The sequence below is a fragment of the Echiichthys vipera genome, assembly GCF_963691815.1.
Source record: "Echiichthys vipera genome assembly, chromosome: 6".
Taxonomy (NCBI): domain Eukaryota; kingdom Metazoa; phylum Chordata; class Actinopteri; order Perciformes; family Trachinidae; genus Echiichthys; species Echiichthys vipera.
Genome location: NC_139831.1, coordinates 18,905,183 through 19,049,361, shown reverse-complemented (window position 1 = coordinate 19,049,361; position 144,179 = coordinate 18,905,183). Strand labels below are relative to the sequence as shown.

General features: G+C 40.9%; 11 protein-coding genes across 12 annotated transcripts; 7 read left to right on the top strand and 4 right to left on the bottom strand.

The window, feature by feature from the left end:
- The first annotated feature begins 46,518 nt into the window (after window positions 1–46,518).
- LOC310947821 (uncharacterized protein) lies at window positions 46,519–53,698 on the top strand. Of its 2 annotated transcripts, none has more exons than XM_083914781.1 (7): window positions 46,519–46,736; window positions 50,436–50,586; window positions 51,045–51,188; window positions 51,827–51,955; window positions 52,036–52,284; window positions 52,528–52,653; window positions 53,148–53,698. In XM_083914781.1, exons 1-7 carry the CDS (start codon window positions 46,594–46,596, stop codon window positions 53,373–53,375), a joined length of 1,170 nt encoding a protein of 389 aa, XP_083770907.1. In that variant the 5' UTR covers window positions 46,519–46,593; the 3' UTR covers window positions 53,376–53,698. The 2 variants fall into 2 exon arrangements, with proteins under 2 accessions (XP_083770907.1, XP_083770906.1); XM_083914780.1 differs by having other exon boundaries at window positions 46,519–46,748.
- A 2,265-nt stretch (window positions 53,699–55,963) lies between these two features.
- LOC310948335 (phytanoyl-CoA dioxygenase domain-containing protein 1-like) lies at window positions 55,964–57,324 on the top strand (the record flags this gene model as incomplete). The annotated part of the gene is made up of 6 exons (XM_083915428.1): window positions 55,964–56,093; window positions 56,257–56,494; window positions 56,582–56,673; window positions 56,805–56,944; window positions 57,037–57,141; window positions 57,238–57,324. 6 exons carry the CDS (start codon window positions 55,964–55,966, stop codon window positions 57,322–57,324), a joined length of 792 nt encoding a protein of 263 aa, XP_083771554.1.
- Window positions 57,325–59,664: 2,340 nt separating this feature from the next.
- On the top strand, window positions 59,665–61,297 carry LOC310948479 (putative alpha-ketoglutarate-dependent hypophosphite dioxygenase; the record flags this gene model as incomplete). The annotated part of the gene is made up of 7 exons (XM_083915623.1): window positions 59,665–59,698; window positions 59,875–60,066; window positions 60,230–60,467; window positions 60,555–60,646; window positions 60,778–60,917; window positions 61,010–61,114; window positions 61,211–61,297. Exons 2-7 carry the CDS (start codon window positions 59,937–59,939, stop codon window positions 61,295–61,297), a joined length of 792 nt encoding a protein of 263 aa, XP_083771749.1. The 5' UTR covers window positions 59,665–59,698; window positions 59,875–59,936.
- Window positions 61,298–63,385: 2,088 nt separating this feature from the next.
- LOC310948334 (phytanoyl-CoA dioxygenase domain-containing protein 1-like) lies at window positions 63,386–64,747 on the top strand (the record flags this gene model as incomplete). The annotated part of the gene is made up of 6 exons (XM_083915427.1): window positions 63,386–63,515; window positions 63,679–63,916; window positions 64,004–64,095; window positions 64,228–64,367; window positions 64,460–64,564; window positions 64,661–64,747. The coding sequence occupies 6 exons, from the start codon at window positions 63,386–63,388 to the stop codon at window positions 64,745–64,747; spliced, it is 792 nt and encodes a 263-aa protein (XP_083771553.1).
- A 2,630-nt stretch (window positions 64,748–67,377) lies between these two features.
- On the top strand, window positions 67,378–68,738 carry LOC310948332 (phytanoyl-CoA dioxygenase domain-containing protein 1-like; the record flags this gene model as incomplete). The annotated part of the gene is made up of 6 exons (XM_083915425.1): window positions 67,378–67,507; window positions 67,671–67,908; window positions 67,996–68,087; window positions 68,219–68,358; window positions 68,451–68,555; window positions 68,652–68,738. The coding sequence occupies 6 exons, from the start codon at window positions 67,378–67,380 to the stop codon at window positions 68,736–68,738; spliced, it is 792 nt and encodes a 263-aa protein (XP_083771551.1).
- A 1,617-nt stretch (window positions 68,739–70,355) lies between these two features.
- On the bottom strand, window positions 70,356–72,145 carry LOC310948093 (glutamine amidotransferase-like class 1 domain-containing protein 3, mitochondrial; the record flags this gene model as incomplete). The annotated part of the gene is made up of 5 exons (XM_083915102.1): window positions 72,120–72,145; window positions 71,336–71,448; window positions 70,951–71,122; window positions 70,648–70,849; window positions 70,356–70,548 (listed from the first exon to the last, which is right to left on the bottom strand). Exons 2-5 carry the CDS (start codon window positions 71,441–71,443, stop codon window positions 70,356–70,358), a joined length of 675 nt encoding a protein of 224 aa, XP_083771228.1. The 5' UTR covers window positions 71,444–71,448; window positions 72,120–72,145.
- Window positions 72,146–72,942: 797 nt separating this feature from the next.
- Window positions 72,943–80,978, top strand: LOC310948331 (uncharacterized protein; the record flags this gene model as incomplete). Its single annotated transcript, XM_083915424.1, has 10 exons — window positions 72,943–72,997; window positions 73,793–73,906; window positions 74,026–75,702; window positions 75,797–75,896; window positions 75,986–76,134; window positions 76,242–76,354; window positions 76,461–76,550; window positions 76,645–76,767; window positions 76,870–76,986; window positions 80,961–80,978. 10 exons carry the CDS (start codon window positions 72,943–72,945, stop codon window positions 80,976–80,978), a joined length of 2,556 nt encoding a protein of 851 aa, XP_083771550.1.
- Window positions 80,979–88,420: 7,442 nt separating this feature from the next.
- irg1l (immunoresponsive gene 1, like) lies at window positions 88,421–91,352 on the top strand (the record flags this gene model as incomplete). The annotated part of the gene is made up of 5 exons (XM_083915189.1): window positions 88,421–88,475; window positions 88,630–88,817; window positions 89,172–89,264; window positions 89,568–89,773; window positions 90,425–91,352. Exons 1-5 carry the CDS (start codon window positions 88,454–88,456, stop codon window positions 91,350–91,352), a joined length of 1,437 nt encoding a protein of 478 aa, XP_083771315.1. The 5' UTR covers window positions 88,421–88,453.
- A 3,528-nt stretch (window positions 91,353–94,880) lies between these two features.
- On the bottom strand, window positions 94,881–96,733 carry glod5 (glyoxalase domain containing 5). The gene is made up of 4 exons (XM_083915699.1): window positions 96,613–96,733; window positions 96,067–96,222; window positions 95,484–95,639; window positions 94,881–95,300 (listed from the first exon to the last, which is right to left on the bottom strand). The coding sequence occupies exons 1-4, from the start codon at window positions 96,667–96,669 to the stop codon at window positions 95,157–95,159; spliced, it is 513 nt and encodes a 170-aa protein (XP_083771825.1). The 5' UTR covers window positions 96,670–96,733; the 3' UTR covers window positions 94,881–95,156.
- A 676-nt stretch (window positions 96,734–97,409) lies between these two features.
- rlim (ring finger protein, LIM domain interacting) lies at window positions 97,410–107,282 on the bottom strand. The gene is made up of 4 exons (XM_083915887.1): window positions 107,164–107,282; window positions 102,448–102,674; window positions 101,592–101,705; window positions 97,410–101,506 (listed from the first exon to the last, which is right to left on the bottom strand). The coding sequence occupies exons 2-4, from the start codon at window positions 102,614–102,616 to the stop codon at window positions 99,213–99,215; spliced, it is 2,577 nt and encodes an 858-aa protein (XP_083772013.1). The 5' UTR covers window positions 102,617–102,674; window positions 107,164–107,282; the 3' UTR covers window positions 97,410–99,212.
- Window positions 107,283–113,033: 5,751 nt separating this feature from the next.
- Window positions 113,034–125,044, bottom strand: nexmifb (neurite extension and migration factor b; the record flags this gene model as incomplete). The annotated part of the gene is made up of 3 exons (XM_083914818.1): window positions 113,034–113,100; window positions 115,349–119,567; window positions 124,963–125,044. The coding sequence occupies 3 exons, from the start codon at window positions 125,042–125,044 to the stop codon at window positions 113,034–113,036; spliced, it is 4,368 nt and encodes a 1,455-aa protein (XP_083770944.1).
- Window positions 125,045–144,179: the final 19,135 nt, after the last annotated feature.

Here is a 144,179-nt window from a genome sequence, read left to right as displayed (position 1 = left end):
AGATATACGTGTTTGTGACACAACAAGAGCTTTATCTCTGGCAAATAAAAGCTGAGAAGTGGCATAATGACATCATAAAGTTTCCTCCCAACGCATCCAATTGCTGCTTTGACCTTTGATGTTTTTGACCTTCCTCATAAGTAAGATAAAAGCTTTTGATTTAATAGTTTTGGGAATGTGTTGACAGGTGACTGTGTGTGTGCATTGTGGGAGTGGGATGTAGAAAAGCAAGTTACAGAGTCTGACACCCCCTCCATCAGTTATATGAATTGTGGAAATGCATTGATCGTTATTGTGTCTTGCCGGGCCCAGCTGGGGAGGAAGATAACAGAGATAACATAGCTCGTTCCTCATGAGAGCATGCTTTGTCTGTTTTTTCCTGCCTCTGCCCTAGGCTGTGCATCTGAACAGCTGTGTGTGTATGGACGTGCTCTGTTTATGTCGGTTGGATGTACTGTAATAGGCGGTGTCTCAGAGGAAATTCTAAAGATAACACTGCTTCAGCTGGTGTGTGCTTGAGAGATTTCCTCTGTTAAATGTTTTTTTTCTTACGCTGCAAACAAGCTGGTAGCAGAGTGAGGCATTACATGTACAGTCGGGTAGGATTTGAAATTTGAGGTAATCACATGTAAATGCACACACAGGCACACGCCACATCCTAGCATTTGTTTCATCTTTTATTGTGCTGCAGTGTGAGGACATAATGTGCAATATGTTAACCAAAGACGGCTCCAAGGTTAAACGTTTGCATTCCTGTGTGCGACGCCCCATCACAATTTTACTGATGAGAGTAGAAGATTTCAGACACTATTAGTCTACTGTGTAGCCCTTTGGATGATGATGAAGTCGCACTGAACATGTGCAAGCTGCAGGGGAGTAAGAGATTAGAGGAGGTCTTAGGCTGCAGAGTACCTGAAGCTGGAGCTTGGAGCCGACAATGCGCACAAACGAGGCGTAAACCTTTACACTTGAAGATAAATGAGAAAAGTAGATAATGAATGAGCACAGACATATTTATCTCCCGGCAATACTGTAAATACCCAAACCCCTCCTTCCTGCTCCTCCCTCTTCTTATTCATCTATTTTTCTCTAGATTGTATCTCTCAACTTTCTCCTTGCTTCTATTTTCCTTACCCTTCCTTTCAAACAGAAACCCTCATCTTCAGGGCTATTTTCTTCCCCTCCCTTCTGCTCTGCCCCACTCCTCCTCCTACTCCTGTGTGCCTCTGTCCCTCTTCTTGTCTCCCTGCTACTCTTCATCTTCACCCTTCCCTCCTGAGCTCAGAATGAGTCTAATTTCTTTGCCGAATCATTGTCAAAGAAGAGAAATGAGAACATGAGACAGTCAGGGGCACAAAGCAGGCTTTTGACAGTAATGGGATTAGGGGGTGGTGGATTGAATATTAAAAAAATGGAGGGAAAATGTGAAATGTCAAATGGACATCTGAACAGAATGCAAGCAGTACCTAGGCGTGCTCACACTTGATCCAGGTGATCCGTGTCGTGCTTAAGTCTGATTATCCCCCCTCCCTCTTCCCACGCGGCCCATGATCTGAGCCTCGGCTCGGTTGCTTCTTGCTTATACGTCATTACCCCTCGGACATTTAGTTTTGCCTGAATGCTTTTAAATATTTTTATCTGGCCAAATCTGCTGTAAACACTCCACTTCTGCATCAGACCACGCAAACGGTTCTGCTGCATCTTTTTAAATGTCCGTCGCGGGAAACAGTCGTATATAAACAGACATCAGGACCACCCTCAATGCTCGTGCTCATGCTTGTACACATGTGCATGCTAGTGCATCCCTGCTTTACAAAAGCCGCCTCTCAGCTGGGCTGTGGTTGTCAAGCGTGCCATGCCGTGCCTAGGCGAAGAAAAGCTGTACTCAGACTGGTCGGACGAACTAGATTTTTTCCGTGAAACATGCAGGGGGACGGTACAAATGGACAGTGTGAGTAGCCCTTTAGAGCTTACAAAGGGCTCGAAGTCTTGCCTGCACTGTGCAGTGTCTGGCAGTGGACGCGTGAGAGGTGACAGGGAGAATAATAAAGACGCTTGGTCTGTAAAGTATTCCATTATGTGTCATTTCGTGCTGCCTGAATACTGTAAGGAAAGAAAGAAAAGTGGAAGGTGCTGAGACAGAAAGAAATTCCATGGAGGCATCATCCAAGGACAGCTCGCTAATGGAGTTGTTTTCATGCAAGCAGCAACGACCTTCCTTCTCCTCTCACACACAAACACAGGTCTGCAGCATGCATACATACCATTTGCATGCTTCTCCGTCTTGACTGTGATGAAGATTGTCACCAATGGAACTTCTGCACATGCTGAAATGAATCAAAATCAAGCTTTTTGCATGTACATAAACAGTATGCCATACTACCGTGTCAGCCATTTTTGCCTGTGCTTGTGTGTGTGTTTGTGTTTTTAGTCAGCAAGGCTTGATCTGGGGCAAGCCGGCCTGTTAGTTTAACCTTGTGCCCTACGTGCATGCCCAGCAGATAATGGGCAATGTCTGCAGGAGCCAGTTAGCATCCTCTGACTTTACATCTGCCATGTGGTCTGTCCAAGCAGGATGCCAGTTTTCTGAAGAAGCAGGCTGAAGAACGACTGATTTTATTTACACTTCCACATCTCTTTTTTAATACATTACAAGTCGACATGTTTGTACATTGATGTTATTTCGATTGTGGTCGCTTCAACTTCGTTGCAGTTTTTGCAGGATCACACTGTACAGCAGGGTGGCAGCAGGAGCAGCAGAGACTAGTTTAATTAAAGGGCCTGGGCTCGGGCTGCTGGCCGTTGCTTGAGGGAGGCACTGAATCCCTAATCCCTGAGGGGAATGTCTCTGGCTGACTTTTTGGTTTCTGTGGCTGACCAGTTGGAAAATGACATCTCTGTTGACAATATCTCCCATCGAAATGATCATTTCAGTTCTTGTTTTGTGCTGTGTGTTACATAAAGGGCGGGAACAGGATCTGTCTTGAGAAGGAAATTGTCAGGAACAGATACCGGGGAAACTGGGACCCAAATGCAGACACAAACACAGAGTCAAGTTTAAAGGATTTAATAGGGAAATACTATATAAAAAGTGCACGGTGCATGAGGGGAAAAGGAGTGAGGGCTTAGTGAGGGGTGTAGTGCTCTCCTGAGCGTGTCCAGTGTCGGTGAAAGTGTCATTATCAACTTTCAATGATATCTGATAATGATTACAGAGTTGCAAAGTAGGCAGAGCTATTTTGGTCCCTCTGTCCCATTGCTCACAGCTGGAGCTCTGCGGTTGGATAACCTTGAAATTCTCCTGGTTAAATCATCAATACAAAAGATTAAGAACTCTATTAGAAAATATCCGGTTCTCTGATGGTTAAAGTGAAATCATCCCAGGCTTTTTTTAGGCAAATTGGATCATCAAATAAGCCATTGAGTCAATTTTCTTTGTGTATGAACTTTTAAAGTAGATTTTCACGCGGATAAGCTTGGGGCGGCGAGTTGATCGCATGTTGTTCACATACTACATTGTTGATGCTTCAGTTACTGTGTAGGGACTCTTATCATGCTACTGCAGAGATTGGGTGTTTTTTGGAGTAGTATTAGTGGTTAAAAAAGACGTTTTAATGCGTTAAACTCGCAACCCCGAGCTAATCAGTGTTAGCTGCGACAGGCTGTTAGCGACTCTCTGGAAAATCTACATCAAAAGTTCATACACAAAAAAAGTTTACTCAATGGCTTATTTGATGACCCAATTTGCCTAAAAAGACCCTGGGATGATTTTACACCGGAATTTTACTTTAAGGAATTTTACTTTAAGGGTATGAGCCTGTGTACATAGAAAGTTTGAGAGAGAAGTAAACTACGATTCCCAGTTTGCATTTCTGTGACATGTACAATTAAAGGTGGGTAAAAGCCAAAAATTGCAGTATTGACTGATGGCATAATCTATAATTAATAATTAATTCAGCAACTGCAGCGTTGTCTTTTATGCACAAAATCAACAACAAAACTTTGTGAATTTGCAACTGCTACAATGTTCCTCTGACTTGCTTTTTTCCATAGCTATGCTGGTCGATGCTCATGGGTATTAAACTGCCGGTCATTATAGAAACCTGCATGATCATTTCCTTAACCTGGGAGAGTCTTGCGTTTCTAAGGTATATGAAATAACACTGAGGATAATTTTCAAAGAAAAAATTGAAATGGCAATATATAGTGAGGGAAAACAGAAGCCCCACCCACCTTGCAACCCTATTGTCTTGTTGTTTTGACCCATGAAGCTACAAAACTATAAGAGCGTAACTGTGTTTATTGCATTGAACATGATTTTGATTGTTTTACTGATGATTTTTTTCCATGACGGTGGCAAGTTGCAGAAAAAAAAGTAAAGTGTCTTAGTAAGGTGTTTGTCACTAAACTTTAATACAATACCTCCATGGATTCAGCAGGAATGTGAGCTGGTAAACATGACTTATCAGAAAGACTGAGAGCAAGTTAAATGTAAACCAGAAAAAATTAACAACTTTGAGGTCCATGATTACTACAAAGTATGTGTGTGTTTTGTATGCCTGAGTGAGACAGAGGCGGCACAGGTGACAAATGGAGTGAAAGACTCACCACACGCTCGCTGAGGAGGCTTACATAGCTTTGTATTAAGACTCATAAACACACACCTAAACACACACAAATACTCTTCAGTTAGCCAGAGGCTCACTTCATGGCTCTGTGGTGCAAAAAAATAAAAAAACAGTTTCAGTGATTAATACACTTCTCTTTCAGCCTGTGGAAAACTGACATCTATACTCAATCATGTTCTGAATCTATTAGAAATTATTGATTTTGTAGGAAAGACAGTGAGAGAGAGAAAAGAGAGAAAAAGGTAGAGAGATATACAGACGTGAGAGAATTACCTCTCATCAGTAATTAGAAAATATCACACAAGCAAACATGCTGGCTTTTTTTTCATAACTATTATTAATCACACTGACAAGTTTGGGAAGAAGTTTGAGGAATGCAGTGAGTCTTGGCCCCCGGAGCACAACGCCTCTGATGTGACCCCTTATCTTTGATGTCGACTGTGTCCCCTCTGCTGTGGCAGTGACTGATGTGGGAAGACAAGAGTGGAGTGGGCAGTGTCACTTTCAAGGCAAAGCCATTCAGTGAACTCAACAACAGAAGAATGACAACAGAGTGCTCAAAGATTGGCAGTTCTCTTCTTGAATCATAGAAATCAAAGTCAGACCGTGTCGTCAATCCACTTTGTCAGGGAGGCTTAACTGAAAAATATATATAATATACTGCAAGAGTAGCGGGTAGAGTTTTGTGTGTGTGTGTGTGTGTGCGTGCGTGCGTGGGTGTGGTTTGGGAATCAATGTTTGGTTTTAATTCCTATAGACGAGTATGACATTTCATGGTGAACTGATGTAGTTATTAAAGGACAGCATTGCTCTGCTGTGCCAAGTCTGTTTTTCTTGCCCCTGACTGTTGTTACCTTACCGAATACCATCTGCAGATTAATTAGTGATAAGTAAGAGTAAGCCACAAAAACATCTACTGTAAAGGCCCAGTGGGGGTCTGGTCCTCCATGCCAGAGAGTAGAAAGACATAAGCTGGACCTCCTCTGATTTAAGCCCTGTGTGAATGTTCGTAGAGAAGCAATACACGCCATTTACATGACTCACCTGCTGTTGTGGAGAGTGTTGACTGTAATTACAAGCACCGTTAATTGTCCCAGGTAAAGCCCCTGGTAAATAAGGGAGAGAACAGCTCGCTAATCCCTAATGATGTGAACAGAGGAGGGTTCCAACACAGTACACTCTGTAGCATGTGAGGGGCTCACAAATACAACTTTCCCACGTCACATGCAGCTATGTTAAGAGAGCATAGATGGACAGCTGTGATGTACTGTGACAGTCCCAGAGGCTTGTATCAATAAGTTATAAGATAGTAAGGGCATATGTCAGCTTGTAGTGCATATAAGGGCCAATATGTCACGTGTGTCCAGAGTTGACAGCTGATCGTCAAGCACGTTCAAAACATGGTTAGTCAGAGTCTCCTTAATGCACAAACAGCTGTTGTGTTGTACCAGAGGCTCCCTGTGCACTTCACATAAGACACGATGCACGCACTGGGCAGAGTTGATGTAATGATTCCTATCTCTTTTTTTCATGAGGAGGAAGAGAGGCAAACCCGATCTGGATCTCAATTAATAAGAGCTAGTTTTGATTTTGGGCATGAATGTTAGCATTCAACAGCAAAATTGCTGGACTCCCATTTTATACGGTAATAAAACAAGACAGGGAGATGGATAAATCACGTATGAAGACATAAATCACTCACCCCTCTTAGCTAGGAGTAGGACAATTGCCGACTTCAAGACAATAAGTTGAGAGAGATTTGTGACAGTGGCTCAAACGAGTGTCCCTACTAGAGTGTGTAAAACCCAGGGAAAACCACGCTGCAGAGCAACCAACGGGTGCACAAAACGTGCAAAAGTCTTTCCTCATAGCACTCATGAAAGGACAAAAAGGCTGCAGCATATGTTTCATCTGTAGATGGAGCTAAATTTATATCTACATATCTATCTATACACTTCCAAAAACCATTGTCTGTCAGCACAGTTCGTCAAGGCATCCACAAATGCAAGTTAAAACTCTACCATGGAAAGGGGAAACACCACTGCCTTCTCTGAGCCAGAGCTAATTTAAAATGGACTGAGGTGAAGTAGAAAACTGTCCTGTGGTCGAACGAGTCAAAATGTTTTATTTTTTTTAAAATCATGGATGCCGTGTAATCATGGATTACAATGATTTTCAAATCATTGCATCCTGTTTTTATGTGTATGCTACCCAGTGTACCAACTCGTATGGAACGGGCAGTATCTGACTATCCTCATTCATATTTTAAGATGCGAAAAATTGTACCCAGCATACATCAAAAGCCTGAAAAGTCTGAAATTAGAACGATAAGTACAGAGAGTTGTTGTTATGGAAACGATACACCGCCTCGCCACGTCTCATCTCATTGCATTAGTGTACACTGGCAGATTTTCAGAATCTTCCAGACCTGTGCATTGCAAGTATTTGTAGGTTTCAACTCGTCTCCTTGCAACTCTTTGGTCCGAATGTAACACTTTCTGAAGACACATTCCACTGTCCATCGTCACCGTAAACACGCTTAGAAATCACAGAAAAAAATATGCACTTTATAATACATCTGAGGATCATCAGGTTTTTAAGTTGGTGCATTTAAACCTGAGAGTGTTGGGGGTGTCTTGATTTCGTCCGGGGGAGAGCTTTTGGGGCTTTGAAAACCCTACCTTATTGCAATGTAGTCGAGTGCACATTCTGATATTCATCATGCATTCAAGCACAGCCAGGTAGCAGATGGCTGGAGACTTCCCAATGTGTATTCAGAGTTCTCCTAAATATTTATGAGACTTTGAACACAATGACACTGTGCAACAGAATACATGGATGATGACGAGTCATTATTAACTCTCAGCTGGTCACCCAGTTCACCATGACAGCAACTAATAGAGAAATAATAGGGTAGATTGGACTCTATTTTTTCCTATATTGGCTTAATTCTACCCTCAGTGTGGCTGTTATGAGTTTCTAGTTCGAGGCATTAACTTTGATTAACAGCAGTTGGTCATCAACACAGCTGCTGCACTGCATCTCCTCTATTGTTAGTTGAATGTCACCTCCTACAATTAGCCCCCAGGTTGAGAATCAGCCATCTATTTTGTGGCCAGACTCGCTTTCTATCCTGCTGTCCAAGAGGGAGAACAGATGTTTTTCACAATATGATTTACCCTTGTATGGTATTCGGATCAAATTAACCCGTTTCAAGTTTTTACAAGAAAAAGAAATGGTACGTAAGTAAACATTTTTTCTATCTGAAACTCTTATTATACTTAAATATAAACTTATTATATGTGATAAACATGTACAAACGTAAAAAATAATTTAGCACACATGGTGGCTAAGTGTAGTGGTCAGCACTGTTGTCTCACAGCAAGAGGGTTCCTGGTTCAAATCCAGACTGGGGAATGCTTGTCTGTCTATATGTGCCCTGCAATAGACTGACATCCTGTCCAGGGTGTACCCCGCCTCACACCCAATGTCAGCTGGGATAGGCTCCAGCCCCCCGCGAACCCCTTAGGGAAAAGCGGTTGAAGATGATTGATGGATGAGCACACACGCTACTATACCCACACACTTACGTCCTTCATATGGTCTTTGGGTTAGTTTGACCCGCATACACAGAGACACACAGACACATGCCTACACACACACACATACACAAACACACACAGTGATAATGTTAGATTATCTTAATGTAAGCACAGAGAAGCTGTTTGCGGTCACTGTTCCCCACTCTTTACCCCTTAATTGTGTTCTAGTAAAGACTGATTGCATTCATTAAACATTTATGTTCAATCTGTTGTTTAAAATTGAGATAAAGACAATATATGTTAATGGTTTATGAGGTAAAATTTTATTTCAGACTTAAAAAAAACTTTAAAAAAGAGCAAATATGTCGTGGCTCAATTTGATCTGAGGGATACCAGAGGGTCCCAAAAGTGAAGACCATACAAGGGTTAAATAATGAGACAACAGATGGAGTGACCTATGACTTTTCATTGTTACATTTTGTCTTACCAAGATGCTAAAACTAGTTGCAAGTAACTTTGCTAAGGTATGTTCTACTATAACTGAAAAGGGGTATATCAAAAACAACTGTTAACGCCCAATTGATCACTACCACATTGAAGTTGGCAGAGCAAAGAGTGATGAGATGTTATTCGATTACTGTAACAGTATTGTATTATATTATATACATTATTATTATTGTATATATATTAACAGTATCTCTGCAGAATATGTGCAATTGAACAAGTCCACAGTAGTTATTTGATCGGAAAGGGCGTCATTCTCTCAATCGGATTTTTTAAAATAAGTTAAAATAGATCGGCAAATATACTTTCACAATATAATGATGCTGCTTCTATTTGACAGTAACATCTTTATGGAAACTTCTTTTTTTTCAATAACTTCCATTAAATGTGACTCAACTTTAATATCAAAACGTATTCTTACACAGGACATAGAGGACAAACATCTTTATAAGGAATTTTAGTGCTTTTTTATGAATATTTTAATGAAAAACCATGGTTTATTTTGCAGTGTCACGTTAGGTTTCATTCATATTTCCAAACAATGTTGAAAGCTGTTGTGATCTGCTGTTGGTAATTTGAATGTGCCAACTTCAATATTCAGTCTGTAATATTTATTTATTCAGGCTTATTTATCTATTCATATATTTATACAAATACATATTCATAGTAGTAAAAAACTAAAGAAATTGGTGCAGTTAAAAAAATGGTGCATGTCATTTTAGCGTACATAGTAGGAAAAGTGTTAGCCCTTGGGGCACACACATGCACACACAGTAACACAACCACACTGACATTTGTTCATTGACATTTAAATAAATTTGGCCTCAGGGTCTCTGGGAACATTTGGATCCATAAAGAAAAAACCCAAATGGCAGCTGTCATTTGCTTACAAAGGTAAAATTGTCAAACAGCTCTGACAATATAAAGGAGATCGTAGCATATATTTCTACCACACACAAATACATCTGTTATCATCAGTAATTGACCATCTGTGTCAAAAGAAATCTTATCTATTGAGTGATGTGCTTAACAGTGACGTAACACTTTTATGAGCAGTGTGAGGAGCACTGCACTTCATGTTATATTATATTATAATAGAATAGTACTCTTAGATGCTCTTGTTACTTAACCCGCCCTCCCCCTCCTCTCTCAGCTCTCCTGGTGTGTAAATACCAGTCTGGTGATTAATGGTAGGATGTAAGTCCTGTTGTGTATCTGTCAGATAATCTATCATACAGTCCAGGATGATTAATACCCATGACAAGATGAATGGGCCTGATAAACCGGGTCTGTAGGGTTGTTAATAAGCTAGCTAGCATGGTTCATCTTTTTGTTATAAGTTATGCCTTTTCAGATGGACACTGATTACTGTAGAACCATAGAAATAGAATGAGTGGAAAGGACACTCCCATTCAAATCAACGTAGCAGGATGGTTAGAGCATTCTTATACGCACTGTAACCAACTAACTCCTGTATTAACCAAGTGGCGGCATGTTTTGAACTCACTGCAGTGAGTTTTTGCAGTAACCACCAAATGAGCAGTAGAGTTACGTTACGAAGTGAGCCAGCCACTAAATTAGTAAAATTAAACAACTAAATGCTTCATCCACACACTATCGGTAGGAAAGCACATTTCTATGGATAGATGAGACGTCTTTGTTTGCTTAATTTGCTGTAACCACTGTAGCATGAAAGCATGGTGGAATTAGCAAGGTAGCTAACTAGCCTGTCAGCCGCTATTTGGTTAGTTAGCTAACTAGCTAATTTGCTACTAATTAAAGGTTGAATATGAAGAATAAGCAGAAAACTACCATCTAGTGTCTCAAGATTGTAGTCGCAACAACAAAAAACTATTTCAGCACTCGGGTTTCCAGGTTGGTAAGACCCGGCCCGGTAGCCTACAGGAGAACGGAGTTTGAGCCTGTTTGAACCCATTCCCTCCGGCAAATTGCACCATAAAAACTAGTATTGCAGAAGAGTTTGACTGACGGTTACCGTTTGCTGTTACAGCTAAGTAAACACGAAAGTTAGCTTACCAATCAAGGAGAAACGTAGCTATTTGGGCGTGCGTTTTGATGCAGTTGAACTCCTTTATCTCAGTCCATCGAGTGAATGCTTGGGCTATATTGACTCTGGTTTTTGCCGTCTCTCGTCACTCAGCTGCTGGGACAAATAACACCCCCTGCACTGAGGCTCCGAAGAAGCTGCAGGATTGGCAAACTCCATTTCATCCAATACCAGCCTACAGTAGCTGCGCGGAACAACAGACAACCCTGGCAACCCGCGATGCCGGCCACTATTGGTTGGTATAATATAAACAGAACATGACAGAAAGTCATTGACAAACCCGTCAATTTAAAAAATTATATGAATTCAGACTAAATATATTTTTATATGAAAGAGCAATACTTTCATTCTGTACCCCTCAAAACACCCCTTGGGTGTATTATATAAGATTCTACATATTCAACCTTTAGTACTACTTACTTATTCCAGCATGCTGCATAGGTTACAGAAATTGAGCCCAACTGCGTGTCTGTTCTATCCCATTATACATTACATATTATCTATGTGCACAACTCTTGTTTTCTGGTTGACTCTGACTTTACTTCTTGTCACTGTAGATGAAAAATTGTTTTGTTGTACTATTGATAATGTATTATGCCATGGATTCTAAGGACAAAGAAATAGATGAGCCAAGAATATCCTCTATCCATTAATACCAAAAAAAAAAAAAAAAAATACGCTCAAATGGCATTGTTTTTAGACTAGAAATAAATGCTCTACAGTGTGATTGAACTGCTGCAGATGTGACCAGTGTGAACAAACCCTCAGGACACTACAAGGAAGAACAGCGTAATCAGAAAGCCAACACCTGGAGCTGAATCCATATACTTCAAGGGTATGCCCTGCCCTTTCTAAAAGGCTTTGCTTTTTGCTTCAGTGGGGCACTTCGCTCCCACCTTCACAGGCCCAGACTGGTCATCATACGGACTCTTCTCAATCCTGGTCTCCAGTGGTGAGCTGACCTTCTCGCTATTCAAAAGAGTAGTCAAACCCTTTTTTTTTATTGTAGGCTGAAAGGTCAGAGGTAATACACCCTAATGTTCACCTATGCTAGCTAACTGTCTCGTACATGAGCAAAGAACCATAATTAATTTTACCTTTATAACTCATAAATCACACAATGTTCATCTGTATCAAAGAGGACTGTGTGTTATAAGAGTGTGGAAGAATTTCCTGTTCAAAGGTGCAGTGAACATCGTCCCACTGCTTAATTATTTCAAGTAGCCTGTTTGCATTGAGCTATCACCCGGTGTGCCTCTGTGATTTGTGTTAATTGGTGATCTAACCCCATGTTAACCTGTGTGAGTTTAAAAACTGCAAACATTGTAAATATTTCCCCAAACACAGAGGTCATGAAAAATATGAAGGATGCAGTGAAGGTTATTATTGAGAGCAATCAGAATCTGAATTTTAGGTCCAGATATCCCCAAGCAACTATAGTCCAATGTGAACAAGGCCATAGTCCAGTGATTCAGAGCGCCTCTCCTTGGGTTTAAAGGTTAGGTAAGTCTGCTGATGTTCCCAGGGGTCATCTGTGCAGAGCTGGCTAAGCTGGCGGATCCTGGCCGCAATGCTTGACCTCTCTGCGGTCTGAGGTAATTGGCAGTCAGAAATCTCACCTCACATCTAAGATAGGATGAGTCTGTGTTCAGCATAAAAATAACATCTCCTCCATTGACACTTCAGAACACCAGCTCTTGCTGTCATTAAGAGAAAAGGAGAGAAAGAGAGCGAAGGATAAAGAGTGTCACACATTTTCTCTATGAGGATTGATTGTGAAAGATACATTTTTTTAATGGGCCTCACATCTGGAGGTGCAAGTGTGAAGAACTTGACTTACTGCTCTATTTTGAGATGTTGTGGGAGGTGACCTGAGGTGACCCATACAAAAGTTTTATTCAGTCATAATCATTTTTTCTTTACCAGTATTCTTGTAGCCTTTAGTTAAAAGGGATGGATAAAATACAAATAAAAATCATCTCTCTTTCATGATAGTCCTGTATTTATGAGAGGTCTCAATCTACTTCAAATTCTAGCTCTGGCTAATTGGCTTTTCATCTACTGCAGCTTTACTGTACATTTGAGCTTGACAGGAATTTGGTCATTAACGTTAAAGGTATCCTGGCATGAGTTTAGGATATTGACAAGTGAAAAATTTGACATGCTGGTGGTTCAGCCAGTCAAGATGTCATTAGGATTTATTGCAAATTGAATGGGGATTTATCCTACAGTTGTTGAGATATTTCACTCTGGACTGACAGACTGACTGACTGACATTACCCTCGTTAGAACCACATGAGCGCAGCGAAGCAGCTTCAGTGGTTTCAGAAAATGCCCAATAATGACACGTATTAACATCAGCCTGGTCTCCGGAAAAATGACACGCCCATACAACTAGACTGCAACATTTTAGTTGACAACAGTGGTTGTAATCGCGCTGCACAGTGTAATTATAAACTAGTGTAACAAATGAGTAAATATTTTTGAAAACCGTTCTAAATGACATTTTAGAGCTCAAAATTATAAATCTCATCTTGTAACACATTAAAGGAAAAGCTCAGCATTTCGTAAAATGTGTGAGGACTTGGAGCCCTGTGGTGTTTTCATATTAGGTCAATGGATTTGGGTTTTCAACGCATGAAGAGTTTTTATAAATTTAGTAAGAAATTATTGGTGTGTTTCATCACAGTGCTGTCATATCATTTAGTTTAGAGCTCAAAAAACATGTTGAAGCGTGCTGGACCTCGATCTTTGCTTTGGCTAGTATGAGTGCACACCTGCAGAACATGTTATTAAGATAGGCCGCCTGTCCACACACACCTTTACATATGACTGAACAGCACAGCTCTCATTGCTGTTTATTTATTCAGTAAAGTCGTCTCTCTCAAAGTGATCTTGTTGCTTTCACATCTGTCTCATTTCATGATCATCAAATCTTTGGTACTCGAAAGAACCACTGAACTATTAATTCACCCAACACACACACACACACACACACACACACACACACACACACACACACACACACACACACACACACACACACACACACACACACACACACACACACACACACACACACTCACACACACTCACACACACACACACACACACACACACACACACACACACACACACACACACACACACACACACACACACACACACACACACACACACACACACACACACACACACACAGGGAGTATAACCTCATTCCCATCAACACATCACAGTTTGCAGTATGCGTGACCAACCTTGCCATTATCTCAATGCAAAAATAATTTGAGTTTCAGATGATGTTTCATTCGACTTATAGTTGTACGGATCAGCTTTTTAAAATGTCATGTGTTATCCCTGTGATAAGATAGTTACAGCACAGTCCTATTATCTCTGCTAATGACCTCATCATTCAAAGTGAACAAGCTTTATTCTCTTCCCTTCAGATTCACAGAAGAAAGTGCCAGACTGGCGTGGTAGGGGGCAGCTGAATGTTTTTTTTTTTTTAAATGAGCCCACAGGAAATCATTGACCACTCACTGCTACTTCTCAAGTGATATTGAGTGGGAAGTTCACCGCACAGATATACAATCTTTTCAGCTTGTCTACACTGGAGTGACGGAGTAGAAAAGCTGTTTCATCAATTGTAAAAAAATGACCACTTTGGGACAAACTCCCTCCAGTCAAAAATCTCTTGGCAGGAAACATCAATGCAGACAATTGCCTAGATAGTTTGCTAGATGAACAGCATTTTTGGGCCAGTTGGGTTCCTTGAATCATGTGATCAATCACATGAAATAGTAGATTTTAAACATTGGTATCCAGTAGCTATGGGAGGGCATCCCACTTGGGACTGAGGCCCACCCACCAGAAGACTAGAAAAAAGATCTGGGAAATTTGTGTAATGAACAGCAACCAATGAATACATTTTAAGTTGTTCGAGTATTCGACCAATACAAAAATATAACCAGTGTTGCTTCTTTACAAATTAAGATATCATCGTCAGATTGTTTTGAATGAACGTGCATTTGGCCCATCACAGATTGCGAGCGGGCCTAATTTTCCTTTCAGCATAGAGCCTGCATGCGCATTACATTTATGTCCAGAAAGTTTTCTCCAGCCTTGAGTAAAATAATGGTGAAAAAAAGTTCTTTATCATATTTCATCAGAAAACAATGCCGTATTGTAACGGAGGATGAAACACAGCCATCATTAAGAACACAGACAGTTTACAGCTGCTAACTCCATCACAGACATCTACTCTTGAGTTTTCCACCCATCGATGCCAAGGCACAGATAAGCTGTGTGTGCGTGTGTGTGTGTGTGTGTGCGGGCGTGCTTGCGTGCTTGCGTGCTTGCGTGCTTGCGTGCGTGCGTGCGTGCGTGCGTGCGTGCGTGCGTGCGTGCGTGCGTGCGTGCGTGCGTGCGTGTGTGCCTGCTGCACCGATGTGTGTGTGTGTGTTTGTTTTACATGGTCGCGTTGCCGGTTCGTTCAAATGTTGTTGCTGATCATATCCATAGGCTTTGATATTGATGCTCTCTGTTTAGGCCTATGCAGCCACCATGCTTTGGTATGCTGTTAATGTTTTGTGACTGTAACATTACCTCTGAAAGGCCTATGTAGCCTATACGGCTCGTCTGAATAAACTTGAGTGCATTGAGTAAAGTATAGTTGTATGGTCTTTTAGTTAACATACACGCTCTAGGACATATTAAGTATGAATGGTCTGACGAGCTATAGGCCCACCCATTTTTGTCTGGGCCCACCTACAGTTTGATTTCTGCCTACACTACTGGTATCCAGAAAACTGTGCTGTGAAATATAAAGGTGCCTCTCTAGACACAGGTTAAAGGCTGATAAAATTCAAAGTAAACTAGACAGCTTGATTTTCACTTGTGTGCGCCTACAGGTTTTGTGACTGACAAGTGCATTAAACCCTCAGCAATCAAACAACAGGCTCCATCAGCTGTTGGCTCAGCATGATGGAGAACTAAAAGGCTGTTGCGTCTGATTAGACTGACTGACAATGCAACACAGGTTAGCCGACACACTGGGGACAGCCTGTTTACAATGCTCCGGCCGAAACAGTGTAACCTGACTATACAATCAGCCAAATAATGGTCTGAGACTGCGGAGGGCATCAATATTTAACCAAGCAAGCGGGCAGACAAAACACGTGTCCTGGTTAATCTTTCCCAAGGGGGGATCAGGCACTCCAGCAGACTAACTGCTTTACATTACTATGCAGAGATGTAATTTACACCATATTTCTTTGACAGCCTTCGAGGAGGAAAGAGTGCATGTGCCCAGACGTGCCTTTGAATCCTCTGGGGCAAAAAGAAAAGAACTCTCTACTTACTGTAGCTCAGGACAAACTCACAGTTGTTCCCAGTATTATACATTTTTTAAAAATGAATATGAATATAGTTGAAGCAGGGCGAAATGTAGCTCAGCCCATGGGGGCTTGGGAACAACAAGGTCGCTGGTTCAACTCCCTGTAATCGGACTGGCAGCTGAAGATTCTGCAGAGAATGGACTCACTATAGAAATGAAATTGGATAGAAAGGACATTTCCATTTAATTCAACATAAAAGAATGGTCAGAGTGACAGCCATTTCTATGTGTACCGTTGCAAAGCTGGTTGTCTGCTGGCTAGCTAGTTTGGCCATGTTTTCACAATGCATTGGTTACAGAAAATGAGCCGAACAGTGGGCTGGATTGGTCCAAGGACACACTGCTGCAGACGGTCCCTTCTCCTCACTCCTAGCATCTCTGGAAATTGTCTCCCAAACTGCTTCAGTTCACTCTCCTCCAGCTGCGACACACTTTATGGCCCCACTGATGTTTTTCTGTCATGATGACAATAACATTCACCATTTTGTTTTGCAGGTAACAGTGTGAGAGCCTTGTGGAGGCAACATGTTTTTTGAGTATTTCGAGTACAGCTTCTTTAAGCACAGTGGATTAACACTGTATGAATTGAACAGCTGGGGATCGTTAAAGCAGTACTATAATGCTTTTTTTTTTATTTTATTTTTTAGTTTTACAACATTTTTGCTATACAGTGGTAAAAGACCTTGAAATCCAGAGACATATTGTAATATGCACGAATTGCCTCTGTAATATTTTTTGATCAATAGCCTTAGGGTGTCTTGTCTAAATGAAATATTTACTTTTTAAATTGAATCCGAAATGCAGAGTAGTTCAATATGCAAACATGCTGACACTTGGTGTTTTTTAGATAAACTCCCTACATCTTTTGTAAACGTCAGTGAGGAAGCTTTGTAGAAAATGGGTTCTGTACTGTCACAATAGTAAGTGTTTTCTGTTTGCAGCATAGAGATGCTAAGATCACAGTTCACTGACTGTGTGACAGTTTTACAGTTTTATGCATATACTGTACCCTTTTCTGTACTTCTCTATAATTGTACTTCTCTATGATTGAATTTCCTTCCCCAATGCCTAAATGGAATAATTATGTATAAATGTATGTGAGGCACATTCAGTGTTCAGGAGCACCCTGGCAGATTTAAGTGTGCTGATGGATTTAAGGTCCTGTTTAATTGGATGGAGATAATTGATGGTCTTTTCTCAGTCAGTCAGTCAGTGAGTGGGCAATGCTAAACAACCCCCCCCCCCCCCTCTCTCTCTCTCTCTCTCACTCTCACTCTCTTTCTCTCTGACATTTTAATGCAATTCATGTTCATTCAAAATGTGGTACATTTCTACCAAAAGCTTTAATTGTGCACTTCAACCTGCCCTCTGTCTTTCAAAGTCAGGAAGAAAATGCCACAGACCACTAGCTGCATGTCATGTTACCATGAAAGAACCTCTGTGGGTGGGTAAACATTTTGCATATTTAGTTCTCAGCAAGAAATGGCGGTCTCCTTTGTCTATATAAATCCAACATGAATGTTTGATTTCGTCTCCAGTTAAAGCCTCTATGCATGGTATGCCTATTAAATTGAGCTTATAAAAGCAGTGTGTCCTCCAGAATGTGGAGAAGAAAGAGCAGACTGACATTGAGTGCAGAGTACCTGTACAGAGATGGAAGTAACAGAACACAAATCTTGTGAAATGCAATGTTTTATTTCAGCTTGAGTTGGCATAGAATGAGGCAGAGGAGTTTTCAGACAGATGACACAGACAAACAGAGAAAGAGACCATTAATCAATAAGACAAACTGTGACCAAAAGCCCAAATAACCATGCACTTTGTGTTTCACCTCATTCAGTATGTAGTCATGGTTTCAAGATATCCGTGTTTATATGCAGAAGACGTATGCAGGGAGCAGGGAGGAAACAGATTTAGATTGTGCAGAACCAATCTCTGAGAGATGTAAACAGGGCAAGTAGGGCCACAGAGATGTACCTGCTTGAGCTGATTGAGTCAAGAACACACCGAGGCACGTGTTCCGCCTATAACCAGAGTTTTTAATAGTCTTGCTATGCCTTATGCAATGGAGTATCATGATTGACACCCTGCAGCCATGACATCAGGGCCACAATATCTAATTAAACACCAGCCGGATATATGATCCTCACGGATAAACTCAGCCCCAGAGGAATTGGCCTTATTATTGGTCATTGAGGATGGATGGACAAAAAATAGATGATAGACTTGATTGGGGGAAAAGGAAACAAGAAGCTTTCCAGTTCTATGGAACAGGCCCGAAATGAACATTCACCATTGGTTTCAGGGATTGGGTCAGGATGTCAAGACACACGGTGGCATTAAAAAATATGAAGCATACTGTTCTACCAATAATAATACATGTTTTACAACGTCTTACCTGGCTGTGACCACAGTTCATATACCTTTGGGCCATGTTCAGACTTAATATTAGCCTGGGAACCAGACGAACCTGCAAGCTCATGTTTTATTTTAATTACTTTTTTTTTTTTTAGTTGCACTGGCAGATGCATCTCTGTTTTTGAGCAGGTTTTTACAGAGCCCTCCATCTTGTCACGATCATGAGCGCTAGGTGTGTTGACGTTTTTTTTGTTTTGCTCTTTTGTAAAATGTATTGACACAATTCACCTTTCTACTTCTGGTCCACCCCCTATGTTACCCTCTTAAACCCATACACACACACACACACACACACACACACACACACACACACACACACACACACACACACACGTGTTCCTGGTATTCTTCTATCCTTACTATAACCCTGACTCAGAAGTTGGAAGTTCCCGATTTCTGAGTACAAGTGAACGCAGCATAACCGACAGTGACCAGCTCCACTTGGCAGACCAACGGCTGGCAGCAGCGTCACTAACATGGCGGCGCATTTGCATTTGTATAGGGAAAGTTGCCACAGACACTCAGATTGGAATACTCTGCAAAGAGGCAAGCAGAAGCGCTTTCATTAGTGGGTCGTATGATCACTCCCCATTGTAGTGATCACTCGTAGATAGTAACTTAAAGACAATAAACTCGATGAAAAGTTTAAGGATTATATTTTTAACCTGTGCATGCTACATGGTGAACCAGCCATTTGAGTGGAAGTCAAACTGCATCACCATGTAAGGGATGTACCAATCTGAGAATCCACACGGGGAAACTGATCTTGGGACTGCATTTCTGTCTCACTTCTGTCTGGTGCCTATGGTTGTGTTTTTTCAGACAGCTCCAACACAGGGACCAAATCTCTCCCACACGGAGAGAGACGTAACTAAAAAGAGGACATTCAAACTATTGTCTTATTTCAACATTCTCAGCATCTGTCATCTTTTTGCCAAAGGCCTCGAGCATTTCCTGGAGAAAGGGTACAATCTACACACACACACACACACACAGACAAACACACACACACACTCACACACACACACACAGACACACACACGCACACACACACACAGACACACAAACACACACACACACACACACACACACACACACACACACACACACACACACACACACATTCACGCACAAACTCATATTCACATTCACCCCAGTTCTGTACCTTTCAACTTAATATAATAATAATAAATAATACAAATAAATCCAGTATGAAATTGCCTCTAAATAACACAGTATTCGGTATTGGCCATTTTAGAGACTGCAGTTTTTCGGCACTTCCATGTTGGCTGAGTTTTCCAGTAGCAGAGGTTTGTCACTTGGTTACGCACAATACAACAATGCAAGATATTGCACATGATAAGCTAATACAGTAACGTTTGTTGTTTTTTGGCAGCTTAGAGCACCTTAGTGGCAAAATTTGTGGGTTACTGTCATTTTTTAACAGCTCTCTGTCACCTCTCATTATGAAGGTACATTGTTTTTTGCAGTATTGTAATGAACCTCAAGGTTATCTAATGGTAAAACAAAGCACTTTGCATATGTTTGTCACAAAACAACAACATAAAAAGCAGGATGAAGAGAGTCCAAGTTCTGCCAGAACTATTTTCCCCTCGGCTGCTAATTCGGCCCTAATACAGTCTGTCAGCAGCACTTTTCCATCACTGTAGCGGGCATTTCATACAGTGTTTGTACAGCAATTTAAGAGAAAGGTCACTCAGTGGAGGGCTTTTCCATCACTTGTTGAAGCACTGAGCCCCAATGAGATAGTTGTTAGGATGATTGGTCACCTATGGCTCTCATCTCCCCACCTGTGACAAGTTGCAACTGTCAGTCGTATATAAACTGTCACTAGTCTGTCAGCGCAAAGACACAGAGGCTGAAAACTGTCCAGACTTAGTTAACAACTGACTAATTGGACTATAAAGAAATAACATCAGTATTCTTAGCATTCTTTATCCTCTGCATTGCCCATCATTGTTGATTGGGCATATTTTGTGGATGTAATCAGATTTTATGATCCTATTTCTGCGACCCTGGAAGGATAAGCAGGTATAAACACGGAAGGATAGATGTTTCTGCATCTGCCAGGTGTGTGTGTGTGTGTGTGTGTGTGTGTGTGTGTGTGTGTGTGTGTGTGTGTGTGTGTGTGTGTGTGTGTGTGTGTGTGCGTGTGTGTGTGTATTTTTTGCCACTGTGCCAGGTTTTTGTATCCGGTTGGCTCATTAATTTAGTTTTAACTGCTTGTCCTTTGGTTCTTGTCTATCTTTAATTATACCCTGTGTGTGTGTGTGTGTGTGTGTGTGTGTGTGTGTGTGTGTGTGTGTGTGTGTGGTGTGTGTGTGTGTGTGTGTGTGTGTGTGTGTGTGTGTGTGTGTGTGTGTGTGTGTGTGTGTGTGTGTGTGTGTGTGTGTGTGTGTGTGTGTGTGTGTGTGTGTGTGTGTGTGTGTGTGTGTCTGAGTATGTGCGGTTACTGGTGTGTGCCAGGCTGACTATTACAGTATACCATTGTTTGTTTTTCTATTTTTGAGGTCATGATAACATGTTGGTCTCTTGGATCCCATAAAGCAATTCTTACCTTTCTGGCATTTTTACACTCTTATTTTCTAATCTTAAAATGCTCCTGTTAAGCGTATGGCACAAAAAAATGTAAAAGAAATCCCACCAGGTGTTGAAACTCAAAAATATTAAATTCTCATATATTTCTGATAAAGGTCTGACCATCCTAGTTGGAGGTCCGAAACTTCGGACTTTCCATTGCACTGGAACACAGCATTTGTTTCTCACTGCACGTGTCGGGGGAGGAGGGAGCGTCAGAGGTCAGGCAGGGGAAGAGGGTGGGACTTTGAGGGAAGCACTGTGAGACATGCAAGAAATGTAAGAAATCCTGACCAAATACGAGCTTGATATCGTATGGTTGGTTGAGATTTTTGATAAATAATCGTCATTAATGTAATGTGGGTTATAATGACTAAGTCGGTAAAGGAAAATAATAGAGCAGCTCGAACAATCGTCAGAAAATTACATCACTTTGCTGAAGTGCAACCTTTTAAACTAAGAATAGATATATAGATTACGATATCCAAAATATATCTATGATATCTCCATATTTCCCATTATATTAGCATTTAAATAAAAGTATTTGAAATATAAGTATTTAAAAAATCCCATCGGTGCTCTCTGGTGGACAAACTGTGTAATGTAGCAATCAGAAGTTGATGGATGTTTTTTTTTTTTTAGTGGTCTGTTGTTTATCACATTTCATCACTAATAAAAATTGCTGTTGGTCCATTTTTTTTGATCAGCTAATGACTAATGAACAACTAATGATTAACTGAATAATCACCAACGTTTTGAACAGTGTCATTTTCTGTGAACCCACCCAGCACATAACCTCTGGCTGCACTGTTGACCCTCACAACAACATGGTGTTTGAAAAAAGGTTGTGATAAATCTCTTACAGGCCTGAGGCAAAAGTATGCTCTGTGATCGTCTTGATTTGTGCAATTTAATTTGCAGTTTAATGATTCAGATGTAGCAGAAAGCCGGCAGCATATATCATTATTCAAAACACTGATGGCAGCCTAAAACGTTGATTTTGCCTCTAACTGCTACCATAAATCAGTGAAAAGCTTTTACATTTCATTATGGGATGGAGGCATTATCTGTTTTTTCACTCAGTTCAGGTTTGTTGTCTGGTCTCTGCAAAAGGAAAATGGTGAGGTCGTTTATCAATGCTAGAAATGTTTAAAGTGATTTCTTCCTTCAAATGATGTTAAGTAACGCTATGGAAATATTGCATTTTTTAATCTTTCCTTCAGGTTTAGTTAAAACATTTTTTCTGGTTAAAAAATATATTTGTATTGGGTTCATTTTAGTTCACCCTGCTTGCTAGCAAACAAGCTGCTACAGTCACTTAGTAAGAACAGAAGAGCATTAAGTCCCTTTCTATATGGACCTTTTCAATGGAATTCCATTGCTAGGCAACAGCTTTGGTCCTTGTTGTCTTCCTGTCAGCTGATGTCATTCACATTTACTGCAAAAGGAATGAAACTTGGACAGATTTAGAAAGTTTATGTTTACAACTTTGAAAAGGTCTTTATGACAATACATAGATCACTGTGCTTATGTTACAACCATCCCAGCACGATCACTTCTCATCTATGTCAGGTTGATCTTTATCTCCCCAGGTACAAAACAGTGTGTTCAGAATCCAGTTCCCCCGCAGAGTGTAAAAGTCCCTCTTGTCAGATATCAAAGGCAGCAGAAAATGCCGTCAATCATTTGCTTAAACCCTTAATTATCCAAGCCTACTGTATACGAGGCCATTAAGGCTAAATTATTCCTCAACTACACTGATAATGTAGATCGTACAAGCAATTGCAGCATGCTTAAGTCCTTCGATACTTTTTAGTCCAATGATGCAAACTGTCATATAGGGATTTTATTTTACCCAAAACATTTTCAGATTTCTTAATAATCACCTTTTGAGCTGAAGCTTTTGTTTTTCTTTATTTTCCATTTTGTAATTAGCTTTCTCAGCAATAATTACACTATTCTAATGGAAAGCTTCTGTCAATTAACTCCGATTGCAAGAGCGAAAATAATGACCTTTAATCATTACACAATGTGCTGTAACTATTGAAAGTCATGTGTTAATGTTTGTAATGCAGATAGAAAGTCTGTTTTGGTGTACAAGGTTGCTGCTTTTGTTTGGGTTGTTTGGTTAAAAGTCTGCCATTTTATCAGCATGGGTTTTCTGTAATTATTTTTTTGCCATAAAAAGCAAGTGTGAATTCTGACTCAAGTAAGCTCAGTGTCAAAACATCTTCAACAGGTGCACTGGTGCATTATGAGCATAACATAATGCATGAAAACATTTTTTTTCTATGAGTTTTACACATGGCTGCATTTCAGTTTTCCTGTTGTGCTCTGATAATGCACTTTCCCATAAATCAGCCAATGGTGCTTACAAAAAAAGCTTTTAGAAGATAAATTATAACGAGTTTAACAAAAGATGTCTGCCAAACTTTGCGCAATTGCTTTATTGATCCCAAATTCATCATGTTAAAGAGATAGTATAGTTTGTCCACTAGAGAGAGTAATTTTACCTCAAAGAACCCAGCAGTTGCTAGTCTATCACTGCCTTTATTGGTTAATTTATTTGTGTTTTTGTGTGTCTTTAAGGGTTACGAACTTTTAGTTAATATTCGTTAGCTGCTGCCCCTGTCGACAGCAGTACATTGCTTAGCTTTGGTGCCTGTCGTCCTCCTTGCTTCTCCAAACTGGAGGCATGTCAATCATTGTCTACTGTAGGTAATTCACTGACTCTGGATAAGTACCTCATGCAACCCCACTTCAGACAAAGAACTTCCTCTTTAATCTTAGTTTTTGCAGTATTTGGATCCTATTGTCGTAACTGTAAGCAACATATGCCATACTGTTCTCTGTCCTTCCAACCCATATGAACTAGTAATGATGCTCCTTTAAATGGAGGTGACAGTCAGACAGTGAGCACCATTATCAGGGACACAGGTTTATTTCTGTGGCCAGCTAAAATGAGCACAAAAGACAGTGTGCCGAGAGAAGATAAGGTGCATTCTCACCATCTTCAATTTACAGGCCTTGAGAATCGAGTGGAGACTTGTGGCTCTTATATTAAAGGTTTAAAAATGGAGTGACATTTTTTCTTTCTTCCGCCTAGACCTCGTTTTATCTGCTCTGATCCCGACGGTGCAATTGCTTTCAAGTACAAAAGTGTCTCTCAAGCCCTTGCCTTGCTTTTGTGTGATTGTGTGATTGTGTGATTGTTTGATTGTGTGTGTGTGTGTGTGTGTGTGTGTGTGTGTGTGTGTGTGTGTGTGTGTGTGTGTGTGTATGTGTGTGTGTGTGTGTGTGTGTGTGTGTGTGTGTGTGTGTGTGTGTGTTTGTGCAGTGCATAATAAGATCATAGTGTTACTAAACTGTTTGTTAGTTGTTGGTAGGGTAGAATAGCCCTTCCTCTGATTTGATAGGACACTCATTACTGTAAGAATACAGGGTCAACTGGGACATTTTCCTCTGCAAAAGCACTGAAGTGTAAAGAATAGAAAGAGGATGAGAACATTGCTTTGAAACCGCTAATACCTTCAGGGTAAGGAAAGTTATAGAGTGTGAGAGAGGGCACGTGTGATAAATACGCCTGAGCTGAAGACAGGCTTTCTTCAGTATTAGTATGAGAGACCATGCTTCTGGTGATGAGTGACATTTTATTGATCTGCAGCCACACTGGAGCTAAGCAGGACACAAGTGAGGTAGTGTTACGTGATTAGACACTTAAATTATAACAGTGATAGATTTTTTCTCACTGGATCTTCATCTCCTTCTCAATGTATCGCCCGTTTTTCTTTACTTTGCTGTCTTGCCCTTTCACAATGATTTAAAGGAATACTTCACCCTCAAAAGTATCATGATCATCAATCACTCTGTACTATAACTCTCAATAACCCTGTGTGACCTTGAAGTCTTGAAGAAATAATAGTTTTTCTTGCAAAAACCAAGAAAATTCTTGATGTACCAATGAAACAGTTTACTGTGTTTAATGACAGCAAAACTATCTAAACATTTGCACACAAACTCTAACGCAACTCATGCTGAACGATGCAAGTCACACAATCCAACACATGCATTTTCACTAAAAATCTGTTTAAAACACTTGCATAAACAGTCTCTTCAGCAGGTACTCTACTCGTTTTGCTGTTGTTATATGATAATTTTGTGGGTGAGATAATCCTTTAAAAAAATGTCTCCAAACCTAAAAAAAAGTTTAAGAGACAAAAGTAAGCTGGGGAACCACAGTGTGCTTTAATAGAAACCGTGGATACGCGGCATCCTTCCTGTGCCCAAGGGTTCACCATGTTTATTTCAGTCGGTACATGCCGCCTGGTCTCACATGCATACACAGAAAGCTAAAAAAAGAAAAAAAGGTGTCCTCTTCTCCCTGAGAGGCAGGGACCTTGAGGCAGCAGCTTTGAATGGCAGAAAAAGAATAGAGCACTTTTCATCTTCCAGTGAAGAGACGTTGCCAGGCAGCAGGAGCATGACGTTGTTACCCGCCAGTAGTAGCTGGGAGGGGTGAGACGGACGGAGAACGTAAGCTTGACTGCAGAACCACACACATATATAAGCCTTTATGTCTGTGCGTGAGTGCGTGATTTTCTTCCAACTATTGAGGCTAAAATGCAGGATCTGCCCCAGAGTCTGGCGTCATTTGCTTTTATTGAGCACTTCAATCCCCCTGTATTCCATTTTGAGAAATGGATATCGATTTCAGGGTGGAGAAAGAAAGTGATAGAGTAGTGGAGAGAAACAGCAAGTAATGTACTGCTCTTATTTAAGGACATATTCAATGTAAGTTAGGTAAAATTATTCAATAGAGGGCTGGGTATGGAGCTGTCATACTTTTTTAGTACTGAATGAAATATGTCCATAGCTAGGGAAGTAGCTCCTAAAACACTGAGGTCATGTCGTCTGTGTCTTTTCTGGGAATTTGGGGATTTTAAATTATAGAAAATGTATAATATTTATATTCTGACTATTCTTGTCAGTCTGCAGAAGGCTTTGAAATTTATTGATTTATGTCCATATTTTTGGTGGCAAGGTGATGTGGTGGTTAGCACTGTCCTCTCACAGCAAGAGGGTTCCTGGTTTCGAATCCCAGCTGGGGCCCTTCTGTGTGGAGTTTGCATGTTCTCCCCGTGTCTGCGTGGTTTTTCTCCGGGTTCTCCTGCTTCTTCCCACGATCTAAAGACATGCACGTGTTAGGTTCATTGATGACTCTAAATTGTCCGTAGGTGTGAATGGTTGTCTGTCTCTGTGCGTCTCTATGTGCCCTGTGATAGACTGGCGTCCTGTACAGGGTGTACCCCGCCTCACGCCCGATGTCAGGTGGGTTCGGCTCCAGCCCCCCCACGACCCCGATAGGGACAAGCAGTTGAAGATGCTTGTCCCCATCGAAAAACGGTTGAAGATGGATGGATGTCCAAATTTTGCCATTTTAAAAAAGTTCTTGTCCAAGTGCTTGTGTGCGTGAGTCCACACCATGCTGTTGTCTCTGCAAGGTCACTAGCATGACTCAGTGCTTTGAGCACTAAGTTTATCATATTGTCCACATTAGTATAGTCTGTTAACATGCTGTCATTTTCTAACCCTAACCCTATCTAGCACTAAACACAAAGTAGAGCTAAGACTAGCTAATACAAATTCTGGATTCTGGAAGGGAGTTATTTTTAATCATCCTGAAAAGGACATAAATGTCTGTGCCAAATTTCATGGTGGATCCATTATATATATTCATATATTCTCAAAACCACAAATGTAAACCTCAGGGTTTTGTACAACTCTGGATCATCAAAGTCAACAGGATTCATCCTCTTGGGACCATGTTTTTAAATAAAATGTCATGGCCCTTCCTCTGACAGTTGTTGAGATATTTCAGTCTGGTGGTGGAGCGACATCCTTAGAGCATGCCACAAACATGCCTTAAAAGTATTAGCAGCAGTGTTAGCACTAATATTTAAAGTGTTAAAGTGATACCTAGCCTTACTTAAATGTAATGACATATTGCAGGAATCACATCTCTTCATCAGGAATCCAATCTTGTCTCAGGTATTCAGTATTCATCAGTGCAGTTTATGACTGTATTGCAGCTGTCAGTTACTCAATAAGTGTCTCTGACTCACCCCAGAGCTGAGCAACACCCTCAGCTACTTCTATAATCCTCCAACTCCTCTCTGGCTTATTCTTTTGTATGTATATATTACACATCGTTATTATCTCTCAAATCACTAATTCCATATAGCTGTTATCAGCCTGAGCAGCAAAACTGATTCAGCAGATTTAGATTTTTAGCTGTAGTTCACCGCGGAAGCAAAGACTCCCAATGACACTGGTTTGGAGTGATAAGGAGACTAAATAAGGAATGAGAGAAGCCCAGACCGAATGACATGAAAATTGAAGAAAGGAAAAGGATTATGATAATAAGTGCTAATTTTGTGTTAATTCTCATTTTGAAGGCTGCAGTTCTCCAGTGTCACAGCATCAACTCAAAGCTGATTTGTCAAGCTATATCTCCCTCGGTCCTATTGCCTCACCACACTCCTACCTTGCCCCCCCCCCCCCCCCCCCCCCCCCTTTTCATCTGTCTGCAACGTGCTGCAACTTCACATAAATTCAAACTCAACAAGATAGAGGGATTGAATTTTTAGGTTAACACCACACACTGTGATGTAAAAATAAAGTATATGAGGTTGATCAACCTTCACCCTCAGAATCTATACTTTGTCGTGAAACGGTGTTATGATGCAATCAGGCCAAGGATGGAAGTCAAGCTGAGTAAACACAAACAGTCTGAAACCATTTCTACTCCCTTTGAGACAAAATCCTATCTAGCTGTATATAGATGCTGCTAAATATATAATTTGTTTTCAGTGTCACACACATGCCCTCTTTTCACAGCATAATTAAGAGACTATATCAGTGTTTAAGACATATATTGTACATACATTTGATAATAACTTTGTATATATTATTTTGATATGGTATACAAGTGCCACCAAAAAGCATTGAAAGAAAATGTTCAATATCCCAACAGGGGAAAAAAAATGTCCTTTCTGCTGTGATTACCCAGATGCATATCATTAGTAATCTGCTTTGTCATTAAACCCCCAAACTGCCTAAATAACATTAAACAGCCATAAACACAGCATGTTTATGGCTGGTTTAATGTGAAGTGCAACACTTTGTCAGGCTTTATGATCAGTGCTTTGCTGATCAATACAAAGTTAAGTGTTTGCTGGACTGCTTACGTTTCAGTGTGCAATATGGTGATGGCTGGAAGACTGATTATTTGGATAGAAAATCACTTTGTTGGGATTCCCCGCCAGAAAATAATCACAAACAGATGAAAAGTAGTTAAGTTGTCCTCTCATGAACTCTGGACAACGTCAAGAGTTCAGGTGTGGACATTGTTTTGAGCTTCTCTTTCACACGAGTAGCACACAACAGGAGATTGAGTTATTTAGACTTAGTATGGCTTTGTAGATTGTGCAGGAGGCAGGATTTTACATTGGTTACACTGCAGTCACATGGCCTGTTCAGGATTGGATCATAAACATCAGAGTCGTCGTTCCAAAAGTTCCAAAACCTTGCTGTCTCTCCAAGTAGACCTTTTTGTTGCTGTCTTTGTGTTAATGAGCCTTCTTCTGCAGATTCTCTCTTTCGCTTTTGCGTCAGTTGTATGATATAAACGTCGCCAACACGCCCACTTGCTTACTGTGGATTTTCTGCAAAACGAGCCGCTCTATTCACACATGGGCTCAGCTGGAGATTACACAGTTTTTGGACTAGGGAGCTGGGAGTGTAAAATCCATTTGATGTCCGATCCCACTGATTTGGACATTTGCGTTCTCACATGAAGCTCTACCGGCTAATGTCTGGATAATTACAGGTTTTCAGTGCATGTACGAAAAGGAGCAGGTGTATGCAGAGTCTATTTTTGTGTTGCCCTGCAGCAGATTAATAATTTTACATATTAAATCCTGTATTGACACAGTTTCATAAGAGTGAAGCTTTGCATGCCATTGGAGACATCTAATATGAGTTTTACATTACTATTTATTGATTTATGTGTATTTTTTATTGTTTCCCAATAGGTTGTTGGTCCATTAATAGGCCTTGGTTTTCTACCTTGTGGCTTTTGAAACTAGAATCTAATCTTTTCTATTGATGAGAACCATTGTGAAGCCAAAACAATATCAAAAACAATGAGCTAAAACAGCCATAAGAGATTCTGAGTGAGTTTGGGAGTACTGATAACTCAATTTAACTCAACTTTATATGAAACTTAGCGAAAGTTCAATAAGGAAGACTCTCTATTTCCTGCAACACCTCCTTCACCACTTCACCTCCAGTCTTCATCACATTCAGCGCAGTCCTGCTCCACATCCCACAATTGATTGATATCGACATTGATGACACCAGGACTAATGTAATTGATGCCAGCTAGGACATGTTCACCTCTCTTATCTTGAGCTGTGGTCATTTAGTTTTTGTGTTAATGTGACATTGCTGTGTGCACCAAAGCTCACAGATAATCATCTATACTCCTGTTACTATACATTCTTCATGACAAATGTGTAGCAACAGTGTTTCATTGATTTTTTTTACAGTAAAGACTTTGATACGAATACTTCTGATATGCAAATATAATGAAAAACTGCTATGTCTCATTCAGTGGAAAAGCAGTGCAGATATTATGCACTAGAAAGAGGCATTGCATCTTAATGTATATTTGTTGTTTAGCTGACAATGCTTTTACAGCTATTTAGAAAGATTTCATTATTAAACACAGCTTTCCTCATTTTGGATGCAACGGTGTGTACACTGACATCTGCGGGGAATCACACTTTTGAAACTGTTTTCAAAGACAAAAAATGAATCAAAACCAAAGGCAAAATTTACTATGAAATGAAATAGTTTTTAAAGTAGCTTTAAAGCTTTTGCTCATCCCTTTAGAGACTAGAAGAACAGAATTGGAGGGCCAGATCTGATATTATTTTGGAAAATATTTATTCAGTCACATGAAAGAAATGGATTACAGATGCACAGACGTCTTCAAAAATACATTGCAAACCATTCACTGCTGAAACTCTGGCATAATCGTGCATTTGACTTCCTTTCAAAGTAGTTAAATCACTTAATGTCTTCTGCTAAAGTGATATACAGTGAGGGAGCTGTTTTTATGAATAACATTTCCCGCCCTGATACACCTTCGGACATTGGAAACATTTCCAGACTAGTGATTACGTGACTGTATACAGTCTACGGTGATTACAGGCAGGTGTCATCGAGGTGTGACAAAATGACCTGAGTTGCACTGTGTGATTGGATTTCTGGGGAGAATGTCAGACACATAAATACAAAAAAATACAGCAGTTCTATTTCCCAGAGAGTGTTCATAAAAAGTGGCAGCTCGTAAAAAAAAGTATAACCGGCTCACAACAGTACAAGGCGTAACTTAAAGAGTGATAAGAACAGTTTCTTCAGAATGTGACTAGTTTCTGTGAAAGAGGTTTCACTCGTCACTGTTTGTTTAATTTTGAGGAGTTGGAAGGCTAAGCTGGTGATTGATGGGGACAAAAACTGCAGAAAAACATTATTAAAAGGAATTCTACTAAAGCTTTCAGATGTGTAAAAACAAGTTTGCACAATGTTTGATGGCCTGATACCTTTTGTGTGTGTGTGTGTGTGTGTGTGTGTGTGTGTGTGTGTGTGTCCACTAAAACCTTTTGCATGGTGGAAGTGTGAAACTATCTGTTTTCAAATGAATTAATTTCACTCAAAGTAAAACGATATTTCAGTACAAGAACAAAAAAAAAAAAAAAATCCAAAAGACAACAGGAAAGTGCCCTCTCACTTCTAATGCATGCTGATGGCTGTCATGATGTATTAGGGAAGCTCTCAACAAGGATGAAGGCATTTGCTCCAAAGACTTTGTATTTTTCTTCCTCTGGGAGAGATGTATGACAATGGTAGGCTTAACCTGCGCTCATTAGAGGCAAATTCATCTCAGACCTCCTGGGGAAGGCATGAAGAACCAATGATTTCATCAGTACAACTGCACTCATTTTTTATCTCTGGTATTCTAGGCAATCACTACTGTAGGAGTCTTAGCAAGGCGTTTCGTTAAAGCCACCTTACAGGAGAAAGCGCCGGTTGAAGAAGGAAATGCCATCAATTAATCCACTTAACGCCACAAAGACAGGTTAAGTTAGTGGTGAAGCCTGCAGAACATAAATTACCGGGATGACAAGGCAAAATGCTTGGAGCTGATAAGTCCCCTTTGGTTTAAGTGTCAGACATCACAGTAGTACTAATACAACAAAATCTAAAAAGCTCTGTGAAGCTTGACTTAGCTCGGTTTTGTTGATCTCAGACTTCAACACTGTAATTTATTACTTTATTTAAAAGATTACTTCCTGTGTGTCACATGGCAAATAGCAACAGACAAGGTGGCAATATTAAATAAATAAGTCTGTTGTGTGTTGTGTTCCTGATCAGCCATAATGAAAGATGAACTCTGGTATTTCATGTCAACACTTTGCACGTTATCACTTGTACTTGTAGTGCAATAGGGCAATGTGCAATAAATATATTAACATCTGCAGCGTACACTTTTATATAATAAAGCCATGTCAAATTTTAACTCACACACTAAGGGACATGTTGCAGATGATGTTCAACGTTTATCAGCCCGTTGGTTTTGTTTTGTTTCTTTTTTTTGTTTGTTTTACACCTGTAAAGTATGTTCTTTATGAAGCAATCATGCATTGTGCCCAAGACAAATTTCCCCACAGGCACAACAATGTTTAAGTTAACTTAACTTAACACTAGTGATACAAGATCTGGCAGAATAGAAATAAATACTTTTTTTGAAATAACCAAATTTTTGAGCTACCAATTTTTTATAGTCTTGAAGCTATTTCATTATTATTTGCTTGAACATTCTCCATTCAAATGTAATGATGTAATCTTGTTGAACGGGCAAAATATGCCTGGAACACTTTCTGAATAAAATAAAAACCTTTTAGAAAGCCTGGTGTTGTGTTCCTCTCCCTGTGACTCTGAGAAACCTTGACTCAAAGCTGTTCCTCTCAGCTGCACATCACAGAGTCCCTCTGGACGCTCCCACCACTCTGCTGTCACCACATGCTCTATTTCCCCTTCAAATGTGAATACTTTCGATCCCTCTGTCTTCTGTGCTGCTTTGTGAAAAGTGTTTGTGTCTGCTTATGTGTACGTGTACATTCAGTATGTGTATACTTGTGTATATGTTCTGCTCCTGGCTGCATGGATGAGTGTTCTTTCTCTATTTTGCTCTGCAATTTAGTAGACTTGCAGAGAATTCCATTAACAACCATTTCAATGGACGTTTTACGGTCTCTGATGTCTTTCCAAGTACCTGTGTTTGTGCGTGTGTGTATGTGTTTGTACACATGATGGGGACTCTCTCACGGGGAGCAGAGGTAACAGTGGGACTGAATGTCGGACATTTTGGATAGCATCCAATACGATACAGTGCAATACCTTGCTTCTTCCCCCTCCGACTTGGTTGACATTTCATTTCTCTATCCCGGTGACCAATGCATAAAAGAAAAGGTCCTGCTGCAATTAAAGCCAAGGTCAGGGCAGTGGAGTGTAGTGTGCTGTGATGTTAAGATGTGGAATGGAATGTCATGCATAAACACACACTACTGTGTTATGCACACAAAGGGGAAAGAAAATCTTCATTTATTCAAACAAAGACAGTATTTTTTTATCATATAGTAATATAATGCAGGAGCCAAAACCTCCTGTGAAATTAATGTAATGTAATGTAATGCAGCATTTCCTCTATGTCAGTCAGGACGTTTGCATACTTAATTTAATCCATTTATAGCTATTTCAGTCAACTGGCATGGAAGCCATGCATGTCACGAATCCAGCCTCCTATAATGGTTTTATCATAATGAGTCGGCTTTACTCTTCCTGCTTGATGAATATGTTTTAAAAACCTGTCAGTCAAGGAGAAGCAGCACCTCAGCAACCAGGGGCCTATACACTGATCTACCAACATGACATAAATACACAAACACACACAGACACACAAACACACACAGACACACACACACACACACACACGCACACACACACACACACGCACACACACACACACATACATAAAAAAATAAACACATGCACCCACCCACACAGACACTTATACATGCAGGTATGGAGGCAGACAAGGGCATCTGTGCAGTCATTTGTCCATCCATCTCCAGCATGGTCATTAGCATGGTGCCTCGCGGTGTGCAGATGCTGTTTCACTCTCTAATCCTGCCAAAGCTTTACATACCAGCCTAGCTTAACATTTAGCCAACTGAAGCAATAGAGCAACACCTCGTTAGCCTATAACGTCATCTTTCTTTTTTTTTTACCCCCACTTACTGCTGCTCTTTCCTGCCAACTTTGTTTCTCTCTCTCTCCTCTCCACTTCTCTTCTTATGCTCTACTCCTCTCCTCTCTTGTTTGGTTCCCTTCTGGATGCTCATTAAGAGCTTACCCTAGACTCATGCCTGGCCAGAGGCCCTGCCAGTCAAACTGGAAGTGAGCGGTAGTCATGAGATGTAGTTGCCGCAAGCTACCACAAGGGGTCAGTAGTTTGCCACAAAGTATTTTCCTCTCCTAACCTATGAAGTGTTATTCCCAAGATCAAAATGACAACATATGGAATGACAACATAACTTGAATTCACATGTTTCAGCAGCAGATGGACCGACTGAATAAATGAGTGAGGGTCACCTTTTCGGAAAAGCATATTTTCCCTGTGCTTTCTTGCAGATCCTGACAGTCGAACTCCTGGATCAACGCCGCCGAGACATTAGTGACAAAGTAAGTGAAGAGGCAGTGGGAGAGGGGTGAAATCAAACTGAGTGAGGAATTTTGGATGGAGCAGATGGCAGACAGATGGAGGCGGGAGGGCAGAAAGGAGAGATGTAGAGAGAGAGGAGAAAAGGGCAGGACCGAGGGTGAATCCATCAGCGTCTTCCTGTGAGGCGTGACAGAGTGCCGGACAGCTAGATGGATGCCTGTAGGTGTGCTCACTGAGGGGCACAGCAGCTGGCTATCCACTCCTCTGTCTTTTGTTGGATTCACCTGGATGCCTCATCGACACATATGCTGACACAGCACTGGTAGTTCACATTCACACATCCACCCACAGCCGGTCACGCACACTCATGCTTAATATTCACAGTAAGTTCTGCAAATAGAATAAAAAAGGCAAGAACACAGAGCAGTGGGGCAGACAGCATTATTTACAAAAGGATTAATATCAATATAATATCAGGTAATTTCAGGGTTTGACTCAAGCAGCTTTCTCAAATGCAAGTTCACGCATCTATAGCTTCACTCTGGAGCAAAGCCCAATTGTGAAACTAAGGTGGTGAGACAACGTTAATAAGGCTGTGGTCGCTCAGCAGAGTGGATGTAGAGACAGAGCGCGACAGAGGGAGATGAGTTGGTGAAGAAGTGGAATGCTGAGCAGCTCCTGCCCAAGGGCTGTGAGCCAATATCCGTCACCGTGGCATTAATTATATTCTCTATTCATTAGAGTACACCCTGGGGACGACAGTTATTAGACACAACCCAATTAGGCCTGCGGTGAGCTAACGATGCCGGGCCGAGGCGAGGGGCAGTGGGATGAATAAGGAAATCTAGAGGGTTGCACCAGTGCCTCCATCAGCCCCTTTTCTGGGAGTGGGAGGACTTTGAGCAGATGGGAAAAGATGATGTAAAAGAAAATGTAATCTTACAAGCTATATCCTCAAAGAAAATCTATTTTTTGCTGTTATTCTCTTTGAGTATATGAGAGAAAAAATTAGTGGGGCTTATCTTCTACAGTGTATTATTTTGAAAGAAGGCTCATGTCAGAGGATAAGGAGAATAAATTAAAGAAAACGCATTTCTCACAATAGCACTGAAATCAGCTCCAGAAGTAAAGCCCTTCAGAGAGAATAGCTCAGTGGTGAAGTGTGAAAGCATTATGTTGATACGACGGACATGTGAATGTATGTGTGGTATAATGTCTTAGTGTAGTTGAGTTGTTTCATCTCATCCTGAACACCTTTGTGTATCCTCATACTGCAGAGATTTCAATGCTTTCATCGCTCGAAGAAAGCTGCTTGGGAAAAGTTACTGTCCCATGAAAGACAATGACATCTTCTATTGCTCATTTTCAAGGTCCCACAAGGATACAGTGGAAGTGAGACAGAGCCCTGGTATTGAGGAGATAATACCTCATCTTTATGATTTGGTGAACAGCTTGCAGAACTAGATGGGCATTAGCAGATGAGGTGAGCTTTACTGTCAGCGTTGCAGCCTGCCTGGCTGGGAAACTTTTTAGTGTCACATTTTATATTAAGGTGTATTTCACAAGTGTCAGGACGAAATTGGTGTTTGAAATTAGGAGCCTTCAGATTGAACAGGAAGTCCAGATCAATTTTCTGCTGTTCTGTTCTTAAAAACACAGCAATGCATGAACACCATATCGATCTTCTATAGCTGCACACACACATCCACCGTTTCCTGCTAAATATCTTCTCTTTCTCTGTCATGACCACTGCATGTGTGCTTGTGGATCAGGCAAAGCAGATAGGCTGTTATGGCTGGAGGTGAGGTGAATTAATGTATCAGCACTTCTTTGATGCAGGGCCTGTTTCCCTCTAGTGTGTCTTCGGTTGATTAAACACATCGACTGGCCTGTCAGCGGGTTGGAGGGATGGCCCACTGCAGCACACCATGGCACTGCTTCTCCACCATCTTTAAGCTTTAGCCGGAGGCTAAAAGGTAAAGGCAGTGCTGCATGTAAGGTGATGTCAGCACAATGCATTTGACAACACAAAATAGTGTCTCTTCATAGTCTCTGTTTTCTCTCTCCTCACCCTTTATGCAGTTCTACTGACAGGAAACTTTTTTATCTTTTTCCCTCCTCTTCCCCTAGCTTCACATCATGCAGCCTTTTCCAAGCTCCAAGGCTAAACAATCTCACTATTCTTGGCAATAGCGACCCCGTTTGAATGCTAAATAGCAAGTCATATGCTGTAATTGCTTCGGCCTGCTAACTGTCCATTACTGAATTAATCATTTCTCTCTCTTATTCCCCCTGCTTCAAACAGCCTCTCACACTGTCTCTCTAACTGTGAGGGTAAGCTGATGCAATGATATCGATGGCTTCCTGACTACAGCGCATCCATGGTCTGATTATGCACTTTCCCCTCCAATCTAATCCAGCTAATGATCCAGGGATTTCATATTTATTAGCCAGCACACCATCATCCATCATTTCCCAGCGCCCCACATAAATCGTCATATTGGCTTTGAGTAAATGAGAAGCAGACAAAGGCAGAAACTTACTGTCTGGATAATGCCCTCATATACTATAACAGGCCCAAAGCTGGTCTTTGTCTCACAGAATCATTATCTGACCCCGCCGCCCCCCTCATCCCCAAACTGTCGATGCACTAAAACCCACAGTGAATACATACAAAATGGGTGTTTTTACATTTTCATTGTATACATGGCTGGCTGGAAGGTGTCACACCAACACATCTTTCCCTTTGGATAGGTTGAGTGCAGGCAGATCTTAGGGTTTCATTTATGCGGGCACTCCACGGGACACTTTACAAGTACATTTAATCATACCAGGGAGCACTGGAAAAGTTGTATAATATCTTGTGACATAGTCGTCTCATGATGGAAATTAAATCATTGGGGTTATAGTGGATTGTTTTTGGGAACTACAATTTTATAATGAGAGGTTACAAACTTTTGAAAGACAAGGGAATTTACCTGGCACCATTGACGGACAGGAAAAAACATATACAGCTATAGCAGCTACGTAGATGGATGCTGCGAAAACCCAGCTTTGGCTGCTTGTGTTAGCTGCTATAGTTTTCCAATGACAGTTGATAGGGAAGACCGCATTAATTAGGTTTTAGGAAATGCTCAGTAACCTTTTCCTTTTCATTAACACACATCTAGCAAATATATATCCACTACAGACCTTGTGCTCGCTGTCATCACCACTCTCTATCATCCTAAATTAAATAGAATCTCCTTTTCGGTAACAAGACAAGGCGACCTTTCCAATAGTGCAATATGTAAACACGGTTACTGGGGGGAATATAATTAAAGTGTACGACATGATCATGTACAATAGATTTGTCTGGTGGTGGTGGCAGTGGTAATGTCACTGGGTGATATTTGATGCTGACCTATAAATCAAAACCTACACCTTAGGTCCTTGGGCAGGACTGCTGTTACCGTGTCCAGTGTTAATTTTTGTCCGTGCATCTTAGATTCTGTTCATTCTTTTTTTTTTTAATCTGTCAATCATAAGTCCTTTACATCTAAGTACAATACTAAATGAGTGGAGTATCTCGTTAACACCATCCCAGTCAAACTAGTAGATTCATATTTTATATAATATGACTCTGTTGTTAAGAATTTGCCATTAAGTCATTTCTTTCTTTCATTTTCTGATTCATGCATTTTTGCCAATGAGGGGAAATTACTTCGAGTCTTATTTCACTTTCTCTTTTACTGCATATCATATGCTGATCTTGAAAGAATTCATGCAACCGTACAAACACACACACACAAACAAACACAAAGACTTAAGAAACACGTAGTGGATTACAGATGGATTTGATATGGTGTTTGCTCTCAGTTGGGTCCTATGTTAATTGATCCCATTGATTCTGTCAGGTTGATCCAGAGCCTGCAGGCTCAGAGTCACCCTGCCCCCCTTCAACTCACGTCCCCACAGACCTTAGTTTATATTCTTTTAGCATAAGCTATCACAAACACACACACACACACACACACACACACAGAATTTCCATGTGCGGCATACAAATACATATTTCACAGGCCATGGAATTCCTATTTACTCTACTCCTGCCCCATAATGGCCACACGTTGTTCTGAAATGATTGTAATGGAAATTTCTGTAGTCTCAGCAAGTTTGTGCTTCAGTCTGTGTTCATTCAAATGGCTGAACAATTGTAATGCAATAGGGGTTGGCGAGGAAATATGATATATATGTCATATATCGTAACCTCACACAGCTGCTGGACAGATTAGCTGCAGAAGCAGCAGAACAGAGTAATGAGAGTGCTTATTGTCATGGCCGGTGTGAAGTCAATACTTGGCTCGGTTGTCCGTAAGGTCACATCGGGTCCAGTGATCAGCACATAAAAGAAACTGAGTGACTGTCTCATGGCTGATAATCACCTGGGGCCTCATGTATCAATGTTGCGTACGCACAAAAACGTGGCGTACGCCATTTTCCACGCCAACGTTCGGATGTATCAAAAGTGAAATGACCGTGGAAATGTGCGGTGCGCCACGCAAACTTCATGGCTGGCGTACGCACGTTTCTACAGCTATTGTTTCGTTGGCGACACTTAGAGGTGATGCTGGGAAACTGTTAGTTATGTGAAAACAATTCATCCTCAGTGTAATGTGCGCATCAGAGACACATTAATGGACAATTAACACACACGTGTTTGCAATCGTAAGGATATAAAATAAGGAGAAGGATATAAAAGCATGCGCAATTTAATAAAAAATGGAATTAACAATGGCAGCCTTGGCCTTGTTAGAAGACATCGCAAATGGTTATGTCAGCCGTGAGAGGGTGTTTAGAGAGCGGGAAGATCTGTTTGCAAATGACGACAACTGGCTCATGAGTCGTTTCGGGTTGCCGAGGCCAGTGTTACTGGAGCTGTGCGCGGAGCCGCGGCCAGACTTAGAACGACACACGCTCAGGAGCCAGGGGTTGTCCATTCCCACACAGGTGCTGACCACTCTGGGATTTCTGGCAACGCATGACTCGTTCAATCTAAACAATAGCATGGTTGGTAACAGGTTGGAGGCTGGCACGGTGCGCGATGGGTGGCTTCTCGGTGAGTAAATCATGTATCCGTTTAATGCGCCCCGAATTTAAACCAGCACAATGCCCGTTTGGACACGCGCATTCAAATATGTGTATTTGTTTTTTTCCCTGGTGAAAAAAGAATGTCTCCTTGTGTTCATTATTCGTCTCAATAAACGCGTGCGTAAAGTTGGAACCTCTGCAGTCATTAATATAAGTGTGATCAGTCTTGTCAATCCTTGTAATGCAGTTATTTTGTCCTGTTTGTTTTTCCCGCGAACAGTAGTGTGATTTATATATATATAGTTACCCCCTGAGAACGTGGCTGTTGACCCCTCTCACTAACCCCGGCACCGACCAAGAGGGGAGATACAACGACCGCCATTCCCGAACTCGGGCAGTGGTTGAGAGGGCAATTGACCTATTGAAGGGGCGCTGGCGCTGTCTAGACAGGTCGGGCGGGGTGCTGCTGTACACAGAAGGTGTGCCGCATCGTGCTGGCCTATGGTGTCCTGCACAACTTGGCAAACCGCCATGGCATACCACTGCCAGAGCACATCCCCCCCACCAGAGGAACCGGATGCCGGACCCGTCAACCTCGACCCACCCCGCAAAGCGATACGGGCCCGTCAGCGTCTGATTTCAATGATGTAAAGAGGCAAGGACACGATTTACTTTGTACGTGCATTTATTGCATGATAAATATCTCCCAGTGCAATGACAATTTGATCTAGAAGATCACTGACGCCACGGATTGCTCTCACTATTTCCTCCTGTGATTCCAGCACAGCTTGTGAAAGGACACGGCCATTCGGGCGGACGTCAGCTGGCGTGGAGTCGCCGGGGTGCGTGGTGCTGGAGGAGCCAGTGGAGACGACAGGGCGCACGGTGCAGAGGGAGGAGCCCTCTCCTGTCTCATCGTCTATTGAGAAATAATAATAAAAAAAATGAAGTAATTAAACATGAGTCAATGTGTTTATATCCTGGCAACTTAACGCACGAGCATGTGTAATGTGAGCAGCCTAGTATAATGACATTTCTGAGTTTAACACATTTACCTTGAGGATGATCTGTGTCGCCTTCATGGCCCCCCACAACTCCGCTTAGAGCTGTTCCCTCCACAATAGCCGCCACTCTCTGATCAAAAGGGGGTCAGTTCCTCCCCTCCTGTCACCCCGCCCGTTGCGGTGATACTTCGGCGGTGGGCCGAAATCCTCCGCTTCACGTCGGACCATTTTTTTTTTTATTTCAGTGGTTGTGCGCTGCTCCGACCCAACAGCGTTCACTGCCTCACACACACACTCCCCAGAAATGTCTTTTTCTTTGTGGTTATCCCTGAAAAGAGGCTACCAAATAAAACCGCTCTTCGGTCTCCACTTCATTTAATAAAATTTCGAGCTTAGACTCGTTGAAGTTGCGCTTCTTACCTTTACTCATCGTTTAAATCTGATAGTGCAGAGAGGGAATCCCCGGTGCAGGCCCTATTTACATTGATTTGCATATTTAAATGGGGGCGTGGACAGGGAGGAGTTCAGCACTTCTGCATGTGCGCTCAATTCCACGTTGATTGGGATGTACAAAGGAAAAGTGCTCGGATCCATGCGTACGCACACATTGATACATCTGAATTTTTTTGTGCTTACGCCAGTTTCTGGATTCTAGCGTACGCCATGTTTTAGTAAGAAAGCCACGCAATTCTTAGTACATGAGGCCCCAGGTGTGGCAATGTACTCAAATCCACTTCTCTGGATTTGAGTACATTGCCTGGTGTTTAGTTGTAGAAGTAGGGGGTAGGAAGTAAGAAATGGGCCTTGCCTCCTGGCCCGATTTGGTGTCACAGATTGTGTGATCTCATTGCACGATGGTCTCTAGGGTAAATACTCTAGAAATATGGCAGTTGATCCATTTTTTTGCAGCTATTCCAGTAACGTGTTGCAGTAAGTGAAGAGTGAAAGGGGTTAAATGTCCTCCGTGGTGCTGGAATTCTATGTTCCCAAGAGTCTATTTTTGTTTGATTCATTGCTCTGACACCTTTCCAGGTTCTCTGATGCTTTGCATTTTCCACCCCCCTTTCCTTCAATTCGACTCTCCAGCTCTAAGCCGCTGCACAGATAAGGGTGCAGGCCAGGCAGATGTTGAAAACGAAAGCCTTTGGATGCAGCCTGCTGTGATATTGCAAGCTCCTGCTGCCTTCACACCGACACACACCCTTTTACCTGGACAACATTTATTCTATACAAACACACACACACACACACACACACACACACACACACACACACACACACACACACACACACACACACACACACACACACACACACACACACACACACACACACACACTCAAAAGATCTGTGTGTTGATGGATGTTTTTGTGAATGGTGGCCCTTTTCCTCTCCCTTGTGATAGGCAGAGCATCTCTAGCTCAGCTCCATTTCTAATTAAATGAAAAACATCCAGGCAGCATTTCACTCTAGTTCTCTCGTTGCACTCTGATTGTGATCCACAATGACAGTAGCAGACAACAGTACTTTTTGTCACCTGTTCTAATTTCTGCAGCAGATTAGATAGGTGTCATAATTTATCAGGAGTTATGCCAGATATGCAAAGTGTTTGTTTTGCGTCCCTTTGTCCTGCTGGAGAAATAAAAGAGAAAACAAAAAAGGAAGGACAGAGGAAAGGAGGCAAGGAGAACAGGAAAGAAAGACGAGAGGAAAAGCAATAGCAAGGAAATAAATGAAGAATTTGAGCCTCGAGATTCCACAAAGAGATAATGATGGACCAGGCTTGGCTGGTTTAAGTGGACCAGATTAAATTTATTTCCCGACAATATAATCCAGACAGTGAACAGGGACTTAGATGTATTGTGTCATGGCCGGGCAAAGAGGAGCCATGTTCAGAGACTCTCTCTAATGAGCTCACCCATGTTGAAGTGCAAAGTAGGGTGACATTAATTCTTAATGGGAGCATTAAAAGCTTAGTTAATGGAGAATAGTGAGCATTTGTGATTAACCGGCCAAATTAATAGCAAGTGTCACATTAAGACTTTGCTGAACTCAGTCTGCTCTCCTTCCTGCTACACAGGTTTTTTTCAGATGAAGGGATTCTGAATGTAGAGTTTTTGGAAATCCCTCCATCGAAAACAAAAGCACAACTCAAAGGTGAAACGATATGGCTCACGTTCAATTTTTATGTCATTGTGAACAAATCAAAGCAACATTTTATCCAGTCCACCAATACCTTCTAACTTCCCCCACCCTATCATGCCTCGCAGGAATAGACGGTATATCAAGTACCAGTACCCGGTTCAACAGTGTGGCTTATTGATTTTTTTTTAACAGTTTTTTGGACAAAAGTGGAGCTCTGTGGGAAAGGAATAAGATGCTGGTCAATCCACACAGCATGACCAACGCATGTTTGTTGCTGAACCTGTTTCCTGTGACCATGTTGACAGGTTAGAGCAGAAAGTGATAGTTCATTTGAAAGTCATACTGACATCATAACATCATCATTTCACTACAGTTTCAATGAGTATATACGGGTTGTAGAATATGTCACAGACATGAAAGAAAATATGACTATTTACTGCATGTGTAGGGGGCATGTCAGTGGGCGAGGCCTCCGAAACAGGAATATTTAAGGGCGTAACATGTTAATGACGATCAAATTCAGCCGCCGCATTTATCAAGGCCCGCTCATTCGTATGCTGAGATTGGTCAGATACGAATGTTTCATAAATCACACGTGGGTCCTTTACTGCGACCAATTCTGCGCTCAGATCTGCGCCCGTTTTCACACAAGATTGATAAATGAGGCCCACTCTGAGGTGTGAAATCAAAAGAGCTCCCCTTAAAGCTTTTATGCTCCTAATGTCTCTGAGCCTTATTGTCATGAAACTGGAGGGGCTTGATCAGTCGTAGTGCTCTGAAGTTATCAGATGTATTTGTTCTGAATAGTTTAACACAAAAGCGGGACCCTCTCTGTCAGCCTGCCGACACTTCAAGCTTTATCTCTAACAACATATTTCTGTCTCTTTTGTGTCTGACTTTACAGCAATCTTTTTCATCTCTGTAAGTGTACAAAGGTCTGTGTGAGCGCTGTTGTTGTGGGGTAATACCTTTGGATGTGTCACACAGTGCATTGTTACATATTGTGATCAATATCAATGTAAAAGCCCCATTTTATCCGTTTATCTGTACAACTATCTTCAAATTTCCAATGACACTGCCCACTTACTAAATTCCCTGTTTGGTTTCATACTGTTGTAGCATAAAACATTACTTATGAAATGCTTCTGACCTTACTCAAGAGAACGTGAAAGCTGGAACCGCTTTTAAACAACAACTTCTTTTCCATTCCTAAGCTTTTCTTTTCATGCTAATATTACCAGCAAGGGAAGGCCAAGTGTTTCAATAGATCCTTGATTAAAGAGCATTTTATATTATTGGAAGCTTCTGCAGTTCAAATCTCCTTCAGTTGCTTTGGTCTGCATGCTAGCACATTCATCTTCTCTGAAGGACACAGATGTTTTATGCCTCCTCTCATGCTCTCACTCTCATTGCTTCATGCATTCTTATGTGATGTACGCAAATCTATTTTTTTGTTCAAAAAGTAATTAATGTGACAGTGTGCTATGACTTTGTTATAAATAACTGCTCTGATTGGATCTACAAGGAATTCAGTCCCTTTCTTGATGCTTGATTTTCTTTTTCTAAACTGCAGTGCGCTAATTCATTACTTGATGTGTGTGTTTGTTTGTGTGTATGCATGTGGTTGTGAGTTAATGCAAGCTTGCATATATCCTCCCCTGTGAGTCAAGTCCCTTTGTGGTAAACCATGAGAGGACAGCTTAATGCATTGTTATGTTTTGACAGAAATTCTCCAGGGGATTCACGTCCACTTTCAAATTCACACACACACACACACACACGCACGCACGCACGCACGCACGCACGCACGCACGCACGCACGCACGCAAGCACGCACGCACGCACGCACGCACGCACGCACACACACACACACACACACAATGCTCATTTATTTTGATAGATCTCAGTTGAGACATACAGAGATGCACTGAACCTGAGCAGGCGGTCAAATTCAATCATTGACCCTGGTTGAGTCGGTCAACCTATTGCTGTTGGAGACTAAAACAGGTGAAGCGAATGTTACGGGTATAGTTGCTCTGCAGAGAGACCAAGTGCTGAAGAACTCAGTTTGGTCCAATCCACTTCAGAAACCCAGACATTCTCCCTTTAGCTGCTGAGGAGGAATGCAGTGACCCAGGAGAACTATCCACCTCTCGGTCATCCTCACTCCATGGGACACTCGCTATTCCTCGCCACAATCTCCTTTTAGACTAAAAATCAATCCCCCAGTTGAGCAGCAGCCCATTTGTCCCTGGCTTTGACAGACCCTTGGGTCAATAAAGGCACTGCATCGCTACTCCCTCGTTGGGCCTCCCAGCAAAGCCCCTGCTTGGCACAGCAATACTCTGACTGCTGTCCATGATAGATGGCACAGGCATATGAATGAAATCACTGGAACAAGTTGGAGCTACTATGCAGCACTGTAACATATTGTTGCCTCTCCTGCTTTTATCTCATCAGATGGTAAAATGACAACTCTGCCCTCTGGATACCCCAGTACATGGTTTATTTTTATTTTTTCCACTAGTGTGAAGGCTGTTTGCAACAATCTTCTGTATAGAACTGCATAGTTATTACCAGGTCCAACAGCATCACTGGTATTGTTGTTGTTGTCGCTGGTGTGATCCCATCGCAAGCCGATCTTTTGTTGATTCATTTTCTTATTATTCAGTCAGTTTTGCTACGCTAGTGAAATGGCCTGAGGGATCTGTCCAACCAAATACCTGCAAAACTAAAACTAACATTCCCATCACTCTCAGCTGTACTTTGTGTTTTGCTCTAATCAGCACGTTTGTATACTAACCTGATAAATTAAGATGGTGAACATAAACATCGAGATGTTAGCATATGGAGTAGTTAAACACACTTCCATGTGTAAGTACAACCTTACAGGACAGCTATAGACTTAAGTCTGTTCATGCCAGACATTTTGCCCATCTGGACACTTTGATATATTAAACATTAAAAATGTAACAAGATTTCTTGTAACTTTTATAAATCTAGAAGGGTACTCAGACAGCGCAGCCCTCCACCAAGGTCATGCCCTATCTTGCAATCTTAATGAAAGTGAAAAATCATTTGTTTATATTCCATGTGATTCTGATCTGCTCCAAAATTTGACAAGTTCTTCTTTCTTCCATGCTGCATCCTACCACCAAGTTTCATTGAAACCAGGCAAGTCGTTTTTCCATATCTTGAGTATCAAACAAACCAAACCAAGACATAATGCCCTTAAGGTAAAAACAAAGTAAAGCACCTATTGTGAGATTTATCCTGTGAAATGGCTTTTTCTCATCTCCCATACTTTCTCCAAGTAACCGGCAAATTGAGTTGTTTCGTGAGCAAATAGCCAACTTAGTTTTTGTGCATGAACCATGTTTAGAAAAATGTTTTTATCTTAAACAAAATAGTGTCTTGTTCCCAGTGAAGTAAACACAGTGCTGATAAGTTTCCCAGATAAAGGTGCAGGAGAATTGTTATTGTACTTTTTACCTTTGATTTCTCAACGTAAGCTATGAGAGATCTTAATCAGCTGTAGAGCCACATCTGAGCCGCTGCACTGCAGCTCTTCATTTTGCCGGGCAGTACCTTTTTTTCAGGCAAATCCTTCACCACAAGTGGCCTGGAATTTCTGGGACTCAGTTGTTGTCAGAGGATGTGTAGCACAGAGGTTGGCAAAATTAATTTCCTTAGTGTTAATAAAAGACAGCTTAGCCTGAATAAGAGGAACATAATTACAAAAATCCTTTAATTTACTTGATTGTCCCTCGGATGAACATGTGGTGTCCTAATTAACCTGCTGCAGCCCAATCCCAGTAATGAGCAGACTAGTGAATCTAATCAGCCTAACCATGTCCTTATTTGTCATGAATAATTGTATGTGTTATTATCATTATTATCAATTACATGTTCTGCAATTATGCATGTCTATTCAGCTCCCCATGCTGTAAGCTTTTTCCTGCGTCACTCTTTTAAAAACACAAGACAACAGTCTCCCAACATACGTACAAAAACATGCGCTTTCTACACTCAGTGGAGTTTCCCAGACTCTCCAAATGATGTCAAAACAAAACATGTCAACCATGTAAACATTTTGAATGATATACGATCAGTACAAAAAGTACAATATCCTTAAACACGGTGGGACAGGCCCTCTTTAACATAAACCAACAGTTGTCAGTGTCACTTCCTATTCTTGTAACTTTGCATCATGTGGCTCATGGTCTAGGCGACTTCCCCTTTTGCCACGTATCAATGCTGACGACAATATTTACTTTCCATCACATCCTCAACAGAAAAGAATTTCCTGTGTGTTGAGCAGTGTTTTAATTTTCTTTTAGGCTTTATGAAGAGTTGAAGATTTCGTCGGTCATGGAGGGAGACGTGCTGTCTTTGTCGTCTTCCTCATCATTATCATCGTCAGCAGCAGCAGGAAAACAGCAAGATACTTCAACAAAGAGCAACAGCAGCCTCCCTCAAAGCCCAAAGGATCGTAAATCACCTGAAGAGTTATGGTATGTGTGTGTGTGTGTGTGTGTGTGTGTGTGTGTGTGTGTGTGTGTGTGTGTGTGTGTGTGTGTGTGTTGTGTGTGTGTGTGTGTGTGTGTGTGTGTGTGTGTGTGTGTGTGTGTGTGTGTGTGTGTGTGTGTGTGTGTGTGTGTGTGTCTTCCACTTTTCTACAAACAGGGGTGGAAACAACACAGAAACATATTAAAGTATAATTTATAACAATTTAATATAACAACTTCACCCACTTCAGCCTGAGTGTGTAAATGAAATGTAGTTTGAGCCTTTTGCAGTATATAATAATCATTTTGTTTTGTTTCTTACGTCTTCAGTGTATAAATCTAAAGGTAACACTACAAAATAATGTAAAAAGGTTAGGTTTAATGAGCTATGGCTTGAGCTTATACCTTTCCAGTCAACATAAACTTGGTTTGGTTTGTCACCACTTTAAAAGTAAGGACTTATTATAATATTTTTTTTCTACTCCTTTTTTACATGTGTCGAAAACAACCAGAATATACTAAACTAAATGATGTGTTATGTCTTTAATTCTAAAGAAAGCCACAGTATGTATACATTATAGTTATCACATTTTTAAAGACGCTCAGTTCAATAAAGTTCAATGAGAGGAGGAATAAAGAGAGAGTGGAGTTTCCAATGAGGTCATAAAGATGTAGGCTTCAGTTCATTATTTCACAACACTGATACTTAACCATCATGTTGTAAAAAAAAATTATACTAAATGTATTTTATAATGCCAAGCCATCAAAATGGAATCGTTTTTGTATATTATGGTCACGTCTTTTATATTTAAGTGACCAATAGTCATAGTTGTTAATGCGGGCAAACTTGGTAAATGCTGTGACTTATCTACCTACACAAACGATTAGTCTGCCTTAAAATAACCATAGTGAAAGAGTGAAACTGCCTACTTCTCTCCCCTGTAAGGGGATCCGACTGTGGGCATTGATCGGTTGCACGCAGAAATGTATCCAGAGTGATATTTGTCAGGGTTGCCACCAGCAAGAAGGAGAAGGATGATCTCTCTCTTTATCATATGCCATGACAGTGAATTACCATATCGCTGCTGGAAGCAGTGGCATTTTGGTGTCCTTCGAAGACGGCAAACGATTGAAAACTTTGTGAAACTGGGTCACACTGTGTATTTCGGCTGTCAGAGAAGCCAAAAGAGACAAGGTTCTGGATCACATAAACATGGAGCATGGTGTGGTCCCAACAGGATGGCTGAATACACATTAGTGACTTGCCACGACAGGGTTTTGGGCATGGGTGTGTTAGCATTTTTTGCTCATACTGGCCACTAAAATTAGGCTCCATTTCATTTGTTTCAAGCTTCTAACTTCATCTTATACTTCACAGTCTTCAGAGCAGTTGGTTCTGTGTGGATAATTCACTCATTAGTGGCCATAAACACCCTTTACTAACGCTCTTTCCTGCCCTGTTGAATTTACAGAGTGAAGATTTGGGCAAATAATAACTCATGTATCCTGATTGTCTGATGAGACTATGTTTGTTCAACACAAACTGCAATGTATCTATCGAAGATAGCAGTTTATTTTGTGAAGAACATAATCTAACTCCAGGATCATATATTTTATTATAAAATAAGGAAAATCCCCTTGTTGATAACAGCACATTTTTAACCAGGATTTATCCAGGATTTTTTTTCAGAAGATCTCTCAAATAAATTGATTGGGGAGACACACTAACTCTTGTTGTTTCTTGTTGTAAGTTGTATAAGATTGATAACACTCTCATGTCTGTACATAAAAAAATATGAAGTTACAGCCAGCAGTCTGTTAGCTCAGCTTAGCATAAAGACTGGAAACAAGGAGAAACAGCTAGTGTGGCTCTGTCCAAAGGTACAAAGGTAAAAAATCTTCTTACCAGCAGTTCTACAGCTCACAGTTGAACACTTTATATCCCATTTGTTTAAACTAAATCATTAAATCAAAGTATAAAAACATGTTGCAATTTCACGGGTCATCACTGTAAAGGGCCTGTACAAGAAATAGTCCCACATAACCCCCTATAAAACTGCAACTTGTTGAGTTGTTTTTGTTTGTTTGTAAACAGAACAGCCAGTTCAGCAAAAAAAGCAATGTCCTTATTTGTAGAAAGTGAGATTTCCATGTCTTTTTATTATAAAGCAGGTTCAGGTGCTAAATACTTTTAAAGGATCAAAACAATCAATACACAACGAAATGCACACAGCCTGTATTCAGAAACTGTGTCTTTAAACAAGCCTTTAGGACTTCTGTACAGTTGTGATGTCACAAATATACTATATATAGGTAGAAAGTGCCATTACAGTCATTCCTCAGTTGCAATGGTGCAGAGAAGCCAAGAGCGTAGATGTGGAAGACCCGACCAACCAGTGCTGACTGTGCCTTTTCAGGAGGGGTACAGGCGCTAAAACGGAGACGTTTCAGAGTATGAATACAGATATATTCAGACAGGCAGTATAAAATAATGTGTTTTTTTGAACATTAAAGCATGTAAACATGTTCTAGTGAAAAACACAAAATACAAGTATGGACCTAAAGATAGGTCCATTTTAACAGTCAGTTTGAAAGGAGAAATTTCTCATTTCATATTCCCATCAACCCTCAGTGGCCTTTGTGCGTGACTGATAGAAACCTGCTGGTACAAAGTTCAGGAATATATACATTTAATATCATTTTGAGACCTGCATCTTCCCATTTGTATTGCTTTGAATATAACTGTCTAAAATTGCAAAAAGCAGGACACTGTACGTAAGTGGATGAAAGTGTGTATTGGCGAGGGAGTTTGGCCTTAAGGGGGATGAGAGGTGATCGCAGATTGTGATTCTTTGTAGTACTTAGCTCTGTGAGGTTACAGCAGTCCTACCTTCAGTATGTTTGTGTGAAGAAGCCCTGGGGGATACAGGCAGAGTTGTGTGTTCTTCTATGAGCAGACCCACGGGGGCTTTAGATCTTAGCTGTCTCCCCGTCAGCTATTCCTATGAGACAAGACCTCACAACAGGGCTGGTGGAAAGGAAACTAGTATGACTAATTAATCCTTGCAAATAGTTTTCTTTTCTCCAAATGGCTCACCAGAAATCAACATTTTCCAGGGTTCATCACCCATATTGTTTCCACAGGCTATCGATATGCAAACACATCTGACAATAAACAGAGTTTCTGATTAGCATTGACTCTAGATGCAGAGAAATGCATCACTTTCTGCCTGTGTGTTTCTTGAGTACATAATGTGACTGTGCATGCATGTGTGTGTGTGTGTGTGTGTGTGTGTGTGTGTGTGTGTGTGTGTGTGTGTGTGTGTGTGTGTGTGTGTGTGTGTGTGTGTGTGTGTGTGTGTGTGTGTGTGTGTGTGTGTGTGCGCGCGCGCGTGGGTGTGCATAATAGCTTCGATTCTCTGTAAGTGCACTCTAGGCGAGTGGGTGTTCAAAAGTACTCTGACGCTCTTTTGTGCGCTCATGTGTTTGCTTATTAATGGAAATCCTGCACTAATGTTCTTCATCATGACTTTATTTATGGCACATATTCTATGTGACTGTACCTGTGTGTGTGTGTGTGTGTGTGTGTGTGTGTGTGTGTGTGTGTGTGTGTGTGTGTGTGTGTGTGTGTGTGTGTGTGTGTGTGTGTGTGTGTGTGTGTGTGTGTGTGTGTGTGTGTGTGTTTGTGTGCGTGCGTGTGTGCAGGACAGAGGATGTGAGTCCCGTAGGTGGCAGGCTGCTGTCCAGTGAGGAGCAGGTCACGCTGATCACTGAGAGTATGACTGTCACCTCCACTGACCAGGAGAAACTGCTGCTGCTCAACAAGAACACCGAGCTCCGCAGAGTCAACAAAGAGGTACAACACCACCTTTAACCAGTGCAGATTCTCTGCAGGTCCACATTTGTATTGCCTATGTTGGCAATTAAATTTAGTTCTCTCTGAAAACCAGAGGACTGTGGGCGTTGTGTGAAAACTGCTGCTAAGCTGTGAGTAAGCGTCATTAAAGTTATACAACCTTTGTTTCTGGATTTTAATTAGATGCTGCTTGATAAAAAAGTGAAATAGACAAGGTTAAATGATTATCTTAATTGATAACTGTGTGAGATTTACATTACTGTAAACTGTAATGTATTTAGGGCACGTACTGAATGAAGAGTGTAGCGCTTCACCTCACTGACCTGAATTAACTTCCTGATGCCCATGTTGTTGCAAGGACAGACTGAGAATGACGACGTAATGATTGAGTAATCAATGCTGTCTATGGCTACAGTGGAGGCTGATGATCATGTGATGATGATGATGGTGTGTTACAGCTGATGAAGCTGAATGAGGACTGGGATCAGGTGTACCGCAGTGCCACGCTGAGTCTACAGCACAGACTGGAGGAGTTGGAGCTGGAGAACAGTGCAATCAAACAGCTCAACAGCAGACTGCTGCTCAAAGTCGAGCACCATCAGGTAAACGCACAATAGTACTTCATGTGTAGGTAAAGTAAAGGGTAGTAAAGGGTTGCTCGATTAAGACAAAAATCCTAATCATAATTATTTTAGTCAGTTTTCAAATCACAATTACAAGTATACAATTTTACAATTATATATCTACTGTATATATAAATTTAAATAAATAGAAAAATAATAATAAATAATGTAATAGTATAATGTTAATACACTCCTAATGAAAACTTCTTAACATATATTCAATATATTCAAATAATACATTACCAAATAAATTACACTAACATTTTTTCAACATTCAGTAAACTATATTCAACATATTCCAGTCAGTAAGTCAGCAAAAATGGGCAAAAGTGCACTGTTATAAAGGAAAAGAGTGAGCTGCATTTATGCCACAAGACGCAAGACAAAATGAGAGCATCATTGTGAAACAGAATGTGGCAAAAATATTAATTTTATCCTGATTATCTTGTTTTCATAATCTCTGGAAGCCAAAATCGTAATTGAAAAAAAAATGTGATCAATTGCTCTGTCCTCAGATACAGCATATGAGGGAGGATGGGTTATGGCAGTTTAGATGTTGGAAGATATTAAATGTGGTTTACATGTGTGAGGTTTTACTGCTGTGTTTGGGTCCGTAGAGTGCAAAGGAGTACTATGAGCAGGCGTTGATGCAGGAGCTGAAGAAGAACCAGGAGCTGCAGGAATACATGAGATTGGTGGAGAGCAGGCTGCACCACCCAGACCGAGACCGTACACCTGTCAAACTGGTATTTTACCTGCCAGTGGGATATTTTATGATCTATGACTCGAGCACGGCTAATCAATTTATCTTATGTCTTCACTGAAGGGCAGCTTCAGCGCTGTGACACTAGATCCTGTGTCAGGCCCCACCGCTAATCCTCCAGGGGGTCCCGAGCTGTCACCCAGTCACATCACCGGATACAACCCCTCATCATCCTTTTTCCCAGCTTCTTCCAGCCCAGAGGCAGGACGGCAGGGAAAAAGCCAGAGACGTAGTACCCCACTGGGTGCGCTGCGAGGGTCCCAGCAAGAAGTTCAGGTTCTAAAAGAGCAGCTGGAGGCAATGCAGTGTCAGGTGGGATGCTTTCTTTCGCACAGCATCAAAAAAATGTTTCCATTCCTGATGTGATAGGAGCAGAATCGATATCAACTTGCTGTTGCCAGGGAAAGATTTGCTTAATGCTTAAACCTGAATTAGATGGTGAACTGCTCCACCAAGTGGTGGCTGGGTGCTCACAGCAAAATAAGAAGTATCTGCAGTTCACAAGATGTGGCTTTGATATTGGCTCACTGCCATATTGATGTCTTGTGTCAGCAGACCCAGATTTATGAAGCAGAATATCAAACGGAGCATAATGACCACAAACGCACACTGCAGGAGAACCAGAGGCTGAGGAAGAAGAAGGAGGAGACACACCAACAGGTTTTACTACTGCAAGAGCAGGTAGTGTTTTCTTTGTCTGTACACTTACTGCACACTGTTAAAAGCACACACTCACACGCAAAGACATACACATTCACATTCACACTTACACATAAATTATTAAACATGTCTGTGGTATAATCTTGACTCAAAACCAACCCAAAAATCAATACAACTAATTGATCATGCAGTCCTGCATTTATTTTGTTTATCCCATCAAATGTTGGATTGGTTGAATGTGGAGGTTATGGTTAACTAAAATGTGAAATATGGTTAAATATGCTATGTCTAGCTAAGCTACTGTGGTAACCATGTGATCCAAAAGCTAAATTAAATTTAAAGGTCTTGATGAGATATTGTCACCTCCTCATCTCCTCCAAGGTGTCTACTGTTTTGACAAAATATGGTGATGAATCCACATTGAGCTGATTCCTGGTATCAAGGTATCCGTCACTGGAATCTGATGTTTATTTTTTTTTCTGATTTTACCGTCTGTGGTTCTGACATTTGCACAGCTCAAGGTCTATGAGGATGACTTCCGGCGGGAGAGGTCTGACAAACAGATGCTGCAGCGGCTGTTGTTGAAAAAAACGCCCCCGAACAAGGACCCTGTGCTTATCCACCGCTGCAATAATGAGCAGCAGCCACCAGGAGGAGACAAAAGGACACAAAGTGGAGAGAAAAGACACCAGCAGCACCCACTCTGCCCAAATCACCCAAACAGGGACAAAGAGTCAGACTGAGGGGAGTGGGGACATCTTCATACACTGTAAATTAAGTTTTAAATGTATAATTTCTACTTGATAACATTTTTAGCCCTCATTCTTTAGTTGTCATTCACGGTCACTGATTTTGCACTTTTTTATCTGATTAACATAGACAAATGTATGTTAATGTTTTCAATCTGATACCAAATGCATTGTTTGCTCTTAAGGTTACAATTAAATGATAGATTATACTATACTTTCTTGATATTACTTGCCATAAAAGAAACAGAAGCCAAGTTTGGTACCTATATTAATATATCTTATATAACTTCTTTCTTATATCCTGTATCTCTTTCCAATATACTGTACCTTTTGTTTACTCTGACTTTCATTACTACAAAACCAAGGCCATTAACCAAATATAAAAAGTCAAAATGATAAAACAAATAAATAATAATAACTGATATAAATTTGCTGGTGGTTTGTTACCTGCCTCTACATCTCTGTGTAAGAGGAGGCTACCCAGCTCATTTCTAATAATTGTTGAATCATTTCTTCTACATGTGCTTCATTACTTTGTCTGTAAATGTCTGTAAAATGACTTTTTGCTCAAATGTCTTGGCTCATTAAAAAAAATGCCACATCCACACGATAAGAGGCAATGACACCAGAATGTCAGACAAGGAAGTTGCATTGGGTGGATATTCCCCAGAACAGCTGTTAAGGAGCAGCCGGTGTCCTCTGAAGTGTGCTGCTGAGTTAATGTTTGCTCTGACGCTGAAGGAAGTTTACTGCTGCTGGTCACTGGTCCACATCTGAACCCAAGCTACTGACACACATCACACAACCGAGGTGGCCACTGGGTAATCAGGAGTTTTTCCTCTGTTTACTTTCTCAGCATCCTCGAAAAATTCCTCTAAGAGACTGTGAACGATTCCTACAATTAAAGCACACGACATGAAGTGTATTGTAAAGCAGCGTATACCAAGTAATGTCTTAAATTGTCTTAATTTAGTCATTGATTTATTGATTGATGAAATGACACACACACACACATATAATCATATAGAATAATCTCATAGCCACAAAAAAACAAGGACACCAGGAAGCAATATCACATGTTTCTAGTCACTGTGAAGGAAGTTGAAACGTGGATGCTGATTTCTCTTTGACCACACACACACACGACATAATCTACATCCTCAAACATGATTCAACCCACACACAGGTTCCAGAAAAGTAGGTTGACAACTTGTTTGTATGTTGCTAAGCATCTTCTTCCTTCCCTATTTATGAATCAAAATGCTTTAAGCGCTAAGTAAATAAGTAAGGGACTGTGTGAAAATAATTAGGATGGGGTCAGAAAAGAGTGTGTATTTTTAACATTTTCTTTTGTTTCGCTCACTCTACTCTGCAACAGCGTTGATGCTTGGGTCTGACTCACTCTTTCTCCAGAACCTCTTGAAACTTGAAAATGGTTTTATTTTCAGTGTTTTGTCATATGGATGGAGAGTTTTGATACATTCACAGTATTTATATAGCACCTCAAGCTTCTTTATAATAAAAAGAATACATGGAAATGTCACTTTTTATAAATGAGATCATTGTTTATTTACTCAATAAATAGTGAGATTCAGCATCCCTTCTCACCCTGTTTTGTTTTTGTGAACATCTGATGTTCTTATATGCATATAAATGTAGGATAAAAAAAGATGAAAAAGGAAAAACCGAATTCAAATAATAGTAGGCTTATTCCATTACATGGATATAAGAATAAATACAATTATATTCAAAACAATGATTATAATAACCTACTAAGTACGTTTACCTACTAGCATTTTCCCTTCCCTTGTAAACACATGCTTGGAATAACACACCCTTCACACACAATATGCAATTATTATTTATCCTGTGATCAGTCATCCTTCCTTCACTCTCTGAGTTCCTGACAAGGAAGAGAAAAGTTGAATATAAGGTGTGGATATGTGGGAAAGTAATGAGTTACCTTGAACTAAATACCTCATACTTTCCAGTATGAGAAAAGTTATCTCATACAATAAATCAGTCACTAACTATTTCCTGATGTTAAAACATGAGGTTAGTCCTGTTCCTGACATTACACCAACATGAAACAATGGCCCACCTCACCTGAACTACACAGAAATGCAAAGGTAGTGTGCGTCACAGTCATGGTTTTTCCCAATTTGATAATTCACATTGACATGTGATGTCATTTTAAGATGTGCATTAATTGTAAGATGTTGACAAAAGGATGTGGAGTTTCCAGAAGGTGCTTTGTGCAGTATAAAATAATGGCCACAGACGAGCTTGGCAGTATCCAGAGCCCAGACTCAGAGAGAGGAGGAGAAGACTGAGCAGCAAACAGGTATGGAAACTATAGAATATGATACTTTAAGCAAAAGTTATAGTTAAATAAAAGGTGGGGTCGAATAGGCTTAAGGACATTTTGTCTCAAAAACTAGATGTTAGACAGAATAGTGACTATATGTAAACAAAATGTTTTCTCTCTGTTCTTCTCTCTAACATCCACCTCTACCACAGAGAGTCTCTACCTTATACATTTTGGAAGCAGAAGGCCCAGAGGCATCAGCAGTGAAACAGAGATGACTACATCAGCGGCTAAACTTCAGGAGGTCTATACCCAGCGTGGTTTCCTCTCTGCGCTGCCTGTGTTGAATGAGACTGAGCTAAGGGAGGCCAAGAATGCCTTTTCTGAGCTGGAAAGAGAATTCGGTAAGTAGCACCAGCCGTAGCACTGGATGATGAAGGACAGAAGGGATGAAAAGGGAAACGACGTGATGCAGAAATGAAATATTCTAATTAAATTGAGAGTTTGCTCACCATCTTTGGTTCAAAGTGCGTCTGTCAGTGTACTATATATTCTGTGTGTTTCCAGGTGAAGAGTACACCGGGTACAGCCTCCACAATGTTCACCTTCAGTATCCGTGGGTGAGGGATCTGACCAAACACCCTCAAATCTTACAAGTGGTCAAAGCCATCCTGGGCCCTGACGTCATCCTGCTGGACTCGCGCTTCATTTGTAAATACCCAACAGTCAAACCTGACATCCAGGAGAATGGAGAAGGAGGAACCAAACCCGAGCTTCCATACGTGGCCTGGCATCAGGATATGAGGTAGATTTGCGTACTGAAAAAGAAACCTTGAGAGGTTTTTGTTTTGCTCCATTTTGTTTGGTCTGACTGTAAGTGTTTTGTTCACAGGTATTGGGGGATTGCTGGTGGGCCTGTTCTCTCTGTGTGGCTCGCCTTGGATGACTCACTGCAAGAGAACGGTGCCCTTCAAGTCATCCCAGGTACCTCATTTACGACTCATTTATTCTTCTTGTTTATGCCGTTGGTCACTGACCTAGCTGGACCTTAGCACAACAAAAGCTGTCTTAAAAAGGTCTTTGACTGTGTTATTTTTGGTCTTTGTGACCTGTAGGTAGCCACTGCTCTGGCATGTTACCCCATCAGCAAGCCATCCTCCCTGGAAACATGCTGTCAGTCAATCAGGAGATCCCTGAGGAGCTGGTGCAGGCTGATGAAGCTGTGCTATGTCCTCTGTTGGCTGGGCAGATGTCTGTGAGTTTACTTCTTGTTTGTCTAAGATGACGATGTTATGAATGGGTTTGAGTTCAATACAAGGTGAATTAACAAGGATTTCTTTTAAATAGATTCATGATGGACTCCTTGTCCATGCCAGCGATGCCAACACTTCCCAGAAGAGGCGCTGTGGGTTTGTGATTCGTTATGTTCCCACCTGTGCATATCCCACAGAGGTGAGACAAACATGAATATAGACATGTTGCTATATTACATGAGGATTGTAATCTCACTAGCTGTACATTGATCCTGATTCTTTTTGTTGCCGTTAGGATCCTGATCGTCCCAGGAAATTTGCTGCAACAATGACAGCCTGTGGAACGGATCAGTTCAACCACTTCTCCAACAAAACCACATGAATACTTTGTTGGTTCTTCTTATATTATTTGCTTATGTCAAATGTCTATTCTATGTTTGTGAATGATATAATTTGATAGAAATAAGGGCAGATTGCTATAGTTTGTATCATTATACTGTATATATTATATATCATCAATATTACATTATTTTTATGTTCAGGATGTGTGGACACTGATTTTGCTAGCAGCTTTTAAATAAACGTGAAAATACCCTTACACCGGTCAATTTGTGAATGTCAGTTCAACCCAGTTCACTACAACTCTGCCAAATATTGAGGACATATTCTTTCTGAAGAAAGACGAAAGTATTGAAATATGATGCAAAAGTGAAGAAATATTTTTTTGTAAATAGGATTTGGTAATACAAATAAACAACCCTCATATCTAAAACTTCAGTCATTTAGTCATAGTTTTTTTTAGTATGGAAAATGTAATATGTCGACCTATAAATTCAAAGTTCATTAACTGTTTCAAGCGTCAAGACTCAATAAAATATGTTATTTCTAACCCAAAGAACTGTTTCACTTCAAGTTTGTCTTTGATGCACAAAGGTTGTCAAAATGGCATTCAGAATACTTACTCATATAATGCAGCTTAAAAGAGTAAAGTTGTCCTGTTCTGGAAAATAGTTCATTATTGATACAGTATTTGTGGATTCATGTAAGATTTCAGAAATAAGGAGTAAAAGTTTGAACATTACCAGAAGCAACACCTGTGTTACTGTACAGACTTTAAATGTTATTGTCTACAATGACAATGCCTTTGAGCAGCACTATACACATCAGACAACAGTACTAACACCAGCACATATGAGCACACAGACAATGGCAGACAACAGAAGGCTACACACTCGGGCCTGTTTTGTGATGCCTATTGATTAAGACTATGATGGCAGGGATTAGGCCTTTCCCAAAGCGAGCCCTTCTCCACCTCAGTGCTTTGTACCTGTGTCCGCAGGCAGTAAGCAGGAAAAACAGTAAAGTATGGTAGTGATTGAGTCTGTGGGTGTGTTCTATTGAGGTTGCAATGCGAGAAATGGCCATAATGTTTAGCTCTGCGAGGTTGAGTGTGGCAGGTCCAATTATCCTATACTTGAACCTACCATTTCATTGTGGGTTGTTGTTATTATTTAAACAAGCAAATGGAGAACCAGTACCAAAGTCAGATATGTAAATCAACTAAACATTAAGTCATGTTCATTGACCCTTCACATGCAACTATATGCTGGTCGTACATGTAGAAGCCACGGGGATCTCTGCCTGCACAAACTTGGTCTATGTGGGCTGAAGAATCACCTGCCCTGTGTAATAAACCACTCAGTCTCTTCCATGTTAAGTACAAACAAAATATAAAGTATATTTTTTATTAGAATATTAACCCACATTTTGTATTTTGTGGATTCATTTAATTAACACTTTACTGTGCCATACTGTCACTTGGTTCTGTAGGAAATGCTGCTACATTTTTAACACTGTTATCACTTATCGCTCCTTCTCACTTATTTAGTTTGTACTTATTTTATTTCAATCTGCTGCTAAACTGCACAGTGCGTATTGTTGTATATTGTATATACCTACGCTTAACCACAATGTCTGTTGCACTCTGTCACACTTAGTTCATTGTTTGATTTATTTTACGTTAGCTTTATTTGATTTGATTATGTTAGCTTATTGTTACTCTGATCCTTTCCCATCTTTGTATTGAAACTGTTGCACTATAATTTCCCTCGGGATAAATAAAGCTTCTTGAATCTTGAATCTTGAATCTTAAAGAAAGAAATAGCAAAATTGCAATTTGTAGAGTAACTTTTATTGAAATTTTTAAAACAACACAATGACAAAATGACATCAGATGGATGATCAGATAGGTGCTATAACCTGTTATAAAATACCATGTTGGTATAGAAAGTCATAATTGTTTTTTCAAAGTAATGAGTTACTTTGAACTAAAGACATTTATCTCATACTGGAAAAATTTCCAAGGGAAAGACAGCTCCAAAATTAGCTTTAATAAATCAGTCACTAACTATTTCCTGATGTTAAAACATGAGGTTAGTCCTGTTCCTGACATTACACCAACATGAAACAAAACTGCTGCGAAGAAAAGGTTTCATGTTACGTAATAGGCCCACCTCACCTGAACTACACAGAAATGCAAAGGTAGTGTGCGTCACAGTCATGGGTTTTCCCAATTTGATAATTCACGTTGACATGTGATGTCATTTTAGGATATATATTAATTGTAAGATGTTGACAAAAGGATGTGGAGTTTCCAGAAGGTGCTTTGTGCAGTATAAAATTTTGGCCACAGACAAGCTTGGCAGTATCCAGAGCCCAGACTCAGAGAGAGGAGGAGAAGACTGAGCAGCACACAGGTATGGAAACTATAGAATATGATACTAAATGCAAAAGTTATATTTAAAGAAAAGGTGGGGTCGAATAGGCTTAAGGACATTTTGTCTCAAAAACTAGATGTTAGACAGAATAGTGACTATATGTAAATAAAATGTTTTCTCTCTGTTCTTCTCTCTAACATCCACCTCTACCACAGAGAGTCTCTACCTTATACATTTTGGAAGCAGAAGGCCCAGAGGCATCAGCAGTGAAACAGAGATGACTACATCAGCGGCTAAACTTCAGGAGGTCTATACCCAGCGTGGTTTCCTCTCCGCGCTGCCTGTGTTGAATGAGACTGAGCTAAGGGAGGCCAAGAATGCCTTTTCTGAGCTGGAAAGAGAATTCGGTAAGTAGCACCAGCCGTAGCACTGGATGATGAAGGACGGAAGGGATGAAAAGGGAAACGACGTGATGCAGAAATGAAATATTCTAATTAAATTGAGAGTTTGCTCACCATCTTTTGTTCTAAGTGCGCCTGTCAGTTAACTATATATTCTGTGTGTTTCCAGGTGAAGAGTACACCGGGTACAGCCTCCACAATGTTCACCTTCAGTATCCGTGGGTGAGGGATCTGACCAAACACCCTCAAATCTTACAAGTGGTCAAAGCCATCCTGGGCCCTGACGTCATCCTGCTGGACTCGCGCTTCATTTGTAAATACCCAACAGTCAAACCTGACATCCAGGAGAATGGAGAAGGAGGAACCAAACCCGAGCTTCCATACGTGGCCTGGCATCAGGATATGAGGTAGATGTGCGTACTGAAAAAGAAACCTTGAGAGGTTTTTGTTTTGCTCCGTTTTGTTTGGTCTGACTGTAAGTGTTTTGTTCACAGGTATTGGGGGATTGCTGGTGGGCCTGTTCTCTCTGTGTGGCTCGCCTTGGATGACTCACTGCAAGAGAACGGTGCCCTTCAAGTCATACCAGGTACCTCATTTACGACTCACTTATTCTTCTTGTTTATGCCGTTGGTCACTGACCTAGCTGGACCTTAGCACAACAAAAGCTGTCTTAAAAAGGTCTTTGACTGTGTTATTTTTGGTCTTTGTGACCTGTAGGTAGCCACTGCTCTGGCATGTTACCCCATCAGCAAGCCATCCTCCCTGGAAACATGCTGTCAGTCAATCAGGAGATCCCTGAGGAGCTGGTGCAGGCTGATGAAGCTGTGCTATGTCCTCTGTTGGCTGGGCAGATGTCTGTGAGTTTACTTCTTGTTTGTCTAAGATGACGATGTTATGAATGGGTTTGAGTTCAATACAAGGTGAATTAACAAGGATTTCTTTTAAACAGATTCATGATGGACTCCTTGTCCATGCCAGCGATGCCAACACTTCCCAGAAGAGGCGCTGTGGGTTTGTGATTCGTTATGTTCCCACCTGTGCATATCCCATAGAAGTGAGACAAACATGAATAAAGACATGTTGCTATATTACATGAGGATTGTAATCTCACTAGCTGTACATTGATCCTGATTCTTTTTGTTGCCGTTAGGATCCTGATCGTCCCAGGAAATTTGCTGCGACAATGACAGCCTGTGGAACGGATCAGTTCAACCACTTCTCCAACAAAACCACATGAATACTTTGTTGGTTCTTCTTTTATTATTTACTCATGTCAAATGTCTATTCTATGTCTATGATTGTAATCATTTGTTAGAAATAAGGGCAGATTTCTATAGTTTGTACTATTGTTTAGTATTATGCTGTATATATTATAGTATCAGCTGTGAATATATAATCAGTTATCAATAGCACATTATTTTTATGTTCTGGATGTGTGGACACTGATTTTGCTAACAGCTTTTAAATAAACGTGAAAATACGCTGACACCGGTCATGTCGACCTATACATTCAAAGTTCATTAACTGTTTCAAGCGTCAAGACTCAATAAAATATGTTATTTCTAACCCAAAGAACTGTTTCACTTCAAGTTTGTCTTTGATGCACAAAGGTTGTCAAAATGGCATTCAGAATACTTACTCATATAATGCAGCTTAAAAGAGTAAAGTTGTCCTGTTCTGGAAAACAGTTCATTATTGATACAGTATTTGTGGATTCATGTAAGATTTCAAAAATAAGGAGTAAAAGTTTGAACAATACCAGAAGCAACACCTGTGTTACTGTACAGACTTTAAATGTTATTGTCTACAATGACAATGCCTTTGAGCAGCACTATACACATCAGACAACAGTACATACACCAGCACATATGAGCACACAGACAATGGCAGACAACAGAAGGCTACACACTCGGGCCTGTTTTGTGATGCCTATTGATTAAGACTATGATGGCAGGGATTAGGCTTTTCCCAAAGCGAGCCCCTCTCCACCTCAGTGCTCTGTACCTGTGTCCGCAGGCAGTAAGCAGGAAAAACAGTAAAGTATGGTAGTGATTGAGTCAGTGGGTGTCTTCTATTGAGGTTGCAATGCGAGAAATGGCCATAATGTTTAGCTCTGCGAGGTTGAGTGTGGCAGGTCCAATTATCCGATACTTGAACCTACCATTTCATTGTGGGTTGTTGTTATTATTTAAACAAGCAAATGGAGAACCAGTACCAAAGTCAGATATGTAAATCAACTAAACATTAAGTCATGTTCATTGACCCTTCACATGCAACTATATGCTGGTCCAGCTTGGCTAACATACAGGTAGAAGCCACGGGGATCTCTGCCTGCACAGACTTGGTCTATGTGGGCTGAAGAATCACCTGCCCTGTGTCATAAACCACTCAGTCTCTTCCATGTTAAGTACAAACAAAATATAAAATATATGTTTTATTAGAATATTAACCCACATTTTGTATTTTGTGGATTCATTTAATTAAAGAAAGAAATAGCAAAATTGCAATTTGTAGAGTAACTTTTATTGAAATTTTTAAAACAACACAATGACAAAATGACATCAGATGGATGATCAGATAAGTGCTATAACCTGTTATAAAATACCATGTTGGTATAGAAAGTCATAATTGTTTTTTCAAAGTAATGAGTTACCTTGAACTAAAGACATTTATCTCATACTGGAAAAATTTCCAAGTGAAAGACAGCTCCAAAATTAGCTTTAATAAATCAGTCACTAACTATTTCCTGATGTTAAAACATGAGGTTAGTCCTGTTCCTGACATTACACCTACATGATACAAAACTGCTGCAAAGAAAAGGTTTCATGTTACGTGAATGGCCCACTTCACCAGAACTACACAGACATGCAAAGGTAGTGTGCGTCACAGTCATGGGTTTTCCCAATTTGATAATCACGTTGACATGTGATGTCATTTTAGGATATACATTAATTGTAAGATGTTGACAAAAGGATGTGGAGTTTCCAGAAGGTTCTTTGTGCAGTATAAAATTGTGGCCACAGACGAGCTTGGCAGTATCCAGAGCCCAGACTCAGAGAGAGGAGGAGAAGACTGAGCAGCACACAGGTATGGAAACTATAGAATATGATAATTAATGCAAAAGTTATAGTTAAATAAAAGGTGGGGTCGAATAGGCTTAAGGACATTTTGTCTCAAAAACTAGATGTTAGACAGAATAGTGACTATATGTAAACAAAATGTTTTCTCTCTGTTCTTCTCTCTAACATCCACCTCTACCACAGAGAGTCTCTACCTTATACATTTTGGAAGCAGAAGGCACAGAGGCATCAGCAGTGAAACAGAGATGACTACATCAGCGGCTAAACTTCAGGAGGTCTATACCCAGCGTGGTTTCCTCTCTGCGCTGCCTGTGTTGAATGAGACTGAGCTAAGGGAGGCCAAGAATGCCTTTTCTGAGCTGGAAAGAGAATTCGGTAAGTAGCACCAGCCGTAGCACTGGATGATGAAGGACGGAAGGGATGAAAAGGGAAACGACGTGATGCAGAAATGAAATATTGTAATTAAATTGAGAGTTTTCTCACCATCTTTTGTTCAAAGTGCGTCTGTCAGTGTACTATATATTCTGTGTGTTTCCAGGTGAAGAGTACACCGGGTACAGCCTCCACAATGTTCACCTTCAGTATCCGTGGGTGAGGGATCTGACCAAACACCCTCAAATCTTACAAGTGGTCAAAGCCATCCTGGGCCCTGACGTGATCCTGCTGGACTCGCGCTTCATTTGTAAATACCCAACAGTCAAACCTGACATCCAGGAGAATGGAGAAGGAGGAACCAAACCCGAGCTTCCATACGTGGCCTGGCATCAGGATATGAGGTAGATGTGCATACTGAAAAAGAAACCTTGAGAGGATTTTGTTTTGCTCCGTTTTGTTTGGTCTGACTGTAAGTGTTTTGTTCACAGGTATTGGGGGATTGCTGGTGGGCCTGTTCTCTCTGTGTGGCTCGCCTTGGATGACTCACTGCAAGAGAACGGTGCCCTTCAAGTCATCCCAGGTACCTCATTTACGACTCACTTATTCTTCTTGTTTATGCCGTTGGTCACTGACCTAGCTGGACCTTAGCACAACAAAAGTTGTCTAAAAAAAAGTCTTTGACTGTGTTATTTTTGGTCTTTGTGACCTGTAGGTAGCCACTGCTCTGGCATGTTACCCCATCAGCAAGCCATCCTCCCTGGAAACATGCTGTCAGTCAATCAGGAGATCCCTGAGGAGCTGGTGCAGGCTGATGAAGCTGTGCTATGTCCTCTGTTGGCTGGGCAGATGTCTGTGAGTTTACTTCTTGTTTGTCTAAGATGACGATGTTATGAATGGGTTTGAGTTCAATACAAGGTGAATTAACAAGGATTTCTTTTAAATAGATTCATGATGGACTCCTTGTCCATGCCAGCGATGCCAACACTTCCCAGAAGAGGCGCTGTGGGTTTGTGATTCGTTATGTTCCCACCTGTGCATATCCCACAGAGGTGAGACAAACATGAATATAGACATGTTGCTATATTACATGAGGATTGTAATCTCACTAGCTGTACATTGATCCTGATTCTTTTTGTTGCCGTTAGGATCCTGATCGTCCCAGGAAATTTGCTGCAACAATGACAGCCTGTGGAACGGATCAGTTCAACCACTTCTCCAACAAAACCACATGAATACTCATGTCAAATGTCTATTCTATGTCTATGATTGTAATCATTTGTTAGAAATAAGGGCAGATTTCTATTGTTTGTACTATTGTTTAGTATTATACTGTATATATTATAGTATCAGCTGTGAATATATAATCAGTTATCAATAGCACATTATTTTTATGTTCTGGATGTTTGGACACTGATTTTGCTAGCAGCTTTTAAATAAACGTGAAAATACCCTTACACCGGTCAATTTGTGAATGTCAGTTCAACCCAGTTCACTACAACTCTGCCAAATATTGAGGACATATTCTTTCTGAAGAAAGACGAAAGTATTGAAATATGATGCAAAAGTGAAGAAATATTTTTTTGTAAATAGGATTTGGTAATACAAATAAACAACCCTCATATCTAAAACTTCAGTCATTTAGTCATAGTTTTTTTAAGTATGGAAAATGTAATATATCGACCTATAAATTCAAAGTTCATTAACTGTTTCAAGCGTCGAGACTCAATAAAATATGTTATTTCTAACCCAAAGAACTGTTTCACTTCAAGTTTGTCTTTGATGCACAAAGGTTGTCAAAATGGCATTCAGAATACTTACTCATATAATGCAGCTTAAAAGAGTAAAGTTGTCCTGTTCTGGAAAACAGTTCATTATTGATACAGTATTTGTGGATTCATGTAAGATTTCAGAAATAAGGAGTAAAGTTTGAACAATACCAGAAGCAACACCTGTGTTACTGTACAGACTTTATATGTTATTGTCTACAATGACGATGCCTTTGAGCAGCACTATACACATCAGACAACAGTACATACACCAGCACATATGAGCACACAGACAATGGCAGACAACAGAAGGCTACACACTCGGGCCTGTTTTGTGATGCCTATTGATTAAGACTATGATGGCAGGGATTAGGCTTTTCCCAAAGCGAGCCCTTCTCCACCTCAGTGCTTTGTACCTGTGTCCGCAGGCAGTAAGCAGGAAAAACAGTAAAGTATGGTAGTGATTGAGTCGGTGGGTGTCTTCTATTGAGGTTGCAATGCGAGAAATGGCCATAATGTTTAGCTCTGCGAGGTTGAGTGTGGCAGGTCCAATTATCCTATACTTGAACCTACCATTTCATTGTGGGTTGATGTTATTATTTAAACAAGCAAATGGAGAACCAGTACCAAAGTCAGACATGTAAATTAACTAGACATTAAGTCATGTTCATTGACCCTTCACATGCAACTATATGCTGGTCCAGCTTGGCTTACATACAGGTAGAAGCCACAGGGATCTCTGCCTGCACAGACTTGGTCTATGTGGGCTGAAGAATCACCTGCCCTGTGTCATAAACCACTCAGTCTCTTCCATGTTAAGTACAAACAAAATATAAAGTATATGTTTTATTAGAATATTAACCCACATTTTGTATTTTGTGGATTCATTTAATTAACACTTCACTGTGCCATACTGTCACTTGGTTCTGTAGGAAATGCTGCTACATTTTTAACACTGTTATAACTTATCGCTCCTCCTCACTTATTTAGATTGTACTTATTTTGTTTCAATCTGCTGCTAAATTGCACAGTGCGTATTGTTGTATATTGTATATACCTACGCTTAACCACAATGTCTGTTGCACTCTGTCACACTTAGTTCATTGTTTGATTTATTTTACGTTAGCTTTATTTGATTTGATTATGTTAGCTTATTGTCACTCTGATCCTTTCCCATCTTTGTATTGAAACTGTTGCACAATAATTTCCCTCGGGATAAATAAAGCTTCTTGAATCTTGAATCTTGAATCTTAAAGAAAGAAATAGCAAAATTGCAATTTGTAGAGTAACTTTTATTGAAATTTTTAAAACAACACAATGACAAAATGACATGAGATGGATGATCAGATAAGTGCTATAACCTGTTATAAAATACCATGTTGGTATAGAAAGTCATTATTGGTTTTTCAAAGTAATGAGTTACCGTGAACTAAAGACATTTATCTCATATTGGAAAAATTTCCAAGTGAAAGACAGCTCCAAAATTAGCTTTAATAAATCAGTCACTAACTATTTCCTGATGTTAAAACATGAGGTTAGTCCTGTTCCTGACATTACACCAACATGAAACAAAACTCCTGCGAAGAAAAGGTTTCATGTTACGTAATAGGCCCACCTCACCTGAACTACACAGAAATGCAAAGGTAGTGTGCGTCACAGTCATGGGTTTTCCCAATTTGATAAGTCACGTTGACATGTGATGTCATTTTAGGATATGCATTAATTGTAAGATGTTGACAAAAACAAGTGGAGTTTCCAGAAGATGCTTTGTGCAGTATAAAATTATGGCCACAGACAAGCTTGGCAGTATCCAGAGCCCAGACTCAGAGAGAGGAGGAGAAGACTGAGCAGCACACAGGTATGGAAACTATAGAATATGATACTTAATGCAAAAGTTATAGTTGAAGAAAAGATGGGGTCGAATAGGCTTAAGGACATTTTGTCTCAAAAACTAGATGTTAGACAGAATAGTGACTATATGTAAACAAAATGTTTTCTCTCTGTTCTTCTCTCTAACATCCACCTCTACCACAGAGAGTCTCTACCTTATACATTTTGGAAGCAGAAGGCCCAGAGGCATCAGCAGTGAAACAGAGATGACTACATCCGCGGCTAAACTTCAGGAGGTCTATACCCAGCGTGGTTTCCTCTCCGCGCTGCCTGTGTTGAATGAGACTGAGCTAAGGGAGGCCAAGAATGCCTTTTCTGAGCTGGAAAGAGAATTCGGTAAGTAGCACCAGCCGTAGCACTGGATGATGAAGGACGGAAGGGATGAAAAGGGAAACGACGTGATGCAGAAATGAAATATTCTAATTAAATTGAGAGTTTGCTCACCATCTTTTGTTCAAAGTGCGTCTGTCAGTGTACGGTATATTCTGTGTGTTTCCAGGTGAAGAGTACACCGGGTACAGCCTCCACAATGTTCACCTTCAGTATCCGTGGGTGAGGGATCTGACCAAACACCCTCAAATCTTACAAGTGGTCAAAGCCATCCTGGGCCCTGACGTCATCCTGCTGGACTCGCGCTTCATTTGTAAATACCCAACAGTCAAACCTCACATCCAGGAGAATGGAGAAGGAGGAACCAAACCCGAGCTTCCATACGTGGCCTGGCATCAGGATATGAGGTAGATGTGCGTACTGAAAAAGAAACCTTGAGAGGTTTTTGTTTTGCTCCGTTTTGTTTGGTCTGACTGTAAGTGTTTTGTTCACAGGTATTGGGGGATTGCTGGTGGGCCTGTTCTCTCTGTGTGGCTCGCCTTGGATGACTCACTGCAAGAGAACGGTGCCCTTCAAGTCATCCCAGGTACCTCATTTACGACTCATTTATTCTTCTTGTTAATGCCGTTGGTCACTGACCTAGCTGGACCTTAGCACAACAAAAGCTGTCTTAAAAAGGTCTTTGACTGTGTTATTTTTGGTCTTTGTGACCTGTAGGTAGCCACTGCTCTGGCATGTTACCCCATCAGCAAGCCATCCTCCCTGGAAACATGCTGTCAGTCAATCAGGAGATCCCTGAGGAGCTGGTGCAGGCTGATGAAGCTGTGCTATGTCCTCTGTTGGCTGGGCAGATGTCTGTGAGTTTACTTCTTGTTTGTCTAAGATGACGATGTTATGAATGGGTTTGAGTTCAATACAAGGTGAATTAACAAGGATTTCTTTTAAATAGATTCATGATGGACTCCTTGTCCATGCCAGCGATGCCAACACTTCCCAGAAGAGGCGCTGTGGGTTTGTGATTCGTTATGTTCCCACCTGTGCATATCCCACAGAGGTGAGACAAACATGAATAAAGACATGTTGCTATATTACATGAGGATTGTAATCTCACTAGCTGTACATTGATCCTGATTCTTTTTGTTGCCGTTAGGATCCTGATCGTCCCAGGAAATTTGCTGCAACAATGACAGCCTGTGGAACGGATCAGTTCAACCACTTCTCCAACAAAACCACATGAATACTCATGTCAAATGTCTATTCTATGTCTATGATTGTAATCATTTGTTAGAAATAAGGGCAGATTTCTATTGTTTGTACTATTGTTTAGTATTATACTGTATATATTATAGTATCAGCTGTGAATATATAATCAGTTATCAATAGCACATTATTTTTATGTTCTGGATGTGTGGACACTGATTTTGCTAACAGCTTTTAAATAAACGTGAAAATACCCTGACACCGGTCAATTTGTCAATGTCAGTTCAACCCAGTTCACTACAACTCTGCCAAATATTGAGGACATATTTTTTCTGAAGAAAGACGAAAGAAGTATTGAAATATGATGCAAAAGTGAAGAAATATTTTTTTGTAAATAGGATTTGGTAATACAAATAAACAACCCTCATATCTAAAACTTCAGTCATTTAGTCATAGTTTTTTTTAGTATGGAAAATGTAATATGTCGACCTATAAATTCAAAGTTCATTAACTGTTTCAAGCGTCAAGACTCAATAAAATATGTTATTTCTAACCCAAAGAACTGTTTCACTTCAAGTTTGTCTTTGATGCACAAAGGTTGTCAAAATAGCATTCAGAATACTTACTCATATAATGCAGCTTAAAAGAGTAAAGTTGTCCTGTTCTGGAAAACAGTTCATTATTGATACAGTATTTGTGGATTCATGGAAGATTTCAGAAATAAGGAGTAAAGTTTGAACAATACCAGAAGCAACACCTGTGTTACTGTACAGACTTTAAATGTTATTGTCTACAATGACGATGCCTTTGAGCAGCACTATACACATCAGACAACAGTACTAACACCAGCACATATAAGCAAACAGACAATGGCAGACAACAGAAGGCTACACACTGGGGCCTGTTTTGTGATGCCTATTGATTAAGACTATGATGGCAGGGATTAGGCCTTTCCCAAAGCGAGCCCTTCTCCACCTCAGTGCTCTGTACCTGTGTCTGCAGGCAGTAAGCAGGAAAAAAAGTAAAGTATGGTAGTGATTGAGTCGGTGGGTGTCTTCTATTGAGGTTGCAATGCGAGAAATGGCCATAATGTTTAGCTCTGCGAGGTTGAGTGTGGCAGGTCCAATTATCCTATACTTGAACCTACCATTTCATTGTGGGTTGTTGTTATTATTTAAACAAGCAAATGGAGAACCAGTACCAAAGTCAGATATGTAAATCAACTAAACATTAAGTCATGTTCATTGACCCTTCACATGCAACTATATGCTGGTCGTACAGGTAGAAGCCACGGGGATCTCTGCCTGCACAGACTTGGTCTATGTGGGCTGAAGAATCACCTGCCCTGTGTAATAAACCACTCAGTCTCTTCCATGTTAAGTACAAACAAAATATAAAGTATATGTTTTATTAGAATATTAACCCACATTTTGTATTTTGTGGATTCATTTAATTAAAGAAAGAAATAGCAAAATTGCAATTTGTAGAGTAACTTTTATTGAAAATTTTAAAACAACAAAATGACAAAATGACATCAGATGGATAATCAGATAAGTGCTATAAGTTGTTATAAAATAACATGTTGGTATAGAATATCACACTTGGTTTTTTAAAGTTAAGAAACACAAACATCCAGTATGCAATGAGAAATTTCTTAAGCCAGTTTCAGTGTCTCTTTAACCATCACTCCTATGCCATCAAAAACACTATGAAAGGGAGCATTGCACATGAATGCACAGGTGGTGACCAGCTTATTTTTGACATCAACATGGGCGCTCTCCACATCCGTGTTGACATGTTTGCAGCCCATCTCCTTCACGGCGCCCGCTGTCTGAGCATACGGCCACCTAAAGACAAAAGTGTAACTTAAGTTAGAACTGTAGACTGATTTTTTTTTGTTTTTTTACATGAATAGATGTTTGATTATGCTAAACTATTTCACACACTTTTCACACTCTTTGTCCTGTCCCACAGTGAGCTCACAGCCGGGCAGGATTTTGGCAGCGATTACAGGGGAGATGCAGCACATGCCCAGCGGCTTTCTGGCTTTGTGGAAAGCCCTGATGAGCTTCTCTAAATGTGGCTGGATGATGCAGTCCTTATTCTTCACTGCCCAGTCACTCAGGTTCTTCGCCACGCCAAAACCCCCTGATGGAGAACACACAAGATTTGTTCAGAATCTCACAAAAGTGATGGGGAAAAAAACAGAGAAATGTAAAATATTTTACTCCGCGGAGGTTCAGACTAACCTGGGATGATGAGGGCGTCAAATGCTGAAACATCCAACTTGGCCAGATCAGTCACCTCACCTCTGGCGATGCGAGCACTTTCCTGCAGGATGTTTCTTTTCTCCTCTGTAGGTTTCCCCTCACAGTGATTTACAACATGCATCTGATCTGCATTTGGAGCAAACATCTGCACCTAAAATGAAGAAATTGAGCTTGTGAAACGTCTTACCTCTGCAGCTAAGGACTTTGGGATCGTTTTAGGCCAACTAGTGGGTCAAGTTTATGACAAATCTCTTTTATTGCTAAATTAATGGACAGAACAGTGATGTCAAAGTGGCAGTCTCTCTAAATCGGGGGTGGATCTTGACATTAAATAACAAATGAATAGTCTGATTTTTTTTCTTACTTTTGCTCCAGCACGACTCAGATGGACGAGGACAGCAGAGGCCTCGTGGATCTCTGTGCCGTCATAGACTCCACAGCCTGAGAGAATAACTGCAACACGCTTAGCCATGGTTTCTATAAAACACACACATGGAGCACATACATATTTGTTTCTCTATCAGACATGAAGAGCACTGCTCCTGGTCCACCTGTGTCACATGTTTACATAAAAATTTTTACAGAGCCAGTTGACAAAGGAGTCACCAGAGGGCTGCTGCTGTGGCCAAGTGACACTGTTGACACTTTACAGACAGGAAGATACAGGAAGAGGTTATCTGCTGTTCAAGACTGGTATTAATAAATATTCAGAAATGTTAAATATTTATGTATCAGACACTATTTTGCTTCCATTACATGTCTTCTTTCAGACTAGTGGAAGGAAAACATCCAACATACACATTAAGGTGTTTATTTTACTTCACTTTGTATCTGTAGATTTCTTCTAAATTCCCCAAAAGTAAGCATCAGATAATTCCTTATTTGCATATTAAACATAACATTTCAGAAAACTTGTAATACTAAAAAATAGTCCTAATGTAAGTAATAGAGAATAAGGGAAATGTCATGGTGATATCTATTACTTAAATGATTTACCCCTTGAGCATTTCACCATTTCCCCCATGCAATTATTGGCATAACTTTGCATTAAATCACAACATATTTGTCTGACAATTGTTCCTAAAATATTAGGAAAACGCATTTGTTAAGTGTAGATAGCAGAAGTGAAGACTGTAGATAGATCTCACCTTGTGTGGGTACAGCAGGAGCGTGTGAGCTGTTCAGTGGAGGTGTGTTTGGTGAACTCAGAGACAGACTCCTTATAGTCGAGCCTGCGTCTCTGTCTCCTCCCACAACAGGATGACATCAGGGTAAGGTAAACAGGAATACTGTTTAATCATTCATGGTCAGCTTTGGGAATAAATTGCTGAATCATTCCTCTCTGTAAACAGTAACACACATTTAGTTTATTATTATTTATTAACATTATTGGTTTATTTTCAATCCTCTGTGTTGAAAGAAAAATCCAATTTTCAGTCTCGAACACATTTATATACATATAAATAATAAATATATGTTTAATATTTTGATGAATACATATACATGACTAGACTAAATGGGTAAAATGCTGACAAATATAATAGGTGCTTTAAGAATATGAATGTCAGTTTGTCCTTATTTGCATTTTATGAAGCATATTGGAGGGAAAATGAAAATCACCTCATCTGTGTTATTTGAATTATAATTGATATATGAAACTCTGCATGTGTGCAATACAAGAACAGTTAATATTGAGTAACCTAAGTTGAGATAAAATGACTGTACAGGTGCATTCATTACAATCAGCTTACGTGATGTCTATAATGTATCATAAAATCGAAGTGAACTCACTTTACAGATAAACTACTTCGGGGTCGTTTTGGTAGTAGCCTGTTTTACCTGTGTGACGTAGGTCTACCGGAGGTTTTTCCCAGTGAGGTGCGGCTCTGTTTTAAAAAAAAATTTGCTACGTGCTGACGTCAGACGCAGCTGTATAAAGTGCAGCCTCACGACTGCAAATCTACTCCCGCGATGGCTCAACTCCACTCACTGCATGTGTCCGTCGGCATACTGGGCATCTCTGGCGGTAAGCTTTGATTTACATGTCAGTTACGATGTTATCATCATACGTCGCATAAATAAAGTGTCATCCTCAAACTGTATTTTAGTATCAAGATTCAGAAAGTATGTTGTGTAGGCTGGCTCATTTTTAAGCCAAACACTAATATCAGAAACCAATCTGTTCTTTTCCATAATTAAATGGCATGGTGATGTATGCAAACAATATATAAAGTGACATATTAGCTTGATTTCAATTTTTAAAAAGCATGTTGTTTAGGTTTTGAGCTGAAAAAAAAACTCAAAGCTAAAACCTAAAACACAACTCTGTCATGTCAAGTGATCCAATTATATATATATATTATATATTATGCAAATATATTATTATATATTTTTTTTTAGATGAATAATTAGTTACATTGAGTATAATAATAATATCATGATATGCATGTATTATATTTTGAAAGGCCACATAATAATAATGATATATGCTGTTATTGTCTTTTCTCTGTTGTACATTGTTCTGCTGTGCCCTATTGTTGCTAATGTATTTGCCCTGCTTTAATGGTTTCTTATGTCTTCGTCCTACTTTTATTGTGTGTCTTATACCGCAATTATTGTTTTAAACTTGCATCTTGATTTCAGGATGCTACTTTACATGCCAACAGATGAAAACGTTCATCAATATGCACTGTCCCTGACAAATAAAATGAATAAATATATAAATAATAATAATAATACATATGTAACATGGTATTTAAGTTTTTGATTATTTACCAGCAGATGGCTCTGGATAATATTTCTTCCCCTTTTATTCTTATAGGTTCTCTCCTGCTTTTGGTGAACAACTATGCCAGCTCACCTGAAAAAGACTTCATCCCCCATACTGCTCTGGGGATTCTGCTGCTCATCATTGCAGTCCTCTTGGCTTATGCTGGTGTGTTTTGGATGAATCACACTTTTTGTCGAATTCCTTCATTTGTAGCATTGCCTGATCTATATTTGTGAAAAAACTCATAATCCTCTCCTCTGTTCTATTAACCCTCTGTCTCTCAGGTATCCGTCACAGTCTGTTCCACGCCCAGCTGTTTTCCGCTCTGTGTCTGACTGTCTCTGCTCTCTGGTGTGGTTCAGGTCTGGTGCACATCCTGGTGGGGCAGAGGGTGCTTCAGCCGTCAGAGCTGAAATCCGCTCTCGTCCCGGGCCTGGCAGCATTTACCTTAGCCCTGCTCGTCATAGGCTGCGTAGCAGTTTTAGTAAAGAAAGCAGTTCTAGCTCTCATAGCTGTTGGCATTAGCTTAGCATGCGCCCATCAAATCGCCGGTTTGTCGGCTGCAGGTTTTGGTCAGTCAGCCACAGCTGCTAACTACCTTCTGGTGTGTCTGGTGGGTGTTTACTTTGGTTCTGGACGTCTGTTATCCACCATCACTCATGGTAAAGTGGAGCCTGCAGGAACCGGCCTGAAGAAGAAAGCTGAGCTGAAACCAGTGCAGAACCAGCAGTGTAGTGATGCAGTATCAGTAGGTGTGGTGATGAATATGCTGTCCGCCTCTGTTTTAGCCTGTTCTCTGCTAGGAGTCGTCCCCCAGCTCTCCGTCGGTCACGTCCCCTGGCTGTGGACAGCTGGAGTCTTCCAGCTTGGCATGTGTGTCCTCTTCTACAGAGCCATGGACACTCTAGCTGCCACTTTTTACGGCTTTACTGCTGTGCTGAAATTTGCAGAGGGCTACAGCGTTTTCCTATCACTCTACTCAATTAGGCCTTTCACCCCTGTTCCCTTCCCTGTTGTCTTCTCTGTGCTTTTCTTCACCCTGGCTCTGTTTAGTTGTCAGAAGAGCTTGCTGGACGGGCTCTATCAGTTATTCTTTGCAGCTTATTGTATTGCCATTGCAGTCCAGCGTCAAGGCTTCTTCCAAGGAGGCACGCAAGGTGTACAGGGAGCTATATTTGTATTCTCTGCTTTAATGCTTTTAATTACCACATTCAATATGGTTTCCACTGCAGTGATTCCAACAGGACAGGGCTATTTCAAGGCTTTAGTATCGAGAATCCGGGGTCTTACTCTCAGAACCCATGATAAAGAGCTCCATGCACCTCACCTGGGCTACTCGAAGTATGCTGATGCAGAGGTGCTAGGCCATGCATGCAGTGTGCTGGCTGCTTTTGCCATCACAGCCACAGTTGGTGACAGAAATCCTCTATCTGTGCTGGTTCTGCCCTGGGTGGTGGCGGCTGGAGGGGTACTCCAGATGCTCTGTGGCTCTGTAGCCTTTGCCCGAGGTAAAACATTTGAGAGCACAGTTTTTATTCTGTACGGGGTGATGTGGGCCGTGTGGGGGTTGACACGATACGGAGGCCTATACGGTGAAACTAGGAGCTTTAATGTGGCTGTGGGGATTATTAGCTTCATGCTGTTTAATGTTTTAGTGACGGCTGCGGCGCTGTTTCTGAGTGTCGCCTGGTTTGCTTACGCCCTCACCTTCCAGCTAATCCTTATTAGCTTTCTGCTGGATGCAGTAGGTTCACTGCCTTATGGTTATGACATAGGGGTCACCATCATCTTTGGCCTTGTCAGTTTTTATTGTTTCCTTGCGCACATTTTCAACAACACCTTCCAGTCCCCCCAAATCCCCTTAGGAAAACCTTTAGTCAAGCTGAGTGGGGTTGGGGGAGGCGCAGATATTTGTCCGCATGTACCAGCCCGCAAGGCCACGTCTGTCCAGCAGATTGCAGGTGAGAATCTGTGCAAGAAACCAATGTTCATTTTGTTTTCATTTTCATGTTGTTTACATCTATGATATTGTTTTTCCTCTTCTTCCATCTGCAGAAATCATGAAAAATGGTGGCATATGTGGAATGCCCACTGACACTGTCTATGTGCTGGTGGCAGCTTGCAACAGGCCCGACGCAGTTGTCAAAGCTTTCAAGTGAGTTCCCATTTTCATGAGTGTGCCCTCATCGGCATTCATTTATTTATTCAATATCATTACTCTCTAATGGCTGTGTTTGACTTCAGGGTGAAGAAGCAGGCGCAGGACAGACCCATGTCCCTGTGGATCTCCTCCATCAAGCAGCTGGAGCCGGTGCGACACCTGCTGAGCCCTCTGCTCCTGGACTTCATGGAGGCTGCGTGGCCCTCCTCCATTAGCATGGTTATACCCAGAGGTATGTGTGCGTTCATATTTCTACAACATTGTGTATGTGTGTGGGGGAGCCTTATGTTGCATGACGGAGGTTTTATGAGCATCATATTGGTTTCTTGTCTCACACAGGGCCATGGATGGACACCTTTGGTTTAGGAGATGCTGCCAAACACATAGGGACTCCACAAAGCATTGCAATCAGAAACCCAGACTGTTCTGTGGCCACGCACCTCATTAATCTGGTAAGAGCTATGGGAATTAATCACGACAAGTCTCAAAGTGCGTGAAACTAGTCAGCAGGCCCTTTAATAAATACTGTGTTTAAATAAATAGTTTTATTTCTTGCAGGTGGGACCCATTGCTGTAACCTCAGCCAACCCTACAGGAGAGGCAGACACAACTCACCACAACCAAGTTTATGCTAAGCTCGGCAAAAAGGTGATGACAATATTTCAGTGTAATTAAATACAAGGCACTGGTGTTTTCATTTTTGTTTTGTTGCATAAACTACATGTGCATTTTGCTTGGTTAGGTGGATGGAGTGTTATGTGACGGACCCTCCCCAGAGAACATTGCCTCTACTGTGGTTGACTGCACAAAGATTGAAACAGGGCATATTGGTTTCTTCAGAGTGGGTCTCATCCCTAAATCTAAGGTAATAAAAATACCCCTTCTACTCTATTCATTCTAAACACACAGTTTCAGTTCAGTGTCTGCTTATACTAAAACCTGCTGCTATTGATTGTTTGCTTTCAAGGTTCTTCAAATCTTTGAGGAGGTTCAGAAGCGGTGCAGACACGGGCAGACGAACCCTGCCTTTGAAGATGAACTGCATCTGCCAGATACACAAAGTGACGACAACGCAGCAGAGTCAGTACGAGGAAGTGAAAACTCAACACCATCCACAGTTTCCCCTGACCAAAGTCCAGTCCTCGGAAATAGGTTATAGCATGAATGCACTGCTTAAAAAGACTGCCAAATGTTACGTAAATTGAGATGTGTACACTTTTGTTTAGTGAAAAATCCATGCACGGATGGGAATTTAATAGATGCCACACTGCTGGTTGAGGAGGCCTCATGTATCTCCAAGTGCAGGGACAAGTTGTTCATGTCTTTGTTCATTTTACTGTGTGTATTATGTTTGTCGTTTTTTTCTGAATGTTGCATATTGGTGTGAAATTTCTTTAATGCTTTTTATTCTATGCACATGAACTCTAATGCACTGTCACTTTTTATATGACTAACTCTCATTTGTGTGTTGTACTTTATTTAATATATTAAAATGTTTAATTGTCTTTCTGGTAATTGTAAAAATTGAAATACATGAATGTACTGTATATACACTTTCATGATAAAATATACATTCATTATTTCCATAAGCAGCTGCAATCATTTTTTCAAGTATTACTTACTATGTGCTATACTATATTCTATGAAAGTTATACTCGTAATAATATTTAGAGATCACTTCCCAATATTAAAGTTACCGGATTGCACTATAACTGCACTTTGGGCAATATTATTTAAAAATGGAAAGGAATTTATATATTTTGTGCAGTCTTATGTGTATGCAAATAGAAAAAATTAAAACTGTAAAAATGTGTATTCTGTCACATTTGAAAAATAGACTGAGGGATATTACGCTACTCACCACATTGTGTTATCTATAGATATTGAGTGTAAATCTAGCTCTGTATTCATCGTGAGGATTACTGGATTATTTTTTGGACACCTGATTTTAAGGGTTATGAGTCACACTTTTTCAAAACCCAATAGCAGCAAGAAAAACCTGTTTCAGTGTTCATATGGAAATAGAAATAGAAAAAATTAAAACCCATTGAAACGTTCACTTTTTCGTATTAGCTGCTCACTTCATTCATTTTAAGAACACGTGTTAGCAAAGTATCATAATTTAGAGACACCTAAAGACAAAATAAATGTGATGAAATGTGTAATAATTATGAGAAAATTATGCCTGTTTCACATGGAAAATGTCTGAATATGGATAAATAGCATTTTCAAAGAATACCCATCATTTGCATTAGTTGTATACCTTTTTTAAAGCCCCAACACACCTTAAGTGCATTCATGTTGTTAGCTTTGTTGCATGTTATAGGCTAGGAACATTCACTATTGATACGATGCTGACATCACATACAGTAATTTCCAACGTAACTCCTCCCAACTTTCTGCTTACTATGTCTAATTAACAAGAGTAGCTTAATGAAAACAATTGTGTGGGTGTGCAGGACTTTAATATGAAATAAAATAAATGTAGAAATAGGCTATGTATTACAAAAATAAAATTAAAAAGAACTGCAGCAAATCACATCCAATGTTTTTTTCATGAAACCATCATGTGAGGTACAATGTGATCATTAATAATGTTCAGTGTCACTTCACTCAGCACTTGTTGGAAATAATGAACAGGCCATGAGAACTTGGGAAAAACATAAAAATCTTATCATGAATCAGTTTTTGTCTCAGTCTGCAAGTAAAGGCCTTAAGCTCATTTTTCTTTTCCTGGGAGATTTGACGTTTTTAGGATGACATTACATACATTGCGTGTTCCCTTTTGTTCGTCTTATTGTGCAATAGAGGGTGGTTTTCAGACAAAAGTCTGCAACTTTATCTTCTGGAATTTCCCCCATTATGCTTTATGAAAGACCTCACATGGAAAAAATAAGGAAAATCTGCCCCAAAGAATTGACTTTTCCTTTTCCAGTGAATGTGCTCAATTCAGTTTATACTGATTATTTCAACACATGCTTCTCCCCGTCCCTCACTAGCAGTAAAAAGTGTATTCTGTCATATTTGAAAAATAAATAGAGTGATATTACTCTACTCATCACAATGTGTTATCTATAGATATTGAGTGTAAATCTAGCTCTGTGTTCATCGAGAGGATTTATATTAAGATGGATCAAATCATTCCAACCAAGCAAGAACATCTAGTCAGGTGTGTTCTTGCTTGGTTGGAATGAAAACCTGCTGCCCTTTACTGTATTATTTTTTGACACCTGATTTAAAGGGTAATGAGTCACACTTTTTCATTAAAACAATTGACAGCGAGAAAACCCCAATAGCAGCAAGAAAAACCTGTTTCAGTGTTCATATGGGAATTCTGAAAATGAAACAGGTTTTTCTTGCTGTAAACATTCTTCCTGTTTAAATTATACTTCTGCAGTCAGAATTTGATATATTGAGCAGGTATCTTGCAAAGTTACAACCTTTATTCAAAAGTCCCTTTTCTAAATTTGTCTTCTTAAAAGAAAGATTTGATCATTTGATCATTTTGAAGCATAACCCTAACCCTAACCCTAACCCTAACCCTAACCCTAACCCTGCACATAATGATTTTTTTCTCAAAGCAAGCAATGTGGATCCTATCATTGACTCTGAAAGCATTAAGAAGGGAGCTCTCTGTAGCCACTGTTTCAATGTTCATACAGGCAACTGGCTATTGTTTGAAAACAAACAAGCAAAAAATAATATTAATGTAGTGAATCTAGATTTAGATATTGATTGATTTTATTTACTAAACTTTTTTTAGATGAGACTGAATGTAAACAATTTGAGCCATCGTCTGTGATGTTTAGGAATGGTGGTGGGAAAGATTACTGGAGATTTGTGTAAAAATGTGTAATAATAATAAAATAAACTGTGTAATAATTATGATTAAAAATCGAATTAGGATGAGGGTCATGTGATCTGCAGCTATGTGAAAACCGTGAGTTTTGTCACTTGGTAGGTGATAAAAAAAACAACATTAATATGTTGCGAGAAGGTACATCTGCGGAAAGGAAACTCACAGAAACCTTAAGCAAACACTGCTGTTTCCTTGTTATACTGTTTGTCAGTAAATGCTCTGAATGTTCTGTTTTTCCGAAAGTACTTAACTTACTCAGTGGAGATGATTAATCAAACTATTCTCAGAAACTAGAGAGAAGAACAAAGAACAATACAGGCCAATAGAGTGTGGTGTCTTATAGCAACTTGTAATGAACTCTCTTTGAGAAAACAGGCTGACAACATCGTGTCATCTGAACATCACTAACCTATATAAGCATTACACTTGTTTCGGTATTTTCCCTCCTTCAGGAAGTTCATGAAAAAAAAAACGCTTGCGATGATAAATCTTTATAATGTAGTTCCTTCTGAGTGATTTATGAATCATCCAATACCAACATGTTTTCACTCCCAAGTTGTTACAGCGTCAGAACATGTTGCCGTGAGAACGTGTTGCTAAAACATAATCAGCCTGTGGAAAGAGTCTCTGCATAAAGAATGTAATTACATTCAGTGTTCAAAGTGTTTCCTGGTAATCAGTTACTAAGTACGAGGACAGCCGTACCATTGTGGCATTAGAAGGTACATTTAGTTATTTAGAAAACCCCAAGGATAGGCAGGTAATTTTCACGACCAGTTTCAGATAAAAAATAAAGTAACTAATGATTAATTTCCTTACTGGTACAGAAGTGTCTGGCGGTCAGGAAAATAATTGACTTCAATGAAAACAAAGGCTTTAATTATATTTAAGGAAATAAACTTCCTCATCATTATATAAATTATGTATTCCCATCTTTCAAGTTATTTTAAAGTGATGCATAAAGAAAAAACTATTTCTTCCTATTAGAATGATTTTAATTTAATTTAGAAATGACATGACTGAAGGATTATAATGCAGTATATATTTTGTTGAGTCAGTATTTTGTTATCCTATTTAGGTCAAAATAACTTTCTTTCTGCCTTGTTCGGAAACAAAAATGTTGAAATGAAAACCGCTGATTTCTCCTGGGAGCAGATTTTTCTTTATTCTTTCTCACATGACATCTCGTGTGTCCTCAGCAAACAGGAAGCATATAGTACAAAATTCCCGGCAGTAAAGATTCTGAGCATTGTTTGCAAACCACCCTTCATGGGAATTTACACACTAGAACTAACAAAGGACAAGGTAATCAATGTGTGTAATTGTAATACAAGCAAAATGACATCACGCATAAATGAAAATTGATTTGAAACTCACGTCAGCTCGCTTCAGGGTGTTAATATAAAAGGATTTGAACATTTGTGTTTGTAAACGTATGCATTTTCTTTTTTTGGCAAGTTTTTGTAAGTTAAAGAAATGAGAGACATTGCTCATAGTAAGGCTACTTTCTCCAGGGAGATTTGCTTTTGAGGATGTGAGGGCGATTTTCTTCCTGAAGTGATTTTACAGATTGTTGTGCCTGAAAAACCATTGTGAGCAAGTGATGAATACTGCACATGATGATTGTGTACATTTGGGTGGAAGAAAAATGAATGTATAAACATATCTCTCTCTTGGTCTGTTGGCTCTGCTCATCATCCCTCCTCTCTGACCTGCAGACCCTTACCTCATTTGCCTTTTTTTTGTCCTTTTAATGCATCTTACAACACCGACACAACACCATTTCATCCCTCATGCTCACCTTAACACTGCAGATTACACTGATTGAGATGATTTGCTTTTATTATTAAATAACTTTTGTCAAACCGTTGAAATGATTGTGTCTTACATTTGTCATGGCCTGAGAGACAAGTTTTGACACAAGCTACTGGTCTAGGGGTGGCAGTGTGTTTGTTGGTCCCTCCACCACTTTAGAGTCGGACCAGACATCAGCATGTTAGCATTGATATTGTGAGCATGCTGATTTTATCATTTAGCTCGAGGCACCAGTGTGCATGTACAGTTTCACACAGTCGATTTCCAGTAAAGTGACAGTATGGGTGGGGCTAGGTCATGTTACATTATGTCTAAATATGGCAGGTTTAGAGCGATCTGTTCTTCAAAGGTTGTGTCCCATTGTTTGTATAGTGTTTCCAGTATAACCTTTCCTTTCCTTTCCTGTTTGTAGACTATGCACCATGTCATTAGGTTTCTTATGTGTCAATCAACCAAGATTTTATTTGTGGGATTTGTTTGAAAAATATTTGTACATTGTGAACTTTCATGTTAATGCATCAGTTGTAGAACAAAACATTTCTTCACTGTAAATGAAAGGCACACACTGTGTACTGATCACTATGTCTTTGGTTCAGTTCCAGCTGGGCGGCTTTGATGCGTCTCATTTCCCCCTTTTTTTATGTCACCTCTCAATTATGACCCAGCTCAACTACTTAACTATTGAAAAGAGTCAGAAATGCTGTAAAAATGAATCAATTGGAAAATATATTATATGTGACATTGTTCATTTATTTTTATTATGGGACACAAATGCACATTAATGAAATTCATAATTTTCACAGTGAACTTAAATACATTTTTCTATTCTACCCTTAATATTAACATACATGTGAGTTCATATCAACATATAGTATCATTTAAAAACATATTTAGAGACTTTACAGTCAGTTCATAAAAATATTCTTGAATGAATGAATTAAATTTCTTTATTTTGAACATATTAAAATTATATATATATATAGATAGATAGATAGAGAGAGAGAGAGAGAGAGAGAGGGAGAGAGAGAGAGCACCATAGGAAATAAACCTTAACATTAATATATTCAATAAACAATATATACAATATTACAAGCAACACAAATTTAAATATTTTATATTACATGTTTTAAAAAAGGAGAAGGAAGAAGTTTGCACTTGTTTGTTTGTTTGTTCCTACCCCTTTATCCACTATTCATCATAATTCATATATAAAACCTATCACGATTTTATATACAATTCTTTTGACTATTCTAAATATTAAAGTTCTTACAGTTCTGTTTTTGCCAGGATGATACAGCTGAGAAACGGTATCTTCACTAAAGGACAATGTGAGCTACACATGGTTATTTTATTGTAACATTTGCCAAGACATCCCCAGTTATACATATACCCAACCAGCAATACACATGCATTTACTCAGTTTTTCACATTCTTCATAAAGTGCCCTTGAGATTGTTAAATGGAAATAAACGATAGTGTAGGGAACCAGTCACAAAGAGGATCTCTGAGTGTGAGGAATGAGGTGCGAGACAATCACACCATTGTGCTTTTCACTCGCTCGAAGATCTGTCGGACCTTTACCGCAGGGACACAGCCTTCCCTAACAATGGTGATGGTCCCTGTGGAAAGAGTAATAAAGGTTTGAGTTAGGAAGTACCTGTGAAGACAGATGAAAAAGAGAGAACGTAATGGAAATATCATTGTATTTTACCTTCATCAATCTTCAGGCAGTTGACCACGGTGGAAGCAACAACTTCATTTGAGTCGCCGTCACACAGAACCCCTTGAAGCTTGTGTCCCAGTCGACTATGGCAAAAAAACAGATGAGAGGGTGTGTGAGTGAATGTGCATCCATACTGTGATGGAACGGTGTGTAGTGAGTCAGTGGAATATGCGCATGAGGACTCGAGTACAGTCGAGTTCTTTGAAGAGAGACCTACTTGATGACCATGGTGTGGTGGGTGCTGTCCGCCTCTCCACTGGGATTGGCTGAGGTAATAGCAAGGGGTCCGGTGATGTCACATAGGTGTCCAGTCACCGTGTGGTCAGGGACACGGATCATGATGCTGTCCTTGGTGCCAACACGGTCATAAGCTGGTCCCACCCCTACGTGAGATAAAATACAACTGAGGTGAATACTGACGGTAGATATTAATAAGCTGAAACAGTGAGGGCGTTAAAACTAAATAGTTTACTGTACCTAGTTTGAACAGCCAGTTTCCTTTGCTGACGATGCAGCTGATGCCTCCTGGGTAAACGTTCCTCATAAACTCCCAGAGCAGAGGGCTAAAGGGAGGCTTAGCCGCCACCAGCTGCTCCACATTAGAGATACAAATGCAGATTGGCTTCTCTGCTGGTCTGTCCTGGATGAGGTCACAGATAACAGGTTGATGAGTTGGATTTAATGCTCTGTGTCATACTACACTTCAAAATGTTTTCATTCTTACTTTAATGTTGTAGATTCTCTCGATAGCTTGAGGATTCTTGCAGGAGGCGGCCAGTGCATACACAGTGTCTGTGGGAATACCACATACTCCTCCTTCCTCCAGAATGCCAGCAATCTTCAGGAGACCACTGGTGAGTCGTGAATAAGTCACAGGACAGGGTGGCTCTGGGGCATACTCCCGCTTTACTTCCTCCTGAGGCAGGCCAAGGAGGAAGACATTTTTATTAAATGAACCGGATAAAATATGACAGGCCATTGTAGAATTAGGAGAAGTAGCAAAAAGAGTGTCTTAATTGACCACCTTTATTAAGGGAGGACCCATAGGCAGCAGTCTTTGGGAGAAGATACAGTTCACCAGGGATGCCAGAGCTCCATATATACAGATTGTTGAAAGTAGTGCAAGCATGGCCACTGTAAAGAAAAATATTGTCACAATGTTTCAATAATACTACTTGGATTTCCTAAAAGAAAAAAAAGGTGTTTAGAAGAGGCTTTGTCCGTACTTACTTTCTAGTTCATATGGCAGTCGCTGTAAAGTGGAAAGCAGGAAACATACCAGAACAACCTCCATGACTGTTGTTAGAAACAACAAAACCAGGTTCCTATAGGCAGCTGACAGACAATGAAAAAATGAAAACAAGCTACAAAAGAAGCAATAAACACAAACTAATTAATTAAATCTTCTGTTTACAAAAAATAATCTCGATGACCTTACCAATCAGCATTAGGAAAGCATTAATGACCAGGAGAGCAATGGCTCCTGCTGTAAAACCGTATGCCGCCTCTGTGGAGAACTGAAGCAGCTTACCTAGAAAAGAACACTTGGAATCAGAGTTCTGTGTAATTCAGTCCTAACATATCTCCATGTAAACACACATTTATACTGACATACCTGCAAACCTAAACCAGGTCCAGGTTGCCCATACTGCCACATAGATGGATGGGATGACTGACCCAAAACGGCCTACTCCTGTGACTTGCAGTCGGCTGACATAGGCTTGGATGATGGCTCCGGAGATGAGAACCCAAGGGACAGTCAGATGAAGGAAGGCGGGATTTCTACTGGATGAACTTGCATGAAGAGCTGAGAGAGCTGCAACCCCATTTAAAAGGTAGAACAAGGCGTCTGAAACCTGGTCTGTTTGGGGCAGCGTCTTCTGGTCTTCTGGCTCAGTCCTGCAGCACTTTAAAGCCCTCTTCAGCTGGTCAGCTGAGATGGGCTGTGGTCCTACAGGGATCAGAGACTTCTCTGCTATGGTGTTGATAAGACGTGAGAAAGTACCATAAAGGGAGGCAGCGGTGAACAATGAGCAAGCTACACCGAAGAAGATATAGGAACCCTGGAACGGAATCTGGGGGATTGTTGAGAGTGTGAGCAGGACAAACAGCATGTTGTGGATCAGCTCCAGGACATCTGTGTTCAGGCTACCCACGCAGAGCACTATGCCTGCCATCACAAAGAACCAATTTCCCACCATTGTTTCTCTCCCTGAGACAACGTTGTCCTTCACAACCAGAGCAGATACCACAAACTCCTCCCAAGCCTTGATCAGCCAATATGTGGCATGAAGACCAAACTTAGTGGTGTGATAGCTGTCGTGGCGCAGATGGGCGTAGTAGCTAGAGAACAGCTGAGCAACTGTGATGATTGAGACCCATGCAACACCTACACCAAAGGATTTCATGTATCCAAAGCTGTAGAAAGCAAAGACGAAGGAGGCAACAGTGTCACAGAAGAAACCCAAGGCCATGGGCTCTGCATATTTTGTGTTTTTCTTCTTCTCTTGGCCAATGCTCTGGGCGCTTGCTGAGTTGGTGGTCCCTAGCAGGAGAACATTAAAGAGGGGAGTGCCAAAGCCTTTTAGGACTAAACGTTGAGTCAGGCCTTTGAGCAGCAGCGCAGCTGAACCGTAGATGGCAAAAATCAGAATGAGCATCTCCAGAACCCCCGAGACCACAAGAGCCCAGGAGCTTGCTGCCAGACCCACTGCTTCAAAAACTAAGGTGGCTGTTATGGCCCCAAAAACAAAAGGCATGATGTAGTTGACTGTGGCTGAGCAGAAGGCTAGGAGAAAGGACAGAAGGATATAAGGAACCAGACCAGCAATTGCAGACTCTTTTATGGAAAAGTTAAATGGGATCTCTGTGGTGGCATTCAGAGACATGTTGCTCGTCATGTTAGTGGACAGGGACACATTTGTAGGACTCTCAGCCGAGGCACCAAAGTAGATTCGGGTGGCACCATAACTGCCCCAAAGAGCAGCATACCCAATAAAGGCAGTGCCACTCAGATGATCGTATTTTCTAAAGGAAAGCAGTCCGGCCACCAGTTGGCACACACCACCAATCAGGATGAGATGAACACCTACAAAAAAACATGCAATTTGAAATTACCAACACAATTTTACATGACTTTTTGTCAAACAATTTTCATAGATTTTCTAAAAATATGTTGTTGTTTTTTTACCTGCAAGTATGTTCTCCACCCCGACTGGGGCATTGCCTGTATGTGCTGTATTGAAGTTCTGTAGAAGTACGAGGAATGCACTAATGCCATTGGATAACATGCCTAGCACTCCTGGTTCACCATAGAAACTGGCTGGAAACCCATCTGATGTTGCCATACTGCCTTTGTTGCTGCAATTTCACTGAAACAATTAAACAAATGACAGACAACATACCATTAAATAAGTACCGATATATGTGCAGTACCAAACACAGTAATAACCTAAAATACAAATTGAGAATACTGTTGTTATCTTGCTTGATTTATTGTGATAATGTATCTGCTTAAGTGCAATAGGATCACTGTGTCGCTAAAATATGAATGCAGCACATAATTCAAGTCATATAGTGTGTAAACAAAGGTCACTGTTGGGGTTAGAAGCACTGGACTGAAATCAAATCAAATTATAATAACTGTACTGAACATAAATACAATGTAAATGTTCAGTAAAACTGGTTGGCCTCAATTCCCCTATCCTCTCTTTTCTGACTTGTTCATTAACCTTTACATAAACCTGAGAGTCTTTGGCCCTGCCCTGCCCTAAGTGGGCCAACACTACAGCTGTAACTAGAGGCACAGCATCTGATATTTACAGAAATTTAGTCAAAACACAGGTATAACTTTTTATTATGTCAGTTATATATTTTCAGCGTTGTCATTTTGGTAATCTCTGTTAATTTCACAACTAACTCAATAATAACTTTGTTCTGCCACCGAGCATATTTAAATTATCTGCAGTTAGGTCCCCCTTGAAAAAAGCATGTTATTACCATCAATTCTTTTTGCAGCATTTTAAATGTCACATATAAAAATGGATTTTGTGCTTGCAAGAAACAAGCAAATGAAAATAAAGTCTTACCCGATGAAGATGCTCATAAAGTTGAACTCTTGAGTTGACTGAAGCAGGGAATGGAAGTTTGTCATAAATAAGGCCTCCTGGGTGTAGGAGGAGTTCATGAAAATTCCCCCATGCACACAATCCCAGAGTCTGCAACATGAGAGGTGACATCACTGCAATTCACCTTAGACAAAAGAGTACCACTCCTTCCTCCTCCTCTTCTGAGGATGGCGATGCTGGTAATGACGCTGATGATGATGATGGCTATCATGGAAATTCCTCAATTTAATCAGGTTTGGTCTTCCCTGTTCCTCCCAAGCGAGTCTTGGACTATATAAGACAGGTGCTCTCTCAATCTGAAACAAGCCAACATCCTTTCAACAACCTGTTGACTGGAAACCTTTTGCATCTAAGAGAAAGAAGAGAGAAGAGTGACAACTGACTGAAGCCATGATCTCATTACAGGTAAAATACTTAAAGATATTTTCACAGGTGTATTTCTGAATATTATATATAATTGCTCAAGCTCGAATAAGTCAAATAGACTGCTGGGTGTGCTTAAAACTGTTAACTTCATCCAGTCCAGTGTATGATTTAATACAAAAACTCTTAAATGACAACTTGAAGTAACTGTGTAGGTGTTTTGTTGTCGACAGAACATGGTAGGTTAGAGCTCTTGTTAAATATGGGGCAAATTACAAATACTGTACACCAGAACAAAAGCTCTTTCAAAGGAGGCAGGCACACGGGCATGCCAATGTCAACTAAAAGGCTGATTTAATTAGATCTGAGTCTGACAAACAAGAAAAACATCACATATTCACAGCCTGTAATGAATCTGAGAGAGAAGAGAGAGAGAGAGAGAGAGAGAGAGAGAGAGAGAGAGAGAGAGAGAGAGAGAGAGAGACAAAGAAGAAGAAGAAGAAAAATTCCTTTATTAGTCCCGCAACAGGGAAATTGGATTTAAATATATATATTTATAGTAATACAACAAATGTTACACTTAGTGTTCTACAGGTGTCAGTAAACATATTCTGTGCTCTTTGTCCTGCAGAAAATCCTGAGACCAGTGTGGGCTGTCAGAGGAATGCATCAGTCTGCAGTGGAAGGTAAACTTAACTCTATCATCTTGTCTACATTTCTGTCTTGTTTAGCCATTAGAAACATAATATTTACTTGTAGAAGAATAAATAAAACTTCTCTTCTTTACTGACCTCTTTGCATTTTTCTACTTGCTACAATCCTTGCTCTTTCCTCCTGCAGTCTTAATGCCCCCTGCCCCTGAGGACACAGTCACAGCCAGCTATGGGAGGTTCATCAGTGAAGTTAAGCCCCAGCACTTGTCCTCTGCGGTGCTCCACCGCAGCAAAAGAATGGTGCTTGACAGCATTGGGGTCGGTCTCATTGGCAGCACAACAGACGTCTTTGAGCTTGCCCTGCAGCACTGCCAGGTGAGGCAGAGGGGAAATAAATAACTTATCTGATATGAAGCAATAAGACAGATGAAAGCAACTGCTTGACCTTATGCAAACAGTGGTCACAGCTATGTGTGGACAGATGAGATGAAAATCCTAGGTTTTTATTACCCTGAATTTCATCAGGCAGGTTTCTGGTGACCTTTTGATCCAAATGTCTGTTTGACATATGACTTACAAAGAAACTTATTCAGCTTTCAACTGAAGAGGGCCAGAGAAGTAAAGTTCACTTTATATGCGTGATTACAATCTGTGACTGTAAACTGTTGTATTTAAAATGTCCTTCTAACAACTCCCTGTGTTTACCTGTCAATGTATTTTCCCCGTCAGCACATGTATGCTCCTGATGACATCAGCTCTGTGTACGGACGCAGGGGCACCAGGCTCTCCCCGACACTGGCAGCTTTTGTCAATGGTGTGGCTGTGAGTATTAATGGCCAAATATTATGCTCATTTTCAAGTTCATACTTTGGGTATTTTGGGTTTCTATAGACATGCTGTCATGTTCAAAAAAACTTTATTTTACTAAATATCATTGAAGTCTGATATGGCAATTGTAGGGATTTTAGCTGAGAAAACAGTTGAATTTCATCATTAAAAGACAGACCTAGTCTATGCCTAGCCTTATGGCAAGCTACTGTATTCTTTCATAATACACAGTAGCTCGATGTACTATTATTCCCAATCATTTGTTTTTAGAATAAAATGTGTTTTTTTTTGCTGCAGACTCACTCCATGGACTTTGATGATACATGGCACCCTGCCACTCATCCCTCAGGAGCGGTCCTTCCTGCTGTTTTAGCACTCAGTGACATGATCCCTGCTAACAGCAAACCTAGTGGCCTGGACCTCCTGTTGGCATTCAACGTTGGCATCGAGATCCAGGGCCGATTGATGAGGTTCTCTAATGAGGCCTGCAACATCCCCAAGAGGTGAGCACCTCACAGCCTGAGTCATATTGGACATAGATACTGTAATAGCAACATTACACTAAGTCTCATACCTTGCTGGACATTATAGTTATAAAGATATAAATATATAGATGTAAAGCCAGCTCCTTGTTGAGGACTTTTTTATTTGTACTCTACATAGAGCGCATGTGTCCATGTGAGTCCATGAGATCCATATTAGACTGTGCTGATCTCTGCAGTGTGGTTTACAAGGAGGCTGGTGCAGTGTAATGCGCATCCTCTTAGTGGTGTCAATGAGCTGTGAACAGATGTTTATTATGTTCATCTCAAGGACAGCAGGTTGTAGGTTATGTTAGCACAATTAGCCATGTGGAGGAGAATATCAAACAGGACACCATTTGGCAAGTGTTCACATCAAGTCAAATGACCTGAGTATTTGCTTGTTTATCAAATACTTAAATGACCAAGTCCGTTAAAGCCCCTGAAACAAGCAATAAAACAATCTCTGCATGTGGAGAGTCTCCTGAAAGAGTAGCTGTTTGTACAAAAAGACAACTTTACACACAGGAGCTTTAACTATAATGACAGAAAACATGCATTTGAACTGCTCCTTTGGTCACAGGACTCAATAGTCTGACCAAAGTCTCTTTCTTTTTTCTTTCTTATCACCAGGTTTCACCCTCCCAGTGTGGTGGGGACCATGGGAAGTGCAGCTGCCTGTGCTCGCCTTTTGTCTTTGGATCACTCCCAGTGCAGTCATGCCTTGGCTATAGCTGCGTCTCTATCTGGAGCCCCAATGGCTAATGCTGCCACTCAGTCCAAACCCCTCCACATCGGTAATGCCTCACGTCTGGGGCTGGAGGCTGCTCTGCTGGCCTCCAGAGGCCTAGAGGCGAGCCCTCTGGTCCTGGATGCTGTCGAGGGTGTGTCTGGCTTCAGTGCTTTTTATGAAGACTATGTACCGCGGCCTTTAGAATCACCCAGTGATGGCAGCCATATGTTCCTGCTAGAGGAGCAGGACATGGGCTTCAAGCGTTTCCCTGCCCATCTGGGGATGCACTGGGTGGCAGATGCTGCAGCCTCGGTCCATAAGCTTCTTGTGGGGTTTGGCCCAGGCACCGTCTCCCCGACTCAAGTCCAAGACATACTGCTCAGAGTCCCCAAATCCAAATACATCAACAGGCCCTTCCCTGACTCTGAACATGAGGCACGCCACTCTTTCCAGTTCAACGCTTGCAGCGCTCTACTGGATGGGGAGGTGACTGTGCAGTCCTTCATACCCGCGGCATTGAGACGCCCCGACCTGCTCGCTCTGCTGAGCCGTGTTCGTGTGGAGCATCCCCAAGACAACCCAGCTAATTTCAACAGCATGTACGGGGAAGTCCAGGTGACACTTGTTGGCGGTGACATTCTGAGGGGACGCTGTGACACCTTCTACGGTCACTGGCGCAACCCGCTGACCAACGAGAGCCTGAGGAAGAAGTTCAGAAACAATGCGGGGGCGGTGCTTTCCTCAGAGAAGGTTGAGAAGCTGATTGATGTAGTGGAGCGGCTGGACAGACTCGGAGACTGCAGGGATCTTCTCTCCCAGCTGCAATAAACACTCGCAAACATATATGATGGCAGCAAAATAGAAATCACTGTACATAAATACAATAAAAAATTAACCAAAATATTAAGTACTATTACAGTGAAATGTATTTAAAATGATTCATTTGGCAGAATCAATGCCAGAGAAAATCACTTATATACCTTTTTCACTTGGTAACAACACTGTACACTATTATTATATTTCTATGAATGAAGGAAGATTTATTTATCTATGTATTAGGTTTATGTTATAAACATATCAAAATGAATATATTGTATATGTATATTCATATATTGAGAGTTTGTTTACAAAAGTGTTTGCTTTTTTTGTGCCAAATAATGGAGTAATGTCAATTGATATGCTTGATGCTTTAACATGTAAATGCAATACAATTTCCTCTTTGAAATTCCAAATTGTCATTACACAATAATAGCATTTCTGTTTGTGTTTTTATATGTTTTAATAAAAGTGGGGAAAAGAATTGTCTGAGAAATGTAATTAAGGAGAAGGGAAATTGTGTAAAATAATAAGAAGGTGTTCTCTTTGGCCAAGAAAAATCCATAATATTCTTTCATCATACTGTAATTCATGTGTTCTGAGAGAACAAAAACTAGACTTTTGCACATCCTCTTGTCCGTGACGGGAGACTTTGGCCAACCACAAGTCAATTCAGAGAGAGTGTTTCTATTGGCACAGAGAGTGGCCTGGTGTTTGTTCGTTTGTTGCTGCTTTTTTGTATTGCTTTTAATACTGCAGCTGTAGCTGAACTAATCTAAACACACATTCAAATGAAAACAAAAGAGTAAGCAGTAGTTCATTTGCATATTACAATAAACGAGAAAATATAACAAACAAACCATATTTCCCTAGAAGAAAATGTCCTATAAAAAGATTATTGATTAATGAGGTCACAAAGTACAACACACAACTCTGTCACGGGGTTAATAACTGCCAGTAAATCCTTTAAACCAAACGGATGTCTGGGTTCATTTTCAGGATTTACATCTGTGTGTCCTTCAGTTAAAACAAGCAAATTTGCAGAGTAAAAAAAAATGTCAGCAAGTAACTGATATGCATGCAAAAGTCCCATAAAGGTCCTTTCATCCTCAAGTGTAAGCAAACAAAAACGGGCGGTTATGGCACGGTGCGGGGAAAAGAGGGCTGTTTCCCTCATTCCAGTGCTGTAGGATAATAAGTGTAGAGAGGAGGAAATGGACCTGGAGATACGCGGCAACACGTCTGTCCTGTGTGTGATGGCCCAGCTGAACCTACGAGGAAGTGCTTGGCAAAGTCTGAATAAGGATTAAGAGAGTAATAAAGCAGAAGGCCACATTAAGTCTATTATTAAAGTGATTTCTGAACAGAGTCTAAAAGCAGCCTCACATGGTTCAGAATACCGCAGAAGAACATTCTGTCTGACAAATTTAGTAAGAAATTAAAGTAATTTACTGTTCTAAATTATTAACTTAGGTCTCTGCGAGAGAGGGCGACCCAATGTTTTGTGTTGTGCATCAGTTTATACACTTTTCTCTGCATTTCAAGCTGATTTATCCATTAATCATTATGAAATGTCGAGGCTCAATAAAACTAAATAAAGTTCTATGACATTTTGAAATGATGGACACACGATTAGGAGCAGCAGGAAAAAAGAGGTTAATTATTGTTGGAGCTGCATATCAGCAGATGACATTCAACTAACTGTATAAGACTGTGCAAATGTGTACATATTAAATAATGTGGGGGACCTTTTGCTATTAGTGGATTTTCCAACTGTTACGCTCTGTTAAAAAGGGGTAATTGTGTGAAAGCAGGAATTGTTCGACTATTTTCCACAGCTTTTAGATAAATAAAAAAGGTCAGCACAATGTTCTCAGCATCCACAGCAGACACCTTTTGCTTCCTTAGCGAGGGAATGGAATTAAAAAAAAAGCATCTTTCCATAAGGGTCCACGGGTTAGGTTGCAACCACTCATTATGTTGTGTTCTGCAAAGCAGGAAGCTTAAGAACAAAATGTGTAGGTTCAAAACCCTTTGACCCAAGTTTTGTTCCTTTTTAAAAAACAAAATGGAAATACAGCACTGGATGAATACAGGTAACACCAATGAAGAAAATGATATCAGTTATATTAGTGCTGTTTTATCATTCGGAAAGATGATCTGAACACGCAGTCTTAGTTGTGTTTTACTGTAAACACATGAACTCAAGGTCAAAGTCTTCTGACAGAAACACAGCGGGGTATTCTAGCACAACTCCATCTACTCTCAAAGTGCATGGAGAGGGGAAATGTGTCTAAAGAGGTCAAAACTCCAGCAACGTTTATAAAACAACTTTATTGTAAAAAACTGACGCATTTCGAATTGTGGACTTGGTTTGCCGGAGATTTGACCTCTTTGATGTTGTTCCCAAGTAGGCCTGCAAAGGAACTAATGCCTGACTGGTGTCATTTTGATTAATAAGGAACCAAATTGTCAATGAATTATGACACACATCAGATGGATATTCTATGCTGAAGACACTCCCTGCAGTGCTTTATCATATGGAAACATTTTAGCTAAAAATACCCTCTCATGTGTGTGTCAAGTGAATCATAATTAAACACATTTTGTATTGGGACACATTGAGGAATACTACCACAATACACATTACTTACACTTTCCTCATTCTCTCCACTTTTACATCAAACAAGGCCATAGTATAGATTCACACATCTAAAGAAGCTCTACACCTAGAGCTGTGACCTAGGTGGAGTTTCTATACAACAATCGTTGAAGAGTTGACGCAGTTCAGTGTCTCCTCTGTCTAACCTTCTTAATGGATAACACAAATAGCTGCCTCATGATGGTATGATGACATATTTGTGCATCTGTACTCTGTGTTAGAGACCTTGTGATGAGAGAGGTTCAGAATGTTCAGAATTGTAATGTCTGAGGCAGGTTTTGTTTGGTCTAAAAACATCCCCCAACCAAGGCGTAGCTCATTCTGACTCTTCCTCTAAAAGGCCGGGCCCCGGTTGGATCGGGGTCATTCCTGCTAGACTCTGGGCTTTGAGAGGACGCAGGGGTGAACGTATTTTTATCTGCAGAGGCTAATACTTTGTCAAAATAAACCACGGAGAAAAAGCTGATTCTGTTTGTTAATCTTTTATTGAGGAAATCCATTTCCACAACAGTATATAAAGTAAATGAGTGAAAAATGTAGTCTATAGTGTATTTCAAATTTTACCTGACCCTCTCATCTGTATGCTGTAGAGTATGTTGTATAAAACAATAATCTCAATGTCTCTAACACAACATAACCAAGTGAGAATTAGATATTTTTTAACTGTCTTCGTAGCATTAATTGGAAAATTGTATTTTAATGAATTGATGTTTCTGGCTTTCTTTTTTCACTATTAACCTGATGAGTGTTTTCTCTATTCAAATGGGCTAATTATTTGATGTGAAAAAGTCTATTAAATGCAATTAGATGGAAATACTGCAACAATAAATATTTTTTTACACTGTGTTAAGCAAAGGAGAAATGACAAAGTATTGGGAACACAGTATACCTTTTATTTTCTCCTGAAACATGAATGGTACTTCACAACATAAGTAAATCTTCATGTGTTTTCACTTTTCATTTTGAATTCGGAGTGAAAACAGCCTTTTCTACAAATGATTAAAATAGTAAGCACTGGTCAGCAGAGCTACACGGGAACAGTGTTTCAGGGCAGCCGACTGACATTAACTGGTCTTAAAAAAGTGCATTATGTTGTTTGAATTACATTAATTTGACAGTGTTGGATGCATTCACAAACAAGGCAAAAAAAAGTCTCAAGAAGATCCATCAGATGTTGACTGGTTATAGTTTGACACTTCAATGAGATTATGGTCTGGATCTCTGAAGTAAAGAGAGGTGATGGTCCCCACAGCTCCGGTCCTCTCCACTGGACCCTCCTCTATCTCGACCCCACAAACCTGCAGAGAAAAAGAGACAACAGAAACTGACACTGAGCATTTCAGTGGCACCTAAATCGCAAAATTATAATAAAATGTGACAGGAAACCTGAGTAGAGGTCAAGTGGTTTTAAGAGGAAGCACCTTACATGATTAAGACTGACATTATTAATCAAGAGAGTCTGTAGGAAACAGGTGAACAACCTTCAGATGTGCAGCTACTGCAGCCAGGGAGGTTTTGGTGATGAGGCACAGGTCTGCGGAGCCTGCGGTCGGAAGCTTGGCTTTGGGCTCAAACTCCTGACCCAGCTGGTGAAGGTTAAACTTCTGCTGCCCAAAACCTAGAGCCTTACGGTTTCCCTTGAAAATAAAGAGAGATAGCATGTGCGGGTGTTGAAAAGGAGTTCGGAGGAGTTGGGATTTCAAGGGGGATGGTTTTATTTTATTTTAATGTAAAGCACTTTGAGTTGTATTTTCTATGTATGAAAGGTGCTATACAAACAAAGCTGATTTGATTTGATTTGAGTAGTGTCTGAGCTCAAGGTCCCTCATAGCTGACAGCTGGACAGATGCTATCAGCTGACATACTATTAAAGCCTGCCATCTAGTGGATGTTCACTCAAACCAAAAGGAAATGTATTTGTGTACAAACATGTATGATACTATTACTGACAAATAATCTTACTACTACGACAAATACTACTAATAATATAAATAATTTAATGACAGCAATGGCCTAGTAATAGCGAGAATACATTTAATGTAGCCTTCAAAGCACCTCGCATACCTTGAAAGTGATGACCTCCATGCCAAGCACCGAAGTATAAAACTTGATGGTGTCTGGCACGCTTTTCACGGTCAGAACCAAATGATCCAGGCGGCTCACTTCAACTGGACACGTCCCTTTGAATCTGACGGCTCCAAATGCTTGGTTTGAGACAGTCTGGAAGAGATAAGACCGATTATGGGTATATAAAAAATGACAACATGGACAGAGAGTGTTGCATTGTAATTCAGCAGCAACAGCACCGCCGCGTGGCTGAATGGTGGGATCAGGAAGGTGGAATTCTAGTATATAACCATAGCAAAAGAATATTTCGTTTATGTAGCCTAGCAACAACTTGGATAATAGCGAATGTAATCGGGGTAAGCGTTATATTATATGAAGCCACGGGGTTTCCCCCAACCCAGTGGGTAATTTAGCTTTTGGCCTAACCGTAACAACTGTTTCCCTAGAGCAAAGTCTAAATGTCATTTCTACAGTCCATACACAGTGGGAGTCGAGTGAAAAGGGATAATGATAGCTATATTGGCCGATAATGATATCATTTACCTTAAAACTGTTCTTCCGGAGGTGCAACACAGCATAGCCAACTGCCCGGAGCGCCATACTCGCTGTAGACTGACACCGGTAGGCTACTTCCTTGTTTTTCCACCTGGACTGGAGTGTGAACCATAGCTGTAACGCTTTATATTTGTCATAGAAGTATATTACAGGGAGGCAACAAACAAGACATGCAAACTTTTCCATATACCAGACTTCATCTATGTCGGATGTTTTTTTTTTTTTTAGCAAATATCAAACTCTTGATTCATGAAGGCAATTGTTTTACAGGAAAAGTGTCAGATGAATAGGGCTATTCTCCAATCCTTCCAGTAGGGAGTGCTGTAATCTCCTCTACAATCTCTGCAAGCGTCAGTGGCCAATTGCATCACAACTGTTTACATGCATTTATAATGTGACAAATAGCCCAATGGGTGTGAGCTTTAATACTTATGACAGTGATGGGAAGTAAATACCAACCATCTTCTACCTGTGTATTCATATCAACATTCAAAGTCATTATGATCAGCTTTAAATGATCATAAATGGCATTTTTAATAACCCAAATATGAACTGGTAATAGAAAAATATCAATTCACAGTCAGACTGTTTAATATACAAGTAAGAAGTAATAACTAATAATGTGAGCACCTGAATGCAGAATGAAATTACCCAACAGGACAGTGAGTGTACAGAATGCATACCCACAATGCATTTTGTAGCATAACAACTTGTTTAATTCAGCGGTTAGTTTCATTTAACACCCAGTTAACATACTGCACTGGGTGACACAGAACAAGGCCGAAACTAATGAATGGCCTAAGAGGGAACATACATTGAATTTACATGTTTATGGTATTCAACAATGACAACGTCTTGCATTCAAAGTTTTATGCCCCACAAAGGGAAGTAAATAATTGTGGCAAAGACATCAAACAGTGGAACAAGAAACATGACAGGGTGGCATTATTTGTGATGCCCTTTTCTTCCTTTAGCCAGTGTTCTTGTTCATCAACAGTGCTATTAAAACCTACAGAACTTCTAAATGAAATAAAATAACTTCAAGACATTTTAAAAAGGTAATAAGTCTTCATTTAAGATTTTAGTCATTTAACAACAGTTTTTTAACAATAGCATATATTTATATCATGGTTCGTGTTTCCCTACTTTCACTTTAGCATGTATTGCACACCGATATGGAGCATCTGCTCATGGGTCAGAAGGAGGAAACAGAGGGCGAGCATTGTGGATTTCTACTGGAGCCTCAATAAAGACAGAAGGACAATGACTGACTTGGTAAATATCTGAGAGTCAAACCTTTGGATTAATAACTTAAGTGGTCACTTGTATATTGAGGTGGACCTCCAGGTAAAGAGATCTATTCTGGCATAAATTGACACTTAATTTTATGCTCATTTCTGGTTATTTCAATATATGCCAACACCATCTTAGAAAATGTAATTCATGAGTCAATAATTAAAAGACAATCCATTATGTTAGTGGAAAAAATAAGAATCACACTAGTAGCTAATTGATGACAGAACAAAATTGTACATGTGGGGCAAAAGCAAGTATACTCAATTTTTTTTTTATGTCATGCCTGTCAGTATAGTATTTTTGAAGTTGTTCACATACCAACAACTTGATACCAACCCAAAACCTACTACCAATATTGAGACATCCCTAATTTCTGGTATGGATACTACTCAAACATTCTTAATGATCAAGAACATAAAGATGTTATATGATTCCAAAATAAAGTTACACACACTTTGCAAAAATAGCCTAGTTGAATTTATCTTTCCCTTATGTCTGCACAGCATATTTTTTTAACCAATTCATCACAGAGTTTTCATGGTATATGCCACTCCAAAACTGTATTTTGATTCTTTCAGGCGAACAAAAGAGGGGAGAATACAAGTCACATGTTAATGGCAAAACAATTGATGTCCTTAATGTCACAATCTCTAAATTCTGTTGTGTACACTTATATCACCCATTTGTTGAACAGCAAATTTAGGGATGCTCTGATAGTGTAATTATAGCCAACAGGAACCTAATCTTCATATGTGATAATTTACAATTTGAAAACCAATTCACTGATACAAAGTATGATTCAAAATTATTTTTACAAGCTTATTTACAGCTAATACTTTGAACTGGTGTAACTAAGAACTGTACCCATACCCAACTTCCGGTATATAAGGCGCCGTTTAGGAGTTAATACAAAATAGCAGATGTCCCTGAACTACCTGCAGGTGTGCAGCATTTATAACTAGGGGATTCTTTAGAGATACCAGTCTGCTTGTGTGCATGGCTTAAGGCAATGCAACAAACTGCTTGGTCACTACAGGTTGATTCAAACAGCATGCATTGCTTGTGCCTAACTTTGGACTGCAATAATAAATGTCTTGCTAGAGACAAAATATGTCCCGATGTCACTGTATGGAGCACCCCAAATCAAACCTGTGACTGCATTAAGATCAAACTCACAAATGGTATGAAGGAAATACATTTCAACAGTGGAGACAAATTTCCTCAAAGCCTCTTATGGACTTGGGATACTAGATTACTTAGGTTGAGACAAAAGGCCTGCAGTCTTTTTTATGCTACACCACACTCTCTCGGTTGGCCGATACCAAGACAGCCCTGCGGCAGATAGGGCATGTGGAGTTTTCGGATAGCCAGCGATCAATGCAGTGCACATGGTACTCATGAGAGCAGGGCAGCTTACGTAGCTTGTTACCTTCTGCATATTCTGTTATGCAGACACTGCAAGTCTTCAAGGCATCACTCTCACCAAAGTTGCGCATTGAGAGGTTGTCAATCTGCTCTTTGGTCAGCCCTTGGGGCTGGTCCTCATCGTCATCATTTAGGAGGAAGAAGTGAGCAAGCCGCAGGAAGGGCAGCGAGCTGGGCTCCTCTAGGCTGATAGGTGGTCTAGGCCGAGCTCTGCCACCAGAGGCAGGTGGAACAGTGGCAAGGCCCTCCTCAATATCAGTCTCAGCTGTCCTTGCTCTCACTCCTGGAGCCACAGGTGGTTCTTCAACATCAGCAACAGGAGCAGCAGCAGGAGTAGCATCCGGGTTGTTGAGGGCTTCAGCCAGATCCGCAGGTGTGTTGGCGCCACGGTTTGAATCGGAAGAATCAGAGTCTGAATCCATGAGGTAGCCAAGTTCACCAAAACCAGTCATAATCTGCCTAATCATAGATTGGAGAGCCATTGATGTTGCCTCTCCCAAACCTGCATCAGAGATTCTTCTGATAGGGATGCGAATGGTGCTGACGTAGGTCCTCACACCAGCCCGCTCAGAGCGTGAAAAAGTCCTACGAAACCCTCCACGCTCACTCTCATAAAGAAATGTGTTGTTTGAGTTCTGGGAGCGCGAGCGAGTACGGCTAGCAATGCTGTCTCTTTGGCGATATTCGCCTGGACGCACACGACGCACCTGGAGATCAAGCATAATAGTAGGGGGACGGCGCCCTGCTGCGCCCCCTTCCCCCCCAGCAGCTTCTCCTTCTTGAGATCCCACATTTTGGGCCTCTGGGACCGTTTCTGTGCCAGCCCTAGATGGCTGAACATCATGGTCAGCAGTGCTTTGCCTAGAAAGAACATGTTGTCGAGTCCGAGAACTGCCCTCCACTTGAGGCACAGGAGGGGGAATGGTGGCAGAGGGGAGGCCTTGAGAGCTGTGAGCATGACGTGGATTAGGGAGACCATCCAGCTGATCAAGGTTGAAAGGGGAGCGGCTCCTGGCAGTACGGGCCCTAGTCCTGCGTGGTTCTGGGCTGCGACTGCGGGCTCTCCTTTGTCCTCTTCGTGGAGAAGGGGAAAGCGGGGGTTGTACAAGCAGGGCAGCAGGTGAGCTGGGAGGTTCTCCTAAAATCTCTTGTGAAACTACTTCTTCTAGTTCAGGCTCTGGTTCTGGCTCCACTATAACAGCCAATTCCTCAACAACTTCTGTCTCCATGGGCACCGGTGGTTCAGCATTTGCGACCAGCGGTTCAACATTTGCCACCAGGGGTTCAGCATCTGCCACCAGCGGTTCAGCATCTGCCACCAGCGGTTCAGCATCTGCCACCAGCGGTTCAGCATCTGCCACCAGGGGTTCAGCATCTGCCACCAGGGGTTCAGCATCTGCCACCAGGGGCTCAGCATCTGCCACCAGGGGCTCAGCATCTGCCACCAGGGGCTCAGCATCTGCCACCAGCGGTTCAGCATCTGCCACCAGGGGTTCAGCATCTGCCACCAGGGGCTCAGCATCTGCCACCAGCGGTTCAGCATCTGCCACCAGGGGTTCAGCATCTGCCACCAGGGGTTCAGCATCTGCCACCAGGGGTTCAGCATCTGCCACCAGGGGTTCAGCATCTGCCACCAGGGGTTCAGCATCTGCCACCAGGGGTTCAGCATCTGTCACCAGCGGTTCAGCATCTGTCACCAGCGGTTCAGCATCTGTCACCAGCGGTTCAGCATCTGTCACCAGCGGTTCAGCATCTGTCACCAGCGGTTCAGCATCTGTCACCAGCGGTTCAGCATCTGTCACCAGCGGTTCAGCATCTGTCACCAGCGGTTCAGCATCTGCCACCAGCGGTTCAGCATCTGCCATCACTTCTTGACCCTCTGGAGGCTCCTCTGGAGACTGCTGTGGAGATTCCTGTGGAGACTCATGTGGGGACTCCTGCTCCCCCTCAGCAGCCGCCTGCTGTTCAGCCAGGTTACGATTCACACTGATTTCCAGGCTGAAGCGAAAATCGCCACTGTTTGGGTTGGTTTGGCTTACGGCCCGCCACGACTGGTTTCCACGATGACCAGTTCTGGTTGTGTTGCCGGTGCGCCTCACTGTGTTTAGCCAGTCTAAGAGACTATCCCCATTGGCAGGATCCTCAGAGTTTTCCGGTGGTTCTGAAAATAAAAAAAAGAGTTAAGTTACAAGTCATATCTGAATATTTACAGTAAATTAACAAACAAATAAAAACAGCATACTTACCAACTGGTTCTTCTCCACTTTCAGTAGTGGGGGCACTGGTACTGTTATTCTGCTGTTCTGGACCATCCTTGATTTGCTGAAGTCTACTTAACAACTCATCCTCTGTCACCTCTCCTGAAAGAGACATTACAAAACAAGTGTCACCAAAAGAGAAAAATGCTTTTTTTTTTGCCAATCCATGCATTCCGTGAAGGTTATTAAGTGCTGTAGCTGGGAGAAAAACATGGCATGTGGCTATGACAAAAAAGATTGGAAGATTCACTCCCTACATTTTCTGATTGAATGCATAGAAAGAGGAGATGTCAGCAAAGCGACACATTACAACAGCTACATATCTGACAGGTAGTAAACCAAAGTGGAAAAAATAAACCGTGTACTATGTTGCACAATAGTTGTACATGGTGAAAACAAAAATAACTGCTGGATGACTTTTGATGTGAAGCACCTGCCACAATGTGTAAATAAAGGTTTCAAGTCAACAACGGGGTATTGATTCAATCATAAAAATAATAATAATCCATCCATCTATTATCTGTAACCGCTTATCCCAGTCAGGGTTGCAGGGGGGCAGGATCCCAGCTGACATTGGGCGAGAGGCAGAGTACACCCTGGAAACGTCGCCTGACTACCATGGGGCTTGGCATATGCAGACAGACTCTTTGGACTATGGGAGGGAGCTGGAGAAAACCCACGCCGACACGGGGAGAACATGCAAACTCGGTGTGGAACCTGGAATATACAGAATAGTGATACCCAGCCCCATCTTTCGATCGCTTAGTATTATACAAACATCAACATTCCCAGTCACAGATTACAGTCACAAGACTAAAGACTAGCGTAATTAAAGGTTTATTACCTGGTGTGCCCAAAAGATTGTTGTCTCTCATGAGACGATAGTCCTCATCACTGAGATTGTTGACAAACTGGTAGAAGGCCTCCTCCCTGTCCAGGCGGTCCAGTTGCCTTCTGCGCTGTGACTCTGGTTGGTCACTGCCATTCTGCTCTAAACTGTCAGACCCCTCCATTGATTCAGAAGGGAGGGAGGTTGAGGGATGCTCTCCAATATTCAGCCAGACCCAGCTGCTGCAAGACAAAAAAAAAATGTATAGTTTATTGAATTTACATATAACAAAAATACTCAATAAGAATATTCACCAAAGGCTCATGAAATGTCTTATGTCACATTTTTAAGTATTTCAATATCGACCCATCAACGGAACGGTGTCGACATTCCAACACTTTTTGGCATGTTACAAAAATTCCCTTTAACTACTTTAATTGATAAATGTATTTGGTTCATTTAATGGCGTAAAACTAATGTCTCACTTCTTACCTTTCTCTCCAAATATTGTTTTAATGTGAAGTTGTTCATGGGTCTGACATGAACATCAATGATGTCAACAAACCCAGGGCCGCACTTCCATCCTTCACAATAACCTTGCATGCAACAAATAACGTTCATGGACAAGGTTATAATTTAGTTCCATTCATACTATGCTTTGTAGCGTAAATTCACGTTATGTTATTTTATTCAAATGAAATGTTTCCAACCAAATTAGATTATATTTGTGTAGGTAATTACTGGTACTGAAGAAAAAAAACACATGGGCAGGGATTGCCTCCACAACGCTCTCACAGACCGTTCACCAATATGGGAACTAGAGCTGTTTTTTTCACAAACACCTGCACACAAAAACTCAGATTACAACACTGAGGGAGAGTGACTTACTTCTCTGCTCAGAACACCGTTACTCAACTATATCTTTACAAAGCAAATATTTTTAGGTTACTATATAAATGTTCTGTATGTTGAGTACAGCTCCTTTAATGCTTCCTCTGCACGCTCTTGTCACAACATAGTAAGGCACACTGCTATTGCCTGATGAGTGGTCACTTTTTTGGCTCATTTTCGTTAACCAGTGTAAAACATGGGGGAATTAGCAACTCAGCCGTCTGTATTTCATGGACCTGCCGTCAGCTCTCTTCTGGGCAAAGTCTCCCACAGGGACGGTGGGGTGCTCTAGCTATCTAGCATTTAGATGAATCAACTACCCATCCAACGACATCTGGCAAATTCGATTATGGGACAGTCCAGCACGGTTATCTCTTTTCAAAAGAATCAACAACTTTATGAGCGTGTTGCATGAGCCACTTGTAGTAGCACATCATAGTTAGATGGACAATTTCAAAGCAAAAAAAAGGAGCAAGCGTCCAAATCAGGTACTTATCCCCAATATTGTACTTTAAAAAAAAAAAAAAAAGACAAATGACTAGAGCAAATAATGGAAGGGATGGTTTATTCAGTGATAGCATTTTTAATAATAACACTCGACAAAAAATGCATAGATAAATAAACAAAATTAAACATCAAGACACCAATAACCCCAAAAGTAATCAGGTGCAGCTCAAAATGCACAAAAAAAACAGCCCTTTGTGTCAGTTGTTAAACTGGACTCACGACACCAATCTGAACTGGACTTCAGGATACCAAACTGCTTGGCTGACTGTGGTGCAGCTAACCGGCTGCTTTCGCTGCTAGGACTCTTGAATCCATTTTCTAGTCTTCCTGACCTCCTCTTAATTTGACAGATGTTAGGCATCTGGAAATGCAAAAACATTTTTTCTGTCAGAAATAAAATTCCAAATTATGTTTAAGGCCCAACTGATTTCTTGAATAAGATCAAAAAACACTATAAATTGCAAGATTAACATGCACAGACACTACACTGGAGATCAAAATTAGAGAACAAATTATAAATACTTGATTTTTTTCTGAAATACTGTTATTTTTAATCGTCCAGAATTTGATAGAGTATTAGTTGTGACTATGACACTGCTGAGCTAGCATGTTTTTTTTTGTTTTTTTTAAATAACAAGGCACTTTAACAAAAACCTTTATTTTGTGAAGAAAAAAAAAGTGAGTAAAGTTAGAGAACACTTTCAGAAGCCTCAGTTATTGGTGTTTATCTGGCACCTGGTGACAATTTAATAAATTGTTGGACAAATCCTGTATATCTGGCAGCTCTCCTGGTTACTTTGCAAGATGTTAAGCTGCTCTAAGGTGAGTGAAACCCTGAGACAGCAGGTTGTCCAGATGAAGGCCAAAGGAATGACCCTCACAGCCATCAGAGAGAGCTTGGGCATTTCAAGGATGAAACTTTAGGAGGACAGAGAGTCATTTAAGTGTTTCAGAGATGGGAAATAAACCTGCTGCATTTGCATTTGTCTTTCCTGTGGTCACAGCTTTTTTTCAGACATGGCCCAACTTTCCTGCCTCCCTCCCATTCACTGTAAATTATGTCACACGTGATCCTACATTTTCATTGGCAAAACAAAACTGTGATAAATCTAGCTATGAAATGCGCACGATTGCATTGTTTAGGCAGCACTGTGAAAATACAGCCCAACCGTCACCCAAGCACGACTTCTCACTGCTTTATCTCATCAAAGTAACTGTAGTAATTAGACAAGTATATATCCATGTATACATAGGACATTTGGCATGTAGACTATTAAACATGAATAAATCACTTACACTTCAGTGGCGATCATCAAATACAATCCCCACGAAAAGACTGGAAAGTTCATCGGACCAGATGTGGCCAATAGCAGCGAAGGATGTCCGAAATGAGGACACAGTTACATTAATGTTTGCATGGTTTACAATGACGGGTTACAAAATAGGGTAATAGTTTCTATTTTGATATCGCCCAATCATTGTTACTAAAGACTGTGGATTGAATGGAGAGAACTTAATACATAGTTTGAGACAGGGCCACTATGAACGTTGCTTAGTGGCGCAAAAAAGTTTGGCTTTCAAGTATAAATTTACCCAGATCTTCAGCACCGCCTTTATAATGCGGGGGCCCATAGAGCAAGCAAACCAGACTTCTGCCAGCTGAACAGGATTCTTCGACTTTCCAAATGTAATCGGACAGCATGGATCAAAATCTGACAGTGAAACGAGTCATTACGCGGGGGTTGTTACTCTCAAAACTAAATTATTCAGTGCTTTACAGAGGTTTGTTTCACGATGTAAGTCAATGGGGAAAAAAATATTTTTGGGCACCATCACCTCATGCACGAAAACAGAAAATTCCACAGTTTGGCCACTACATCAATTGACGTCAAAGCCCAGGCCAGCGGCCTACCAAGGGGTTTGGTCGATAGTCGATACGATCCAGGGGTGGCTAACCTGACTCTCGCCAGACTTTCTTTCCGCCTTGCTTCCGTCTTGACTCCACCTAGCTCCACTTAACCATCTGGATTTGCTCCATAGGAAAGTGATTTCAGGGTCCGCATTAAAATGGTCAGGCCAACCAGGACCGCCGGGCGGGGTATTATAGATGTGACATAGCAGAGAAATGACAGTGGTGGCTCGCATAGAGGAAGCAGACGTCAACATCGATGTTGTTGTCTCACCTGTGTTGTCCAATCTATTATTAAATAATTAATTCTTTGCTAGGCATTTTTAAAATGATTGATGTTTTTACTTTAATTTCCAATTTAAAGACTTTGAATAATTGTCTTGATCACTTTAAATAATCCAACCTTTAAGCTTTCTGAAAGCAATAAAGTTAAAGTTATATGAATGAACATCTAAGAAAAGTGTGAAAATGTCACTTGAAAAAATCTAATAAAACATCTACTCAATATCAATGTCTCCTCCATCTATACAGTGGTTCCATTTTTAAAAGTCCATGTCTGTCAAACATTATATTTTAAAACACAATCCAAATCATATCCATAAAGTTAAGGAATCGTTGATTGTCGCTTTTAATTGTCCATAAACGATCAGATCGTCAATCAGCACAAAGCAAACTGCCACGTTAAGTTGCTATCAACACAACACTAACGCTAACCATCAGAGCAATTTACTTTATCGTAACGTGCAACATATCAATCCTGATCAAAACGCGGAAAATGTGGCTGTTTAATAGTTACAGTTAATGTGAAAAATTAAATGGTTTGTGTATATTTAAGTCCTGTGGAAAAGCAGTGTGTTGGTCAAAGTCGAGATAAAAACAAAATGGCATCATCTAGCTTAGCTTACGTTAGCATTGTACACGGTTGCCAACACTGTCAACTTCAATCACAAACCTCTATAAAAGAAGACCCACTGTTCTTTCAGCAATTTGTGAAGCAAAATGTGAACGACTGTTGGTAGGGTGAGCGTGACACCATGTGTGTTGTCGGCTCAAAACAAGCTTCTTAGATGGTTGTGCTGAGCTTTCTCTACACTGAGGCTAGTTAGCTTCTGTTTCACATTAGCGTCTATGCTACCTTAGCCAGTAACTTCGTGCTAAGTGTCCGTTCATTACTTTGACGATAAAATACCTGTTTAGCACAAATACGGCGCTGTTAGGAAACAGGACGTGGGCTTAATATCAGTCTTGTTTATTGTGATTAACAACGGGTATCGCTAAGAATACACTGAGCTACCGTTAGCATCACCGCAAGCTAACCTAGCAAGCGACGTCAACCGATGACGTTCAACAACCAGAGCAAACAAGCTAAAGTAAAGGTGACCAAGGGGAATATGCGGTCTGTCAACGAGTCGCTGTTTTATTACCTGTTCAATGATGTTAGCAGGAATGTATTCGTACTTCCAAATTGTTCCTTTAGTATTCTCACAAAAACGCTGACTGTTTAGCTCGGTGAGATTTCAGGTTTCCATTTTCTTTCTTTTAGGAAGGCTACAATGATCTTCCGGAAACTGAGGACAGGGAGATATTTTCCCTGAGTTTAACCTCTCAGGTAGGCACAGGCAAGGCTAAAGGAAGGAGGCTGGAACACCAAAAAAAGGTCTGCGCTTTGAGGTATGACACATGCGCAGTGGCATCTGGCCGAGAGGCTCAATCTCAGTACCTCTAAGCGAGAATCATTTTTTGTTTTTCTTATACTTCATTCCTTTTTCTATGTTGTACAGTCGAATTTATATTATTATTAATTCTACATTTAGAAATACATTTCCAGCATTGTGTATAGTTCTGAAACATGTTAGTATTGTAATGCATATATTTAATCTTTTCAATATAAAGCAGTTGTTTTGTCCCAGCCTCCTTTCATTAGCCTTGACGCTTACGTCCTCCAATCGTTGGGAATGAGACGGGTGAGCTGTGCGTGGGGATGCCTGAAAGACTGAATGCAGGGCACAAATATCCCGGTCGTCCCAGAGGAGCATTGCAAAAGGGATGTTTGTGTTGGACAGTGTGAACGTGTTCAGCTGTAGCGTCACGATGCGGTTGTAAATGCAAATACTCACTTTCTGCAGAATTCAGGCTGGAGATAAAAGACAAAGATCTAAAGTGTTAAATGGTCGGCACATATAACGTTATGTGAAGGCTTTTAATTAAATCAATTATTATATGTTCATAAAATAGAAGCCTACCCCCTACATTTGCCCTCTACATCACAATTTGAAGCAACTAATGTATTTTATTGTTGTATTATATAATTATCTAATAATATTGAATCCCATTCTGACCATTTGTAGTCATAGTGTGTTTTATTTATTTATTTTTCTTTTGTTGAACAAAGACAATTGCTTAAAAATGTTCAATGTTATAGCCAGAATGCCCGATGGGGATTTTTAAATGGTAATAGAAAAGTGTATTAACACTATAACATATGTTTCTGTTTTGCATCATTCATGCCTTCAGTCATAATCTCTGGTGATGTACAACCAGTGGTGTTGTCTACTGTGTACAAAACACACATTAGGCTATAGCATACAGTTTATACTGCCCAAAGGAAGTGTTGTATGTAGTCCACATATTCTTGTGTTATAGAAACTCACTCACATCTCTACTCCATGCCACTTCTTCTTCAGCCAGCAGCGACTACTGAACCTGCCAAGCCCCACAGGCTACTCATGCTACGTCCATCATGTACTAAGATCGGCCACGTCTACAGCTATAATTACCACACATTGTCACAAGTATTATAAATGTCAAAGAAAATGTCACATATCCAAATCTAGCTGTTATAAAATCAAGAAGACAATAACATTACATAATTACTTTAAATGTAAGTTTAGTTTATTTGCAAATAAATATTTTCTCTAAAATATTCTGCCATTCCGGTTTAATTTCTGCCAGAATTGTACATTTGCTAATTAGTAGGTCACTAACACGATGCCATACCTTAGGTCTGTTGTTACTCTGTATTTTGTCAGTAACTTGGATCAATAATAGTTATGAATAATCCAATCAAATTTATTTAAGTGCACAAAATAGTGTAGCAACTCCAACATATGTGGCAGCTGGAAGAGAATGATGTACATGTAATATGTAATATTCTTAACTGTTTAACTAAATTTGGATATGTATTATCAAACTCCAAACATGCAAGGCAGAATATGTTATGTTGTAAAGGATGTAAAGCCAATGCAGTGGCACTCTAAATGTACTTACAATGCTATGAAGTGAAAACATAAAACATGTCTAATAACAGAGTCAAAGTCAAGGGGCCTAGACCTTAGTGTGGGTGGAGGTGGGACTTCTCATACAGCAGCATGCCTGAGGAGACCCTGTGATGACCCTTTGGCAGTAGAAGGCATCTATCTCAGACCATTTGTAAACCAATGTGCAAAAACTAGCTAGCAAGCGCAATTGCAGCTATCAAAGATACATCTGAAGGAAAAGTGGTTTATTCCTCATTTTTATCCAATACCCGGAAATACACAACTACCCGATATCAATGAAGCTAGAAGCACATTGGGCAGTTGTTGAAAGCCTCTGTAATGGCTCAAAGCTTAATGTTCTTTGCATGGATCCAGATCTTTGAATACATCCACTCCACTGAGTTGACTGACTTGTCTGGCATCATGAGATGAAACGGTGGTTTCTCGATTGAAAAGGCATTCGAGCTAATGACCGGCAAGAGGGACTAACGGTTGGCCAATCAGCACCCAAGTGGGACTAACGGCATTGTCAAACTGTCAACATGGAAATATACACTGTACATTTTCCCACACTGCAATGACACAAATCTGGTGAGAAATCTGCAACGTTTTGTTTTAAAACCCATGCATGTTGGCATGGGTATGTATCAGTGTTGACTTAAACGTACATTAGAATCAGGTATCCCCGAAGCAATTTCAGTCAAAAGCAGACTGGACTGGGACTGGTCCAACGGATGCGTACATGAACTGATGAAGCCTCTTGGATGAGAGGTGAAACGTCTTCCTGGACAAATAACCAAGTCCAGTTGCTTTTGACTAAAAATTGCTTTGGAGATAACGATGACCTGGACAAATGAGAACATTCACAGGATTAGATTCAGGTGTTTATCTTGGTCTATAGCAACTGGGTGAAAATAGAATCCCCTCCTAACCAGAAATCGGTTAGGGTGGAGGCAATGTCAGACTGAAGATGGAAATGGAGTGTAACAAGTTGACAGTTCTGTCTGTTATCGAGCAAGAATGTTCTACCACACATAAAATATTTCACTAATGTATTTTACCAATAATAATAATAAACAGCCGGCCAAACAAAACATTGACTAACTGTGTAGTTATACAGGTTCTTGTGATTTGACTCAAAATATACATGCTGATTCTTTCAAAATGTTCCTCTATAGTCTTCTGGGTAATGACAAAAACAAACAAACACACAAACAATTGTCCTAATGAGAGAGTCTGTGATTGTCCATGCAGTGTGAGCACGCACTGACAAAACAACTAGGGTCTCATTTAATAACCACAGGTGTACCTGATTCATTGCATTAGACATCCCATCTTATAATTTGCTTGCTCCCTTCTCTGCTATGGGTGACTAAAGAACAAAAACAATGCTAATACCACTTGACAATTTTGGAGGCATACATCACAGGATCTGTTTATGGTCTAAGACAGTATCTCCAGCTCCAATTAAGCATGCCAGAATGAGTTGCAGTGTGGACCACAGCAGCCCAGCTCAGAGTTATGGATGAGCAGTCACTCTAGCAATGCCTGACCCTGAGTGCTAATTAAATATGACATTAAAATAACATGAGCCAAAGCCTGGCTTGTGCAGAAATTAAAATGCCTTACGTCTAAGAATCTTCAAATATAACAGATAAGGCTAGACTAATTGGAATTATTGAGGTTGTTTATACACTTGCATATTTTGTGGATAAGCAAACATTGAGTATAACAGATTACAGTATATTCACCCCTATTACTATTATTGTAGTATAGTACCACAAAGCTGGGGCAGATATTTAATCAACACTTCACTCCTGCATTTCAATGAGCAATTTGTATAGATACACACTGGAGATCAAAATTAGGGAACACATTATGAATACTTAAAATGAAATACTGTTATTTTATTTTAACCGTGGATATACCACTGCTGTACCAGCCAGTTCATTTAAATAACCAAGGCACTTCAACAAAACCTTTATTTCGTGAAAAAAAAACAGTGCGCAAAATAAGCGAACAGTAACCGTCTCAGAAAAAAGAATTTTAAACAATGTTTTTTTTGGGCTATAGGATTAAAAAATGAATAGGAAGTGTAGAGGCCACAGTTTTGAATGTCTTCAGCACATCTGCGCCCACAGGACATCACTAGTTTCTCACACTGCTCTGGTCTGATCTTGGTCAATTCTTCTTGCAGTCTCTCTCTATGAGATTTAGATCTGGACTCTGACACTTCCTACTCCAAATTTAACTGACTTCTTTAGACTCTTTGGGTTCAGTCTTTCCCCAGTCCATCGGTGAACATAGTGTTTCCCATCAGACACAAATAAATTGAACTTTAGCAATGTTGTGTCCTGGTTTGGGGATGTTTTCTGCAGCAGGAGTTGGGTCTCTCGTACAGCTACATGGCAGGGTGAATGCAAATGTTTATGTGAACCTCCTTCAGGAACATGCAATACCTTCACTGTTATTGTCTCCCAAGCAGCTGCAATTATCACGCAAGACAGTGTCCACTGTCACACTGCAAAATGGGTTACGCAGTTCCTTGAAGCTAAGAACATTGAAACAATGAAAAGTCGAGTCCAGAGTCCAGATCTAAACCCCATAAAGAATCTCTGGAAAATCCTTGGCAACAACGTACTGGCTAAGAAGCCCATCACAGTTACTGAACTGTGGAAGAGACTGAAGAAGAATGGACCAAGATCAAACCAGAGCACTGTAAGAAACTAGTGATGTCCTGTGGGCTCAGATGTGCTGAAGTCATTCAAGGAAAAGGCCTCTACACTTCCTGTTCATTTTCTAAATCCTATAGCCCGAAGAAAACATTGTTTAAATCTTCTCTTCTGACACAATGGTTGCTGTTCTCTAATTTTGATCCCTGCTTTTTTCACAAAGTAAAGGTTTTTGTCGAAGTGCCTTATATATATATATATATATATATATATATATATATAAATGTATATATAATGTATATTCTGCAATATATATATATATATATATATATATATATGTAGAGATTCTATGTTTACTGTTTATGCTATAGTTAATGGTTATAGCGACGGGTGGGCGGTAAAAAACACAACCCAGCTCTCTTCAGAAAGCAGCATTCAAAATCTTATTTTAATTTGTATATTTACTCCATAAACATTATTACAAAACTCAGCAAGTTACCAATATTACATTATCACCATACAGGCTTGATCACAAATATTTAAAACCTTTGCAACAGTTACAACAAAACAAAAAACAAAATAATACTCAAATAATTTACATGAAAATCTATAAAACAGCAAATTGTTCACAAATTATATTTTTTTTTCCAGGTTTTCATTTTTTTTCTTTGCTTATTTGTGTTTTGCACAGTAACACAACACTCTCACAACAAGATCATGGTCTTATTACAAAACTCCCAACAAAATGTAAATATTTCTAGTTTTCTGTTGATACTTTCATATTTTGGTTTTTAAAACCAGAAACTTGTCGTTGTATATCCTTTCCACTGCCCATAGAGGCGCATAAAAGGTTACTCACACACACAAATACTTCACAGCACTTTCTAAGAAAAATATACACTTACAAAATATGTTACAAATTGGCACACAAAAAATATACAAGATTTTGTAGTGTCAAGAGTTCATTAAGATTCCTTCTGGTAACAACTCTAGACAGTATATATAAAGCTCGGTAATCTTTTAATGAAAAGAGCAAAAGTAATTCCAATCAATGTCAAAGTATCATGAAGTGAATACATCAAACATAACATTATAATATACATTCATAAAGAGGGTTAGGTACCTAATCTATTTTGCATTTCTTTTTTGTTATCTCTGGGTAAACAAAAAAAATGAAACAAACAAGAACAAAAAGAATAAAAAGAAGAGAAAACAATTGTCAGCTTTCTTAGCACCATTAACGTGAGGCAGCTCAACAGTGGCACATTTCAAAAACAAAAAAGAAGAAGAAAATAAAGAAAAAAAAACTATGAACTCAGAGAAGTACATTCAATTTGACAATAGGCAGAAATGAGAGAAGGCAGACTAAATGGGCATGCAGCCCATGTGGAGCTCCCCATCAGCAGCTTGTCTTGGTCCTAACCCTGATACGCTGGATAAAAGAAACAAAGGATTATGGCAGAGAGGAGAGAAAAAAGAGACAGAGAACGATTGATTATGATTCTTGCCATATGCAAGCAATCAATTACTATTACCTGCGCGTCGGAATCACCATATTCTGTGCGACAAGGCCTGTTTTTAAATCAAGCTTCAATTTGGCTGCACATTTCCATGCAGTCTCATGTAATTACTGCTGTTTAAAAATGATATTCAACATTCAAACAAAGAGGGAATTTAGTGTTTGAGTATACAAAAGATAGGCCACTCTTGTAGATAAAGGGGCTCTATACATATAGTATATAGTAACATCACAAGATTTTATAAATGATTGAACATGATTGTATAGTTCATTTTAAGGTGGGTTTATTTCAGTGCAGTGAGGCAGTGAATGAGCCCACAGTAATTAATATAAATAGCCTGGGAATACACTGGATCAGATAGTACCAATACATTTTCTTTTTCATTTGTTTGTTTTTCTGCCGAAATATTGACCCATCAAAACCGAAATGACAGTTAAAGACACCACATAAAAGGAAGTACCTTCAAAAGAGATGAGTTAAATTAAGATATTGTGTGATAAATGAACCAAAAGGCTGAATACACCAGAGGTGCAACTTATAAAGCATGGCAGTGTTAAGAAACAAATTACATGAGAATGTCAAGAAAAATTACTGTTTAAATTACCATATCAGGTAAGATAGAAGTAAGATTCCCATGTGGAGCAAATGCTAAGACATGCTTTCCTTCATTTACAAGATTACTGATTCCATACTGAAAACTGCTTTCACATTCACATTAAATCTAACTGCAAAAATGTTCTGTCCATTCCAACTGATGCGCACATCAGAATCTCTATGAGTAATAAACTGTCTTGAATTTCCCGTACAAAACAGCTATTCAGTGAGGCACAGCCCCAACTGACAAATAATTTCCTTGCTTACCCTCAAACATCTGCACTACACTCTTCTTGGTCCAGAGAGAGCTCGTTTGAACATCTCTTTTTTCATCGTCTTCCTCTACATTAGCCTTCTGAGCAGATCTCCCCTTTGCCTCTCTTTTGTTGCTTCTCAGTGCCAGGCGATGTTGAGGTAAATTGAATTTGGCAAACAAAGTGGGGGAAACGAGGAGAATTCAGAGTCTTTCTGATTTGGTTTAGTGAGTGGTGGTGTACCACTGCCAGCTGTTGGTGCCTTTCATCAGAGAAGAGAGAAAAGTCCCAAATAAAGAATTCCTGTAGTGGCTGGTCTCTGTAAGGAGTCTCCAACCCGAGCAGCCAATACTCCAATGGATAGAAAAGAGGAACAGCCAATATTCACACATATATAAGAGGTCATTTACACAGCATTGTTACTTTTGGCACATTGATTTTAAGATTATAATCATCTTTTTTTTGCAAATATTGCATGTCCCTGTACAACAACATTGACAAAAATACTCTGAGGGTGGAGCTTTTATGAATTTGCAAGGCGTAAAAATGTAAATTTAGATAACCAGTTCCTCTTAACTCCAGAGGAAAAAAAATGCTTAATAAAAGGAAATGGTAAGTTATTCCAACTTTGAGGAGGGAAAAAAGACAACGTCTGATATGTCATCAATACAAAAATGGTCCCATCTTGTGTTTTCAAGATGTCTCGGGCTTTAATAGGGCTCATTAATCGTAGGTTTCCTTCTTGAAATGAGCCAGGCAGTGTATGAAGGACAGCAACAACAGGACATCCATATTCTGCATACAAAAACAGATGAGGAGGAGGGGTGCGTAGATGTCACTCAATGCATTTGTGTATATAGCTACATCTTTAGGGAAAAAGGGAATAAATACATAATTCAGGGGAGCTAGTTCTGCTGAGAAAATACAAAAACAAAGTTCCTCAAAAAGGCGACAGAACTGTTTTCAAGGCTTATTCTTTTTTCAGACAAAAAATAAACAAAAACGACTATAAGAAGAACAAACAAAGCAGAAACAACAAAAGCAAGAAAAATGCAGCCATGGTCGTTTCAAATCTCAATCAAGCTTGACACAATCACTCAATAGGTAGTTTGCAAAGTACAAGAAGTTTTTCATGCAGATATTAATTTCCTCTTCAGGTGGGGGGTTAAAAGGAAGTGGGTAGTCAGGGGGAACGTAGTACTCATGCAGCTCTGGCATAGCGTCAGTGTAGATATGCTTGGAAGGGAGGGCTGAGCAGGTAGTGGGGGGAAGTGAAAAGGGGGTGCAACAGCAGCTGATAACAAAATATTACCTCAGTTTCTCAAAAGAGGTCATCAGTGCTATGTCCTTATTTGGGTCTCTCTCAGCTCGCTTCCCCTTCAGTGTCTCAATCCGCGGGAACTTTGCACTGGTCTTGTGGCGGTACAGCTTTTTGTGTGCAGGCCCAGGGTTAATAAAGTTGGGTTTATCAAACATGTTACAGCCCAGAGCTAGTTGAGGGAATAAGGGATGAGAAGGGTTGAATTTGGCCTGGTTTTTCCCTCCCTTTCCCCCTGCCTTTCTGCCTCTCCCAGCCCCTGTTAGTGCGGCTCCTTTTTTCTTCAGGTCCGCTTCTGTGCCTGCCAAGATTTTAAGGGTCTTTAGGTTGAGGCTATTGGCCTCAGGTGGCATGCAGGCCTCAGACATGGGATTCCACAATGGCTCAATGGAGGCCATCATGAACCTTTGGACCTCGGCCATGCCAGAGACAATGTTGGACAGAATATTGGAGGGCTCCTCGAATTCTCTCTGGTCGTCCCCAACCAGGCTGTTGCTCTCTGACCAGCCAGTGCCAGACCAGTCCCCGGTGCTGCTACTGTCAGTCAGGCCTGTGCCACAACCTCCTGCTTGGTTCTTTGCTGCCTTACCCTCCAACATGGCTTTTATCTTTTTGGTGGAACGTGAGTTCTGTTTAGGGGTCTTGACCTTTTCTGACTTAGGAGCTCTTGGAGCCCGGACTTTCTTTGGGCTCTGTCCTGTAGCTGCCTGTTTGCAATTGCCTTTCCTCTTTGACTTTATGCTTTTCGCACCAGCCAACATTTCACCAGTCTGTTCATCAAATTCGGTAACTACCAGCTCCTTTTTATCTAAATGTAACACATCCTGACTGTTGAAGTTGTGCAATGGAAACTGGCTGTCTTCCACTGTATATGCATTTGCTGTGTGCTCTTGTTGCTGCATAATGTCACAGGTCCACTTTACCTCCCTGTTGCAGTCCATAGTCATATCATTCACATCCTGGTATTCACCAACATTGCCTGCTATCTTCATTTCACGACCCACCACCTGGGGGGAAAGGTTGGGGGTCTCAGGAGGAGAAAGCTCTGACAGTGATGAGTGTCTAAACTTATCAGGGGTGAAGTTGGAGATGTCCAGCAGGTCTGAGGACTCCCTGAGTGGGGTAAGGGCGTCCACACTCTGCTGAATCACCACTTTGGGACTGCAATGAGCTAAGAAGCTGTCTCGGCCCTCCTCCTCACCCTCTCGCTCACAAGACTTGAGGCTGAGGGAGCTGTAATTGCTGGAAGAGGCTGACAGAGAGCCCACTGAGTCATAGCTGATGAGCCTGCCATTGTCTGTGCACAGGGACCCTCTCTGGTATTGCACCTGGCCCTCCACACAGGCAGACTGACACACCTGCAGATCTGCCCCAGGCTGCAGCCCAGCCTCTGATAGGTAGCTCTTCTCATAAAGTAGCCTGTCAGCCTCAGGGCTCAGCTGGCTGTAGTTAGACACTGGCAGGCTGTCATTCAGGGGCACAGCGTTTGGGAAGTTGTTGGGTAAGATGGGAGTCTCAGGGGTCTCAGGCCCAAAGCTCTGACTGTGACTCGCACAGAGCTGCTGGTGCCACATCTGGGGGAAGCTGGGGCAGTTCTGGGGAGACTGCTGGAGCTCTGACTCAGAGGGAGGAGAAAGGACGCAGCTCTGAGCGAGCTGCAGAGAAGAAAACTGTTTCTCCTCGAGGGTTAACCCCAGAGGATACTGCTGCCTAGAGGGCTGCTGGGGGAAATAAGAGATAGCTGCTCCATTGGAGGAGTCTGTAGCATCTAACAGGGTCTGTAGATAGCCCCCCGGGATAACAGGGACACCCGCCTCTACCGCCTCTGAGGTGGGAGCTTTTTCAGGAGAGCAGGTGGACGAAACAAAGGGGAATTTCTCCTCAGATGTGTGAGCAGTGATGGTATTGTCTGAGAAATGGGGTTTGACTGTAGTTGAGCTAATGCTTGCCTCTTCTAACCCAGCAGTAGGGTCCTCAATCTGTGCTGCAGCGACACAGGCATCCGTTTCATTTGTCACGCTCCTCCCCTCCTCTCCTTCTGCCTCTTTCATTTTCTTGCTCCTCAGCCTGGCTTCGCTTTTGAATTTCCTTATCCTGACTGTTTTATTTCCTCCCAATCTCCTTCCCTCCCTCTCCTCCCTCTCCTGGGAGCGGCTCTTGGCTGTGACTGTGTGCGTGATGGAGTTTGTGTCTAATGTAACTGGGAGGCCTTGGGCTGCTATTATTCCCCCTACCGTGGGGGTGGCCTCTTCTTTAGTGACACCTCCCTGGCCCCGATCAGAGAGAGGGGAGCACTGTACTGTTGCTGATTGCTCCACAGCGTGAATCCTCTGAACCTTAAGCCTGTTTGCAATCTTGTATTTCCTTTTGGGATGACTAGAATTAAAAGGGCGATGATGGCGTCCGTTTAGATGAAAACCGCGTTTTTGTTTATCTCTGGCAGCCAGCTTAAGCTGTTCCTGTCTCTCTCTTTGCCTCTCCTGCCAGAAATCCTTCAGAGGAGCCAGTGTCTCGTATTTGCTCACTGTGTCGGTGTTTAAGCTTACAGATGCATCCACAGGGTCCAACTTGCCCAGTTTCACTGACATGAGTCTCTCTCCTTTAAACCTGTTGATGATGATGTACTTGATGACCACTGGCGGCTCTTTACGACAGGATTTCCGACGTTTTTTTGGGCACCAATCCACATCCTCCTCCTCTTTTTGACCAGTGGGAGGTTTCTCTTTTTTCTCTGCATTCCTCTCACTCTCAAGCGAGTCAACGTCATATAAGTAATCGTCACTGTATCGGACTTTTCTCTTTGAGCGCAAACCGTAGTTGAGAGGGTTAGAGGGGCTGAACAATCTCTTTGAGTGTCCCTTCTTAAACTTGCCCTCCTGCAGGGTGTCTGAGGAGGAGCCAGTGCAGGAGCTGTCATCACTGAACTCGCCTGACTCCTCTGTAGAATTGAAGTCCATTAGATAGTTGACTTTAGGAGTGGACATGGGTGAGCCTTGGGAACCATCAAGGGGGCTCCTACCACTGCGGTCTCCAACCTTTTCTTCCTGTTCTGGCTCCAGGATGAGCTCATCCGTTTTGGGCTGAAGCTCCTCAGCATTCCTCCTCAAGACTCCCACTCCTTCCTCTTTCTTGGCACAGTTGGCCAGGACACTAGGGAAGAAGTTAAATTGTGTCTCCTCCTGAAGCACATTTGTTTTTTCCCTCATGTTGTCCTGGAAAGACTCGTAACGAATCTTCAGCGAACAGACATCACTGCTTAAAGTCGAATCATCGTCTTCATCATCAAAAAGATTGTCAACGTCTTCCTCAGAGAAGAGATTGACTGACAGTTCATTCTTAGAACAAAGGTCCAGCAGTTCCATCTTACTCTCACTGATGAAGGATTCAAAGTAGCCCCAGTCTTGGCCGGCGTTTGCCAGCAGAACCTCCTCTCCGCTCACTTTGTCCAGTAACAGTCCCTCATATAAGTTCTTAGCCGTTGCATCATCCTCTGGGTCATCACAGTCTTCCGTTGTTTTGTTTCCATCAACTCTCTTGCCCTCACCTGGGGCTTTCGGTAGAGGAAAGCTAAGTAGCTGGTCAGAAAGGAGCTGTTCTCCATAGTGACTCACTGCCTCCCCCGCATGGCTCAGGCACTGGATGCTGATGTTGTTGATGTCAGAGAAGTCCTCTCGGCTCACATCACCTATCCTTACACTAAGCCCAGTCTCTGTGTCAGGGTTGGTGTTAGGGTCATGGGGCGGGTTCTGGATGGAATTCGGGTCAGTTGCGTCACGGGTCTCAATGAAGCAGCCGAGGCATGTGGGGGTAGGCTGAAGGAGGCATTCCTCTGTCAGGGGAGACACGGTGCCAGGCTCCATCATTGTAGCTGACAGAGGGAGGGCAACAGGCAGCAGAAGGGAAGTCTTCTGAGTGTCTCCTTCTGGCCCCCAGGTGCTTACAGCCGGGATGGGAAGAGGTGCAGAAGTGGGAGTGTGTTGAAGGTGGGGGACTACAGTTGGAGCATCATCGGAGGGAGGGCAGGGGGCCACTGCCAGGCCCAGAGCAGAGCCAGTGCCAAGGGGCAGGGAGAGGGTTGGCGATGTAGGCGTGGTCCTCTGGTGTGCTGGGCAGGCCCGTTGTGAAGTCTCTGCAGCAGGAGTAGGTAAGGATGGAGGGAGAGCAGCATTTACAGTGCCACACAGACTCAGATCACCACTCTGCTCACATACCCCTGCGAGGAAGAAAAAAAGAAACAAATTCAGATCTTTCAACTCTTTTTGAACTGTAAGTGTGGAGTGAAATTACATTGTTTTTGCTCTGTAGTTACACTGACATTTGTTCTGGGCTGCTGAAATGCAATTAGTGTCAATTAACCCCCCAGAGCTAAAAATGTCATTTTGTGATGCCAGCCTTAAACATTAATATTCCAGTTTTGGTACTAGATTCAATAAGAATTATTAGCTATGTCAAGTTGGGACAACTTTTGAACTATTACTGATTGATGTTTAAATGTAAAAGTAGGGACTAGGCAAGATGAAACACAGATGTAAAAAAATCCTACTAAATTCTCAGAATGCATAAAACACGGGGTCTCACAAATGGTGTCACCCGCCTCATGTTAAGTTAACATGGTGGCACAAGTGAATGAGCTACTAAAAATGCAAGTTTTGTGTTAAATAGAACAAAATGAGGAATTGTATCATATGCTTACAGGAAACCGGGCAGGGTTCTCAGAAACCAAAACTCTTTCTGAGTGTTCTGAAAGTGGGTGTACAATGGACTACAATTATGAAACACTAATTTCATGAGATAACAGTTACTTAATTGTTTGAATTTTGCATTAAATTAAGCTTTCATTTATAGACAAAGGGTAGTAAAAGTCACTCAGAAATGTTAGACACTATTTGGGTTACTGAAAATAATGTAAGCTATATAAATATACAACAATGACACTATGGTATTATTTGTCTTCCATTACCAACCCAAGAGTAATATATGAGATCAAATTAACCCCCTCCCTTTAGGATTTAGCAAATTTAGCTCTAAGGTAACTAGATACCACAGAATTACATTTGGCTGCAACAATTGCAGTAATGACTAAATTGAGAGTAGGTTTTGGTGATTTTCTACAGGTCGAGTGTGACAATGTCTTAATCTGTTGAAAATATCTATCTGATGAGTAACAATCAAAATCCACAGAAGCGGGCTTGTAACAGCAGGCAGATAGCTTTGTTTGCTCTGCATAATTAGATGACAGCAGCGGAGGCAGGTACGTACACATGGGATACGACAGGCCCATATGTTGGTGACTGTATAACCAATATAATCTACACCTGCCTCCCTCCTCAATCCCAAGCTGCTGCCTCACACATATTCTTTAAAATCATGCCAGAAAAAATTCAAATTGAAAAACATACCAAAGCAATTAATGTGTTCACAGAGGTTAACTAGCAATGTCCCCAATTTTGGAATGGATACGCCTAATCATTAGTGAGGTAGTGATAACTGCTTGAGGGGGAAAACAGCTTTACAAACAGTAACCCGTTCAACATGGCTGCATTGACGGTGAGTAATTCTTTGAATATGGATATGATTTGAGAGTGATTTAAGTTAATGAAATATCTGATAGCAGGCCTCTCAGGGTCCCCGGTCTGCAGACACATTGGAGCGACCGAACACAATACTGTCATCCTTAATGAAGAAAATCTCAGGAGGAATACACATCTTCGCTCCTCCTCTCTGAGTCAAAAAACTATTACAGCTGCAGGAGCGTCACAGTGAGGTGTTTGCCATCAATTCCCTTCAATATGTGAGCAAAAAATGACCTCAGAACAAAAACATGTTACTGACACATGTTTTCCTTGGACAACTGTTATCCTTATCTACATTTAACAACTATTTTCATTTCAATATTAGATTTTGAGCCACGTTTCCATTGTATGGCCTTTTTTGAGATGTGCTATTTTGTTTTTTTACAGGCAAAATTCATTTGGAATTATAGGTAAACAGTGCATGTGCTTAAAATCTACAACAACTAAATTTCCATCACTTATAGATAAGTAATCATTCCTTTATATTTGCCTTATCTCTTGCATTAGCCTTACAAAGCAGCAAAGCCACCGAAAGATGGAAATTACAAAAAAGGGTAGAAATTAACTTCCTTTATCCCCCATGCTCGCATGAAACCTAAGCTGCCACCTAATATTGCCAAAAGATTGTTCAAAATTGCTGTGAAACATTAAACTCATATTGAAAAATGTGTTTCCTCAGGGTTTATAATGGATTAACAATCTATCCTTTCCAATGTGTCTGTGCATGTGATTTTGTGGTATGTGTCTGTGTGTGTGTGTATGTGTCAGAGAGTGTGTCCATGTGTGGATGCATGCGTGTGTGTGTGTATATATATGCATGTGCGTGTGTGTTTGTGTGTGTGTGTGTGTGAGAGAGTGTGTGTGTGTGTGTGTGTGTGTGTGTATGAGAGAGAGTGATAGAGTGTGAGTATTGGCTTGGGGGTATAGTGTTATCGAGAGGCCATCTGTCTCCAGCTGGACCATTAGGTCTTCAGCTGTTCAGAATGTGCCACAGATCAGTCAGTCAGACAGGTACACACACACACACACACACACACACACACACACACACACACACACACACACACACACACACACACATACACACACACACACACACGCACACACACACGCGCACACACGCACGCATGCACACACACACGCACGCGCGACTGTAGATGACAATTTCTGATGACAGTAGAGGTCAAAGGAGGATCTAGCCTTATATCCCCTGATACAGCATAAAGCTACTGTAGAATCTTAGCTGTCAAATGTAAACAGGATAAACATCCAAAATACTCACTCCTGCTAAATATAGTATCTATCTTATAGAAGGAGCAGCTTATACACTAATAGAAAACAAGCTTGAGATAATCTGAATACAGGTTGTATCACAGTAGTTTTGTAATTGTGTTAACAGCACAAGTGCTCCTTGAATAGAAACTGAGACTGGAAGTGACACAGCTCACACAAGCTGGCATGGACATTCACCACTGAGCATATGGAAGGACCTGGCAGGAGGTGATGATCCTCTGATCCCCAGCCCTGCCAAACCCAGCCGTGCTAGACAGCCAGACCACCGCCAAACTAGACCAGACCAGACCGGACCAGTTAGCACTCTGAGCTCTCCGAGCCTCCCCTATCTTTCTAGCCATGACATTCAGGGCTCCATCCACCTGAGGTAAGCCCAGGCTACTCTGTGCCAGGCAGGTCAGCAGGGAGATGAGCCCACGCCGATGGACATGGTCATGGACATGAGAAGAGAGAAAAGCTGGCATCTGTGGCCTCATCTATTAGTGAGTCAGATGTCACACATGCACACGCAGCCACACATACATACATTCATGCTTCTTTTCTCTCTTCACTGACAATCCACCTTCAGCCCCTTTATAAATAGGATAAAAACATATAAGAATGTATGATGACCAATTATTCTTAATGTTAACGCGAATCACACTCACATCCATCCCATGTGGTCTGCGAAATAAAATAGCTCAAATATAACAATATGAAGTACAATGCAAATGAAAACAGCTGACATGGCCTTTTCTTCCTTTTTAATGGCTTTTTGAAATCATTCCTCACTCCCATCCCCCCTTCCGTCCCCTTCCTCCTCTCTTTTTTTGCTGGCTATCTCCTTCCCTTCCACTTCCCTACTCCTTATCCCTGCTATATGGAGGCTTTTACATTGGTAAAATGCCAAGCTAGCTGTTCTGCAGCTCAGCCACCCGGGGCGTTCACTCATCCAGCTGATAGGCCAGCAACAGAAGCCGCTTGCTACCTTTTGCTCCATCTTCACTATATGACATTTTGTGAATGGTGGGGGGAAATCAATCCAGCCAGTACAGGATGTTCATAATAAGTGGTGAGTAACTGCAGCATGATTCATGACCATCCTCCTCAGAGAGCTGCCCTTCCTGCTCAATGGAGCCGCTTTCACCCTTTCATTTACAGCTATTTTTCCTACTCGCACTCTTCATCCTCTCTCTGTCTTCTTCTTTTCCTTTCGGTGCTTCTGAAGGAACAGACTAGGGCTGGGGATAATCTGTGTGATTTCCACAGTGGGGACCATTCAGTCCCTACTGAGGCTGACCAAAGCTGAACCACATAGATAAACCTCATATAAGGATCAGTGGTGCTTGGTAGAAGTAAACTTTAGGGGGCAGTAGGTAGTGGCTAAAGGAGTCTGATAAATGCAAAATGCATCACTGAGGTTTATACAGTAGTTCAGTAAAAAGAAAGGGACTACACTACAGACATACCTGGATTAAATTGAATTATGTTTTCGATTAAAAGCTTTATTATAAATATATAATTATGATGCATGGTTGATGTTATTGGTGTTATTAATTATAATTCACAGAGGCAGTAAGTTTGATCTAAAATAATAATCTGAATAATAAAAAATCTGAATACTGTTTTACACACACACACACACACACACACACACACACACACTCTCTCTCTCTCTCTCTCTCTATCTCTCTCTCTTGCCTATGCTAATGACTGTGAATGAGTATGAAAGAATTAATGGTCGAACCCTCTTTCACATTAGCACCTTTTCATGAGAAAAGGTAGATGTCATATTTCTGAGTTGTGGAAGCATCGAGAGAGAGGATTAACAAAAGCTTAAAAAGCTTCATTTAATGTTTCTTTTCCACTTTTCATTTAAAAAGAACAGGATGTGTTTCACCTTCCCCTCTATCTTGTCAAAGAGCTTAAAACCAAGGGTGAAAAGCTAATTCAAGAATAGTTCAATGGTACGTGGTGGTAACACTAATTGTCTTTTCAAAGTTATTAGACTGTGAGAGAAACTGTTATCATTAAGCTTTCATTTATTCTGACAAATGCTTGATTTTTCTCAGAAAAATTAAGAAATTCTCCGCTTATGTCAACAACCAAGTATCTATAAATGTTCAAAGTAAATTTGAAAAGAAAGAGAAGGCAAAACCAACTTGCCAACAACCAACTAATGCACATTTCTGACTTAAGAAGAAGTTGGATTTTATATATTATTAGGTCCATTATTGTAAATAGTGAGAGACAATGTCTTTTTTTATTATAAAGCAGGTTGTGGTATAATTTAAATATAGTGAAAATATCAAAACGCTCAACCCACAGAGAAAGGCATACAGCCCTTATTCAGAAACGGTGCCTTTAAACGAGTCGTCAGGACTTCTGTGTGGTTGTGATGTCACAACTGTACTATATAGGAGTAGAAAGTGATGGCACAGTGCTGTTACAGTCATTCTTCCTTTGCAGAGATGCAGAGAGAGCAGATGCAAAAGACCCAGAAACACTGACCAATCAGAGCAGATTGGGCTTTTTTTGGGAGGAGGGCTAAAAGAAGGGAGGCAGGCATTAAAACGTAGTGTTTCAGACAGAGGGTTAATAAATTCAGACAGACAGAGGAGGAAAAAAAATGCGTTTTTAGAACATTAAAGTGTGAAAAAATGTTCTCGTAGTAACCCAAAATGCAAGTATGAACATGAAAGTGAGCATAATAACGACCCTTTAACAAGCAACAAATCACAGAAAAAAAAGTGTGGTGTTCACCTGTGTTCTCCACAACATTTGCATTCTCTGGTTCTGAAGTCTTCACAATCAATGTGAGACTGCTGTCTTTTAACACATCCATCGATACGGCTCAACGCTTCACCTCCTACGCATCATTTTGACTGTCCCCACCTGTTGAAAGAGAGAGCCAGAGAGAAACAGAGAAGACAAGAAAGAAATAGAAAGAGCTGTGAGTACAACAAGGGATCGTTGCAGGGTGACTGCCATGTGTCTAATGCAGCGTTTACAGCAATACACTTAATTTCATTACAAAAAGGACAAACACAAGGTTGCAGTAACTGAAGAAAAAAATTTGACGGAGACATCAAAGAGGTCCTTGGGGGAACCAACCAATCATTCGTTTCTTCTCTGTATCACAGATTCGTGTTCATCTAAACTTTACCAACCAAGAAAGTACACAAAGAGTCACAGCTGAGATCACTATGGCAACTGTATGCCATACAATCCTATTTAAAGCTTCATTTAACATTTATAGCAGAGTCGTTAACCTATGCGAACTGTACATGGGCGGCTCTGAGCATATTTGTTTATTGTAATTAGCTGACTCCCTCCTTTCTGTGTGCCTCGGCATCACGAAAACCAACCTGGCACAGAGAGGACAGATTAAAGAGATGTGACTGGGGTGGTGACAGCAAATTGTGAAAACTGACAATACTTTTTGCCATCGCAAGTGATAGTAACCGTGGGGGTGGGGATGATTGAGTGCCTGTGTAGCAGAGTGCACAGTGCAACATGTTAAGGTAGAGAGAGGGTGAAGTTTGTCAGCCTTCTGAAATTGGATGGGGTACATAGAATTGACCTTGTGTGATTCAGGAAAGAATAATGATGATGCAAGAGACTCTGAGCAAGTAAATGATGAACATTTGATGCTGTGGCCTCCTTCCTGTTTATATTGTTTGTGTTTTTTTTCAGCCCCTGCAGTCCTTCTCTGGAGGAGAGGAACTGCAGGATGACAAATGAGCCAGGGGAGGGGATCTAATAACATGATCTCCTTGTGGTGTGAAAATGGTGGCTGGAAGATTAAGACAGACGGCAAACAATAAGACAAAGGTAGAGTGCAGCTGACTACAAACAACTGCCATCTCTTTCATCCTATTGCTTCTAAATGTCATTAGGTGTTCACTGACCTGAGCAGGCAAAGCTACCTGAGGGGAACCCCTGCTTCATCTTACAGTTGCATACACATCGGCTCAGTGGGTAATTACCTCATGAGCCGTCACATCTGCTCTTGTGTGCAGCAGGTACAAGGACCCTGTAGGTAGACCCAGCCAGAACCTGTTCTTCTTTTTATAGAGGGGCGCTATTACTCCTAAAGCTGAGGCTTAAGTGCACATGGCATTCACAGAGCTAAGAGATGTTTTTTAGGTCATCTTGTATCAACTAGGCACAGAGACAAATTGAAATTTTACATCTGGCGATATATCCATTATGACAAAGCATGAATTGGAATTGGATATCCCCCGCTGAACTGGCTGACCCAGATGAGCTAAGCCCGGACCTTATCAATGCAACAATCCTCAGAAAAAGTGAAGTCGCAGCACCCTATTAGAAACTGACTGTAGCCGCCAAGCAGCTTGTCTCCAGAGTGACAATGACACAACATACAGCCGTCATGCTACAGAGGTCCTGCCAGAGCTCAGCGCCTAGAGCTGCTTGTGGATGTGTTGCAGGGTCTCTGCATGTGTGTGTGTGTGTGTGTGTGTGTGTGCGTGCATGCGTCCATGCATGCATGTGTGTGTGTGTGTTTGGGTGTGTGTGTTTGTGTGTGTGTTTAAGTCTATTTGCGTGTGTTAGACAAAGCCCCAAGGCTGAGGATCCACAGCATCAGCATCCACTGGCAGAGGCTGCACATACAATCACATGAGAGAGTGAGAGAGAGAGACAGAGGGAGAGAAAAACGAAAGCTGTGCATTTCACAACATTCCTAACTTCCCCCCCTGTGAGCCCTGCTCCAGTGTTTATTTTCCACATTATTCATGATTCTCCTGTATGCTCCCTCACTCCCTCTCTATAGCATCTCCACCACTCTGTCAAAACCTAACAAGAGGCCATTTCAATAATGAAGATGGACTAACTGCAATAGAGAGTGCACATAAATTGGAGCTACAGCCAACAAGCATGTCCAATTTGCCAAGCGGTTAAGCCTGATGTCTAGGTGCAGCTTTAAGAGAGCGCTGCGGCTGCCGTCAACAGGTTTTCGCCGACCTGATTCATCCATCCACATCATTAATACTTCACAGAGGGCACCATCATTTAACTCTGCAACAGGAAACCACTCTTTAAAAACCACACATTAGGACACATAATCACTGTGCACTCATTTCAGGGGCATTCAGCAGGTGTAGGAAAATGGCTGGCACTTCTGACCCTACCATTGTTCTTGCATGTGCGCTGAGGTTCTGTGCACGATGAGAAACAGAAATAGAGACAAAGAGCAGGGAGTGGGGAAAGCCAAACAGAATGATTAGGATTTGATTCATCCTTTTAAGCCGTCCTCCACCTCCTCCACACACCATGTGTTAATGTGCAAGCTGGATAACAAGATAAGAACATGTTTACTCGCTCTATATGGAACTTATCAGAACCACAATCTAATTCCTGCAAGCCTCTTCCCGGATCCCTGTTTCACTGCGTTTTTCCATGATTCGATTGCATTTCTCTCCAGTGAAGCGGGAACAAGAAGCACAGCTAGAGTGGGATCCTATATAATTGCCGAAAATACGAAGCAAGGTCCCACAGCAGTAGTATATGTACGTACAAAGGGCCCATTGTGTCAACAGAGGGAAAAAATCAGGGGCCAGGGAATAGATCCCCAACAGAGGAGCTCTCAATGAGGGCATAGCGCCACAGGAAACACTGATCCAAACAGACAGTGCTGAAATGGCGACTCCGCTTTTCAGCGCAGGTATACAGTTTCAGAGCAGGTTCCTTGGCTGTCTGCGGACAGGCTGAGTGACCAGTCTCACATGCAACTCATGGTAATACTCTTGAGCCTGTAAGCTCGCAGCAATATGTGGTATAGTACTGAGAAACAGACAAATCCAATACAGACACAGATCCACAGAAATAGAGAAGAGAATAAATCATATTATTAGCAGGTGTGAACTTGTCTTTAATAAAAGCGGAGATTATTTCATGTCCAGTAGCCTACATGTTTGACCTGCTTGGGTTTTACCTCTCAATTGAACCTGTTCTGTTATTGTGAAGGAACAGACATTCTCCAAAACCCTAAGACAAGCTGCAAATCTCTTCTATGAAAAGGGAGCACTCTGATTGAGGGAAAACATGCAAACTCCACACAGACAGGCCTGTGCTGTCTTGATATCTGGCGACAGTGCTATTCACTAACTCTTGATCTATTGTCAACTGATAGGTGGACTGTAGAGCTCTCCTCATTGTCCTGCTTGTGTCTGTGTTGTGTACAGTATGTTCCATGTTGCAGAAGAAGCGGTAACTCTCCGGTTTTCTCCCTCTGTCTCTTTCTGTTTCGCCCTCACAAGCATGAGCATTGTTCTGCCGAAGGTCAACAGGCCTCCTCACAACCGATATGTCAGAGCTCTCCCCCTCTGAGGGCACTGACACACCGAGCCACCCTTAGAGACGCAGTGCTGTCAATGACCGGCAGATCAAAGACTTCGCATCCCCTCACATCTGTTGAATGTTTCACCTGAACTTATCACACAGGCCAACCGCCAACACGCTCATTTATTCTGTGTCTGCACGACTGGAAATAACAAGTGAGTTGTCAGTGTAATTAGAGCTGGGCAACATGGTTGAAATGAATAGCACAATATTAATGAGAGTTTTACTGTATGCATGTATGTACTGTATATCACTGACACACATCAGACACACCGTCCTAGCAAAATGTTGCTAATTTACACATCCAGCAGATATGGAGAAACAGCATTCATTTGGCATCTTGGTTATTTCCTATATTCACTCTCCTTTTCTCTCTAATTTGGTCTCCACCAACTCCAGAAGAAAATATCTGGCTCTTTAGTTTCTAAAGGCTCCACTGGTTTACCAAATAGTTGCTTACTGTGTCTGCCTGCAGTTTGCAGCTGAGTATGTAGTGTACAGTGCAACTGAACCAAAACAGTAAAGTTGCAGGCCATGAAACCAAAAAAATGAGTTAAAGGCACTACAAAGCTATAGAGTTGGATAAGAATTCAAATGACCCCTTTCACAATACATGTAGTCATTTCATTAAATGTTAATATAAAAATGTTGATAAAAAGCTGCTTCAAATAATTTACTTATTTTATAATGCACTCATGACATGATGAATTATTCGATTACACTGAAAGTCAATAGTCAGTTTTATTTTTTATTTGGCCTTCAGTGCTTTTTTCAAATTTCTGATAGTGCAGCTGGAGATTTACAGGAAATAGGAGAGAGAGGGCGACAAATAGAAAAAGGCTGCAGGTCTGAATCGAAACGGGGCCGCTACAGCAAGGACTTTCAGCCTCTGTACATGGGGAGTCTGCTCTAACCACTGAGCCAGGAGGCGCCCCAATAATAGTGACTTCAAGTAACAATCTCAAAGAATCTAATTTAAACAAATGTCAGTTAAGTCACTATCTATTGCCACTTATCACCATAGGTGCCGCCAAAGGGAACAAAATAGAGATCTTCAAGATTTGTCACTTCAACAAATAAAATTATATTATTTATATTCTATACTATTTATAATCCAGATTAATTAATTGAAAAAAATGACCACACATGCTCAACAACACAGTAGCCCCTGACTCAATTTATCTCAACCCCCTCTTCACACAAAGCTCAGATTGACTGACTCTTTCATGGAGATTTCTCGTCAGTTAATATTTGTGCTGCAGATAAAGACATATCTCAATAATTTCTTCTCTGACGCATGAAGAGAGAGAGAGAAAAATCTTTATCTGTATATCTTAATTCCACGGTGCCTTCTACATGTGCTTCTGCCACGGCACGTCTTCTCTGTCAGCTATTTGCTGCTGTATTTGATCAAACATCCTCACCTAAAATCATTGACATGGCCACAGTGATGGCAGAGATATGGTATCCGCTTGAGATAATCATCGACAATCTCAGGCTCCTGAAGAGCCCAGGAAGCGCCTGATAGGTAGAGATTCACTTTGAATCAGGATTATAGAACTGGATGTTTATCAGCACAGCACTACCTGCAGAGCCGGACCTGGACAATAATTGTAACCACTGTTTCCTCAAAAGCTTCAGTCTGCTTCAGAACAAAATGCATCTCATTGTATGTCACAATTCAGCTTTTTCAGGAGCAAGAACAGTCAATTATGGTTGTTTAGTATATGACTGACACTTCTGGCAGGATTTAATCCTAGCTCAGTATTTGGCTTCAGAGATGAGTGGTTATTAACTTTTTCATTTGCATTGATCTTTTAGTTCATACATTTGATGAAATTTTCCACATTTTTATGTTACTGTGATTTACTGACTGAATAATATTTCCACTGTGAATCATGAACAATATAAATACTGTTCCTAACGGCATGTGATGTAATTTCAGTCATGATAGCTGCAAAATGTCCATCTCTTGAGTCATTTGCTTTAAAGACATTTTTCCACATTTAAAGGTCTCAAATTTTAAAATAGGAGATTTCCATCTCCTTTTTAAAAATGTGTTATAAAGCAGCTCGAGGTGCTTTATTAAGGAATCAAAACACTCAATCCACAGAGAAATGCACACAGCCTATATTTAGAAACTGTGCCTCTAAACGAGCCGTTAGGACTTTTATTCAGTTGTGATGTCACAACTATACTATATATGGGTAGAAAGTGAAGCAGTGCCGTTACAGTCATTCCTCGGCCGCAGTGACGGTGCAGAGACGCCAAGAACACGAATGCTGCAGACTCAGATATGCTGACCGATCAGAGCAGACTGGGTTTTTTTCGGGATGTAGTGCTTCAAGAGACAGGTGCTAACATAGAATGGTTCAGAGAGAGGGTGAATAAAGGCATATTCAGACAGACCAGTTGCAGCTGCTGGTCTTTCAAGGAAGGGAAGCATATATATATATATATGTGTTTGTTTATTTATATGTAAATTCTACAATTCGTTCTTTTCAAGAAAGTGATCTGTGACCTTGTCGTACCAACTAGGCGTCTTTTCCAGGGACTTAACTAGTTTCCTCTCAATGGCTAACAGAGCTAGTCTGCTTAAACAGCCTTGGCCCTGCTGGAGCTGCTGTGCCAGGCTACTGTAAAGTGTGACCGCCTGTGAGTGTGAGTGTTTGTGACGGGGGAGAAGCTCCGCAGCTGCCGCTGCTCGTTTGGGAAAGAAACCGCAGAGAGACAGAACAGAGTCGCCAAACACAATGCCAGTTTTTTTTTTTAACAAAGACAAAGTCTTTGAAAAACTTGGAAAATGCTCTGGTGGATGTTTATTGATCAAGATCGCTGATTCGCTCATTTAGCTGACAATCAAAAAAGGATTCCGCCTTAGACAGCTCATCCAATCATCATGCAGAAGCCGAGCGTCCGGGCCAGCTCACTGTCCCATAGACCCCCAGAGACGCTGAGCGTCCAATGGGCGGGACAAAGCCCAGCATTTATCCAATGACCGTCTTCGCTGCAGTGGAACAACCCAGCTCAACAGATTTGATCCTATTATATTCAAGAGTTAAATAGATAAATATACCTTTTAAATACAGGGCTGCAATTGAATGGAATAAAGGTACAGTGTCATTGAAGCAGAGACATTTTAAGCAGGCCATAAAGATATAGCTAGCAAATAGTCTCTCTGAATAGGGACCGCAAATTAACTCAGTGTTGTCCTTTTATGTCGTCTTTGCATCCATCGGTTGTACCTCCTCGACAATTTGTGGGTCTATGTGAAAACTATCTTTTGTAAAACAATTACTATGTGTATTTTATATTCCTTGAGGAAACTAAAATGCAGTTGATGTTTCTTTGAGGTTCTTGCCAAGACACAAACTAAAATGGCCTTTCTATGCTTGATACGGTATACAGTATATTTATCTTTGTAAACACTTTATGGCAATATTTTCTGCATTCTTTATTTATGATTATTTATTCCTGTGCCTTGGTAGGTAGAACTAGGACACACGAAGCAGGGAGGCAACAGCCTGGATGAAAGATACAATTGAATACATTAAAACACACTGACATATGCACATGCACACACGTGTATGCACACACGTATGCCCACACGCATGCACAAACGCATACACGCACGCCCACCAGCTGCTACTGGTGCTCAAATGGACGTTAGCTTGTTAGCTTGTATGTAGCTATGTGCATAAAAACCCAAAGTTTCCATAAGTAAATAGCAGTAACACTTTCTATGAAGAGCACATCTATAGGGCATTATGAGGGCATTCATAGTGAAATATGAATTATGATTCCACTCATAGATGCACATAATGTCTTCTGATGCATTATATCAGCTAACATTATAAATGTGACATATAATTGATTGTTAGTTTAAGTGTCTTGTGGAGGCTCTTGACTGATGGGGCTTATAATACATTTTGACTACTATATCATTGTATGTGTACGAGAATCACAAGTATAGCATCACAGCATGCTATGGGTCTTTACTACAACTAATGTTAAGGTTTGTTTAGGTGAGTATAGGTAGTCATAATGAGTGTAGTCATGAATCACTATAAATGCATTATAATTCACTATGAATGGCCTCTTAATGCAGTATAGATGTGGTCAGAAAATGTTAATAAAGTACTTTTTGTTTCTTCACAACATTAGCAAGAAGGTCAAATCTGGTCAAAAAAACTTTGCTACAGCAATGAAAGAATTCTGCTCCCTGGAGAAAATACAAATGTTTAATTTATTTTGAGGCAGTCAGTAGATTGGTACGAAATACAGTAACATTAACATTATTGCTTATTGCTGACCTGTATTGTCGTTGTGTGGCCACAACTGCTACCACACAAAGTTAAAACCCTTGTGCGCACACTTTAGCTGATTGGACCTTTGACTTTTGACTGCATTACACACTACACATTCACCTACACCATTACTGCATGTTCAGGATCAGGGTGTTTTTTGTGTTGAGTTCTAGATATTGTTTATGTGGTCCTTCCTGTGTGTGTTTTTTGGTTTGATATCTCAGTATATAGGTTACCCTCATGTCTCATTTGGTCAGGTCTGTAAATTGAGTTAGCCTTTTGTTCACTCCTAGTTTTCAGTAGAGTTATGCTTTGATAACCTATTTTAAGGGCCCTAATACTTGTTTTCCTTCAGTTATTTGTTGTTAAATAATTTTGGGAAAAAAAATCCAGCTTTCACTGCTTAGTCCACAACAACTGTATTATAATTTTCAAAGGTATTTCCGACATGGTTGTGTTATTGTAACTGCAAATAAATGTAGGAAAGTCATTACAAATTTAGGTGCTTAATGCTTAAAAAGTAAGTTATTTTAAGACATTACATTTGTATACTGTATAAGTGCTGCTCCTGATGACGACGATGTTCTACCGTGGCCTGTGCATAGTGATATTTATGTGCATATACAGTATATGCAGTGTTAAATTAGTTAGCCTCAAAGTTTGACTTTACATACATACAGACACAATGTTTAATGAATAATAAACTATTTAATTTAGTTCCACTGTACAGTACAGGAACAAACACATGCTGCAATGTACATTATACATGACTTATAAATGATTATTAACTGATAAGTATGTCTGTTTCTCTCTTCATCTTGTGCACAACCTGAGCTCTCTAACAGCGAAGAGAAGAGGACAGAGAGAAATAAGAAGAGGAGAGAAATTAGCAGAGGGAGGGTCAAGAGAAACAACCGATTAAAATACATCACTGCATGCCACAAGAGACTGCTGCTGCTGCTGCTGCTGCATGTGATTAAATGCTGTTTCATTCATATAAATACAGACCATCAGTCAAAACAAGGCTCCTGCTTGAAACAAAAAAAGAGTCTACATTGGGATGGAATGTCAGCGAGAAGAATGGCAATAAGGCAGGTAGTAGGCGAGGTGTTGAAAGTTGATTAGGAAGGTAAAGGTCACATAGTCAGGCCTCATCACCCGTCCCAAAGGAGCACAAGAAGCAGCTCAGGGCCTCAGCACTGCTGCTAATGAGACAGAAGCAGCAATGGCACCCTCACTAACATATGGATATATTCTGTTCTTACATGAGCGTGCACACACCAGTACCCAGTTAATGTGATGACAACAACAAAAAGATATGACTAGCCTGAGGTTGCTGTAACAAACCTCACACAAGAACACACAGTGCAGAGGGTGAGGCATGTGCAACTAAATGATTTGATCACAGAAATTGGGGGTCGGTTGAAACAAGTATGTACTACACTGTACACACACACACACACACACACACACACACACACACAAATACATACACACACAAATACATACACACACACAAACACACACACACACACACCATAAACTTTTAACATTACAGACACTTTTTCTCACATTTGCTCATTTGAGCGAATCTACACTTGGTCTACCCACTGCTCTTAAAGGGTCAGTCTTATGAAACGATTGCGTATTTAATGAGGCTCTGCATACAAGCTCACACACACGTTCTCACACACGCATTCCTGTACACACTCATTATGTACACAGTGCTCCCACTCAGTACAGTTAAAAACATGCTGATGTATGAGTAACTGCTGATAAATAAAGAAAATGCATCCACCCCCGAGAAACACAGAGCCTAAACTGCCAAAACTGCCAATCCTGGCCAACCCTTCGAACTCCTGACTGATACACACACACACTTGCATTGCATGCATCACCCAATCTTTACTGCAACAGTTAAAAAAGGTCAGCCATCAGAGATGCAATTATCATATTTCCAACAGGCGCATGTATTAGAGCTATGCTTCGTTTGCTTTACTAAATCTAAATCAGGCTGTGTAGATTGGGGCCATTACTCCACAGTGATCAGTGCTAATACAGTGACATAATGCCCTGCTGGTTTACATGCTTGCAAAGGCACTTTCAATGCTTATTTCTACTACAGCAATGCCTGTCAGACGAGTTATGGATTAAAGTGATCAATATTTCTTATGACCACAACTTTGTTCTACCTCTCGTACATAAACTCCAATTTCTCAGGGCCCACTGCCTATCTTTTGTGTCTGTGTGTGTGTGCCCCTTACTATAAATTAACATGTGGCAGCATGTGTCTAGAGTGTAAGAACTTATAGTCAGAGTCCCTCATAATGAGAAGCCCATAAAGGTGAGGCTGGATCACAGGGAAAGGGCATCAGAGCAAGAAGTGATGATGGTCGCTATGGTACTGGCCTCCATGGTAGCACAGCTGAGGGAAAAAAAAGGCACGGCATAGTATGTAGCAACACAGCTACTGTACCTATTTTAATTCAGCCTCTGCGAGAACAGACCTGTTTACAGCGGAGATGGTGAAAGAAAGCAAAATCACATCCAATTTCAATGTTGGCTACAAATGCCATCAATGGCTAATCAATAGAGCAGTGCACCTATCTGACACATGTTCCATTAAGTCTGCGGGTCATGTGTTTGCCAGCAGATAGCACTGGTTTATTGTCCCCAGTCTGATACCCTACATGCTTTATTAGCTGCCCTGCTTGGCTCCATCGATGTGTTTCAGTGGTCACCCCCAGAGTCCTATCAGTCAGTGACTCAGAAGGCCGAGGGTGAGCACATACGATCTATGACCTCTGACACAGGATGACCCTCAGTTAATTAGGTTTGTGTGTGTGTTTACCAAACATATGCTCCACTTGCACCGTTACTCTACGGTCTGAAAAATAGAATCACATTTATAACACGGACACAAATAGTATTAGTGAGTTATGACGCAGAGGTGGGCTTAATATTGACAGAGATCACAAAAAGAAAGAAAACTGCAACCAAATTTCAACTTCCCAACTATGTTATTGACTGGTTTAAAACTGTGAATATGTGGGATACGTTTATGACATCAGAGGTGATTTGTCAGCACGTCATCGCTACACAGTCGGACAAACAGAATTTGAAAACATGCACGCAACAAAAGAGCTATGAATGAATGAATGAATGAATGAAATGACCTCCAAATGCTGCACCTACAGCAGCCCCTTCTCATCACAGCCACACACACACACACACACACACACACACACACACACACACACACACACACACACACACACACACACACACACACACACACACACACACACACACACACACACACACACACACACACACACACACACATACTAGAATAGAATGGCAGTCTGTAGCTGCTGGAACCTGCCAATTATTCTGTACTTTACTGGACCCTCGCTGCATTGGAGGTGTGATTGGAATAACAACCACCCTCTGAACCACGCAATTCTCCATTCCCTGTAGGGCGGCATTGAACCAGCAAGGGAAGACGAGACGGTAGCGATGACAAGGAAGAGGTGCTGTAAGAGACGGAGGAAGAGGAGAGGGAGAGAAAGCAACAAGCCAAGGATTACATGATGAAGGAGAGGAAGGGGGGGGGGGGGGGGTTGTGACGGGGGAGGGGGGTGTCAAAGCCAGGACTCCCTGGTAACATGCTGAGGCAGAGGCAGTGTGAGAGTGAGTGCCGTCTGAGTGACACTCAGTCTCATATCCCCCCCTCTGGGGAAATAACCCCCTTAATCCAGCGTGCTCTTTCAGATAGACAAGATCACCCTTCTTCTCCCAGCAAGGATATGAAACGCTCCCCCTTGTGATTCAAATACCACGTCTGAGGGCTGGAAATCGAAAAGACAACAATGTGGCGTGGCAAAGCTAGAGAAAGACATCAGGGCCCCTGTCTCCTCCTCTCTGGCAGCTGACTCGCTGTCATGGAGGGAGGCACAAAGTCATTGGCTTACAACGGAGGAAGTGGCTCGCCATTGGCTTGTTTGTTGGGAGGGGGCATAACATTGGTAAGAGGCACGGTTCCGGAGAGTGAGCCGCTTTTCAATCTGAACATCTGCTTTTTATAGGACAAAGAATCCATATTTTATGTTATGTTACAATGTTATTCTTTTTTTTTTGTTTAAATAAACTGCCCTAAATCTGTAGCTCCTTTGCCGTGGTGTCTGAAAATCCTCTACTATATATTTCCTGCTGTTTTTAATGCCTAGCCCCTCTTAGTATTATTGTTCTTAATAAGCATCACAATGTGACAGCACCGGACGGACCACGGAATCAATAAAGTAAAGGCGGGCCTGGTCGCAGCAGGCCCAGTGGCAGGACCCGCCAACCACGCAGCCTTTCAGTGTTAACGGAGGGAGGTCTTTTTCTCTCCATACTGGTAAATCACTCCACAGCCAAGCTGCTTGGCACACAGAGCGAACTGCAGAGCTAGGCCGACACAGTGTGATATTATATTAGCATTACAAAGGCTTTCCCACCATCTGTGACACACAGTCGAAAAAAATCACTTTTCTTTTTCCAAGCCCCGAGTGCTGATGTTTCCATAGGTTCAGTGAGGGATGGGGTGGTGGGATCGTGGCTGGGAATGACACATGAAACATGCATTTATTACAGCCCCTCTGACACGTGTGATTGACCTCCAGTTCAGTATATACAGCACACGTAACACACTCCAAGCCTCACGCTTTTTTAAAGCCTTTTAACTTAAGCGCAGGGTTAACAAATATGGTTATTCACAGCTATTATAAACCTATCGATGTTACAACGCTGCACTCTGTGGCATTTCTACTCTGATTCAAAAAGATAGGCTTGGTTTGTGATCATTTCTAGCTCAGCGTATGATAAAAAAAAAAATCCATTAAGTGCTATGTTCTCCTCAGTGAGAGCAGATAGAGTTCTGTGCTTCACTCAGCGGCCTAGAGGAATGAATAGACTTGGCTCTTCCACACAGCTCTCCTTGCTTTCCACTGTAGCCTGTTGTCACTAGCCCCTGGTCGTACGCCAGTCGCCTACTTGGCAGGGAGAGGTGCTGTACAAAGCAACTGGCAGGTCTGGTAAATAATGCTGATGGAGTGTGATAGAGAGAGAAGCATCTCCTTTATTCCACACAGCTACTCTATCTGTTTCAGCGGGGAGAGAGGAGAGACAAACGCTGCCTGTATTTTTTTCCAATCTATTCGACTGGAGAAGTAGGGAGAAAAACAAACCCAGAACAACCTATCTCCTCTTTGTGTTATCTTTCATGATGTTTGCCAGCTTAAGGAAAACCAATAGCCCTCAGCAAATGGCTTACCAGAATACCTAGCACTACAGGAGCAGACAACCTGCCAACAGCTGGGATTTACAGTTGAAACTTCATGCATGCAATTACACAGAAGGAGGGACAAGTGGACAATAGCAATGCAGCTTTGAGGGGAAACACTCATCCAGGCAATCATGCAAAGCCCTCTACTTAGTTAGTGAAACAGGATAGATGGAGAGTGAAAGAAGAAGACATGATTATCATAGTGACTTCATACGTAGTTCAAGCTTCGGCATAAACTCAGAAGCATAACCACCCTCCTGTCTGAATACTGAGACTTCTTTAGCCCAAAGGTCCCATAATGTAAAAAGTGAGATTTCCATTTTTTTTTTATATAAAGCAGGTCAAGAGGCTTTATATAAATACTGTTAAAGTATCAAAATGCTCAATCCACAAAGAAATTCACACAGATCATATTAATAAACGGTGTCTTCAAACAAGCTGTCACAACTATACTATATAAAGGTAGAAAGTGTTGTTGCAGTCATTCCCTGGTTGTAATGATGGTGAAGAGACAACGAGAGCAAAGATGCAAAAGACCTTGAAACACTGACCAATCAGAGCAGACAGGGCTATTTCAGGAGGACGCTTAAAGAGACAGGCGCTAAAACAGAGCGTTTCAGGCAGAGGGTGAATACAGGTATATTCAGACAGACAGTATGAGAAAAATAATGTGCTTTTGAACATTAAAGCATTTAAACATGGTCAAGTAGAACCCACAAATACAAGCATGAACCTGAAAATGAGCATAATATGGGACCTTTAAGTTCAGTCATTGTAGCACAGAGCTTTGCAGTAGATTTCCATGCATTGTTGTAAGAGTTTGTATATGTGGCTTTATGCATGCTGAGGCTTCGGCAGAAGGACCATTAACAGTGCCCATTACCCCTATTCATTAACATTACATTCCACCATCAACGTCTCCTGTGTGGGGACATGAGGGAGCTGTATAAGAGGCTATCTAATAGGAGAAAACCCTAGTCCATGTGCACACATTCAGCAGCAGTGAGCAATGAGAAAAGAAGCCTGAACACCTATCACCCGTAAATGACAGCAGATGATCCCATAAAAAGGATCAACCAATAATCCATATATTTACCAGCCGTATTGCGCCCAGTATTGTTTTCACTTTGTGAGTCTGTGTGTGTGTGTGTGTGTGTGTGTGTGTGTGTGTGTGTGTGTGTGTGTGTGTGTGTGTGTGTGTGTGTGTGTGTGTGTGTGTGTGTGTGTGTGTCATCATGGCAATGGCATGGTTTGGAGTATTTTGCTAGGTCTGTTTGTCCGTCTGTGATAGCATTGCAACCGTGCAAGATACAGTCATAAAACAAAATCAAAATGATGGCCGGGTTCGGAAATGGGCTTGGTTCAAGCAAGGGAAGAAGGTTGGTATGAAATAAGGAAGGGGCCATTGGGAGTATTATTGCATATAGCGAGCATATATTTCTCCATTGCAGTAAATAAAGCCACTCTCATCCAGTGTGAAGGGTCAGTGAGGTTTTCAGCCCGGTGTAATATTCCTGTCACTGAAAAAAAAGAAAAACACCTGTAGATGCATCTTCCCTTTCACTAAGAGTAATTCGCATTAGCATATGTCCCAGAATTTCCAGCCTGGTGCGGCAGTCAGGACGACAGCCTAGTGAGAGCGAAGGTAGTGGGGTTAGCTCTCTTGTCAAAACCAATATCCACCTCTTGAAGACTAGACTGGGGAGAGGCAGCCAAAATCATCTGCATAAAGGAGAGGCACTAAAATCACCTCTCATAAAATACGACAGGGGAGCCAGCACACACTGGTTAAAGCATGATGAAAGGAATGGAATCCAGCACAGCTCCATGTCTGTGGATAATCAAACAACGCTGGCACTAAAAGTATTGCATTCAAATTCAATTGTGAAAACTACTGCTGTCTGGGAAAAAAGACGCAAGAGGAAAAATACCTCCCTGTTGTTTTGAACTCAGTGGGAGCTTAAAAGATGTTTTATAATGCCTCCTATTATGAATCAACACACAAACTTTACAACCAGTGAGACAGTACTCTTGATATACGCTGAAATAAATAAATGTAACAATAATTGTGTCAAATGATGACTAATTGGCAATGCAATGAAAACAATAAAGATTTATTGAAGTGCAGGCAGCAGCATCATCCGAGGATATCTTCAACATGAGCATGACAGCCACCTCAAATCTCCAAGGAAACAGGTACATATTAACCAGATGACAATACTGTATATCACAGCATTTATCACAACATGTCAACGCACAAGATATCCTTGTTGCAACAAGCTGATCACCTTGTGCAGCTGAAGTGTTAGGGAAGGGAAAGGACAAAAGGACCAAGATATATATATATTTTTAAATAAAAAAATAAAAAAAGAATGTGGTTAAAATATCTATGGAGCAAAAATAACATCAATGCAAAGATCTGCACACGTTCACTGACACAACAGCACCGCTTTTAGACTTTTACATGTAGTGGTGCAGCAGAACAGCCAAGGCAACAAAGAGGAAGTATAAAATGCCTTATTACAGTGTGTGAAGTGAAGCTGCAGCAGGGAGGGAGAGGGGGAATGTCTCGGTGACAGCAGCAGAGGCTGATGAAAGCCCTGCACGGAGAATTCGAAAGCGCAGACACATGACACAGCTCATAAGTGCTCACAATCCAGGACAGGATCGCACTCACGAAGCCCTCTCCTTCATGTATATTTGAACAGTCGCAAGCTCCAGTTTAATTTCAACTAAACAGATTTGCTAAAAAACACACACAAACATACGTATATGAAGAATCAAGTCTCACATAACAGTGAGCTGAAGAGACAGAACCGCAGATGACCCCTAAATGGAAAGATTTTTTCTTTACGTCATTGTTTCATTTTAATTAATAGAAATTTTTAGCGGGCTGTAGTGGCTCTGACACACCAAGACTGTGTGATCTTCACGCATGGGTGTATCTTCAAGGCCCTTGGTGTGTTTGTGTATGGGTGTCAATGTGAGAAAGTGCGTGGGTGCATTTGCTTGACTATATCTTTGTGTAAGAGAAAAAGGGAATGATGAGATGAGAGCGGCTGAGCAGGAGAAGGAGAGAAGAGTGTAGACACGAGGGCTGAGAGCGAATGAGAGACAGAGACAACATGGTGGTGATGGTAGAAAGAGAGAGATGGGGGGGGGGGGGGGGTCTCTGGGAGCCCAGGGGGTAGGTAAGATTACAGATGTACACACAATGTTCTCGAGCACAGGCCAAGGGCTGAATAACAGAGTGTTGCTGTTTCTCCAGAGCTGCTTGCTCCAGCTCACTCTGTGCCTTGTTCTGCTCAATGCCCAGGGCAGCCATTCAGAGACTCTCCCCCAGTAACAGCACAGATAGACTCTCATATCCCAAATAGTCCCTTCAACAGAATGGCACTGTTGTTGATGAGCCCTTACAAAAGAAAAACACCCAGGCTAGAGAAATTCAAGAAGAAGGCTCACACTTTTTTTCCCATTGCAACATCATGTATCATTAGCCCTTCCAGAGTACATTTCCAGGATGTTTCATTGCTTATCTTCAAATGTAGGGCAGTAGGTAATTGCTCCTCCTTTGCCTCCTTCCATTATCAGTGTAACCATATTAAGGTGATACTACAATTATCTCAAATGTCAGGTAAACATCCAGGCTCATGTTTGTCAAGTTAAGGAAGAAATAACCTGATTAACCTGGATTAAACGTCAGTCTTGTGGATTACTATGGCATAGGTTATAATCAAGGTAGGGTATTACATGTTTAAATACTATAAGTAATTGTATTGTAATTGTATTCTGTTAAAGTTACAGTTTAAATTGTTGGTGTTCTGAATACAGTAACTGTCTTTAAAAATAGATTACTTAAAGGGATTACTTTAGTACCTCTGCCAAGGAGGTTTTGTTTGCTTTTTGGTTTGGTTTGTTTGTCTGGTTGTCAGCAGGTTTCCAAAAAAACTACTGGCCCCGATTTTTATGAAACTTGTTCAAAGGGTGTAGCATGAACTAAGGAAGAACCCATTCAATTTTGGAGTGGATCTGAATCACGGGGCACGTACGTAAACAATTTTTCACTTTCTTTAACATTGCAAGACAGGTCTTGGCCTTGGCGGGGGTCTGCGCTCTGCGATTGCACAGCTCTAAAATTCATGAGGCAAGCATTTCCCAATGAGGTAAATGGGGACTTGAACTTATATAGTGTCTTTCTAGACCACTCAAGACATGTATAACACTACAAGCCACATTCACCTATTCACACACACATTCATAGACTGATGGCAGAGGCTGCCATTCAAGGTGCCATCTGCTCATCAGGATCTAATTTAATCATTCACACACCGATGGCACACACGCAGTCTTTGGGAGCAATTTGGAGTTCAGTGTCTTGCCCAAAGACACTTCGACATGAGGATAGGGATCGAACCGCCAATCTTCCAATAAGTGGACACTCTACCTCCTGGACCACAGCCGCCTAAATCTGCAACAATTTGTGTGCGTGCAGTGCAATGGCAGAGGAGACACACTGCTGGGACACTATCAGAAATGTGTTTTTGAAAATATAAGGGCCAGGCAGATATGTTCAGCACAATTATTTAGAAGTATTTTAAATGTGTTTCCAAATTTGAGTAATCATACATATAAAACATTTTGTAGGGCATATGTTTGAGGAATACGTTTTAAAAGTAAATCCTCCCTACTGGTTATAATGTGCATGTAAATACAGATGGATTTACTATTATTTGCATTTTGAATATATTCAGTGGAGTTGGTACAGTGTCAGCAAACAAGATACACAAACTTCTGCCACTGAGGTTGTCCATTTGACAGTAATGTTGTGCACAGTGACAATAGGGTTTTCTGTAGAAGGGCTGGTAGTAAAAGCGGAAATAGTGATGTCAAAATGTGTCTTATGTGTACCAGTAGAAACACTGCTAAAGCCAGCAAGGTCTTTTACAAACATAATATGTCAAGCAGTTTGACTTTGCTGATCTCAATTCAGTTTTATTCTTGTGAGGCGCTGGCTTACATCCAAAAAAGAAAATCTGCAAACTCATTACCCCAATGTAATTATGTACTTGAACTCAAAGAGATCAACATTTCTGCAAACAGTTACCTGACTTGGATTTATACAGACTAAACAGGTGTTTCAAATCAGGGCAATCAACTTGAGACGCCAGTCCGAGAAAAGCAAGAAAAAAAATTGTCCACATGAAGAGAAATGTAAGTAAATAGAATACATTTCATGTTCAAATTAAGGAAGGAGTCCCTCAAAATGTACTTTATTGGATCTTGAATACTGAATTGAAGCATTTTTGTATACATAGGTTTTCATATTTTGTGGATTATTGAATGTAATATGTCTTTAATCCTACAAATGTGTACGTTGTATTTCATCCTGATGAAAGCGGTTCACACCAACGTTCAACTCTATTCATTATGATAAAAAATCACATCAGAGTAATGCGTGTGTGGCTTTACAATTTTATCTCTTTATCGCAGCTTAATTCTGCAACATGTCACTACAAATAAAAAAACACATTTCATCTGAAGAGTAAACCGGGCATGAGTCTGTCACAACGTGGATGAAGTTGTCTTTAGAAGGGGCGTGTCAGTGTGTAGGTTTGTGTTGAATAAGTGCCACGGAAAATCTGACACACAACAAAGCAGAGTCCAATACAAGCATGATCACCAGCTGCTCAGAAAAAAAAGAGCATAGATGCTTTCAAGCAGCCCGAGTTTTCCAGCTCTTCCAATCAACCTCACTACTTTCTGAGTACATCACACGTCTGCGCCAAAAACAGCAAGTCAGAACTTTGACCAGTTAGCCCCGGCTGCCGTTTTCGAGCATATACTCATTGGTCGCTGTTCCAGCATGAAATTCTGCTATAGCGTTTTCCTAGCCTTAACAATAAGTGTACGTTCACAACTACGCAAATGCAGGCGAGTAACCATCGCCGGCTGAGCCCAATACTTCATACAACTGCCTGGTC

Bases quoted from the DNA above. Each gene is read 5' to 3' on its own strand.
- LOC310947821 (XM_083914780.1), top strand. From the start codon at position 46,594: ATGGAGGGAGACGTGCTGTCTTTGTCGTCTTCCTCATCATTATCATCG. The intron at 51,956-52,035 runs GTATTTTACCTG...TCTTCACTGAAG, and splicing joins ACCGTACACCTGTCAAACTG to GGCAGCTTCAGCGCTGTGAC. The intron at 52,654-53,147 runs GTAGTGTTTTCT...ACATTTGCACAG, and splicing joins TTTTACTACTGCAAGAGCAG to CTCAAGGTCTATGAGGATGA.
- glod5 (XM_083915699.1), bottom strand. From the start codon at position 96,669: ATGGCGCTCCGGGCAGTTGGCTATGCTGTGTTGCACCTCCGGAAGAAC. The intron at 96,223-96,612 runs GTAAATGATATC...TATCTCTTCCAG, and splicing joins TCCGGAAGAACAGTTTTAAG to ACTGTCTCAAACCAAGCATT. The intron at 95,301-95,483 runs GTTGTTCACCTG...TTTTCTCTGCAG, and splicing joins CAGTAGCTGCACATCTGAAG to GTTTGTGGGGTCGAGATAGA.
- rlim (XM_083915887.1), bottom strand. From the start codon at position 102,616: ATGGAGGGGTCTGACAGTTTAGAGCAGAATGGCAGTGACCAACCAGAG. The intron at 101,706-102,447 runs GTAATAAACCTT...TGTCTCTTTCAG, and splicing joins CAATCTTTTGGGCACACCAG to GAGAGGTGACAGAGGATGAG. The intron at 101,507-101,591 runs GTAAGTATGCTG...TTTTATTTTCAG, and splicing joins AAGTGGAGAAGAACCAGTTG to AACCACCGGAAAACTCTGAG.